The following is a 115,806-nucleotide window of genomic DNA, read 5'->3' on the forward strand; positions in this document are numbered from 1 at the left end:
TAATAAATAATGTAAAATAAACTATTTGCTATTTTACTATATCTTCTGTGATAACAAAGGACTTTGAATAAATGTTGATTTATGTTAAGGTTGATGGGTGAAAAAATACCCTTAAACAACCTTTAATATTAGGTTGTAATTATCACATTAAAATCAACATTCATTTAATGGTTATAAAATGGTATGGTCTCTGAATATACACTTACAATGCTTTTACAAGAAAAGTTCTTCCCACAAATAATAATATAAATATTTATAATTATGACCTAAATGTCTGTTTTTACATTGCAAGACCATGGTACAGGCTTTAAGCGATATGATTATGTGATGTGGTCTTTAGACTTTGTGGACATACTGTAGTGTTTATGCAGGTTGTGTATTGTATAATGTGTCTTATCCCCGTTATGTATTATATGTCTATTTATTTGTATTGATAGCTACACTGAAAATGACTGAAATATGCATTATTAAACCAAACACATACATAGAGTGACAGAGCCTGGACACAAGGAGTAACCGGTTTTCTCATCTTTTAATAACACATTCATATCTATGCTCTGTATTGTTTACAAGGAGTTCAAAACAAATGTGGATGAGAACTAAAGAAAATCGGGCAGGCAGAAGGTGAAAATCCAGATAGTGTCCATGGCACCTACTATAAGAGGGGGGGTGGGTGGCTCGGGGGGTTTGGGGGCTAGAGGTGATAAGTTACTTGTCTTCCTCTCCTCCTCGTCCGCCTCCTAAACTGTGCCCTAGTCAGCTAAAAAGGCCCTTACTTGCCTGTTGCATCAATACAGATTTGAAAAAAAAAAAGAGAAAAATTATTTTAATATCATGCTCTGCAATGTCTCATCGAGTACTATGTTGCAGTTCACAGAGAGAGAGAGAAAGAGAGAGAGATAATTCTAATGCATCCAAACACAAGAGTTACAATCCTATGTCATTTTAATAAGCAATCAGAAAAATAAATCAAATAAAGGATGAAGAATTGCAAGGTTAAGAAGTCAATCTAATGAGGAATGAAAAAAGAGAGATTGAATAGTGAAACTGAGATTTTCCATTTTTTTTTTATTTGTCCCTCCCCCATTTCCATTTATTACAGAATCCTTTCTGAACAATGCCTAAACAACGGAGAAAAACAAAAATCATCATCTTTGGAAGTAAAGTATTCCTTTTTTTAAACATACTATCCACTACAGTATACGGAGATGCTGCTACCCAGTTGCTTAAGTCATTTATTATTAATTACTTATTTTTAGTTTGAGCATTTTTTTTCTAAATTTTAAAAACTTTTTTTGTGTCCTTTTTTCTGTTTTACATGTTGTCCTATTTATTTATTTATTTGTTCTCTAAGAGGTAGATCAACAAAAAAAAGAAAAAAAAAAGAAAAGAAAAATTACATGGTTACAGGTATCGTGCCCCTCGATTGAAGTAAAAAAAGGGAAGGTAGGGGGTGATTGTGGGTAGAGAGCTTAGTGTGTGAGGGGATCCGGGATGTAGCTTCCCTTCAGTGCTGATCTAGGACTCCGCTCATCCTCTCTTCACCCCAACACAAGTCATTACAAAACATAAAAAAAAAATATATATATATAGCAGTACTAGTTTCAGATCAGTGCCACAGGGCAGATTTTTTTTTTGTCAGCACTAAAACTGACCAGTCCATGCTCCGCCCATTAACACATTCTTTCATATCTAACACATCTAATGTTGCGAGGCTGGCCAAAGGTCACAAGATAGCAGTATGTAAATTGCAGTGTGGACAGTGGATAGACAGCACAGAGGGTGGTAATGATCGTGACTGGCAGTGTCTGTCTACAAGTGTCAGAAAAGCAATTCTGGAAAAGAAAAAATATATATATATGACATCCACAGAAGAATCCCACAGATCAGTGCAGAATTCTTCCAATCTTTCCTTAAGGGATGTCCTAGAGAAATGTGGGCGGACCATGGACCAGCTAATTGTATGACTGTACTGAGGGTCCGTTTTTTTTTTTTTGTCTATTGGGAGGTCAAGGCTGCATAGTGAGGAGGTAGCGCAGTGTGTTTGAGGGGAAAAGAATACATCAAGCTTTGTGAAACAGGCACACGGTATGCATCATCTACCAATGGATGAGCATGATCCATTTATCTAAAGCAAACCTTGCCTTCCGCAGCGGGTGATCACAGGTCAGTATAACCACTGAACCCGGCCATAGTTCAGTTTAACCATTCGCTTGTTCAAGACAGTGGAGGGTCTTTGAGCTTCTGGTCCTAGATCAGCATTCTGGGGCTCTGTGAATAGCATGAATAGGACTCTAAAAAGACGTTGTGAAGTCGTGCGATGATCATGTTGCATTTAATAAATCAGCTAATGAAGGGATGTCCAGTTCTGTTCCTCAAGAACCAGAGTCAGTGACTGAATCCAGCATGGTTGGGTCATTTCCTTGCTCAAGCATACTAGATTTAAGCAGCTAGCTATACGCACATCAGCACGTCACCCAAACTTGCGGTAGATGGAAAACAGTGGTGAAACTTCCTTTTGACCAACATTATTTGTATATATGTGTGTACGATCATGTAACACATAAAAAGCTTATTCAAGGTTGGTCAGGATGGGATGCTGTCAGTGGCTCGACTGCACATCACAGCACTATCAGCACTCTACAAGATCTGTACTGCATTGGTTTTCCAGACTATATGGCCAAACCCTGCTGGGCTCTGGTCCCCTGAGGACCAAATCTGGACACCCTTCCTCTAAGCAATTCTTATATTCCAGTCTTCATTCTTGCTTTACACCACCTCTCTTTCACCTTCAACCAAAGCCACCCAACAACACCAAACAACCCAGATCAGATTAACTCCACCTGTCCTTTAGCCCAACCTCAGCCTGGCCCAGTCGCCAAAGCCCCTCCTCCATTCCTTCCAATCACGGCCCTGACGCTAAGCTGAACAGGTCAATTTTTAGTAACCAAAAAAAAAAAAAAAAAAAAAAGAGAAAATGGAAAAAGCAAAAAATAATAATAAATTAAAGAAATTAAAGTGAAAAAGTAACATGCACTTTCGCTCTTGTCTGGTTGATAAAAACAATCTTATGGCTAAGTCTTGAGGTAGCGTTTCCTAGTTATGTGAGGTTTAATTCGTCATTAGCACCCAAATGTTTCTCTTTGAGCAAAGGCCAGAACCCAGCACTATGAGATATAACTGGGGTGGCGCATCTCTCCGACAGCGACACCCAAAACTAGTCTGAGGTTGGATCTGTTGTCTAAGTGTAAATCTGTGCACGGCAATGGGTAGGCTTATCTTATTTGTTCTCAGGTGGTTCCCCAAGTATATATAATGTGTGTGTGTGTGTGTGTGTAGATATATATATATATATTTTTAACAGTCCTGGTGACGAAAGCCAGCCAGTAATGTGGCTCGTCACACAATTGCATAAGTGAAGAACATGCAGTCGCGCTTATTTTTATTATTATTATTTCTTAAACTAAACTGACTGTTTGCTTACATAGTTTGAGTCCTGGTCACAGACAGCTTCGAACAGGAGGATTTTGTCATTTTAAAGCTGAGCGAGTGCCGAAGAGTCTTAACACTACATCCGATACAGACAGCGAACATTTCGTACCGCGTCTTATCGGAGTACATGAAAACAAAACAAACCAAATCTGTTTGGCACAGTTGTTACTTGCATTGTGAGTAACTGGTTAGTATTTCAAATGATCTAATATCAGTATAAGAGATCTCTGTGCTCTTCTAAAGGAACCTGATCAAGAGAGAGAGGGAAAAAAATACAGCAATAATAATTCAACTACGATCCAATCCAATCAAAAGTAAATCGCAAAATTTTCTGTTTCTGAGGGGGGCTAAAAATAAGCATCAAACCACTGAACAGAACTGAGAAAACGGACACAAACAAGGCCAGCGTAAGAGAGGGTGAAGGTCTACTCCAAAACTGAAACAACAAAATGTCTTTTCCCACCTCCCCCCCCAATTAAGTCACAAATTATGCAAGTGAAGAAAACCATCTGAAACAATATCCTAACGTTCGGATGACGGGAATGAGTTGCATACAGGGATGAAGGGAGAAATGGAAGAGGAAGAGAAGCCATGTGAAAAGGACAGGAGGGATGTAGGATGAATGTGTAGTAGCATTTAACTCACATTTGACAGCACTGCATGAGTACTGATTTTAGTGACCTAGTACAAACATTTTGGCAACTCATGAAAATGACAGAAAATAAAGCAAAAACACATCAGTTTGTTAGATTGAAAAAGAACAAGGAAAAAAAAAAAAAAAAAAAAAACTAAACAAAGGTTGGCCCATCTCCCTCTCATCTCTTTTACACTCTTCATTCACTCGGAATTTTATATTTTCCAGTTTTCTTAGTTCCTGGAGATTTTTTATCATCATTTATGTTCACTTCTTTTTTTTTGTTTCTATATTTTATTCTAAAACTGATGAAACAGTATGTAACCAGATGTCATGTCCAAATAAAGCTTGCTGTTAAACAAAAACAAAAAATAAAAAAATAATAAAAATCACACATAACTGCTGCAGTCTGAACAAACTAAAGGTTCGTGAGTGTGTCTCAGTGTCAGACAGAAATCACACCTCGATGTCAGGTTTGAAACTCGAGCAGAAACCGGAAGGCTGCTGCCTATTGAGGAAAAAAAAGGAAGCACAGAAAAAAACAAAAACAAAAAGACTTGTGGATGAAACAAAGCGGACACAAAAAAGAGAGCTAGCTAAATGCTAACCGCTAACCCTGCACAGGTATCTGTGTACTTATCCCTGTTGAAAAGGATTCTGGCAGTCTTCATCCTTTATTAGCTGTTAAAACTGCTGCATGTTACCCATCCTGGTCCAATTGTTTTTCTTTTTATTCTAAAAAATACAAAAGATCTGTTCAGTTGCTTCATTTTGCTTCTTATTTACAGGTGAAACTGATTTCTGCAACATGAAAACGTTCTGATTTTTTTTGCTCACGTTTTCCAGAATATTTTATCGTAATTTTGTCGTTCAAAAAAAAAACAAACAAAAAAAAAACAAATAAAAAAGTTAAACTGAGACTATAGGATAGGATGTCATTTTTCTGCCTTTTCTTTAACACCCATACCACTCTCCCCCAACAAAAAAATACTATACACTTAATTTTTTTCCTTTCTTAGAAAAAAATACTTCACACATGCACACATACATACATACAAACATACACACACACACACACAAACACTGGACAATGGGGAAGGACAAGACTCAATGCTAAACAAAGAGCCACCAGATATTTCACATTCAGTGTTTGAAGCTCAAAGCTCAACGTAGGGATTGAGGTGAGGCTAACACGGCTAACGCTGCAAACGCTGCTACTACAGCAGCCTACAGGGCTACTCAAGTAAACAAAATCAGCCAATAAAATGCACATGGCATTGCACATGGTGCATAACACAGCCCTGGCAATGGAAGGCCCCAAGCCCAGGCCTTCAGCACATAAGGTTCATTAAGACCAAATGATATCGGGCCAGGGTTCAAGAGGCACAATAAGCGTCCTTCAGTCAGGGCCACCCTCAGCTTTCCGTAGTTAGCGTTAACGAAAGAAAGCTTGTATGACAAACAAATGAAATCGTCTCATTTTGACTAAAGTCAAAATAGTCTAAAGGACCATTGTGTAGCAATGGCTGCGATGCACCACTCAGCAATGGCATGAAGTGTCTCACTTCCCTTTGGCCAGTGATTTCAAGTTCAGCCCATCCCGGATCCAAAGGCAGCTGGAAAAAGAATCTATCGGCACAGTAAAGTCAGTAAAGCCACCAAAAACAACTAACAAAAAAAAAGTGCCGTTTGCCTGTGGATCCTTTTGAGCTAAAGTAGGGGAGGGTGGGAAAACACACACTCTCAAACACGCATACACTCAATCAAATCACACTCAATCTTACGCACTACAAAGAAAATAAGGTGGGAGGGGGGAGCACATCCGACAATAACTAAAAAATATTTCTTCCTTAAAAAAATAAAACATTCAGGACTATCAGCTTTTTATATAAAACATCAGCAAGCAAAAAAAAAAGAAAAGAAAAAAAAAGGAAAGAAAACAAAAACAAAAAAGCTGTTAGGAATACTGAGGTAACAATACCCTGAGGTAGGTTTCTTTTTTTTTTCTTAATTTCATTTTATCTAATCTGTTCTAGGATCAGTGAGGACAGCCGGGCATCCGGCAACCTCATCGGCATACGACGAACGGAGTGAGAGGGAGAGAGAGCGCAGAAGCCACTGTTGGCCTCACCTGCTGTCAACGCTAACCTGTGACCTAAAGGCAGGGTGGAGAGCTGAACTTTGGGGGGCTTTCCATCCTTATATTGAAGTCCTGATGCATCTAATCCTGACACTCATCACACTGCTTCAGCAGTTTCTACCAAATAAGTAGAAACTGATACTGGATCTAGGAAAAAAGTAAACTGTGTTCTGGTTTCTCTGAGAATTCTTGATCAAAACCACATTTTGCATTTGCAGACCACAGATTAGTTGTTTTATTTTATACCTTCAGCAGTGGTCTTCAGTCCTGCTCCTGAAGAACTACAGCCTGTAAACAACCCTAATCTAACACACCCCTATTCAGCTAATCAAACACTCGTGAAGAAGGCAGTGATTATGATGGATTAGGGGGTGGGGTGGATTAGGGTTGGAAGCAGCTCTTCAGGAGAAATATGGAGACCACTGATCACCAGAATGATGAGTGACAATTCAGGATTAAACCAGATTTAATGGACTTAATATGTTAGACTGTGTATCAGACCAATTGGTAACCACAATCCCAGGTACACCCACACCTCTATTGGTCTAATACATAGCAACATAGCATTAGAACAATTTAGTGATCATGACCATTTTAAGAGCACGGATTTCTCTGGATGGTAAGACCCCAGTTTCAACAAAGGCTCTCCCTCCTTATCATATGTCCCTGTCTTTTTCTCTTTCCTCTGAGGGGCCAGGTTAACTCACATATCATATATATATAATATATATAAAATATGCCATTTGGGCGTGGGCCGCGCACCGGCGAGCATCGCGGGCGTGGTTTAGGGCTGGTGGTGGGGTTTGTGTCTCGGAGCTGAGCCGCTGCAATAGAACTGCAGGGCCAGCCTCGGCCCGCCCACTTACTGTACCCTCACTGCATGCGACGCCAGCCTAATCAGCGCTAGGCCCAAGAGCGATGCACAAGTTAAAGCTTATCCGCTTCACTCGCGCTTGTCCTCGCCAGCTGTACGCGCGACCGCCGACAAGCATGCAGTATCTCAATACATATTCATGAAGATTATATTTACAACCACATTTTTTTCTTCTTCTTTTTTTGCTTTTTACCTCACCCCAACAGTTTACTGCAAGGGATTTAAAGAGCAGTGTTAACAGCTATGGCCCCTCCCCTAATTCTCTATTAGGCTAAGGACGAGTCGACTGACTCGCAGTGGGTTCTCCGCTCTTGCCCTCCCGCCTCCGCTTCACTGCATTTCATTAATAATACCTCTGAATAAACATTTCTATACATATATCTCTATCTTTAAAAAAAACACCCTTAAAATACTAGAGTGACTGGTGATGGCTGAGGACCACCCCCCTCCGTGTGTTACAATTCTCAGGAGTGCTAAAAAACAAAACAAAAAATCGTCATCAAACTTGTTTTTTATAAGCTCTCACTTGAGGGTGCAATTTTGCAGGGTGGCAAACCCTCATGCCATCATCAGACACTCAACCTGGCCTGGCATCTGGTCTCTGTTTTCTAGTTCTTCACTCTTTTATTATCTTTTTTTTTTCTTTTTTCTTTTTTAAATCACTTATATTTCTAGTTTCCTTTCACTTCTCTAAACGTGTTTCCTCTCTCAGGCATTTATTATTATTATTTTTAAATTTCCTTTCTATTCCCTCTCAGTTTGATGCTCGTTTCTCCCTGTCTACCGCTGGGTCTGTGTGTCTCGTTCTCTTTCAGTCAGTCCGCCATTTCTCCTCCATTCGTCCGTCCGTTCGTCTGTCCGTCCATCCATCCAGTTGGGGGCGCAGGCCCTTTACTTCCTCCTGGGCTCCTGAGGCATTACTTGGTGGGGCCCCAGTTCCGACTGGTTCTGTGGGTGCTGCCCGGGAGGACCTCCCATTCCTCCTTTCTGCTGCTGCTTAACCTGTGTCAGAATGTCCCTGATCTTTCTCTGTGCCAGCTGAGAAAAGAGGAAACACCTTATGCATTAATTTCATAACCACTATTTTCTTTTTTTTTATATCTAAAGCAGATCAGATGTTGTGCTCATCATCGTTTAACCCTCACGCCATAGTTTATGCACAGATTTCTATTAAAAAAAAAGTCAAACTCACCTGACTTGCGTAAAAGTGGCCGATGATTTTGACAATAACCTGGTCCTGTTCATCAGGGGTCTGCTCTCTGGGAACAACCACCTCCGCTGCTGTCAAGTTCTGGAGCTCGTTGACCTACAACACAACCAATAACAATCTGAGCATCACCAGTTGCAATTAATAAACTACATATGTCACACAATGTATTTAGTACAATTGGTCCCATTCACCAATATCTTCCTCTTTTTAAAATGTGCCCTAATTAAAAAGTTTACATCAGATTTACAAAAGTTTTTTAAACTGCAGAATAGTTCTTAGCTGTCCTTTAAAAATGATAGATTTAATAAACCATTTTCATGTAGAATTAGTTAGTTTTTTTTTCTTATTTGGGATTTGTTTCAAGTGCATTTTAAGAAGAATCTACTCGATAGGTATGACTAGTGAACAAAGCTCATTGTCTTACGTTTTTTATTTCAGCAAATGTGATCTAAACCCCAAAAGACAATAAAGCTAAAGCCAGTATGATGACACAATAACAAAAGTCACACTAAACAAGTACACAGTCCACTCTACTTAATTCTTCACTGGGGGGATTCTATATGGGTAGACCAACAGAGATGGGTTGTAAGATGGGATAGGATGTAAGAGTAACTATTATTATATGGCCCACATGTAATAACCAACTCAAAGCCGGTGTTCATTTATGACCCACCCATTCCACCAACATGTAAGCTGGATACAAGCCTCAAATACTACTACAGACGATAGTCAGTGCTTTATTATAAAAGAGAAGAATGTGAAAAAAAGGCCACACCCACAAATAGGAAGTCTAAACACTGAATGAAACTACATGTTTTTTTAATATTATTAAAACATTTAAAATAACTTTCTTACCGTTTTCCCACCCTTTCCAATAACTCTTCCAGCAGCGGCTGCTGCAACTTTGATGTGTGTCTCCAGCTTCACCTCTTCCTTAGGGCCAAAGAAATTCTCCTCCTTCAGCTTGCCATATATTCTGCCTTGAGCCTGAAGTAGAGCAGAAATACACTTACATAAACTGCATAATCTCTGTATACTCTCAAGAAAAAAAAAAAACATTTAAAGGACATTTTGTGCAAAAAGCTTTGAGATGTGCTTTTTCTTTTAAATTAACTCTTTATTTAGACCCTGTTTACACTGGGTTACATCATGTGACTAGTTTGTATTACAGATAGTATCCTGATAAGATTTTAATCACATGCATTTACCACATGCACTTGGTAGGCAAATAAGTATCCAGTTGTGCTGTGCAGGAAATGGGATAGAAAATGCAATTTTGGACTGTAGTTATTAGCTGGTGTTTAGAGTGCTGATTACTTTACTGCTTTACTATACGTGTCTTAAATTCCTCTTACACCGTGTCCTGAACTGTTTTTTATCTTTAAATGACTGAATTTGTATCTGTCTGTTTCTAATGCAGCTTGGGTGTGATCAAACACATGAAGTCACCAGATGTGAACAGGGTCTTTAGCCGTATCTGGACAGGATTAGTTTCTCAGGGGGACTTCTACTCTTGCATTTGGACTGCAGTTGAAAAAACAGGAGAACCAGTAAGTTCTTTTGGTTTATCGAGTTCAGTAGCTCCTCCATTTCCACTTGCTGTTGTGTTTACATGGATCTCCGTGTAAACGCAGGCCCAAAGTGTAATTACAGTGTGTGGCAGTGGACAAATAGCTATTCCATTCAAGGTGAGGTGACAAAGCTCAAAGATGTGCGCCCGGACGGGACTAAAATTACCAGAGGACCATGGAATTCAACAAAAAACTGTAGGTAAACCAACATGTAGTTTTCTCAGAGGACGTCTGAGAAAAACACATATATGGTTGTACGGACGGAAATAAAATCACAGAGGACACCCCCATAAGAAAGACAGCTACCACAGGACCCCCTGAGAAATGAATCTCATCCGAATAGGACTTTAGACTGTTACCAGGCATCTGTTACCAGGCATACATTCATTACAGCAGCTGTTATTTGTTAATATTTGTTAACAGAAAAGCAACCATACCTTAAATTGAGCCTCAGGTGGACCAGTAACGATGACCATACGCATTTTTGAATCAGGGGTCTCTGCTGGTGCAATCTGAAGAAAAGAAAAAAGCATAATTATTAATGTATTACTACACTACAGTTAATTTAAAAATGTATGGTTATTTCATATAACTTTAGTAGTAATCGCTACTTGCAATTTTGACATTTGCAAACCCTTGTTTTTACAATTGTCCTGTAAGCTATTGCTGACCACTTTGGTCTACATGCACAATTATTCTGACCACTCTAGATGATGCATGATCTAGCTTGGTCGACCAACATCATCAGGTTGGTTGAAGAGCAAAACCAAACTGGCCCACCATTATCAACAGGAACAAAAGCTGGTTGACCAGAATGCCCGAAACCAAATGAAACATACGCTATACTGATAACAAGCTGGTTAGCTGGTTAACCAGTGCAGGGTATAATTTCACCTCAGTGTCGAGCTTCTCAAACACATGGACCAAAAGCTGGTCTTAAGCTGGATTTTTCAGCTGGATAGTAAGACGTAAAAACAGCAGGAACAGCAGAGGTGTTGTGTTGTTAAATAAGTGTTTAGAGCTGTCAGCGGTTCAGCAGTAGCACCTCACCTTAATGGATGCCCCAGCGAAGCGGCTCAGCTGTTTAATGTGCTGTCCCTTCTTGCCGATGATGGCTCCTACTGCTTGTGCTGGGATGTACACGTGGACTGTTTCCTGCTCAGGGGCCTTTTAAAAGGTCAAAACACAAAGTTATACATCAATCATGACAGATCATTGATCATTTAATACACACAGTGGAAACATCAAAACCTACAGTACACTGCCCTGCAATAATCACTGTGAACCCATGTCCTTAACCCTGGGAAGGGGTTTAGAGTGAGAGATGCTAGGTCAATACTGCAAACAAGACAGTGGGCTTTGGTGATTTCCAGTCTCATCATAGTAAATGCATTCCCAAATTCTCATAATTTTTTTTTTACATAACTTGAATATAATAAATTAGTGTATGCATGCATGCAGTTTCTGGGACAGATCTGTTCACATTACAGACAATTACAGGTCACTAAATTCTAAGCAAAAAAAATTGTTTATCTGTAAACTGATTAACAAGGTGAACAGAGACTACGAGACATTTTTTAGGTTTTAATTGACACTTAATTGGTTACTGTGAAAATCCAGCGTAAGTTAGCTACTTAAGCAGAGAATTAAAAGATAAGTAATTTCTAATACAATTGAAAATATGAAGAGAACATCCAGAAAAATAAGAGACCACTTAAAAATTATAAGTTTCTTTGATTTTACCAAATTGAAAACCTCTGGAATATAATTAAAAGAAAGATGGATGATCACAGCCATTCAGAAAGCTGTGTGAATATAAATGCACCAGGAGTGGCCTAAAATTACCCAAAAGCAGTATGTAAGACTGGTGGAGGAGAACATGCCAAGACGCATGAAAACTGTGAGTAAAAAACAGGGTTATTGCACCAAATATTGCTTTCTTAACCTTTTAAAACTTAATGAAAATGAACTTGTTGTCTTTGTATTATTTAAGGTCTGAAATCTCTAAATTGTATTTGTTTGTTTAGCCATTTCTCATTTTCTGCAAATAAAACTCTAAATGACAATATTTTTATTTGGAATTTTGGAGAAATGTTGTCCGTGGTTTATAGAATAAAACAACAATGTTCATTTTACTCAAACATATACCTATAAATAGCTAAATCAGAGAAATTGATTCAGAAACTAAGTGGCCTCTTAATTGTTTTTAGAGCTGTATATATAATTATGTTTTGAACTTGATTGGTCTTGTTGTATTACACACAGCAAAAACATTCTGTACATTATTTAACATAAAAAAAATAGTGGAAAACCAAATATCACAATTAAAAGTTTGTTTTGTTCATGAGCATGCAATTACCTATGCTACACCAATATAATACTATTTTAACATTTGTGCAATACAAATTGAATATATAATTCTTAAAATGGACTGATCTGCAACTAGAGAGGGAGGAGCTTGTTTAATGGTCTGTTCGGCTGGTCTGGCAACCGGAACACAGCCACAGACACCTCTGCATGCTCCGAGCTTACCCCAAAAGAGCCTTAAGGAGCACCTGAGCTTACCCCAAAGGAGCCGTAAGGAGCACCAACTCCAGGGTTTCCAGGAGGAGGAGGGGGCAGCGAGGAGGATGGAGGGAACAAGCCAAGAGCTCCGAGGTTCAGTCCAGGGATGAGGTGAGTCTGTTGCTGGAACAGAAGAGAAACTACATTTAAACCTGGGATACACCCTGGACTTAGTTAACTATCAACAGTTGACCCAGTCAAATACACCATATATTCAATAAGAGATAGCCGGAGGATGCAGTTCACTCCCACGTCTGTCTCACACACGTACGTTCATGGCAGCAATGTCGTTATCATAGGCCTCCCGCACTTTCTTCATGATCTCCTGCTCGGCCAGACAGCAGGCCTCAATGGCACCTTTTACTGTGATGGTCCTCTCAGGGTTATACAGGGTCAGGTCCTGCAGCCTGAACAGAGCAGAGAAATCACAGTGTGACATTTTGATGATATAACACAACACAGGCTCAGGAAACGGTGGTTTCACAGTCTTTCTAGTCCCGCCCCCTCATGTGATGATGTGATGGATTTTTTTTTCTTTTAGTGTAGATATCAACACAAGCAGTAGTTTATCTTTTAGGGCGTTTTCACACCAGCACTATTTGGTCCGTTTGTAACTTTAGTGCAGTTCAATTGAACAGGTGTGAAAAATTAAATAAATTAAATAAAACTGATCGAGACCACCTAGTGGACCAAAGTTAGTCCTAAACGAATGCTGGAGTGGTTCGCTTGCGTTGAGATTGTGATCCGGTGTCGACCCAACAAAGCTATTAAATATAGTCCATTTATTTGAGCTAAACTGCTGAAAAGGCGCAGTTTAAACTGACCTATTAGCCAGATAACGCTAATTACCACAGCTATGAACAAACGCTGTGTCCATGCACCTGCGGTCTGTGCTGTGTTCAGTTCTCACAGCCGCGTGACTCTGTTTACTATGTTTACATCTGCACTGCACATAGAAACAATGTGTTTGAAAGCGCAGCGTTTCAGTGTTCAATGTTAAAGCACAGATATTCACACTGGAACACAGAATCTTTTTGCTGTATTTTATTCTTTTGTATATTTAGATTTAGTCCCACGCCAAACAGCTTTGACCAATCAGAGGACACAGCCTGCTGTTGTGGTTTATTGGTGCGCATTTTGGTGTGTTTAGGTTTATGCCTGTGTGAAACCAAACCAAACATAGGGATAAAACGCTCCAAATAAACAAACTCTTCAACTGATTTGTACCACAGAAACAAACTGCAGGTGTGAAAACGCCCTTAAACTAAAAGCAGTAGCGTTCCTGATTTGGGAGGTGAGAAAATATTCTAATTAAATGATATCAGTATCCTGACAACTATTTATGCAACTAATATATACTAATACATTAATTCTAAAAACAGTGTGGTCTGGTAGGTTTGTTGAATGTAATTGTAAAACTCTGCTGACTGATCAGAGTGTGTTTCTGTTTGTCCACTTACGGTGAGATGGTAATCTTGGTGTCAGTATCTTGTTCCACTTTCTTCAAGTTGCGCCCCTCCTTGCCGATCAGACGGCCGACAAAGTTGTTGTGGGCGAGGATCTTCAGAGGCACCTCGTCAGCACTGTCAAAAGACAAAATCGTAAGGATACGGATGGCACAGAGCACTATCACTGGAAATCATGGGGGCATTGTAGCCATTTGTTTAAATGAAACATGACCACAGCCATAAAAAAAACTCTTTTAAAGTGCTTAAAGTGTTACACTACTGTCTCTTTTTTCTTTTCAGAGTATGTTCATTATCACAATTATCATCCTACTCACTGCAAAAAAAATATCTTTTGCTAAGATTTTGCTTTATTTTAATTTATTTATTTTAACAAAATTATGTATTTCAAGTGAAATATTTTTTCCTACAAATTCATAACCAATAATACCAAGCATAAGTGTTTGATTATTTTGGTTATTTTAGCTAATTTGAACTCCAAAAACGGTCCAAACGTTACCCGTCATGAATTCTGATTCTTGCGTCCCAAATTAAGAGATGGAATCAGGGATTTTTACATTATTTAAGAAATTTCCATCGGCAGATTTATTTGCTTAATATAAGCATATACACGTCTTAATTTTTATATTAATTTTTTTATATAGTTTTTGCCAATTTTTTTTTTCGCAGTGCTGTCACCATGTTTATTCAGTTTCTCGTACACTTCGGTGGGCATAGTGCTTTACATTCATGGCAACATAAAGGATACACATAAATAGGGGAGTGGAGGTGGCACAGTCACGAAACAATTGTGATGAAATACAAAAATTCCCCAGATTCTGGAATTACTCACGTCTTGGTGTCTTTGGCCTCTTGGTGCATGATTTCCAGGATCATGCGGCAGGCGGATGAGCAGCCCTCTGGAGTGGAGTGGATGCTGATGGGCTTCTCAGCCGCACCTGCATTCTCCTTACGGTGCACATCAATCCTGAAGGAAAGAAACGATAAGGAGATGAGGAGGTAAGAAACTAAACCAAACTAAACAACACAAAAAACACAGCTGTGGAAAAAAATAAGAGACCACTTATAAATGATGATTTTATTTTATTTTACCAAACTGAAAACCTCTGAACTATAATCAAGAAGAAGATGGATGATCACAAGCCATCAAACCAAACTGAACTGCTTGAAATTTTGCACCAGGAGTAAAGGCATAAAGTTATCCAAAAGCAGTGTGTAAGACTGGTGGAGGAGATGAAAACTGTGACTAAAAACCAGGGTTATTACACCAAATATTGATTTCTGACTTATAATATGAACTTGTTTTCTTTGCGTCATTTGAAGTCTAAAAGCTCTGCATCTTTTTTTTGTTATTTCAGCCATTTCTCGTAAATGCTTTAAATGACAATATTTTACTTAGAATGTGGAAGAAATGTTGTTCGTAGAATAAAACAATAATGTTCATTTTACTCAAACATAAACCTATAAATAGCAAAATCAGAGAAACTGATTCAGAAACCGTAGTGGTCTCTTAAATTTTTTCTACATTGTGGATTTTAAGCCAAATGTTTGGTTCAGAATCAAACTCTGCTGCTTACTGCAATAGTTTTCCACTGGCCCGAAATTTGCTTCTTGATATTTGAAATGTTCTTTTTTTTTTTTTTTTTATCTACATTAGCCTTATAGCTTTAATTCGAAAAGACACAAAATAAAAAAAAAAGAAAGCACAACTCAACCAATAAACATGTCTGATGGGCAGATGTTTGAGTTAAGGGGAGAACTTATTTTATAGCAGTTACAGGAACTTAAAAATCAGTCCAAAAAAAAAGTCCAAAGATCTTTACCAACACTAATATCATTAATATCAGCAGGCACTCACTTGCTCTGGGTCTGCTTGGTAATATTGCGGATAGTAGCACCCTCTTTGCCGATGATGGCACCCACATACTGGGTGGGCACAAGCAGGCGCAGGGGGATATCAGCATGCTGGTGTTTGGCGGGGATTCCAGCACCAGGGGAACCCTGTCGGGCATTGACACGTGGACCGTATCCAGGGCGGCGACCGTTGTCAGGGCCACGCTGGGCGTCTCCATCCGAGGTCTCATCAGGTATGTAGGATACACGCAGAGCGTTGTTCTCAAACTGGTAACCATTCAGCTTCTGGATGGCTCTGAAACACAGAAAAAGCTGTGTAAAAACGCTGGAATGAAGGAACATTAATGTCTGACATAGAGCCTATCCATCCTAAAAACATTAAACCTTCCATTATCAAGACCCTTTCTCAGTTTAAGAGTGAAACCCCTCTTAAATAGGTGCTGCATGGATAATGTAAGCAACCCAAGTGAATCATTAGACGGATCACTGCACAGTTTATCAGCAGCAGACTGAGAAACTGGAGCATCATGAGGATTCACCCTTACTGAGCACGACAGTCGTCTGATTTAAAACTGACGACTCAAGTTGAGAATCAATGAACCATCAAATAGAGGGCTGTACTGACTGCGCCTGCTCTTGCAGTGGTGCTGATACACCACCAGGTGTCACAGCGATGCTATGAAATGCAGAAACCAGCGCTCCGCTCTGAAGCGTGGACCACAGTCCGCTTGATCTGCGGTATAAAAACCCAGCGCAGGTTATTAAAGTGAAGAGTTTTATTATTAGGGATTGGATCATACTGCATATAGATGAAGGGTGCAGACTGCTTCTTTAGCTATGCATTGTTCTAAGCCTACTACTGATTCAGAAAGTGACTTCAAACACAGGAAACTCAGGAAAGAGAAGTACTGGAAAATACATTAGATTTTCATTCATTTAATGCACTGTAATAAAAAATTACAATGTAATGAAAAAGTAAACAAGGACTCACTGTCTAGCTTGCTCCCGGGTACCATAAGTGACATTTACCACAGCAGTCTCACTTTCTGTGTTCACTACAATGAAAGAATAGAAGAGAAATGGTGAGAAAGAGATCAAACAATAGAAAATGTACAAATTCTTCAATGAAAACACTTATATAACATATCTTTGATGTAATTGCTTAACATGATATGCTGAAACATACTTTCTTAAATGTTAACAGCGTAGTGTAACAAGATTTTCTTCCAAGGAGTCTTATCTTATTTACAAATTTAAAATTAATTAATATTAGTTCGGAGAGCTGTCAAATGGTGGAAAATGTTGATATATATATATATATATATAAATGCTCAATGATCAATTAGCTCCTCTGTACAATGTGTTAATAATTATGTATGAACAGACCAATATAAATGTCCTAAAATTATTTGCAATAAAAACTCATTATACATTGATTTCCAAAATTCAAAATTAAGCATTTTGTGTTCTCCTTTCTCTCCTTGTGTTTCAATGCTTTGTATATGGTAGGCTTCATTAAATGTAGTAGGTTCTTTAAATGTAAATCCTAAACATTTAAAACTCAAAGCTTAACCTTAACCATGTTAACCAAGAATTAACCAAGACCATGTTTAAACCTGGTCACCTTGCATGACTAGAATCTGGATTGTATCCTGATAAGATTTTAGGTCACATGCATTTATGGTAGATAAATGCATCTCTGGTTAATAACATTGAAATCTGGGTTTTGGTCATTGAATGAAACTTGGAGATACAATACCCTGCTACAACATTTGGCTCAAATGTGCCTCAGATCACATCCTGAAATGGTTTGTTTGAGTGATCAGATTCAAAGATGAAAAATGAGTCTTGGGAGCCTTAATTTTTATGTGGCTGTTAAATGACCAGGTGTAAACAGGGTCTGTTTCAAATTTCAACAGTTTGTCGACATTTTGAGGACCTGTAAAGTGCTGTCTAATTACAGAATTTCTGAGATTTTAGCGGTTTGTAAGCATAACTGTTAATTATCACTAAGTTTAATTCAGACTCTTAATAATGTTTGAACATATAAAAATAGTACTGATTTCATACCTTGTTCACAGTTCTCAACAGTTCCATACTGGGCCAGCAGACCATCAAGCACCTGCAGAAAATGAAGAGAGGATCGGGTGAGAGAAGAACAGCTTTAAGTGTTACTGGCTTCAGTGCTTCAGCGCTTCAGCTCTTTGTTTTAAAGTTTAGACACATCAGTAGTTTAATAGAATATTATTTATTATTATTATTGCCCTGGGTAGGAATCAGTGCATCAGTTCCAGTCCTTTGTTGAGCTCCTTATTCAAACACACTATATTTATACAACTAACCAGTTAATTACCAGGTTTACTGGTTGTGTTTGAGCACATAATTCACCAAACTGGCCTGGAAAGCAGCCGCCCAGGATCTGAGCCAATGATCCCTGCAACAAAGCCGGGCTTTCAACAGTAAAAGCTTTGTAGCGTCACTTTACTTTCCAACCCACAGCTCTCTGGACCACGTCAAGTCCAGCGCAGTGCCACTTCTTGCAGTCCACAATGACCAATTTCTCCAATTCTCCAAACTGATGGTGTACTGGCACTGTGCGCCGAGGCACAGGCTGTTGTTGCCCTCCTGTGGCTGCTAAAGGCAGTGGAGGCTGGCAGCAGCATGGCCCAATGGAGGCTGGCCAAGCCGAGCGAGACCCCGCCCTGCTCAAGCTGCAGCCTGTCACTACAGTAGCCATTAAAGACAGCGTGCTCCATGCCACGCCCCGCACTTAAACACCTATTACACACATTGCCTGTCAAACCTTTGCAGACACTTCACTTTTCAAAACAGCTTTATGACAAACAAGCGTATAATATGTGTTATTTTGTAATAATTTAATGATCAATTATAAGAACAACTGACAAAAGAAATAAACTGCCACATCCCATTTCATTTTTATCCTTTTTTGTCCAATCATTGTAATATTTGCACTTATTAAAACTGTAATTAAACCACTTATTTAACCACTAAAAGACAAGAAGACTTAAACAAACTTAACTTAACAAACATTTAATTAGAAAGCTTAAAAAAACTATTGGTGTAGTAAAATGTGGGTCAATACTTACAACAAAAAAAAACTTTATATAAATAAACAACTGTTCTATTTAGAACTAAAGCAATTTAAAGAAACATTCTGCAAATTTAAATAGTTATTTATATAAGCTTTCAAACACTGGTTCCATAAAATATCAAAAAGGCTTTTTTTGCTATGTGTCAAACAACCCATTTTCAGTACTATACAGAACCTCTTTTGTATGAAATGTAGATCTTCTAAGACTAGGAATCTAAAGAAAGGACAGTATATATATATTGTTTAAATGCAGTAAAATGAAATGGAGAAAACCATAACTTGCTAAATAATTTAAGTACTTAAGTAGTAGAATTTGTAATATTTTTACACAAATTATATATACTTTGTAAATGAGCTCTTCAATGGGTTGTTTAGTAAAGACAATGGTTCTGTCTCTTTCAATGATTTTAACAGTTTTAAAAGGACTTCTTTAACTACAAGGAAATCTTTTGTATATGGTTTTTAATAGAAGCTTTTAAACAATGTCTCTAAAAAGTGTCAAAAGAATCAAATTTTAAACATACAGAATCGTTTCTGCATATAGAGTAGATCTACTAGGACTAAATACGAACAAAGACTTATAAATGCAGTAAAATCAATACATTTTAGTTCTAAACCCACTTTCAGAACTGAATAGAACACATTTCAGTACAATATTTCAGAACAACAGTTATCAATGCAGTTGAATCAATAAAATGCAGATATGTTAGTAAAGGAACTCAAACAATCTGCTAATTTCTGAAGTAGAGAACAAGGGGAAAACCAACACTTTGGTGGTTTGCTAAATAATTTGAGCATTTCATAGGGTATTTCTCAATATATTTTTACACAAAAAAATACTTCTATTAATTTACTATTTAAGAGAAATTAAAACGAATCTCTAACACAAACAGTTTGTAAACAATTGTGCAGTACACAAAGTGGGTGCACATATTATACTACAACAAACCCAAAAAGTGAGCTTAGGTGTAACAAAACATGAGCATTTATGTCTAATTAACTGTTTAGACTAGAAAACTAGGAAAATATTGGTGTAGGCATTCACCAATATGGGAAATATGTGGGTCAATATTTAGAAACCCTACATATTTAGAAGGATTCTGTTGTAAATTTGATGGTTCAATATTAAACTAAAGTAATCTAAAGGAGCCCTTAAACATAAAATGCCTGCATGAACATGACTTACTTAACTACAAAGAAATCGTTTGTACAGTGTCTTTATAAACACCTAAAACACTGGTTTTATTAACTGTAGCATCAAATAGTTTTCACATAGCATTTTTCCTACAAAGGCTGATTTAAAAAACTTCAGCCCAAACTGTTTATGAATAACAGCAACAAACCCAACAGGTGAATTTAATTTTATCAAACAGAAGCACTAGCTGCAAAACTCCCTAAAAGTCTGGTAAATAATACAAGTACAATTCAGCTAACTTAATTCAATTTTCAGTCTACTTACAGTACTGAAAGACACTCAATACCTGCTTTTAAAAACTCAACTCAAAGACAACTACTGGGAAAAGTGTGTCAATATTTAAAAAAAAAAGATTTCTTTTTTCCATGGTACTACAGAAAAGGCACTGGGTATACTCAGAACTTTAGTGACTTGTAGAACCATTAAAATACTTATACAATTCACTACATTCTTTAATACAACTTCTTTAAATAGAAGACAAATCTTTTGTGCATGGTTCCTTATAGTTTAACAGTGGGTCTAGTTGCAACAGTTGCTAAAAGTAAGGTAAATTAGTACCAAATTAATTTGGTAAATCTAATTAAATTAGAAAGGGTTTTTGATTCAGACAAAATTAAAACATATGAATAAAAATAAGCAATTTGTAGCATTTAAAAACTGACAGTTTAGTAGGTTATATACAATTGCATAGATATGTTTCTGATGAATTAGTGAATGAAAAATCTTTCAAATAATCTTATTTAAATATATAATCACATATGGACTTCTCATAAATTTTCTAGAGAGGCTACTTTTAACAATGCATTAAGCTGTTCAAAACTATTTAAATATAACCCCAACGTGTGAAAGCTGTGGTTAGCTCTACTGAGGGTTGTTTGCATGCTTTACATCTAATCAGAATTTCAATGATATCATTTAAATCACTGTTTTATAACTGTTTTAAAATCTCCAAAAGGAGATGCATATATATATATATATATATATATATATATATATATATATATATATATATATATATATATATATATATATGCATATATATATGCATCTCCTTTTGGAGATTTTAAAACAGTTATAAAACAGTGATTTAAATGATATCATTGAAATTCTGATTAGATGTAAAGCTGACAACAAACAACAAAATGTCAGTAATAGGACAGACATTAAAAAAAAAAAAAAAAAAAATATATATATATATATATATATATATATATATATATATATATATATATATATATATATATATATATATATATATATATATTTTTTTTTTTTTTTAATGTCTGTCCTATTACTGACATTTTGTTATAAACATACATAGGAACATGACTAAATGCATGTTTTGCTGTGAGTTTTTGCTCTGCACTCTTTCACATGAGACATGCTAATATATATTTCCAATTTCAATACAAACATTCTTACAAAACCTACTTAACCAAAAAGTAGCTGAGAAGTAGCTGAGACATTCCATTTCCTAAAATGTATGTTTTAGTGGTTAGCATTTACTACATAGAATATTTGTCCAGCAATCAAATGTTTTATGATGGTATTAAATTTAACATAAAAAAAAAGACTTATTTAAGATTTAAGATGACTTTTGCTACATTTCTTAACTCTCTTCACACGTCATGTTCACACATCATATTCAAACATGAATATACCTTTGTTTTCTAAATTAATGTTAAAAACACAAACTGTAACTTTTAAACCCTTGTTCAAAAGTGATTTGAATAGATGAAAAGTTTTAATCAGCGCTCAAATTACAAACAACAGATATAAAAACAGATATAATTTGAGTGTCTGGGGTTATTGTTAAATGAGATCTGTAGCAAATTACAGTCAAAAGACAAAGAAAAAACATTACAAAAAGCAAGCTTTTTTTAAATATACAATGTAGAACCCAGTTTAGAAACCTTTATGCACTTATTTTACCTGGAGAGCTCAGAGGGGGGTTTGGAACAATTTGCTTTGGCTTGAAAAAAAAAAAAAAAAACTGTTGAAGGTCTTCAATGACTCACTGGATAAAATAGGAGCATTTTATCAGTCAGCAGGGACTTCAGTTTACAAAAAAGTCCATTTTATCAAAATAAAATCAAAAGGTCTCTATTTACGGTCTCTCTATTTAGACATTTAATTACTACATGTTTTGGGTAGAAGCTCTTTGAGTATTTGGGTCTGCACTGTCTAGAATGTTTTTTATTTCCAGTGAGATTGCAAATAAACCTGTCTGTCTACAATATGCCGATTTTTAGATTCAATTAATTATATAAAAAAAAAACAAAGCAGACTCACCTCCCATTGTAAATGGGGTGGAATGTTTCTAATCTGGAGTTTTCTGGTCCTGTAAAAGAAGAGAGAAGGAAAAAAGACAAGGTCAGACAACGCAAAAATGTATAATTCAGAAATCTTTCTAGACAAATGGATTTCAAACATGCTTTAAAAACAAAGCTTAAGCTCCCAAATCACCAGAAATGTGATTTTACACAATTTATCATGACTGCGCAACTGGACACATGTTCCATATTTTCAGCAAGACAAAGCTTCTGACAAAGAGTGCAAAAATAGCAGGTTTTTCCCATATAAAGTAAATATTTCATGCAATCTGATGAGATATCCCAGTGTGACTAACAGAATACACCTCTCATCAATTAGGCCATGATTCAGTGCATGCCAAACTAACCAGTTTACCATGTAAAACTGGATCTTTCAAAGCTATAAACGGATAAATCAGATTCCACTCATACTCACACACACTGCAAAATTGCAAACATAAATCCATCCAATGATGGGATTATTAATCATCAGCAGACCATGTTAATTAATAGGCTCTTTCTCACATTTTAAATCAATGCCACTGCTTATACTGATAGATAAGCTCATTGCTCTTCTATACTGTAACAAATTAAACAGGCTCAATCTATGCGTACCACACTGTTTTAGCCTAAAATGACACCAATAATACATGCTGATACATTACTAGTAAAGTAAATCACAGATCTGTGGTTAAATCTGAAATATCTTCAGATCTACACAGATCTTTAAAGACATTCTGACCAGTGATATTACCAGAACCACACGTCTTCCACATATATATATATATATATATATATATATGACTAGTCGTATTTTACATGGAATTTCACACTCACATCTATAAGTACACAATTTTTACTAGTAAAACTCCAGTTACAGATATTACTATTTACTTTTTTACTAGTAGAAATTGTAAATTTGACATATCTATGCTGTAATTCTGACTGGTAAATGTCCAGGTCCATGTATTTGTGATTGAATCCTTACTTGTACAAATGGTATCTCAATATATGTATCTAGTTCCGTCTAATTAAAATGTCTATTTAGGATACATGCAGTTTCAGATCTGCAAGACATTTTTTTTAGATGGTTACAATTCAAGTTTTGACCCATTCAAATAATACTGATATCTAATATTGTCACTGTCCAAAGAAAAACAAGTTTCTCAAAAACAGCAACTTTATAGGAGAAAGAAACAAAACCCTTCTAAACTTTGAATGAAGATCAACGTACAGAATTTATTTCAGGTCATTTTAAAAATATTTCTATTGGTCCACAATGTAAGTGACAGTCTGCTTAAATTATGTATCAATGAAAAATTCGACACAAATGGACCAAATGGAAGATACCAGAATTGCAGTGTAGATGTTTGAAACTATCATTTATAATAGTAAATAGTAAATATAACAGTAGATATCTTTTTCTATCGTTTTTGTAACATATAACTAGTCAGAATTAGATTATGTATATATGTCACCTTGGTAATACGTCTAGCCAGATTATATTTATTAATCTGTTGATCTAATATTACTAGTACAATTTCCATAGCTAATATCTGAAATCAGTATTAGTACTTGTTAAATCTGACTGGATCTGAATGAAATGTGGTTGTATCGCTAGTGTCATTTTAGACTGGAACAACTTCTCATACATTCATAAAAACAAACAGATTTTGTCTTAGACATACAGTGTAGTTGGCACAGAATTTTATAGTATATAGAATATGTGGATATTCACCAAATTTTACACGAAGTTTGTTTTGCGCTTTTATCTTAAATCACTTGTTAAAAGTGTCTTCTTTGGAAAAGCCTTTTTCTGCTTTATTTATTTTAGTTAAATAACTTTCTAAAGGTTTGAATGTCTCCTTCTTGAAGCCTTCTACCATCCAAAAACTCTTCAGTAAAGTTAGTTTAGACAGCAGTGTAGGTAAGAAAGAGGCAATGACTAATGTCAAAGAAGCACCACCAAGAATAAGTTATAGTACACAGTTTGTCTTCTCGTTTAATTGTTAGTTAGAGAAAAAGAACAATTAAACACTGAGCAAACTATGAACAGAAAAATGAGGCTATCAAAAAATAGTTAGATGAAAATAAAAAAAAATAATAATCATCATACACAACTAAGAAGCTACTAGAGTAAAATGCGATGAAGAAGCGAAGCGGTCAAACACTTTCAGGGTTTGTGTGAGCTCTGCCAGCTCGCAGAGCCTGCTGCCTGTGGCTAGCCTGAGCAGGGTGGGAGAGCGCAGCGAGTGGAGATTGAATGGGTATATTGAAACCGGACACTGACGACTGTAGTACACTGCCAGCTGCCCTGGAACCCACCCAGCACACAGGCTAACGGGAGGAGGGTGGGGGTGAGAGACAGAGAGAGAGAGAGAGAGAGAGAGAGAGAGAGAGAGAAATAAAAGAAGAAGAAACATACACATATAAAGAAAAAAATAAAACAACAAAGAGCTAGAGGGAGAGAAGGAGAGAGAGAGAGAGAGAGAGAGAGAGAGAGAGAGGGATGGAGATGGGATTTGCCGTCCCAAACCTGAGGAAGGCAAAATGCTGACAGATGCAAAAAGCAATGGCATGTACCAACACTGCCCACTGTACAACCCAACAACCCACAAAACACAATGCCCACAAGGTATAGGAGGGCAGTGGGACATTTACAGTGTATTATAAATGTGTATTACTTTTGAGTCTTATTATTTAAAGAGCTAAAACCCATGCTTACTGCCCTAAGCCTTGCCATAGCCCTCAAGAGCCTCTAGAGGGAGTCTTTGATCTGAGGGAATTGAAAGGGCGCCCAGCAAAAGATCCAGGAAGGAAGGAAGTTCACGCCAGGGGTCATGAGGGAGGAGCCTGACCTCTCCGATCAGCTCCTCTGTGGCATCTGGGAAAGGGTTAAGAGCAGAATCCTCGATGACCTCTGAACCCTGGAGGTCACACCCACCGGTTGAAGAATGGGGAGAAAGGCCGCTCCCCGCCCTCCGCCCCTTGCTCTCCCAGGCACCATGGAAATGGCGGGCAAAAGAGCCAATCAGGTCACAAAAGCTGCACCCAGGGCGGTTTGCACCAGAGAGATTAGCAATGCGGGCTCGGCCCAAATAACCCAATTTGAATCACTACACCTTGAGACTGATTTTCAGTCAACGTCTTTTGGTATGCAAAACCATGAAGCCATTTGCGTCCACACGGAATGATTGAGCACCGCCCTGATCTCAGATCTCAGATCAGCCAGTCCTTTCAGGGCCGCTTCAAACAAGATGTCGGAGTTGGCGGTGCCTGCCATTTTGTTGCCTGCCTATCTCATGAGGCATGAGGCTCTAATGAAGGAAACATACTTCTAAACCCTCTGTAGACACAGTTTCAGAACACAGGCGGTCCTGCAAAACAAGGACAGGACTTTGACTGGAAACCCCACAAGTGTGCAGATCACTTTAAAAGTTTCCAAAATCATTCAGTTCACAAGTCTCCGCTTTCGTGTTGATCAATGGCTCCAGGCTACCTCCACCCATCCCCCACCTTCGACACACACACACACACACACACATACATACACACACACACAAAGGCTCCTCCATCCCCTCAACTGCCAACAAACATCCCCCCTCCCCGCCACACACAAACCCCAAGCGAACCTTTCGCCTTATGGGCGATCGGACGCAAAACATTTGTTGTTTTACGCCACACCAGTGTTGTGACAAAAAAAAAGCTAGATGGATGGATGGAGCTTGAGGGGTGGAAGAGGACACTCTTTTTGTGTCTCCCTATTGTCTGGGGGTCGGGGGACGGGGAGGCAGCCATCCTTAATTAAAATTTCAAAGCTAGATCTGCATATTGCTTCTACTGATTAACCCACCATTGCAGTGGGCCAAACTTGCAACCATTGCACCATTGAGTTGGATCAGAAGCATGGAACCTGTTGATCAGGGCGGACCTTGTGGAGCAGATTCTTCTGAAAGATGTGCTGAGTTTGGATCACCTTTTAGTGGAGATACCAGAAAGTACATCTTCGGTGTCGCACAAAATCTTGTATCTCTGAAACGCCAACTTTACAGGAGAAGGGAAAAAATGTTAACCTTTGTAAAGTTTTCAAAGAAAGTCAACGTAAAAAAAAATTACAAGCCATTTCGTAGCATTCCTATTGTGGTGCATTCATTGTGAAATATTGACACAATGTAAGGAACCACGATCAATAAAAAATAAAGAAATTTGCAGTCTAATAGATGCAGAAAAACCCTTTGTGCATTTAGAACACCTACTCTACGCACTGAAACAAAAAACAACAGAGAAGAAAAGGTTTCTCGAAGAGGACCACAAGTAAAGGGTCTTCAGAACCCCAAGAAGTAGGAGAGTGGCCCTCCTGGAGAGGTTGGGGGGGTCAATCTATGGTATTGTCCTATGGCTGGGGGCAGGGTCAAGCAGCGCATTTCAAAAGAATGTCCTTTTTCAAAAGACTAGTCAATCTTAAAGACTTTAAGTAGCAAAGAACTAAAAGTGAGATACACAGGCCTGTCAAAAGTTTGGGGACAATGCATTAAAAAGCTTTTATTGTAGCACGGATATTAAGCTTGGATTGATGCAAATAAAAAAAACTATAATTTTTAGAATTACCATAATAAATGGCATTTGTTAAGATAATTTTGCTAACTTAGTTACAGAGTAACACATGTTAAGAGAGTTACAGAGACTTAATTCTATACAAAATGACTAAAGTACCACATAATAAATAAAGTTGCTAGTTCACACTAGTACAGGATAATGCATAGGGCAAAATGTGTTCAGCACAAATGGCAAAAAACACAGATAACAACAAAGTGGAGCTTCCTTTGCATTTGTTTACCAACCAAAATATTGCCACTGGCACAACGGCATTCCTTTTCATTCTCTGCCGGAGACTAGATGTCCATGCTTTAATATCCTTTAATTTGAGCGTAGCCCACCATTTTTTTACTGGATGATAGATTCAGTACCACCTTAAAGCTTAGAGGTGTAGGCATTCTCAAGCATGATCAATTTACATTCTGCTTTTAGCATTAAAATGAAGTTTGAAATGTAAATGGCTCTTACAATACATTTGCAGTAACCATGGATTAAAATGATAGATGTTTGTGGTTGTAAGGGTTCAAAACTTTTTTTTACCACAAATTCAGGCAGAAATGTAACAAAACTGCAACATTTTCCCAATTGCTTGATTAGCATTGTGTGTTTGTACACAGAATGCATACACACATGGTAATAAAAATACCTGTCAAGTCTCCCATTTTGGCCAAGAAACTACCGTATTTTACCCCTCTTTCCCATCATCCTCCTCTATTAGTATTTCCCCATAAATATCCCACATTATATTATAAAAAAAAAAAAAAACATAAACAACATTCCTGTGCCCCACCAAACTGAACTGTCACCAACCTCGCGAGAACTGCCACCCAGGCTGCTGCAAGTGGTAGTTCTCGCAAGGTTAGTGCTGACAGTTGGAACAACCCTGGAACAACAAATCAAAGAGATGGATGGATGGAAGGAAGGAGAGAGAGGGCATTCCTGCCTAAATAGTGAAGACTTCATGTAAATATCTTGAGAGTGTTTTCATTTAGGCTGTATTATAAGGATTGCATATGTAGGAATGTCCACAGCATTTCAGTGTTAACAAAGCCTATCAGATTTTAATAATCTAATTGTAGTTTGTAAGTGGTTCACAGGTAATTATTTTAGATTTACTGTAAACCTGTCTTAAAATGTAAGAGATACTGAACCCCGGGTTAGTGCTAGTGGGATGGCTCGGAAAATTTCCCTTATTTTTAACGGGTATGGTGATAAAATGTACAAACAAGTAGGTGTGCACTGCCCATCTTCAAATCACACCAAAACCTTTGACCCTGCCTTCAAAAAACAGAAAAAGAAAAAAAGGAGGGAAAAACCTGCACGCATCGTCACTGCAAAGAGTTCAACCCCTTTGCACGCAACACAGGCTCATACACACACACACACACAGAGTTTTTTTTTTATGTTACGAGTCACATCCCATTTATCTGTGCACACATGTACACACCCACTCTCAGCACATACTATGTGGTTTGCCTATACACTTTCACATACATGTATTCATGCACAATGGTGCCCCACACAAGCACACACACACACATGCACACACACACACACACACAAGCAGGTGCATCTCCAAGCAGCCGTTACAGTGGCCGGCTCCCCTGGAGGCCCCTCTGTTGCTGAACATGCAAGCGAGCTCCCGCATGGCCTGGTGCATGATGGGCCGGTCTCAGCTGCTCTGGAGGACTCAGCAGGCCCCGCCCCCCTTCAGAGCCACAGACAATGAGACACATTCCATCGCTCATAATTATAAACACACTTTCAAAAACTGCTGCCCGGTAAAGCACAAAAAACACACACACACACACACTCACACTCCCACATAAACACACACTTCAACAACTGGCCCATTATGTCTTCATAGTAACTTCATAGAGATTGTATGCAACAATACAATATTATACTATAAACAATTTAATATTATACAACTAAAACATAAACTACAAAGGATTATATAAAATAACAAAATGGTAATCATTGAACTATTATAGAATAACAAACATAACTCACTGCACCAAGTATATTAATACTGTATAATGATGCAAATGCAAACGTATATAACTGTACCACTGAAATAACCATTTAAACACTAAACAACATTTAAAAAAAAGCTAATTATATAACCACAAGAACTTACTACATAATAGGTAACCCACACAAGAAAAAACTATTTAACCATAAACTGTATGACCACTAATAAAAAACAATTTAAACAGGCAAACATTGGTCCGGGTCCAGATCCAGGTTTTGTCCCATTTAGACCTGAACCTATAAATCAATTAACTATTTATATGAAATTAATTGACCAATCGAATGCAGTGCATAGATCACAAGTGATATTTAGTCAATGAGTTCTGTGCATTATGATAAGCTCTGCATTTAAAATGAGAGAAAGGGCTAGAAATATCTGTTGGAGAAATAAGACTGAGCTATTTCATATGGCATGCTTTAAAATAATAATTCCTTCTAATTCTTTCTATTTAGGAATGGACATCTTACTTACAAGTCACTACAAGATGAGTCATTCAGCATTTTTTTTGTTTTAAGATGCAAGATTTTTTTTTAAATAGATTTTTTTATAATGCTACTATGTATTAGATTTATTTGAAAACTGACACTAAGTATTGTTGAATTATACCAGTTTACTAATTAATCTACCCAGATATTACATAAGACACAGGTAACCACAGGTAACACAAACAGATGTCAAACATATAAAATTAAATCGAACTATCGAAGTATAAAAAAATATTATAACAGACACTACAAGCAAAGATAACCAGTATAACAACAAATACTCATTAAAACACGACACACTGTTTCCATATGACCAGAGAACATACTCTAACCCCAGGTAACCATTCTAACTCAAACAACACAGCCATCAAAACTCTTTCTTCTGATTACAGCTCAAATTATTGCCCTAAAAACAAGCTTTAAGTTCAGATAACCCTTTTACCCGCAGATCCATTAACCATTAAAACACAAATAAAATATAACAAACAAAAACAAAGAAAACTCACTTCAAATGCACCTGAGAATTTGCATTACATGCCGGTAATGCAGTCAGCGCTTCAATCCTGATCCAACTCCAGACACTGCACACTTACATTCCAGAGCCGGATACAAGAAATGTGTGCAAACGCTTTACACTTAAAAAAAAAAAAAAAATCCCCAAACACAAATACACGCCTACGTGACTGGCACTGCATGTCCACATTGTTCTTAATAATGACTAAAAATTGCATGCCAGTTTAGAAAAGGTTTGGCAAAAGAAGTAGAAGCAGAAGAAGAATTAATAAAACAACAACAACAAAAAAACACCACACACACAACTAGAAAAAGACAACCCCCATCATATGCATAAAGCAGACTCCAGAGCTTCCTAACTGTATTTCCAAAAATGGAAACTGCACAGCTGTTCGATCTGTAACTGGTGTAATGTGTGGCGAGATGCTTTATACGTCTTAGGTGCAACAATCCAGCCAAACGTGGTTCATTTCAAATGCAGCTAACTTTCCTGACATGCATTTCACGCTCACGCGAAACATGAGGATGAGCTTGTGAGGCTCATTTTCACACCACTCTCATTCAACTTCACACGTCCTTCAGAGATTTGTGTCTCCTTTTTTTTCCTCTTTTTTTTAAGACAATGTTATCTCAGATGAACTGCGGTGGAGGAATTAACTACTAAAATCTTGTGTGATCTTCAGGGACACCTTAATGTACAGGGAGGGGAAAACAGGTATGAACATCATAAATAAGATTATAATATAACCTCTACAAAGTTCAGAGATTTAGATGTTGTTTGGTCTGGTTTTGTAGATTTATTGAGTCATTATATTTTGGGTATGCATTCTTTGTGGAATACGTTAGCGAGGTGTCTGACAGTAAGCATAGAAGTGTCAAAAAATCTGACAGATTATTCTATTCGTTCTATAAAAAGAGGCTTAATTATTTCACACTGACCTCTTTTATTATTTATTTGGAGATGATGCTGCACTACAGGAAAAAAATATTCAATCAATAAAAGTACAATTAATTTAAGCTTCTGCTTAAATTTCATTACTTTGACTGTAAAAATAATAGCCATTATAAAACAACACGCAACACACACACACACACACACACACACCAATCAGTGACCAAACGAAGCAAATACCAGCCAGCTATATAACGATATGAGTCCTGTGGCAGGGGTGAAAGGTCGAACAGGAAACTAAGCACACAGGAAGCATCCTCGTCAAGAAGTGCTGTTAGCATAATCAGCCTTCGCCTTGCCACTTCCTGTCGGCCGTTTCTCATTCAGCCAATCAGCTGCAGAGTTGAAAGGGCAAAAGGGGGAGGTGGTGGCTTAAAGGTGGGAAGAAAAGGGAGGAGGGAGCGAGAAACAATGGGCTTCCAAGACAGAAAAGGGCCTTCCTACCATACAGTCCCCCACCTCGCAACGCACATACCAAGTATGACTTCCTCTCAGTGTGTAAGGTAAAGCTGAGGAGGTGGGGGAAACCAGAAAAAAAGGAAGACCACACAGTCTACAGGCAACTCTAGCCTTAAGTTAGCAAGGCTCAAAGCACAGCTCCACATCCAGCTGATTAGCACTGGCCTACAAAAGGGCTTCAATAACGAGGTTAAGCAGCCCATGGACTGCTCCTGCCAATATGGCGGCGAGTCCGCTCAGCTCTACCGACAGACCTGTACAAACAGCTCAGCCAAAAGGGGCCCCTTTACACTGAACTCCAACTGGCCTTCTCGACCCAAATATGACAGCCTACCAGAAGAAGCCTAAAAGCTGGTCCCTGATAGGTTAAAAAAAAAAATCCATAGCATGCATGTATGTGGGCAAATAATAGTTTTTGTAGTGCCTAGAGGTTTACAGCTTTCTCTCATTTCCCCAAACTATGTAACATCTACAAACATGCAACTGTGGCTGCATCTCAAATTACTCAGTTTATACAGGCACACCAACATGTATGAACAACAGTCTCCCATAAAACCGAGTCAAACCACCAAATATTGATTTTTGAATTCTTAAAACTTTACGAATATGAACTTGTTTCCTTTGCATTATTTGAGGTCTGAAAGCTCTGCATCTTTTTTTGATATTTCAGCCATTTCTCTTTCCCTTTTTTTTTTGCAAATAAATGCTCTAAATAACAAAAAAATAATAATAATATTTGAGATTTTGGAGAAATGTTGTCCATAGTTAATAGAATAAAACAACAATGTTCATTTTACCCAGACATATACCTATAAATAGCAAAATCAGAGAAACTGATTTAGAAACTGAAGTGGTCTATTTAGAAGTTTATATATACACTATTTTAACAAAGTGATCTGTTCATCTTAGCTCACAGTAAAAACATTGGTTGTGTTTACATTGGTTGCTTGTTATTTTTTTTAAAACAACTTATCGTTACATTAAGAATAAATTTTACATCAATTTCGGAAAAAAAAGACTACCAAGCCAAACCTGATGTGAGTACCTAAACTTAATCTTAACCTACACCTTAATCTACAACAAACTTAACCTTAACCCATATTCTAAACCTAAACCCAAACCCAAACCATGACCATAACCAAGACTTTATTCTACACCTTTTTCTACACTTAACACTTGTGCTAAGAAAAATCCTGCAGTTTGTATATTTTTGTAGCATAAATATATTTAACATTATGGTCGTATCCCAATTGCATACAACCTATTGATGAACAATGAACAATCAAATACTTGTTGGTTACTGGATCACTTTTACAGCCAATCTCAATTTGTTTATCAGATATAAGGATTCCAACTAAATTATAACAAACATAATGGATACTATTCAAAGTGGGAATGTATATTTATTTACAAAAGTAAAAAGTAAATGCAGTTGTGTCTAATACAGCAGTTCATAAACAGGCCTTAATAGTGAATGTCAATGCAATAATTCTTTTTTTAAACAGACTTAAACATATAATAGAGGAGATAAGACCATATTTATATTTATATTCATATTTATATTTATTGTCATGATAAACTTTATAATGGAATGACTGCTTCAGTCTAGTATATGTTAAACTGGAAATATATATATATATATATATATATATATATATATATATATATATATATATATATATATATATATATATATATATATATATATTACAAAGCCTGTTCACTAAAACCCTAAACAGATCCACCAGGCCTCAAGATGTTAAGCAAATATCTGGTTGAGTGCAATGGGCGAGGAAGCTTCTTCAGACCATGCTGAAAATGGCGGGCGAAGGGAGTGGGGCGGGGAGAAAAGGGGTGGTCCTTCACAGTTTTGTCTCTTTTTTTTCCCCCAATCTCTTCGTAACTGGTAACTGGAAGCCTCTATGGAGGGACGTTCTAAGCTGATTATGGTCTAGGTCTAGGTGGAGAAGGCTGGCTTATGTGGAGGTTCTTCAAGTCAATGAAAACACTCCCCCGAAGCCTAGTAAAGCAATTTGATCACAGTGCATTCTGTTTGCGGACATGATGGTCTTTGAGCACTGATGATGGAAATCTGATTTTTTGGGTGAAAATACCTTGATAAATTAAGTAATTAATGAACTACCTAACAATAATCCCCCTGGTCTTTTTTTCTCTTTTTTTTTATCAGTACCTGAGTGGGCCACCATTCCTCTCTCTACTTTTTTTTCTCTCTCTTTTTTTCACCATATCTCACAAAGAGGTCAAAGGTTATTCCACATACTTGGCATTCAAGGCGTGCTGATGCAACATTAACTCTTTGTTTGCCTGAAGGGAGACCGAAGGTGAGGCACAAACCACAGTGGCCTCCTTGTCCTGAAGTGAATTGGCAAAGAAAAGGTAAAGCTCCTGCGCCCTAAGCTGTGTGCATAAAGTGCTCCAACCACTTGCTGCCCAAGCCTTAGGACTGAATGTCAAAAAGAGATATACATCATATCGTAAAGCTTGCATATGGCTTTCATCTGCTGAGCTTTGAGGAACAGTTCATTGCCCCCAAAAGATAAAAGGTTATCCTATACAATGCAAGGAAGAGGAAACCACCTTATATTAGACCACACTTGTTTGTGCAGGCATTTGTCAGAGATTAAAGAAGATAAACGGATTCATGCTAGATAACTGCTGGAGAGCCACGGTTGAAAACTTAAAGACTCACAGATTTCTGTTTTCCTTTATTTTCGGGCTATGTGATAGATGAAGCTGTTGAAACTTGGGAAAGCTGTAAATAATTTCAAGCTGTCTCAGGGTACAACATGGCAGCTACTTCCAGCCGAGCTGGAGAGAGACTGATACTGCTTTAGCATCGTCGGGTGGACTACAAAGCTTTTGGGAAATTAGAGCTTGATCTGAAATCATGACAGCAGCCAAAACTAATCAAGTAATATGAAGGTGCATGGGAGACACTAGCTACAACAGCTTCGCTGATACATGTGCAAACATGCAAAACGGGAAAGGAGGGGACGCGCATCATTGACATTTTCTGCAGTACAAAAAAAAAAAAAAGATGCCAGAAATACTCAAAAAGATGAGACTCACACATACACAGACACACGCACACACACACTGCTCAAAGATTAAGAGATGGTACTTCAAACCATTCAAGTGTTATGGGAGAGAATGGGCAGTTAGGGTTGTGTTAAATCGATCCATGACAAAAATTTAGGCTCTCAGTGCTGACGAGCTGCAAGTGCTACTCAGATGTGGGGTAAATTTTTAATGGGAGCTATACAAGCACTAGCAAGCATAAAAATCAAAGTAAATATTTCATGGTCAGTGGAAAAGTGCAAAAAGTGACTGGATATTGTGACTAGAAAGGATGTGATATTACTCAGTCCTGTTACCACACATGCCTAATCTCGTACTCCGCACGGCCACTGCAATAATTTGAGCGGGAGTGCAAAAAAATTACAGTTAAAGTCTAGTGCCGAGGTAATTGCAGTTAGAAATGTCAAATCTGACCACAGAGCTTCAGGTCCACTGCTCATGCCGCTTTCTGCAACATTTAGGGGTTTTAAATGGTAAAGCACTTCTTTTAAATATGAAAAATACCTAGCAAAAGAAAATATCTGTGAAGATAAAAAAGTAAAAGATAAAAGAAAAAAAAACACATCAATAAATGTGCTGTTATCTTCTAGATGTGATTTTCTGCTATTATACAGAAATGAAAATCTTAAAGACAGCCTCAGCATTCACACGGGCGCTTAAAACGACTGAAGCTCACTATATGAAGCAGCTTGTGCAGCAAAATATACCAAATTTATGAACCTACTGATCATTTATACAAGATATTGATTTCTATTTATACAACTATATCAACTGGACAAGTGGGTCAGTGTGCCTCTGACAAGATGACTCACTGAAAAATGTCTTTGAGAAAAAAAGGCCCCTCTATGAGCACTACGAAGCAAGTCCTCAACAGATGGTCTAGGACAGGATTTGACCAGGGCCTCATATGACTCATACCCTACTCATAAAGCACTAGAATATAGTAGCAAGCACCATACCTGTAAAAGTAAAGACCAATTAAAATGGTATTAGGGTCAAAGGTAATTCAGTCAAAGAAATGTAGAAACTAATTCAGCCTCAAATTATTCATTAATGCTTACTGACATAAAAAAATAATGGGAGAGTAATAATTAAATTCATCATCAAGTTTGTGTCTTAAGGGGGCACACTGGGAATACCCACACCTGTACAAGTTGTGAGGTGTCCTCTTATGTGAGTGAGGATGAACAATCTGATAGTGGGTATCATACATTTACATTTAAGTTGTATGGGCATGTAAACATTCCTTGAACCACAATTAAAAAAAAATACAATCTTATGTATCTCACTATAAATTACAGTCAGTATGTTCATTCACAAGGTTTTAGGCCTAATACTTGAAACATATCCGAGCATGCTTATGTTTTTACATGCTTATATGTTTGCATGTCTTTTAGATTCTAGAGACCACCACCATGCTTACGACTGCCATCACAATGTGCATGGAGCAACATGCTCAGCTGAGGAATGCTTCAACACTGGTAACTAGTGGGGGTGGGAAAACAACAAAAAAAGACTATGGTCCTTTCCTGCATTATCATGTGAAATACTCCTCCCTCTCTCTCTTTCTCTTTTGTCTTGGGAACTGAGGAATTTGGCATGGTAGAGAGAGAGAGAGAGAGAAAGAGAGAAAGAGAGAGAGAGAGATTTCCAACTCGTCCACTAACAGTTTCATCCCTGAGTTGTTCCCAACCTTCCCAACCTTGCATCTCGACCTATGACCCCAGATGGGGGAAGGTTCTCGTGGGTTGAAAGAGTTGCAGGGCAAGCCAGCGTGGGGGGTTGGGGTGTTGGGGTTATAGGCAAACAATTGAACCTTTAAAAGGGGCCACAGTTTATGCTGAGTTACAGCCACCGTGTTCGAAGAGAGGAAAGGTCTCCGGGACATAAATCTATCCACAAGCATTTTACACCACCCCCTTTCAACCAGCAGACCCAGAAACCTATCATATGATATTCACCATCCCACTGCATGACACCAGACCTTAAACATACAGGACTATAGCAGTTCAATATGTGATAAAGGAAGCCTGTTGACATGGTGGTTTTAGGCAAACACACAGCTTCATTCAAAATGATACTAAGTAATAAGTAATTTTATATAAAATCTGGTATTCATGGAAGTAGGCTAATGTATTTGCCTGGGTATCAGCATTTGGGTGAAATCAGTGGAAAAAAGCAAATGTTGGAATTTACCTGGTCCAATTTGGTTAAAAATATAGAATTTGGAATAGCACAGACCTGCTTATAGCACTGCAAATGTGAAGCAAAGTAGTTAGGGCAGTGTTACAGCAGTATAAAAGTAAGGGTGGGTGCAGTGCATGCAATCCTTTTATGCATGGGGTACAGTATAAATACAAAAGTATTAGATATGTGACAATAGTGTAAAACTTCGTTATTTTTTATATGGTGATCTTAAAGCTGCCACCATGCTCAAGTTCCTTAAACACCACCTATCCAACACAGATAACATGAAGATCATACCGTGTCGTATGCTATTTCAGGCAATAATTAATAAATGATTGAGTCCAATCCAGCTATTTTTTTTTACTGATATCAGTCGAATGCCAGTATCAAATTAAAACATAATTTACACCTGATCAAAGACAGTTAAAATGCAAGTGTAAACACACCCAAGACACATTATAAATCTGACTTCTCAAACAAATCACTTTAGGAGGTTGTCTGAGACACAACTGAGCCATGTTATAGCAGTGGAAGAACATGTTTCTCCACCAATTGCACAGTTGAAAACCTTCCCAGAACAGCCCAGACCAGATATTTGCATATTCTGTCCAACAATGTCCCACACAATCGGATTTCAGTCTAACAGGAGAATTAATTTGACTACTAATTGTAAATGCAACACATGGATAAAATCTTCAGGTGGTGATCTGAGGCACATTTTTAGCCACTTATAATAAGGTGTCAATCTATCTGTTTTTTCCAGGACATATTTGGCAACCAAAACTACTAAAAAGTGTAAAATCATGTAGCTAAAAAAAAACTTTGTACTAACTAAAATTGTACTAAGATACCGTCCAGAAACTAGTCACATTAAGTGGCCAGGTGTAAGGAGCAGAGATGTATAGTAACAAAAACTACTTCACTATTGTACTTACGTGCTAAAATGCTTTATATGTATCTACTGGAGTATTATTTTTTTACTCCTACTTCCACTTTTTCTTTACTATATATTTTCTTTGAGTGTATTACTTTTACTCTGATACATTATGTGCTGCATTATTTCTTGTTACAATTATACAAAAAAAATAATAGGAATCATTCCAAACCCACAATATAACTAAAAGCCAGAGCGGTAGACACTCTGCATTGTCACCGGGTTTGATGAAGCAGCTCATCATTGAGTGAATCAAACAATCAAGCTGATCTTATATAGAAGACCTCGCTGCTTTCACACTGCCTTTCACTCTGAGAACCTTCCACTGCTTTCTGTAATAACGACATCCAATGTGGTACTTCCATGCAAGTACCACAAATGTTAGATACTTTAGTACAGAGGTACAGATAAAACCTGCTTAACTTTCAATGAAATTTAAGGGAAAGAGAGTTTATTTCAGGTAATTCTGGATAGTTTTTATTGCTCCATTCAACAAGAAATTTTGATACAGTGTAAAGGACACTTTGTGTGTTGAAGTTATGTAGTAAACTAAAAATCAGTAAACAAAAATGGAGATGTTTGGTTTTTACTGGACAGGGACGTACATATTTAGTAAAGAGGTCAACGTTTTAGCTGAAGCTCATGATCCCACTATCTTATAGGATAAGAAAGAGTTTGTTGTTGTTTTTTTTCCACTGTGTTCTCATGGTGGGTACACACTAAGAAAACTAAGTACAGATTTGAACTTAAAAGAGTACAAAACTTGTCGCTGGGGCTGTACCTTATCTTGATGTACAAAAGAGTACCTTCCAGAGAAACTCTTTTTTTTTTTTTCTTCTTCTGCTGGTTAAATGGCTGTTATGAAAGATTTTTACTTCAGAGAGAACACATCTGACCCTGTAAAGACCAATATTGTATCTTTTAAGGGTACAGTTATGAAAAGTGTACCTTTGAGCATAAGAAAGTACTTACATCGTACCTCTGTTTTTAAGTGTGTAGTGGAGACACTGAGGGGACTGTGTGTGTAAAAAAATGTGAGCATGCTCTACATGTGAGGAAGCTGCTGGCGTGTTCTGGCCCCTTCTCGGCTTTTCGTTCAGCCTGGCCTTGGTGCGCTGGGTGGTATAGGAAGCGCAGGCCATCAGCAAACAACCCTGGAATCCTTTTACTGATGGAAAAGGGGGACGTGCCCTCCATTCGGGTCAAGGTTCACGTTCCGCTGCGCCGTGAGTTGCTGGCTGCGAGAAGATGGAAGCTGTGATAGCCTCCATTTTGTGACTGTGAGTGAGAGAGTGAGTGAGTGAGTGACTACTACATGAGTCAACTGTGCAGTTCATCTTCAACGTGGACTTCGGCGTACTTTGAGCTCAGCCGCAAATTTACACACATCCTGCTTTTTGAGAATGAACGCAGGACGGGCTCCCTGCAAACAGCTCCATCCGCACCGGCGCCCAGGCGAGGCGTCCTCGGTGTCACTGAGAACAGGCCACTTTTCGCCCATTCCAATGTTTGCCCTGTCCTGGAGCCGACCACGTGTAACGTTAAATAAATGTAGTTAACTTTAAGCCAACAAGCATGTAATAAATCTGAATAAAACAATACCATCTGCTCGCGCTCGCCCCGCTGCGCCATTTCGAGAGCAGCCGTGGCGCAAGAACTAAAATGGCCCTTTGCTGTTGCGCGCGCACCACTTACACTTGCGCAGCAGGACTGCCCCAATTCGGGCGAGTGGATACATTTTAGCATAAAACAAATGATTAATTAATAAATTACTACATAAACTAATAAACCTCACACTACAGCAGTGCCTGAGTCAGTAGTGGGATTTTTTTTTGTCTTTGATAGAGAAGAAGTATTTCTTTGTGTCTTCCATTCCCTACAAGCTGAAAGGACGTTTGACGCGTCCATTCGTATTAACGTATTCGCGAGAATAAATAAATAAAACAGGGTGAATTAAAAGTGATTAGAACAGTTTTTGACCAAAAAAAATAAAATAAAATCTGTTCTGCAATACTGAATATTTGAATTCCATGTGTTCGTGCTCCTTTTAAATGTTTTTGCTACGTCCCTTCACGCAAAAAAATGAAAGAAAGAAAGAAAATAAACCTCATCACATTCGACCTTATGACCCAATCACGTTCTACTCACTCTACATACAGCCTAGGCCTACGTAAAGTCTATGAAGGAGAAACTGCTGTAATTTTCTATGGACCCTTTTCATAAACTACTATATAAACTAAAAAATAAAGGTACGATATTTTATTACGATAATACTCAAAGGAATTTAAAAGGTATAATATTGTTTTTTACAGGGTCAGATGTGTTCCCTTTAAAAAGTATTTCCTAAGAGCATGAAGTACATATTTGTACTATTTTACCATCCAAAAGCTACATTCGGTTTTCTGTATCACTGTACTAATAAACTATATATATATATATTTTACTTATACACTTTTTCGAGTTGAAAGCCAGACAATTTAAGATCATCAAGTTCTTAATACATTTTCAGCTGATGATAATGTTTATAATCTTTTTTATCTTTACTGGTACAAAAAAATACTTTTCACTGATCGGTACTCTATAGTACCTCAATATAAGGTACAGCCCCAAAGACAAGCTTTGCACTCTTTTAAGTACAAATCTGTACTTATGTGTAGGCTACAGGAGCGTTTCTCAACCCTGGGTCCCAGTGTCTGCATTTTTTAAGGTTTAAAATGTGCAGCGTAGGAGTCTTTTCTTATCTTTGTCTAAAAAAATACAAAGCAGATCTCAGTATTGTTTCACTGGTATCTAAAATATTTCTTCTACCCCACCCCCCTTAAGACAAAAAAAGAGGAGGAGGAGATCATCGGTGCTTAACAGTGGGAGGTTCTGGAAGCAAATGAGAAAAGCACGAGATCTAATTTTGTTCTAATAGACTTAAAATATTTCTGATTTATAGAAGAAGCCTATGTAAGATCAGGTGAGATCAGCCTGGTCGAAATAAAATATGATGACAAATGAGATTTTGATCAAAGTGTGGTCCGGAGCTTAATTTCTGAAGCGGGAGAAATTCTCAGCATAAATCTCATACTGCTTTTAAACAGAATTTAACCATACGAGAAATAATGCTGTTTATTTGTTATATAAGTCTCAGATAATAGTTGGTCAAGTCTGGTTTTAACAAATCAACAAATAAAATTCGAGCAGGTAAGAATACGCAACATGTGCCGTTCAAAACGTTTAGTAACTTCGGTAAAAAAAAAAAAAAAAAAAAATCGGGAAAAAATATTATTTTTGACACTCTTGACATCACTGACTACTTTCCCCATAGAGTAGGCTACACAATAGGCTACATCTATATGCGATGGTTGAACTGATATCAAATAGATAAAAAACACTGAAAAAAGTGTTTCATAATTACTCCACGTATCTCACTCATCAATATGAGCGTAGCCCTAAATAACACAAAGCTCAAACTTGTGTTAATTTTAAACGAATCTAAAGTGTTTAAACCATAACATTTTACAATGATCATTACTTTAATGATTCTTACCGCCCATAAGGTGATTCTATCAGTACATCTAATGATAACAGACTGAATGATAGCGAACTGAAACAGAGTGCGGTGGTATACTGACCTTTTAATTTATTTATTAAGTAGTTTAACTAGAGAAGGGTGTCTTTTCCTATTACTCTTTTCTTGAATAGCTGATTTTTGAAGAAAAAAAGGAAACACACACTATACAAATACATTTAACAGTGGAATATTTTTACACGCATTACTGCATATAAACGAATTTTTCCCGCTGGACTAGCAAACGTTTTCCGCCCACAATGGACTACAGAACTGCACAGTACCTAAACAGAGGACAGATTTAGACCCTATTCCAGATACTGATGTATTTTACACTGCACATTTACACCAGTTATCTCGACACATATAAGGCCGGATTTTCTGGTTCAGTGCGGATGACTTCAGCTCAGGCTAAGTCTCAACCATGTGAGCGAGCATGAGCAGCCATCTTCTTCTGCCAACGCCCAATTACTACAATGAATCATGGTCACATGGGCGAGCGTGGAATGTACTAGGTTACTATATGCACATATGAAGACCTCAGTTCAATAGGCAGATCAACGCGGGTTAGATTGGATCCATATGGGGAGGCTTGCTTTTTAGTTACAGTGTTTTAGATCTGAATTAAAATGACTTAAATAGAAGGCTGCTACATGATGTCCCTCCGCTACAATTTAGCCTACTGAAGGCGTATGATCAGAAAGGTGCTCTGGATGATTAGTGGGGTAGCCAATCATTTCCATGTTATGGGTAAAACAACATGTAATTACAATTTATTATTATTTATTGTATTCAAAAGTCACAAATATGTGCGTGCATATCAAAGAAATCATATAATAGAAAGGCTACAACTACACAACTCCACACATCTCAACTCCAATCTTGCATTTTTTTTTATTTCATCTATGCACAAGTACCATAAAGCAATAGAACCAATGCAGATCTCAACAGAGAGAGCACATCGTGCAAATTCCGCCTCGTGCTTCTTCTTTTTTGCATCTCTCGCGCGCAGCAGCTCCGGTGGCCGGAGTCTCGCGCAGACCTGCCTTCATTCATAAAGTCGCCGCGCTGCTCGCGAGTACTACAGCAGCGTGAAAGAGGCGGCGCGCGCGCGCCCGGCGCCGCCCACCCGGGGGAAGCGGAGGGGCTTCCATACAAAAAGAAGCAGAGGCTCGCAGCACAGCACTGCAGCACGAAGACGTGCACTACACACACACACACACACACAAGCTCGCGCACACACATACACGCACACACAAGCACGCTTGCACGCGCACGCTCATACTCGCTCACAGGGGAATAAGGGCTGAGCAGAAAAAAAAAATCCCCACCGATTACGGTGAAGCATCCAGGAGCTGCTCGCTTCTGCTCCAAACCCACTCCACTCCTCCTCACGTGCTCTGCTTTGAAAGCAAGTCTCGCGAACGTCACGCAGCGCGAGCTGCACAGGGGTGTTTCTTTTTTTCCATTTTTTACCGTGGTCAAATTAGTCAATCTCAAGGCATCGATTGACGTGCCTCGTTCTGGTCGTACGCAAAATAAATTTGCCTGCCCCTGATTTAATTACTTGATCGCTTTTTAAACATCGTAAAGAGCTTTATGCTGTGGCTAGCTGATAGTCGAGAGCTCGAGCTAGTCACAGCCTCCCCCTATAGAAACGCAGTGAGCGATCCCATAAAGAAAAGGGGGAAAACCCAGAGGGCACCTGAGCGTGGCTTAAAACAGACCTGACTGAGTTCCAGAGAAAACAGCCTAAATGTGTAAAAAATTCTGTTACTCAATTTCTTTGTTGTTACTCAACAACTTGCTAGTAAGGACTCACCATATAGGCACTGGTTAAAATGTTTATTTAAAAATGTAACAAGTGTTTTAGCAAAACACAATTCTCCCATGTAATATACAAAAAATACGTCCACAAGCATATACTTACGAGGGTAAAGGTACATTTGAATATCTAATATCTGCCAACTCACTATAGTACTTTTGGCTGTCCTCAAAATACTTAACTTTGAAAACACTTCTATGTCTGAACTTCCAAAAAGGAAGAAAATGTTTACATCACCAGCATTATAAATACTCAGTTCAATGAGGTGTTTAAGGATTTCTTTACCTTAAAAAGTGAATTCACAGTTGCACCGTAGTTTAAAGAAACGAAAACCGTGAAAACAAAACCTAAAAAATGTGTCAAAGACGTTTTTTTAAACCTCAGATTGTTACAGACGCGCGAGCGTTTTAAGTATTGTGCATGCACACGTTGCTCTTAAGTTAATTCAAAGCAAACTTTTTTACATTACAGTTTCCAGATCAGTTTTGGTTGCCCTCTTGTTCTCCAGAAAAGTTTTCTTTACGTTTGGTGGTGCATTATAACAATTTAAACGTTCCTCTAACGTTTATTGTAATCTTAAAATGATTAAAACCTTTTAGTAACTTTGACGTATCTTTAAATGATTGACATATTTAGAGAAAGTAGCATGATGAGAACAGCTCGGCTGCTTGTTCTTATTTATTGTAACTGGATTATCAGAAAACATTTTAGCAACGTTACTGGAACGTTTATAAATGAAATGTAATCTTTACTCAAAGTTTTTGCTAGTTCTCATAATGTTTTCCAGTTTCCAGAAGTTCAAGGAACTGTGCTGACTTTTTTGAACGAAAAACAAATTGCCATGACGTTATGGTATGGTTACCCAAAAACAACGTTAAGGGAATGTTCTGTGATATTTTGGTAGTATGTAACATACAGTATTCATATATTTTCAGATGTATTTCAAAGGAAGAGGTTTGATGGTTTTAAAGTAAAAGCAGGATATGAGACCGGCTGATTTAGTGAAGGGAAGTGTTTGAATGAAGCTTTCAGCTTTCAAGCTCCTTATACTTATGGGAAAACTATAAAAAGATCTTATTTTTTAAAATAATTCTCAAATAAGCAACTTAAACCAATCATGAGTCTAATTAAGTACAAGCATAATAAACATTTTTAGCAACTAAAAAAATATGAATAAATGAGGAATTAAACTTGGAATGTAGAAGAACGTGCAATAGCTTAATTTGGGAAATCATTACAGAAAACATTAAAGTTTACAACCAATTTTTATTTTAATAAAGACTGAGGACTTCCTCTTGTTATGCTTTTTAAGGTTATTTTAAGATTTTTGTTTAAAAAATAATTTACACTAGTTTATTTATAACTCTTGTTTTATCCTAAAAAGAAAAATGGTTAAATTGATAATTTGTACTCAAATAATCCATCTATACTTACTTAATTTCTTTCTCACATATACTTGTTAAAAAAATCTGAGTTTTGTTTTGTGAGAAGAATAAACTAAAAAAACTGTATGGTGCAGATCATTTATTATTAAAAATGCCAAATGCTTAATGTGACATTTATATTTTTAATGTATTAATAGTGATGTTCTGTGCATTCTGTGTGTTTATTAGTTAATTTGGTTCTAAAAATGAAGTTGCATTTTAGGACTCTGTTTAGTTAGCATCAAAACACTCAACTCTAAACACACTTTTTTCCTCTATGTCTGAACTGCTAATCATTTGAGAACATTTTTATATAATCAGCACAATAAACAGATGACTTGAAAACTTTTCAAACTTATTTAATTTTAAGCAACTCATTTCCCTAAATAGTTTGAATTAAGCAAACGGTGAGAAAAGTTAACTTTTCTTGGGATCAATCAAAGCTTAATTCATTCAGATTTTAATTTTTAAACATACTCCAACACATTATTACAAATCAGTAAACTACAAACATCTGTTTATTAGAACTTTAAACACATAAAAGACGATTTTAGAAATAAGAGTGACTATTTAACCCTTTTTAATGTGAATTTCAGCAAGCTTTATTAAATTCTTAAACACGCAAGTCACTTTCCCCCTGCACTTCCACACTGTCCAAAACCTCTGAAATCTCAAGCATGCCAGGCAAATACCTCGCCAATCCTCCAGTCTCCTTTCCTGCAGAGTATCTTAAGCAAAGCAAAACTGTGCCACAGTTTCATCCTTGACAAAAACACAAGGGGGGTTTCTTCCTACCAGTGTGTGACGTAAGCCTCTGACTTTCTTTTGAATCAGTGAACCCCACAGACCTATAGAAAAGGCCAGAAAGTGGGGCTCTTCAGTGCTTCGTGTGCAGCTGACTGGTGGGGATAGCCACCCCACCCTCCTGTCCTCTACAGTGTTCCCTCTCTCTGTACTTCCTTCTCTTTATCTCAGTAGCTCCACTTTGTATTACTTTTGTGTTAAAGCTCATTCTCCTGCGCACCTTGTTTGGTAATACATCTTTGAATATTTCAGGAAGTCAAGGTTTTTGATGCTGCTCTGAATTCAAAGCAATGGTTTAGCTCTTTACTATTTTTACATTAGGGAAAAAGCCAATAGTGGGGAAAAAAATATATATTGTTTAAATAAATACATAAAAGCGGTGTCCATGAAAAGGGGTTCCAGATGATCAGATATCTAAGACTAAGACTAATGACTAAGGGAAGTGTTTAATTAAACCATCGAGCATTTATTTAACAAAACAGTTCAGACTCTCTTTCTACAAGCTAAGGCAAAAACCTATACACTATCTACAAAGTTATGCACTGCATTTATCTGCATAAATGTGTACAATATTTTCACATGGATTAAAGATATATATAGAATCAACACACTTCTTACTAGTAAGTAAACCAAAATGCAAAAGTGTTGGTTAAACAAAACATTCCCCTACAGTAAAGTTGGCAGATCACTGAACTATGTAAAGTTTTTATTTGAATGAACATTTTGAACAAAGTATCAAAATGTCAGAACTTTTCCCTCCAAAACTGTAATTTGGCAAAGAAATACAACAAAGCACCGTTCTGTACTGTAAATACTTTGTATAAATAAGCTAGCGTTCATATTTTAGCATGGTGTACTTGGTCTAGGTCTTGGAATTTCAGGAGCTTTATATTGATAAATAAAATAAATAAAAAAATGTGACCAAATATATAAAAATTAGAACATTTGTTCGGACACTGACAATTGGGTTTAATTTTCTTGGTTTAGATTTTTTGCTTTGGACTAAACATTATGATGCTCAATATCAGTATGGACAGTATTTCAGGATTTTTTTAAAACCCCAGGAAATCAAGTATAAGCTTTTAATTTTCTCATATCCGCAATTAATATTAGTCAAAATAATCAAAAAGTAAATTTAGATTTTTTAGAGATTTTTCTGAAACTGATCTTGCAACCGAAAAAAAAAAGTCTTTATTAAATTTGACCCAAACATAGCTAAAACACATAAGACCTATCTGAGATTTTCCTTATCTGGATTATGAAGTCCTAAAAAGCAATATGGCCGTTCTTCCCTACAGAGACATGGCAGTCCCTTCTAACCGATCTGCTGAGCAAAATTATTCCAGGATAAGGGCAGTGCATTCATTGTGCATGGATCCCATAGCCGATCAGGCCCTATGTCTACAGCTCGCAGCATGCCTATGTGAGAGAGGAACTTATGTGTCCATATAGGTTTGGAAAAGGAGGAGGGAGTGTTTCGGGCTGGGGTGGAGGTTTGCGGCCCCTCCCCCCTTCTCTGTGCCTTTAGCATGAGCAAGCGTGTGTTGAGAAGGAGGACATAGCATGATCACACCAGCACATGCCTGTTTGGAAACCATGTGACCTAGAGGCTCCATTTTAACTGATTGGGGCTGAGTGGGAGGGAGCTGCATGGGTGTATGGGGAAAGCGTAAGAAGGAGAAGAATAGAAGAAGGAAGAGACCTATCTTTACTGTGTTCTGTTGGCGTTATATGGTCCTATATGGTCCTACAAGAGGAATACTGCTTAAGCATATAGTAGCAGAAGCTTGGATTTTACACGCTTAATCCTTTTCATGTGCAACAATACACGGACGACATGTCTTAAATGACAATTAGCCACTTTACACTGTTGGTTTAAACCAGCTAAATGACTGGATCATGGAAAAATATGCTTTTTTTGTTCTTTAGCACCAAACTAAAGTAGTATTTGTGATTGGCCTGTTTAATTACACTTCCATATCTACCACACTGACCATGGCCCATACTATAAAGAAGCATTTTATTAGACTTATTTTATTAACCACACAAATCTGAAATTCAGTCTTAGTTGAAAACTGGGGGGGAAAAAAAGGAAAAAAAAAATCATAACATTAAATCAATAATATAATTATATTGATTAACTCTTTAAAAAAAAAAAAAAAAAAAAAACATTATGATGTAAAACAGCTTGCAAACCTACAAAAAATTGCATTTGCCACTACAAATGTAAAAAACTTATATCTAAATTCTATAAAAAAAACAACAACATCTCCAGCAGGCGGTAAACATTAACAGGTAAATAATTAGAGCTATGTATTGTGTGCTAATATGTAACTTTTGTCATGCTACAACAGCTATTAGATTGATGCTAATCCTTTGCTATGGTCTAAATCTGCATGGCTTTTTAACAAAAAAAAGATCAAACCAAGCCAAATATTTCCCCAAACTGCTACAAAATAAAGGAGCCAAACAGAACATTTCAGTGTGTGGTTCTTTTGAGAACATTTTTTGTAAATGAGACTCCAAGAACCATAAGCCTTTCAAGACATAGTGCACATACACTGACAAGAAATAAAAGGTAACCTATTGTACAGCTGTGTTTTGTTCACTAAAGGTACAAACACTGTATATGTACTGTATATGTACAAAGCTACAGCAAGGCCATTGATGTCCAAAACTGCAGATCATAAAAGGTACACTACATTTACATTCCTGTGGGAAAGATGCATACTTTTCATAATGATACATATTAAAGTGTGTATAGTTAATTTTTTGGTTGCACTTGAGGGAAAAAGGCCAAAGAGCTCACAAAGATCTGATAATACACATCCAGAAAGTGGACAGTCATCTCTAAATGTCTTCATATTTATATTTCTATTACTTATTTGAGATTTTATAATGCTTAGACTTGAGTCTGCCCAAACATATACAAGCTACACTCCAATACAAAGATATATAAATTATGCTACTAGTGTAAATACTCATGTGAAATCTCATACAATTAATAAACTAAGTATGGTTCTGTATGACACTGAAAAATCATTTTTGTTGCTTTAAAGGACTATTTTAAGTATTAAGATATTAAGTTTGTCTGGTTGTGTATTAAAACCACTGCCTTTTCTAATTCTACTTAATTTACTTACTTTTAGCAAAGGTGCAGCAGGCACCTAAATGCCTAGTTTTGATGCAGTAGTTTTATATTTGTAACCATTCAGATTTATTTACTTTTAATACTGTATTGAAATCATTATATCTGTACTTTATATCAGTACTGTATATCTGTACTGTTCTTAAACTGGGTCAGGTATCTTTCCCAAGTCATTAGCAACATTAGCAACTTTCTTTGGTATTCTGGTTCAATTATGGTGATCAGTTCACTATTTATTCTCCCTACAGTAAATCTGTTCCTGGCTATTACACATCCACATATTTAATCTAAACAGGATCAACTACTGCAACTTGTCTCAGGCACAATATTTAATTATCAGTTGCTTTTAACACTGGATTCATTTGACTACATTTATAGTATATGAATATGATCTGGATTTATTAGCCCACTAGTATATCTTAAGCCTGTTATTCCACAAATACTAGTAATAATACAACAATAATACTATTTACTATTACTGATAATTGCTAAGAGATCCGTAAGTTAAATTAACTTTATTTTTGAGCACCATCTAAGATATTTTCAAAAACATGGAGGTTCAGCACCAAGGCCAAAGTGTTGGAATAAGTCATGATAAAACTGCATTGACTAATCATTAATAAACCATTTGAAACCATTTTAAATGATATTCACAGGCTAACAATTCTAATTAGCTTTTAAAAGCCCCTCCTACATTTCAAAATTCTACATTCACTAAATGTTCTTTATATTTTACCCCAATTATACTTATATTTAACACAATAACGATGTAGGCAATAAGGTTTCATGTAAATTCCACATGATATTAAGATATTTTCACATCCAATACACATTAAAAAAGAACCTTGCTGTATACTACTAATACTGAGAATAATATTGTGTTAGGCATATTCCTACAATGTAAACATTTATGGCAGCATTTTTGAATATGATATAAAGCAACTGTGCACCTAAAACTGGTGAACTAGCAAAGGAGTAAAATAGAAAGTACACAAAAATCACAAAACCGGACAAAACCCTTTTTTTCTTGAAAGGAAAAATGGAACGTGGTCTTGATTCCAGCAGTCATGTGCTACAAAGACACATGAAGCGTGTTCAGATTGGACTGTGCTAGCAAACATCCACAAACTTTCCCCATTGGGTTTAAGTGCCTGCACAGAGAACTCGCCAGAACTATGATGTATACAACATACAGAACTATGGTAAATATGACAAGTCTGGGTTTTGGGCTAAAACAGCATTCAGAACTGGTGCTCAAAAAAATGCTGCTAAAATGTTAGCATGTAGCTAAATCTGAGGCAATCAAAATAGCATGTAGCTAAACCTGAGTATACCTTTAGATGTGGCAAAAAGCTACTTTGTATACAAGTAAAGATGTATTTAACTTGTTCCAGCTATTGTCACATTTACAGGCATTATTGTCACATTTACAGGCAGTTTCCCAAAACAAAATATATAGTCAAAAATACATATTCCCTGTACAGAAATTGTATAAACCCTTAGTCAAATACAGAATTTAATTCAAGTTACTGGGGTAGTTAAATAAATATATATATATATATATATATATATATATATATATATATATATATATATATATATATATATATATATATATATATATATATATATTATCACACACACACAACCTTTATCTATTAAGTTATCAACTTTTTACCTTTATCCATGATCAAGCAACACTCCATGCACATATTTCCATATTAACATGTAAATAGCTATAATAATGGCACCGCACTGAGCATGCTGATGTTTAGGTACAATTATGAATACAAACTATTTTTAAACAATGCACACTTATGAAATATATCTAATCTACGGACAGCGGTATAAATATACAAGTGATATATGGCTGCACAATATATCATTTTAGCAACGTTATTGCAAATCACATATGACAAGTTTTTTTTTGCTGCTTTATGCAAAAGTAAAGATTACTCTGAGAATATTTTCCAAAATATATCTAACAAAAGCAGATTATGTATGCCTAATATTATCTATTTTACTATTAAATATTGAAATATATATTGTAGAACAAACAACTATTGCAACTAATCAGTGTTTTCCAGGGTCATGCAGTGCTCCTCTATACACTGCTGTGCAAGAGATTTTAGCATCTACAGAAAATTTGAGGAAAACACAGTTGCTTGCTCCAAAACAAATAAACAAAACAAACAGGAAAAAAGGCAGAATAAATCAAATTAACTATACACTGTGATTTCATGTTTGGAAAAGTGTGGGTGTGATTAAACATTGAGCCAAAACTTAAGGAAATCTTTTATTCCCTTTAGCACTGTTATTAACAGTTACCATCAAACATCTAAATTATCTGATCAATTTACCATTCAAATAATTCAGCTGAGCTTTTGGTGGAACTGAACAAATCCACAAAGAGACCAAAGTTTAAGGAAAAGCAACCAAAGCTGTGTTCTTCTAATCAATACATTATTAACTAACACTTTGTGCAAAAAATAGTATTGTTTTTATTTATTTATTTTGTAGCAACAAGACTCATAATTCCTTATGTGCACTTTTCTTATTGACTCAAGTTCCTGTTCAGCCAAGCAGGATAATCCAAAAATCCTGTTGTTGTTTTTTTTTTTGTAAGACTCTTTTAAATACATTTTAATTTATGTAGTAAATCTACTTATAATCACTTTTTTGAGGGTCACTTTCCCTTCATCATTGGTATCTCTGCAGTCACACAGTTTGCCAATGAATGTAGCCATAGTCCTCCCATCACTGATTTGTAAGCCATGTTGCCAAGTTTGCATTCTTGTTCAGAAGGGGGTGGGGGATGGGGGAGGGGCTTTGCCAACAGCCCTTTTATACTATTAACATATATAAATATTACACTGTTTAACACGTGTAACATCTGTAGTCTTCTTTAAAAATTAGAAGAAAAAAAAAACACACACAACATGGCCACGCTCTGGCTACTTCCCGTCACGTCATTTTTTTTCCCTTCGCCTAGGCACACAGCAAACCTCCCCCGGGCTCCTGGTTTGAAAAATACTGGGTAAAAAATGTAAAGAATTTTAGGTTCAAGGGGCACCTCCCTCGCTATCCCCCTCCTTCGCGAGTGTTTATGGTGGCCATGCCTTCAGAGAAGCCAGTTCACCAGAAACACAATGAGAACCATAGGGGGTTGGGGGAAGATGGTGAGGCCCATACATCTGAGGGGACAACCTCCACAATTTTTTTTCCACCCCCTCTCTCACACAGGGAATCACCTTCACTAGGCAACTCCTTCCTCTGCACCCAAAGCAATGACCTTCATCTATATTTATACACAACACAACACAACTGTAGAATATACAATAATTTATTTGAATTGTTAAATTCCCAGTTATTGTGTATATTAGAATATAAGCTAAACACACACACTCGGTGTTGACTGACGACACAGAGTTTTCAAAAAGTCCAAAAGTCCACAAGCTGTTAGCAAAAATGGTAATATTATAGACTCTAAATGACAACAGTCTTCTTGTCAAAGTCCACTAACTTTAGCTAATTTAGGTTTTAAAGAAATTACTTAAAAATATATTTTTTACATTATTATTTACATTTAATAACTCAAGGCAACCGGTGCTTTAAAAAAATAAAATTAACAAGTTAGTTTCCAAAATGTTTATAATTTTCTTGAAGACCAATAAATTAATTAATACTACTGGAATTATAGTATTATTTTTATTAACCTTACCCAGCTTTAAATGCACAGATATCTGATTAACTATAATTAACAACACAGAATAAAATCTTAAGCAGAATAAAGCTCAATTAAGGGTTTTTGCTGTGGAAAGTGTACTCGAGTGTGAGCGCATGAGTGTAGGCTAATAATGGGAAAAAATCTAAAGAAACATTTTTTGTTTAGAAATCTACCATGTTTCAACCGTTGCACCTTACTTCCTGCTCCGGCCATGAGAGACTGTCATCCACCATGTGACCTTAAGCAAGCCTATAATATGCCACAGACAAACCCAAAGTAAAAGGCCTTTTTTCTGTTTAATATTTTTTAAAACATATAAGTGCTTGCTATGGTCATTAGTAAACTCCCTTTTAAACAACAAAAAAAAAAAAATCTAAGCCCACACCACCACCACCACTTGTCGGATGTTTCTTTTTACATTTTTCTCTGTGCAAAAATTCCCCTCCGGACACGTCAGAACCATAGGGTGCTTCACTGGGCTGACGCTCGCCTCAGTTGGTGTAGCGGCCGGACGGAAGGTTTTACCCTACCAATGCCAGCCTGGACTTCAACCAGCTTTAGCCTTATCATATCACCTCTCCTATTCCACTTTATTCCTTTGTGGTTGGGCAGGATTTGCTGCACAGCACTCAGGCACAGATATGCACATTTACAGTGTACGCAATGTGTGCAGGTTTAATTTTTTTTTTTTTTTTTTTACGTATTATGTACTTAAGCATAATCCACAGATATAGTAAAGCTGACAGTCTTATTATCCTTCTCATCACTGGTTACTTGACATATGGATGGGAACCACCAGGCCACTGCGACAACTTACACTGGGGATGCCAGCACCCTCCCTAGCATACAAACTGTACTATTTAAGGCACATGTTTTACCTCAATTCAGGCTAATTCAGCAGAGGTGTTTTTTGCAGGGGAAAGGTGATTTCTCGTGTGTGTGTGTGTGTGTGTGTGAGTAAGAGAGAGGGAGAGAAAGGGATTGTGTGTATGTAGAAACACTTTTAAAGATAATGCCATTTGGAACAGTTTTATGGAGTGGTGCCATAGGAGAACCATTGTTATTCACATTTATGATTTAAAAAAATATAAATATATACATACACACAGACACACATTTTTCTGTCTTAAAGGGGCAGTACCAAAATGTAAAATGATCATATGGACCACATGGGGGAAAAAAATGGGAAAAGTATTTACTTTAAAATTAAAAATTAAAAGGTTTATTGCACTGACAGCTTCTTTATAACAATGCCTCTTTATAGAATCAAAAATGGTTATACAATGCAATACATTAAAGAACCCTTTATAGCACATTTATTTTTAAGAGTGTAAAGCTTTCAATTGTTCCAAAAAAATCACTGAAAATAAATAATTGTATTTATGTGTAGGCCACTGGTTGGTGCTAACTGGTGGATGGACTCAACCAGCTTTATCAAAAAAAAAAAAAAACAGGACAGATGGTTGAGAATGGGGAAGGGGAAGAAGGCACATTGGTAAGGGGTTAAAAAGGGGAGGAGTGTTCTTAAAGAGACAGAAGCACATATTTTAACCCTTCCCTTCTGCCATTATCTACACATAAGCATGGTTGCAGCATAATTTATTTGCATTACTCCAGTTTCTTTTCCCTTTCCGCCCAATCCTCACATCCTCAGCTACAGGGCTCATTTTGAGGTGATACACAAAAGGCAGAAAAGGGAAGCCCTTGAGGAAGTGTCACTGTACAACGCCCCTGCAATCCCTATGCCCCCTCCTCCTCTCCTCTCTTCTCTTCTGTTCTTTTCTCTCCTCTTCTTCTCCCTGATCTTCTCCTCTTCTGATCAGGCAAAGCCCACTGAGGGACGCACTGGTCGTATGACCCAGCTGAACGAACGCCTACATGTACATTCTGCTAGCCTGGCTGAAAAGTCACATATATCTGGAATACAATCAAATGCAGGAGATGCACGTCCACTGTGTGTGTGGGTGTGCGTGGGTGTGAGTGTGTGTTTGTGTGAGAGCGAGCTTGTGTCACAGACAGCAAGGCAGCAAACATGGAAGAACAGAATGAAGGAATGGAAAAAAGAATGACTGTGTGCAAGGCAAAAAAATAAGACAGCAAGAGAGAGAGAGAGAGAGAGAGAGAGAGATGTGAGAGGTGGCCTCTCGTGCAACACGTCAAAGGATTCTCAGAATCTGCACACAGGTGTTCCTGGCTCCTGATTGGTCGCACCCCCCTTGCCTGGAACCCCTCCCCCTGCCTTCTGTAGTACTACGATTACGAGTGGAGACTGGAGAGAGAGGAAAAAGAGGGAGGAGGGAGCAAGCAAGCAACTGTTGTGGCTTAAGACTCCCATTGCCTACCCAACAAAACGCCATGGTATCATTCACTGTTTCATTTGTTTTACTGCATGCAACTACAACGCAACACCTTACTAAGATATGCAGATAGCCATTCCTATATCTTCCTCCTTTCTCTATGTTTCATACATACTTACAAAGTAGGAATGTAAAAATAGCCATTGCAACCTTCAAACCTTCATAGGAATGAACACTACCATGCAGGACACTTCTTCCCCTACCCCAAACTTCCTAATTACAAAAAACTTTTACTCCTCTTTAACATACCCCCTAAAACAACACCCACCACGGTGCCGACCACTATAAATGACAGTCAATCACTTTCTACAAATGCCAGAAGACAAGTCACTCATAATGGAAGGCCGGGAACAAAATGGCCGCAATTACAGAATAGCTTTACAAAACAAATAATTACTGTAATGAATGTAATCAGTGGCAGGGGAGTACTGCTCCCTTTTTTTTTTTACCAAATGTTCAGAAAAAAACAACCCGACCAGTAGCACAACCTACCCCATACAGCCCGTCTGGGGTGAAAATTCATCAAAGGCTATAGAATCAATAGGAGAATTCCAAATCACTGTAGGGGATATAATTTTAAAACATTACCCAACAAGTAACAGTAGATATGAGTGATGTTTCCAAATATCCCAAATTTGGACCTTCATTTTTCTTGTTTGCCATTATTTGAATTTAGCAACAGATCTTCAGAGTGCATCAACATTTCATGATAAACTGACCAACAGAAATGGCCGAAATGACATGGAATTTTTTTTTACACTCACTTCAATTTAAAGTTAATATAACTAAACTTTCTCCTGTAGAGTCTCCAATATTGTCATTTTCCTTTAAATAACCCACACAAAGTTTTTAGAGCTCCATAGTGAAACTAACAGTACAACGAGTAAAAGTAACATCACTGCAGCAGGTATTTTTTTTCTCACCCTGGTTACATGGTTGGCCATATGCCTTGTCTTAACATCAGAACTGGAAGTACCTTTAAATCACATTGGTCACTTTGAGGGGGTGTGGGGATCCCGCTCAGACCACTGTGATATCATTACTACACAGTAAACAGTTTGCCTTTGCTTTTATTTGATCGTGTTTCAATTAATTTAATGTTTATACATATTTATGATCCTATAATACAAATACACTGCTTGACTCTTGCTTCTCACTACAAACACACACAAATTCTAGTAAATGGGTTATAGTACAAGTGTAGTGTGGTGTAAGCAAAACTATCCCATTGTTTGCTACAGTGTTATTTTCTTAATGATCTAATTGGCAATATTTTGGAAGAAAACAACTGATTGTGCAAAGTTTATGCAGTACAGTACTTAACTAAGCAAGAGGAGGGGGCACATGAGCAGCCCTTTCCAACTTGTGGCATACTTGTTGTATGAAAATATTCTATTAATAAGATACGTTGGTTAACTGACTCGTCATGTTAAAAATTTGTACTACACCTCAGTTTATAATCTAACTGATAGCAACGTGGCTATTTTAAACAAAGCAATTTTGAAGCAACGCTTAACGCCCCCCACTGTATTGTGATGAGATGGTGCTAGGAACTGGGGGTTGGGTTAAATATCTATTGTTACTCTTAACACCTGGTTCTCAATGGGCGATGTGGCGCTGCCTTTTGTCTTAACTCTCTCAAGTTTCAAAACTTCAAAGGCAATTCAACGAGGAGCCATTAATAGCCGCACCATAGAAATGCAACATATCGCCACCAAACTTGAAGGGAACACAGCTTGAACGGACTGTATGTATAAGTGAAAGCCGCCATACACACACACACACACACACACAGCTACATGTTTGCCCCAGTATGCGTGAACACACTAACTACTATTTCCTCACATGGTTGCAATATTTTCCCCACATAGTTAGGAATACTTTTATATCATTAGGCACAACTTCTCGTTACATACAGACGAGAGCCATGTGGATTTTTTAAAATAATGGCCTTGCCCCGCAACCGTTTCTCATTCCACCTATGAACACTTATATAACAACTCACGTTACCTTACACAAAGGGTGTGCCCAAAGAGAAAGTGCTGTTTCTGTGCATTGACTTGGCAAACAACACTTTCCATTGTATCTTTTAGCTGATTAATTGTTGTGTAACTGATTATTTGTCAAGACCACCAAGAAGTAAGAAAACGTGCTGGAGTTAACGTAGTTTATTTTTTTTCTTATTTAGATCACGCTTATATGAAAAATGCAGACCAAAACCTAGTGGAAACAGTGCTTGTTTACGTTTATTTTAAAAATAAGACAATTCTATCTGTAAATAAAACATTTACACATTATATATTACAAGGCCATGTAAACATACATTGTGATATTTTCGTGTATGAATTATAGTGGCGTAAAAGATTCACAAAAACAAGGAGTGGCGGTGTAAGAACGCCTTAAACCTTAGCATTTAGGCTATACATTAGTTTTTATAGCTGATGATACTGTAATGGTTATTATTCTTTGCCCTGTATTCAAATTAACCAAATTAAATATAAAAATAAAAATATCTATACCCAGTCTATAGTCAGTAAATCTTAATAATACAAATACGTAAAAAGAATAATCGTTTTTAAAAGTTATTGCTTGGTGAGTGTATGCTAACGCCTACTGGCGACAGTATAGCATGCTACTGCAAATACTCATATTACAATAATTACTGCTGCTTTTATTTAGAGCTCTCTAGTACTATAATAACCCACAGACATTACAATTTTAAGGCCATACTTTCGTGTGTCAATATTAGTGCATTCCTGTAAAATGTCCACGTTGCCTGTTCTTGTATGAGCCCAAGTGCATTCAAATGGAGCATTCGCCAGTGAGCTGCCTTGTACGCCATTTTCTCAATTGCTGACGTTGGATTACTCTTTGCAATGATGGCGACCACGTGTCAGTCAAAACGTGTGCCACAATGTTGCCGCTCAGGTAAATTGTACAAATATTCATATTTTCGGTTGCGGAAGACAGCAAAGGTCAGTCTGTAAACCAATGTAGCACACTACACAAGCACTGCACAAAGTGAGCACCATCAGCTAAATAATTATTATGAGAAAAGTTAAAAAATCGACCCTGTTAAAAAGTACAGACTTATTTTCGCACGTTGATTAAAAAATAAAAACATTGTGCATTATATCTGAAAGTAAATTTAACCGTGAAAGCGAGTTATCATCAAAATCCCCAACATTACGGTGATAAATAAATAAATAAATACACTAAAAATGGTATACGGTCCAAGCAGCACACAAGACAGACCAAATGAGCTCAGCATTAGGGTGAAGGCCTACCTGTTCTGTGACAGGGTACACAGTGCCCTACACCTCTGTGTACATATCAGACTTTTGGTATCAAATAATTCGAATTTTGCACGAATTACTTAGTCTTATATTTTTTTTATATTCGCTGAGCCCCCTCAGCCCTTGTATTCATGTTTTAAATTAATCTATAATTTCTTAAATAGCTATGCAAATTTTCCAACGGGTTGAAAATGGGATGAGACAAGGTGGGCAGGGTGGGGCGAGTGAGGGATATTTTTTTTTTTTTTTTTTAAGAATAAACTGCTGGGGTGTTGCAACGTTATGTCGTGTTAACGTTTTCCCCAGCACGCATTATCATTCAAAATAAAGCCATTTTATCTTCTACGAGATTCTCAAAGTATTGGAGGTAGGCCTTTACAAACGCCATTACCAGTTTCGCCACAGTTCATACAGTAACCGCTAAACCTGCACCTTCGACCAGTACAGACCAGAGGTGTTTACGTGTGTGAAAAAAAATGCACTCCTAACAACAAATATGTATATGTATATATATATATATATATATATATATATATATATATATATATATATATATATATATATATATATATATATATACACACACATATATTTTATATTTAACAATGATAGGATTTCAGTAACAGTGAAACACAACACTTAAACGTAACCTAAATATGAAAGCACAAATAGTATACATTTTATTCCACAATACAAAAGTGAGGCAAAATCAGAACTTACTCAAAGAAACATTTTAACCAAATAAACTTAATGGTGGCTTTATAACGCAAACGTAACTTTTAGAATATGATAAGTCAATCGATCTTTCATTCACAACAGCCTAGTGTTTATGGCTCACTCAACAAAAGATCCACCGAGGCCTAGGCCTTACTTTAGGCCAAGGCCTTGCCTTCGTGTGTGAAACAAGTAATGACACTGCATCCACCATTAAGGGCATTTGACGTGTAACAAATAAAGAATTAAGTATTTTGGTATAGCCTGTCACAAGTAGCAAAACATAATATTGTACAGTAAAAGCACGCGATACAGCATACAACACACTAGCCTTCTGTACAACTATCATATGATTGTCTATTAGCATACATAATGTGTATCGAAATAAAAAACAGCGAGTGTTGTACCAAATCTGAGGTAAAAATCTGCATGTTCAAATCCAGCAGATCCACAATTTCGACACACAGCGAGGGCACACTAGAGTGAGCATATATATACACACACACCAATGCAATTTATTACAGTTGGCCAACAATGTAGGAGAAAGCCAAATACCTTTGTTTTTTGGGGACAGAATGTTCGACCTCAATTCGTTTGCCGTGAAGTTCCACTTTACCTAAAAAGAAAACAAAAACAAACCAAAAACGTGTTTTAAAAAAATAGGCCACTGGTTCCATTCATTGACCTTAGATTCGGAATATAGCCTTCAGTGTACAAAAAATAATATATAGGTTGGGTAACGCAAGTTTTTAAAAGCTGTTCTGTGGGGGTAACAAGTTAGCTTTGTTTGGTGTAAATAAATTAAATATATTTTTGTAAAAAAATAAAGTAACTAATTTGTGAATGGCCTACACGGCTCTTATTTATGGAGTTTAAAAGTTACATAATAAAGTGTTTGAGACCACTGTTCTGGTTACTACATTTAAACCTGCAACATTTTTGTAGCACTTTCAAGGTTCACTGGGCAGATATGCTACATAAGCTGTTCTCGTCATTTATTCTATGGAAGTCATTCATGTACCCTATTCGCTGTTATCTGCGAACGTCCACATGTCATTGTACAATCAACACAGTGGAAACCACATTTAAATTATTATCATTCCTTGCGAATCTGTTTCAAGTCAAACACAACAGCATGGCGACCTTCGTGCTATATAGAGCACACATCACATGCAACATATGTGGACAATAGTAAAGAGGCGTTTTTGTGGACACAAATACGAATACGAGCACAATATATGCTGTACGTGTGTGTAGTGCATGTAGCTGTGCTAACATGCACACTATGTTCATTCCCCTTTTCTGTACAATACAAGCTGCATGAAACGTGTTCAATCTTACTATGATGGCCTATTACCCAAAGGGGGAGGGGTGAGATTTGGTTCTATAGCTGTGCTCAGTAGGTTATACTGAATGTGAAGGCACAGGTTTCAGTGTCTCTTGCACGATGAGCATAAAGCCACATTTGTATTAATTTTGGTATAAATTGTAGTGCTGAAAGACAGCATCACATTGCTAGATAGCACTGACAGGGTAGTAAAGTAAAAATAGAGTGGTGGGTGATATACATTAAACATTGTTGGGAAGCCAGCTGTGTAAAAGTTAACTAATTTCCCAATTTTTTACGTGTCAGTTTTTTTATTGCAAAAAATGGAGCTGTACACGCGCACGTCCCGTTTATAATCCCATGTTAGAGCAAAAAGTATAAAAAGTGAATTCTGATAGCTAAATGTTATTAGTTAAGCAGGGGTTGAGAAAGAACCCTGTAATTTTAGTGCATACGAGTGTAATATGGCAAAACGGCATAGAGACCGATTAAGTCAGTTAGGCTACTTACCAGAAAATGTTTCAATTGCTTTCATAGCCCATTGGTCGTCCGGGCAATCAACAAACGCGTAGCCAGTCTTCATTAGAAACTGCCCAGAGTAAGGAATCTTGTAGTCTTCAAATGTTTTAACCAAGTCCTCGGCGGTCACGTTTTCATTCAGATTTCCAATATATAGCTTGTTCATCGTGGAATATCGCGGTGCTCCCAAAAAATCAGAAACGAAAATAAAACTTTTAAGCAAAGCGCACTAAATAAAAAATGATTGAGACGCCACCAAACACACAAACACGCGTGCTTTTTCAACGAATTGCGACCGAAAATGAAAGAAATCAAAAATGTAAAGCCAGGAATCCCGAGTAAAAGGGGAAAGTTCGACTAACAGTAATAATGTTGCAGCCTGATGAAGTCCAGCGGAGGAGTGGAGAATCCGTGACTGTAGCAATCCTCGCGATTTTGTTGCACAGTGTGGAAACCGATATCAGTCTAAATTCATCTGATGGTTATGGTGGTATAGTGGTAAAAGTATGGCGGGATCGGGAGAAAAAGCTTTCCTCTCTGCCCCTCAACCTAGAGCTGTACCCTGCACTGTCATACAGATCCTACTGCCTGGCGATGGCACCGCCTCTAAACGGACTCGAATTTACTAAAAAAAAAAAAAAATTGTTTGCAAAGAGGAAACCACGTGGTATCTGGGAGTAGCTAGAGAATGGGCCGGTCCTCCTCGCCGTGTATGTAGCACAGCAGCAGATGGGTGTGCTAGGGAAGCGAGCCTTCTGTGCAATGTGCTTTGACTACCGTGCAGTATGCTCTGCTCACCAGCTAGCCTATGTGCATGCACGTAACACCGCGCACGCTATTGCCCTTTAATGTAATGTGCCCTGTATTATTATTATTTTTTTTTGGAGGGGGAAGGGGTTGGACACAGTCTGCATGTTTACATTGGTAGGCATGTTTCGGATTCCAATGAAACGAAATTGGCTTGCTGGACTGAAAGGTCATGTTGTGTGAAATAAAGAAAAAACACCTTCTGCAACGTAAAGCAAATGCCAATCTTCCACTCGTAAAATTCACTTGTATTCCCACCCACTGCATACCTCATGGCCCCATGTGTGTCGAGCTATGGTGAAAGGTTTGGTTGGCGTGCAGCTGGGTAGGCTGCTACACAAGTGACCCAAGCTGTGTAAAGGAACATTAAACAACAGTGGGCAGGATATGCATTTTAATAGCGTGCTTTGGTGAGGTAGTAAGACTTGCAGATGCAAAGAAACATTCAGCTGCCCACTTGTAACAGCTCTGAACACTTTCATGATACTAATTCTCACTAGGCTGAAACGCTTGTAGTATCTGCTGCTCCGCTGTGGCTGCACTAGCAGCGGGAATACAGACGCTCTGCTACTGGTGGCCTGCGTCGTCTAACCTGAGCTCACTTTCCCCCTCTTCCATGTCATGTATTTGAGAATTTAAGCACGTGCAGGTCGAGTGCTTACAATGGGGCCTCCGTGAGACACGCATAGGCTTGACAATCGAGTCAAAATGGAGGACTGTATGACTGAAGGGCCTGGTGGAGCATGCCGCCTACCAGCAGGAAGTGGGCGAATCAACTGTTGCACAAGCTCTTTGAAACACAAACTGCACATTTGGACGTTTTCTCTTCCTTAACGGGATCCCTGTAAGGCTACGTTCTGTGAAATATTACCTAAAGTGACCACCTGAGCTCATGGCAATGTTAGGAGTCAGTAAACAGCAGTGCAACGGGTAGGTAGTGGTGAAGGACTTGCGGATTGTACACGTGGCGGCAGCACCGACCTCGTTTTTTTTTCTTTCAGAAAATGGCTTCTCATAGGCTACACTGTGATCATGGAAGCACAGGGTCCTCCACAGCTTTTCATAGTTGGGTGTTGTTTTTGTTTCACTGCAGTGGCCTCTGTCTGCTAGACTGATTTTTAGTGTGGAGTTGTCTGTTAAAGTGATCTGAAGGATCTTTTGAAGTTGTCGTCTGAGTTAAAAACAGTGAAATAAAAATGTTACTCGCCATAACGGGGTGTTCAATCCTCCCACAGCCGTTTTTTTCACTTATGAGTGCAAAGACAAAATATTTTGCCCAAAACCCAAACAACACCAAACTATATAGTCTTTACGTTGCTCGCTTTTAGACGTGCGTTCTTTAGTATATCATTAGCATTAATGTTGTGTACTATTGTGATTTTGTGCGCAACGTTTGCTTGTTAACTCTTGAAAATAGTTACATAATAGATTTAATTAATTATAAACTCAGTCTGCGTTGGCTAAACAGGTTAACAGTGATTCTTTCAAGATAGTATTTCCAAGCCAGCACTATGAATCCGAAAAAACAACTAAAAGAAAAAGTCACGTTAGTAACATGATTTTTTCAGTCTTTTTTTGTTTGTTTTCTTTGCTGACATAGTTAAAGTACATTAGATGTACCTTAAAACTAGATGTACATTAAAACATGACACCCCACTTGTTAAACCTATGACATTAATTTGAGTAAATAACATTAAGTAATAATTGTGAATAACCTCTATTGGAATACACTATTAACTGTACTGTAATTCAATCCAGAATGCATTGTTTGACTCGTCTGTAGCCTATAGTTGCTCATAATGTGTGCTCCTCCTGACTACGTAGATTGCCTTTAAAGTTTGAAAATTGTAGTTAAACATGTCTTGAATGTTTTAAATTGTATGTTGCATTGCATGTGTGCAATTGATCCAAAGTACAACACTGGAATTGTATCACGTTTTATGTCTGTTTCAGGTGGTGTAACCATTTTTACCAACACAAAGGTAAACCTACTTAGCTTGTAAAGGGGTCAGTTGTTTTATTGGCTTGTTCCCTTCAAATGGACCCGATTGGTTTTATACAGTGGGGGAGTGGATGCACAGGATGAGTCAAACCAGAGGCCATGAAGGGGAAAAAGGTCAAATCCTAATCTATGTCACATAAATCTACATGTAACGGCATGGGGAAAAATTAGAGTCCTGTGGAATTTACACACTGTATTGCAATGGGTTTTGTGTGCTAAGCATTGATAGCCCATATTAAATGCAGGGACATAAATACACCATAGATCAAAGTGTGGAGACATTGAGTTATTTTTGTCAAGTAACAAAAGCATTGTGTTACATGGATTTGTTGTAGTCTCTAGTATGGCATGATCAAAATCTGCATTTAACAGAAAATAAAAGCTGATAACATGTCTTGTTAACATGTCTTGATATAACCGTAAAAAAATACATAATTGTTCTTGTTCATCAACTTTTTAATATTAATATTGTCAATTAGAAATTATTCTAACCAAAAGAACATTATTCTGTTTAAATGGTACTGATAAAACCAGTAACAATGTCAAAGGAACTCCAACTCACTGTGCTTCCTTAGGCAGAATTTTACCTGATTTAAATAGGATATAAATGGACATGTTACATGAATTGGACCTACTGAAGACATTGGCATGTCAATACAGCCCCCAGAGAGCCAAAGCAGAGCCCTTACTAGCTTTAGCATTATGACCTGACCACACACAGGGAGGGGGGTTGGGTATGGTGGAAGTGGACGGGTAAGGGGTGGGGTCATGGTTTTATTGGGTGAGAGGGACTGCCGACTTGGAGTTCTCTTCTCCATACTATAATTTGTAGAGCTCACAGCTAAGGAACCCTTAGTTTAATGATTTCTGCTTTGTCTGAACTACCAACCAAAGATGTTTAAGTCTGCCTCTGCAGAGGAGGGGGGGAAATCCATGGTGTTACTTACCTGTGCATTTGTATGTGTGCTTGTGCTCTGCTTTGGTCTTTGTGGAGACAAAATGTAAATTAGGAAACTGAGGCACATTTCACCTTTCACCTCATTTTTTACAGAGGTTTTGCTGTTGGTAGAAAAAACTAAAAAAGACTTTCTTAATGATGGAAAGGTCTAGAATATGATTTGCTTTACATTTTTCATCTGTAAAAACACATAGCTAAAACAAAGAGGTTTAAATGTCTATAATTATAACAAAAGTCCACATTTTATACCATGAAATAAATTACTTTAAATGTTGCAGTTCAGAGTGCAAAGTGAGCATGGGTAAGCATTACCCAATAAAAAGTTCTTGGGCAAGACTCCTATCATTTTTCTACCTCCATAACACAATTAATTCTTAACATGTTCCTTTTTGATTATGGATTGGAAGTTTATGGACTGACTAATAATGAACTCAATGTTTCTGTGCACAACCTCCATAGTGCACGATCACAAAACGAAATATTTACATTTGCATTTAATTTTTCATTCATAAACCATTTCAGTGTTTATAAATTGAAAGGCACAGCATCAAATTAACAATTTGTATTGTTTCAGTTAGCCTGCCTCTGTCAAATTAGAGTTTAAATGAATGACTAGTACTCAAACAGAACACTGATATAACTGGAACAAATCCACACAGATGTATTTATTTGTTGTCAAATCACCACAATAGATTATAGGGATAACTAAGACAAGGGGTTTGTACTTAAAAGGTGCATTAATCAAGCCATAAACTTTTTTTTTTAAACAAAGTATGCAACCAATGAAAATGAATAGAAAAAAAATAATATGGAACTGTTGTTTGGAATATTGCGCTTTTTTGTAAATAATATATGAAAACAAAAAGTTTAGTTTTAACTTAGTTTAGTTTTAACTTTAACAGAAGTTGGTATAAAGTTTTAGAAACATGGAAATTAATATAGGGGATTTTACCAATTATTTGTCTCTGTCCCATCTAACGAAATTGTGACCAAAATGGTTCAGTTAAATAGCTTTCCAATATTATTAAAATTATTTGTTTTTTTTAATATGACATGAATACACAAGGCTGGTTTTATAGGCTTTTTGATAAACAGTTACTTAAAGTATTTTTATATTACTTTAAACACATAATGAAATGAGAAAGTTGTAGTTCACATACATTATGGAAAGTTTAATGCAGTCATTTTCCTACAAAAATGTTTAAAAAATATATTGCTCAGCAGTTTTTGTGAAGTAATTTGACTAATCTAATAATAATTTTGCATACAAATACACCAATGGAAGACAAAACTATAGACAACTTTGTCCCTTATTCTAACTCAAAAGCTACTAATCTTGTACCACAATGACTGTAGTGTTACATTTACAATTATTTCTAAGTGATAAAACATGTAAAGCTTTGTTCTGAAAAGTTTTCTGTAGTTGCAGCTAAATCTCCTAAATTCATAGAACTTTAATAGCATTTTTTGAATGAATAACTGACTTGTCATTTATTTATTTAGCATAAAATAGGCAGAATTAGAGTATTCAATGTCAACATTTTATTTTGTACAGTACATCATATACATTTGTTTGACATTTTAATCCATTTAAGTAGCATTCAACACATCAAGATTGTTTCTTAACAATTATGTGCCCTAACAATGAGAAGTAAAGAAAGTTAATAATTTTAAAGAAAATTAAATGTTGGGTAAACAATAATTTCTATAGCTAACTACAATGCTTTGTGAATATTTGTTTTTAAAATATTTGTTTCACATTTTACACAGCTACATAACCACTAATAAATGAATTGTTTAACAGGTAAAACAGGTAAAGGATCTTAACCTAATTAAAGGAAAGCATTAATGAAATCTTACACAATTGCAACAACTTTAGTTAAAAATTGTTGGTACACATTCTGTTTATAACATTACATAATATATACTACAATCTACTTAGTAGTTTAACAGTTAAAATTGATAAAAGAGCTCAGTCTAATAAAATAAAACATTTAATTAAACCTTACACAATGATAGCAATTTTAGCCAAGAATTGGTTGGTGCACATTCCTTACATAACATTAGATAAGATTAGAATTCTGTGAGCAAATTAATAATGAATAATACTGCTAATAATCAAAGTAGAATGGAATAGATAAAATCGTTTAACTAAATCGTTTGCTACGATTTCAAGTGATCCAATTATTTTGAAAGAACGAAAGAACAATAAACAGAGAGAAAGAAAGAAATGCAAGACATATATAGACTGCATTTATACATACAGAGGCTGAACTAGCTGACTATTCCAGAACAGTTCCTGTAAATATATTGTATGAAGCTCAGCCTTCAGTCTTTTAACGGTTCTATGTCCATTAACGAGTCGAGCAAAGTTTTCAACGATCAGCTTCAAAACACCACTATCTGCTATTTACTGAGCACAAAATGGAGAGAGCTGGGGGGATGGGGGCTCCAATCAGGAGGCCAGCTCGACTTCCACACCACTGACGTCGGGAACACACCCCCGCGCGCAGCTTCTCTCCATTTCCTTTAAATGCTGTTTTCAGCGTGAATATAAGATGGGAATTCAACAATTGTCTTTGACCTCCAACTTCCTCCAGCATATGCCAGTGCATTTAGATTTCGCTGAACGCTGTAAAAAAACAAGGGGCTCGCGCAGAGGACGTTTTCGTTTGCAACATGAAAAAGAACGTCACTGAACGGATTTTTCAGTCACGACGAGAACTCAGGAGTGTTATTTTGTTGCATTTAGATATGTCATTTTAGACCGTAGTTTTAACTTGTTCGCTTTCTTGTTCGTTTAACGTCGTGAACCGACGTATTTTACATGGAAAGCACGACTATTGCAAGACCGACCTAGGACGCAATTGATTCAAATCAATATTGTTTCTGAACTACGCCTGTTCGGTAGGCTAAACTGCATTATTCGTCGTTGCTACGACTTGCACGTGGCTGCTCCCACCAAGTGGGCATTTGGCGATAATGCAGGATCCACAAAACGAGTCACGGACACGCAGCTGCATTTCCACCACTAAAACTTATGGTATTGTTTTCTTCCAAACTGTATTTATCTTCTAAAGTGTAATTGATATCCCATAACAGTACTGTTATGTTAGGAACCAATGGACCGACGACAGCAAGGAAGTTTTAGGGAAATGTTTATAAGTTATTGTTTTAACAAATGTCTCTGCGGCTATATAGACATTCACCATATCTCATGGTTTTAGATTTCGTTTGCGTTCAGCGGTATTTCTTTTATAGAATCATATTAGAAACAGGCAGGTGAGTGAACTTGGCTTTTATTGAGCTCAACGTTTCTTTAAAATGAAAACAACTCCTTTACTTAACCGTCACTCCTTTTCTAATGGATATTTATCGAATTTAGTAGGGTAGATTGTGAAATTGTGCACCGAACTGTTTCAGTTATTATAATGATTTAAATATAATTTCTTGGAGCTGAAAACCGATGAGACAAAAGAGCGAACAGCTTTAAACAGCTTAAAACTTTTTCTTTTCTTATAGTTATTGTGAGAAATCCTGTCTGAACTATATAATAATTCTGCTTCCAGTATTATTTACCCTGAATAAACATGTACCTCACTACAATAAATAAATAACAGCATCACACGTAATTAGAAATAAACCGTATAACCAATGTAACCCGATTTTATGCGTCATTTACATTAAGTTGGTGTTTTAAAGGTTAAACGATGTAAGACTGACTAGTCAGTCATACATTAAATCCCGTAAAATTATTGTCATTACGGAGTAAATTACTTAAAACAACCCAAATGCTAACGGAATCGCAGTCACGGTGTAAATTAGGAATCACTTTTAACATAGAAATGTCATTCTGTATCTCGGAATTTAGACAATAATTCGTTTAAATAACATGATTACAAGAGTCAGCTACAGACAGAGAACAGAATAGAATCGTGAGAAATAAGAATGCAACCTTAATAACCTTAAACAATTGTTTACACTAAAGGAGCTAACCGCGGGAAAAACATAAATAAATAAATCAGACAGCGATGTTCGAAAGATCCGTTATCTTTCTTATTGTAACGTATTTTTTGGGAAACAAACAGCCTATACCAACAAATATTATTAAGTAAAGCTTGTCCAAACTGCAATGTTTGGACGATCTATTGTGAGATTCTCTATTCAGCCGTTTTAACGAAAGAAAGAACGAATATTTTGTTAGGTTTTCTGCGTTTAATTTAATTAGTTAATTCAGTCAGTTATTATTCTACACAAACCTCTTCTTTTCCCGCTGAAAAGTTCACTGTTGTGACGTAACCAACGCAAGTATTCTTGTGAAGCTCCTCCCTTGGGCGCAACTGGTATGAAGGTGACATAATGAGCGCAGTTCACTCCTGGTAATAATCCCTAAAACTATTCTGATTAGACTATGTCTGCCGTTTTAATTGGATATGTGACAGACATAGTGCCACGAATCATATGTGATGTTTAAGTATTACAATGATAGTGATGATGCGATTATAATCATCAAAACAGGACTGAATGACACCAGAAGCATGTACATACTTAAAAGTGGAAAAGCATAAGTCTGTAAACATACATAAGTCGTCGAGAAACTGCTTTCTGGAACATGGAGGGGTTGTTAGAAAAGTCATAAGTGAAAGTACAGCTATTTCCTTAAAGTACCTTAATGGTTTATAACTTAAGTAATAACACAAAAGTACCATCTACTGTACTAAGCCATGGCCAACTGCAGTTTAACTTTCCAGGACATTCATTATCTATCAGCAGATAAACAAGTTGTTGAGTGATAATCCTCTTGTTTTTGATGCACTGCAAAAAAGTAGTAGGACAAATCTGTAAAGTTAGATTTCCTGTCAATTACTAGGCTAAAAGAAAAATATAAAAAATAAATGTAAATACAAAAAGGAAACTATACATTAAAGTTTTTTTTTTACTTTTTGACACTGAAAAGTAAACTTACAAATCAATGTTTCAATTCTATGAAAGTTTAATAAAAACTGAGTTAAAAAGGGTTAATACATCCAGTTGAGTTATGTAAGTATGATTTATTTGGGATAAATGGGTAAATGGGGGTTGAAGAGGTGGCAGAAGTGATGACAATATTAACATACAACTTTTAAGAAAAGCATATAGATGTTTACAGGATTGCCTTACAATTTCAGTTGGGTAGCAGTGTTCTTTTTCTGCTACTTCTTCTTCTTCTTCTTTTTCTTCTTCTGCTCCTTCACTTGACACATTTTCAGTTGACAAGTTTGTTCCAAAGCACTTTCAAAAAGTAGAAAAACAAATCTAAAAAGTAAAAATTATAAAAATTAAATGGAAACTAAAAAATAAATTAGACAATAAATGATTAAATATGTCTTATTTGTGACTTTTATTTAACAACAAACAGCAAACTTTAACATATCAAATTCATCCAACAAGAAATGACACTGTCTGATGACAGTTGGTTTCAAAATATAGCAACATAGTGAAACTCATAGCCCAACACAATACTGTTCACTGTAAAGAACGTTTGTTATAGAGCAAGGGCAACTCAAAGAATATTTTGAATGTTTGAAAGGTTATTTTCCTGATAAAGGACTTTAGTATGGTAAACATTTGTTGTAGATGGTTATTTAAAGAATGTAAATAACCATCTACAACAAAAAGGGGGTTTACTTTTGTAAGGAGTCAAAAACACTGTTTGCTATGAGTTAAAATATTATAAATCTTTATTAAGCAACAGTATTTAGAAGTGCTCACTCAACTGATCTGTTTCAGTTCTTTCACTTTTACTTGCTATCGACAAATTCAGGATTAATATATATATATATAGTTTTTTAATATTTTGTTTTCTAATGTTTTGTAAGACATGAACATTTTAATCTGTTTCAGATGGGGAGTATGTTTTAGTATTATAAATATTCTGTATATCAGGAGAACTTGCACATTTTGATGATGTCCCTGAATTGCCCCAACTACACAATAAACAAATTAACTGAAGTTTAAGTCTAAAGTAGGAAAACAATAAATTATATAAAACTGATGTTTTTTCAGGACCACTTGTGTCCTTCAGTGATTCAGGTGAACTTAGTAAATGAAGTGAGACAGTGTTGAACTAAATTTCAACATCTGGATATCCATGTTCTACTGCCATCTACTGACTTGGTATAGAAAGGACTTTAAAGCGTTGCACAGATAAATGATTCATCTAACAGCAGATTATAATGTAAAATATATAAAATACACATTCTGTTTGTTTAATTTATGTATTTACGTTGTTTCATTTAAAATATTTGGCTTAAATAAGATCTAAATTGCTTTACTGTTTTTTTTCCTGTATTTTATTTAAACAAACGTTTTAAAATTGAATATTTACATTTATTTCAAATGCATATAGTAGAGCATAGAATGTACTGATTCTTTTTTACAATTCAAATAGTTAATCTTTCAGTATTGTTGGAGAAACCCTGCTATAGAACAACAAATGTTTATTTGATTGTGTAGTTTTTAAACCAGCATCTGTCTCATTGTAAAATACTGTGTTTGAGTAATTCTAAAATTACTCAAAATTACTCAATACATGTTAATGTACAGCTCTGGGCAAAAAAAAGGAAACCTCTTAAAAATGATGAGTTTCTTTGAATTTACCAAATTGAAAAACTCTGAAAAATAATCAAGAGGAAGATGGATGATCACAAGCCATCAAACCAAGCTGAACTGCTTAAATGTTTTGCACCAGGAGTAAAGGCATTAAGTTATCCAAAAGCAGTGTGTAAGACTGGTGGAGGTGAATATGCCAAGATGCATGAAATCTGTTATTAAAAACCAAGGTTATTATATATTTCTGAACTCTTAAAACTTTATGAATATTATTTGAGGTCTGAAAGCTCTGCATATTTTTTATTTCAGTAATTTCTCATGTTCTGTAAATAAATGCTCTAAATGACAATATTTGTATTTAGAATTTATTTAGAACAATGTAATTTTACATATACATATAAATAGCAAAATCAGAGAAACTGATTTAGAAACTAAAGTGATCTCCAGAGCTGTATATCCTTTCACTGCAGTTACATTATAGCAGTAGCCATAAAACAAGCTTGTGTTTACCCAATCAATGATTAACCAACAATTAACTAATGATTGAAAAGTAATTGTAGTAACTCAGGTTTTGTTTGATATTGTGTGTGGCATATCAGCTATTTTTTGTTTTAATTTAAAGTTCCTTCCTTAATGTTTAATTTGGTCAGTTCTTTCACTTTGATCAAGATTATCAAGTATACGTTTAAATGAATATTAGTGGTTAAAATCTGAAATGAGGAGAAAGGGATTAACACTAAATGTGGACCATATTTAGTGTCAGGTTTGTACATGTATTTTTATTCTGTACAGCTTCTGGTTCTGCCCATTTTTAGGGGTTCCTTGATGTAACACGCCTGATTTAGAGGTTGAAGTAGAAAATAAACAGTTTTTGTAGGACAGAGGATATATTTCAGGACAAGACTAATATTTGCATCTGGATATAGTTCTACGGTTCTACTGCCATCTAGTGACTTTTTTTATTTGTATTAAAGGGACTTCAATGATTTTCTTGAGTGAATGTTTCCTTCAACAATACAGCATAATTTCAAATTAAGTAAAATACTAACTTTTTTCGTTTGACCTGTATATTTTTATTGTTATTTAAACTGTTTGACAAAAATCAATTGTAACAAAATTTTCTAAATGTTATTTTATTTAAACAATTTAAATTGTAAATTTACAGTTACATTGCACACATTTTAGCATATGATTTCATTTTAAATAGTTATTTCAATAGATCATCCATTATTGTTAAACAGTTTCTGTTGGGTTGAATAATTCTAAAATAGGCTAATGCATGCTGTTGATTTAATATAATTTCCATAGCCAGAAATGTGATTACTTTATTAATGAATCTACAAATAACTATTTATAGTGATAACTAATTTTAGTAACTCAGTATGTTAGATATGGTATATTGCATCTAAGCTATTTTTATTGTAATACGATGTAACAAGAAACTAAAAGACATTTAGCAGTAAAAACTAAAAAATGAAAGACCTTGCTTTGTTTTGTGTAATTTTGCAGGCAAACTCAAATATCTGGTAAATACATCAGAAAAATAAAAAAATAAATAAAGTACATCAGAAAAATAAAAAATACACCCCCTTAAAACTTTACTCATTCTGGTTTTAATTTCTAGATAGCTAAATTTAATTTAATTTAAACCACATACACTAAATTAGAATTACAGTTTATTTGATTAACCTTGTTTAAAAACTGAACTTTTCTTCTTCTAAATGTTTCTTCAGAAATAAAATAAAGCTTTAATTTAAACACCAATTATGTTTATTTATCTTATTTTGTTTGGTTATTTTCCTGGTTAAGTGTTCTTCACTTTGATAAAAACATTTGTTGTAGATGATTGTTTAAATAAATTAACCTGAATAATTGTTTTGTGTTTTATTACAATTATTTTAAATGGTATATTTTAAAATAAAAAAACTACGGATGGGGAAACCCTGCATAACAATTATGTATTTATTTGACAGTGTAGTTTGTAAAGAGTCATATTAAAATACACTTAATTATTTGTGCTATGCTGCAAGCAAACTCAAATAACTGGTGAATATATTAGACATATATTTGAGTAGTAACTTGGACCTCATTAGTGGGGGTCTACAAATACACCCCATTGAACCCTTACCAATTTGTGTCTTAAGGTCTAAATAGCTAACTCTGATTTCATTTAAACTACATACACTAAATTAGAATTGTTGTTTATTTGATTAACTCTAAATATGTCTAAAATTGTACTCATCTTCATCTCCGTGTTTCTTCAGAACGGAAAAAAACTCACTTAAAGGCCATTAATGTTAATTGTAGATGAGTATTTAAATAAAAATATCATAAAAAAGTATAGTATTTTTTTTTTTATTAAAAAGTATTGATGGGCAAACACTTTTGTAGAATAAAAATGTCAAACAGCTACTTATACGTTGAAAGTAGCATATAAAATACACTTTATTATTTGTGTTATCCTGCAAACAAATTTAAATATCTAGTGAATACGTTAACTTAAAAGTTTGGTCTTTGTATTTTTGGTCTAAAATGCAAAAGGAATTAAGGTTTTTTTTATTATGAAAAAAAAAGCTTCACGCAGGTTTAATCTGTAAAACAATTTGGGCAGATATTATAAATAAATTAGCTTATTTTTAAATATAACAGTCAAATTAAATACTAGTTTATGAACGAAATATACACTTCATTTAAACTACATAAATTGAATTAGAATTAAAATTTAGTTTGTTTTATTTCCTGACTAAAACAATACAAATTTCTTGAGATCTTCAAAAAATAAATATTTAATTTACAGAATCAACAACTATGCAATGTTTATTAATGCTGACATTTGACATACACTATATGAAGAGAAACAATGAGACATTTGCACTTTTATTTTTTCTTTGAAAATCAAGGTTATTAAAAAGAATTTATCCTGCTTTTTTTGGAGGTAAAATGGTCTCTACTGTTTTCTACTTGATTTTGAAGCATTTCTATGAGGATTCGATTGCATTTTGAGGTCAAGATGTTAAATGCTGGATCAATTTGCTTATTCCAAAATTATTAGATGGAGCTCCCTTATTCTTTATTCCAGAGAACACAGTTCCACAGCATCACAGTCTTTATGAGCAGCAATATTTGTACCCTTTGCAGAATTTAGTTCTGATCTTTCTAATGTAGTATTTTTAAATAAAACATTATTTTTGGGAAAACACGGCCACAGAATAACAAATATAAATTTGATTGTGTAGTTTTAAAAGAGCATCTGTCCCACCAAAAAACCTAAATAGATATTTAGCAATTTAATTTGTTAGATTTTGTACGTTACATATCAGCTATTTTTATTGTAATTGGATGTTCTACTAATAAGAAACTAAAAAAACATTTAGGGGATGTTTGCAAAATACAGCTAAATGCTGGAGAGCTTTATATCCATCTAACCCATTAGGCATTAAGGCCAATATGTTAATGTTTATTATCTGTTCCAGGATCCTATTCTATTGGCAGTTCATACATCTCTACTGGGATTACATAAATATCTGTTAGGAAAGGGGGCATCTTAAAATAGCTGAATGCTTTCATCAGAAGTGAGTCCATGTGAAATTGGTGGACCTCCTCACTTTTTAACAGTGGGCAGAAATGGTTAAGACACTAATATAAGACTAATATAAGACACTAAAAATGGATAATATATGACAGCACAGAAATAAATAAAAATGATTTGACCGATCTTAATAAAAGGAAACATTAACCTTTAATACGCCTTCCTGTGATCATTGACAACCCTTTTAGTTTTTTTTTTTTTTTTGCATTATTTTATATTTAATAGTAAAATGCATAATATTACTATTTTTGTTACTGTTTTAGTAGCTTTGGTATTGTTATACTCATTTCATTTTCTTCCAAAAATATGGTATTTATATTTGTGTTTCTTTTGGTATGTGTTGATATATATTGTGGAGAAAGTAAACAATAAAAACTTAAAAAGGTATTAAAACATGCTTATGTAAAAACCCACTTCCTATTTAGAATGGATATATAATAAATGTAATTTATTTGATTTTACCAAATTAAAAACCTCTTGAATACAATTCCGAGGAAGGTGGATATTCACAAGCCATTAAACCAAACTGAACTGCTTGAATTTTTGTACCAGGAGTGGAATAAAGTTATCCAAAAGCAGTGTGTAAGACTGGTGGAGGAGAACATGCCAAGATGCATAAAAACCGTGATAAAAAAAAAAAAACCAGGGTTATTCCACCAAATATTGATTTCTGAACTCTTAAAACTTTTTGAATATGAACTTGTTTTATTTGCATTATTTCAGGTCTGAAAGCTCTGCATCTTTTTTGTTATTTCAGCCATTTCTCATTTCCTGCAAATAAAGGCTCTAAATTACATTATTTTTATTTGGAATTTTATTTGGAAAGTTCATTCTAAAGTGCTTACATTATAATAGGTTGAGACAAAAATAGATATTTTAATCATTCTCAAATATGAAAAGTCAGTTATTAAATACATTTTTTGTGACGAGGGCAGAAGAAAAAAGAAAACAGTGAATTTAGAATGTATATTATATTTATATTTGCAGTGGATTCATACACTGGACTATTTACACAATTTGTTTGCATTTTGAAAACAAGAAAAACATCACACTTTAGGTCAAACTTACAATTAGACACTTGTGTCCTTTTACAGGTAGTGTTTAACAGACAAATGGCTTTCAAGTCTGTACCTTTCTGTTTACACTTACAAACAAAAAAAGTCATCCATTAAAAAAAATAACAATACTATTGCCTAGTCATACCTGACACCTGGATGTCATTTTCTTAACAGAACAACAAATTGCATTCAAATAACAGCACATGCAAAACCAAACGGCTTCAGTACCATGTTGCCACTGTTTGTTCATGTTCTTCTTGATGCTTATATGTGGTCACGACCCATCAAGTAAAAGAATATCATAGCATCTCCTTTAAAGAGTGACTAGTTTCTCTGATTTTTGGCCCTTAGTTTTTTTTTTAAAACTGCAATACTTTCAGTTTTCTCCATCTGAGCAGGAGTTGCCAAATATTGCACTCTGCTGGGCAATACATAAATTGTATAAGTGCTTTCTTTATAATAACATTTAACATAAGAATAATCTTTCTTTATTTACTCTTGATTTCCGAACTAAAATGACAATAAATTTAGTTGAATCCCTAGTAGCTCATTGCTGTTTCTACTATAGCGAATGATGCAAAAGAAAAAAATATATATATATATACCTAGACGGTGCCTAGACTAATTGCAGTTGATAGGTTAGGATTTTCTGCATTTCTTGCTTTAAGGAATTGAGACTTCTGTTAAAAAAAGAAAATGTAGCAACGCATGGCCCACTTGATTCAACAAAAACAATCTGTTCTGTGACCTATAGAAAATTAACCAACCTTTTAAATTCTAAAAACAATTCATCAAAGTAGGTCAGCAAAATGACTGATTAGTCTTAAATTGATAGGCCTCAGGAAGTTTATTGAAAGACTCTGATTTTAAACATTTATTCAATATGGGCAAAACTCCTACAGTAACATAGAAATGTTTTAATCAGGCTTAGATACTTAGGTGTTAATTTAACTAGCCTGCTAATCCACCAGCTAGCTGTGTCAGTCATGTTGCTATATCCTGCCAGACCAATCAATAAGTGCATCATACATACAATTCTGCACTTATAGTTTTGCATATAACTGACATAATGAAGTTTCCGCACACCAGGATTAATCTTAGTTGTAGCACATGTTCTTCTTTCAATGGAAAATCTCCATTCAAAATGATGTGTAATCCAAGACTAGGCTTAATCCCAGCCTAGAAAACTGGCCCAGTATCTGAAATTTTATAGAATTACAGAAAAGAAAAAAATACATTTATGGACAACAACCCCATAGTAGTACCAGTACTCTGCATCCCTGGTTATACACCACTGCTGTAAAAAACAAAAAACAAACTCTAAACTGATGTACAAGTTTTACATCATGTGAGGGTTATTTAACCCTTAAAGAAATTGTTTTTATTCACATCTGCACACATCGCCCACAAGAAAAAGATAGATTTTTAAAGAAGTATCAAATGCTATTTAGAAAATTTAAATGCCTACATTTCTGAAGTTTACACTGTGATCAGATACATTTCCCCAAAGAAGTCAATTTCAGGTTACTGGAGATCAACAGAAGAATGTTTTGTACAGTGCAAGACAAGAGACCACTTTTATCTTCATAGATAAAAAAAAAAAAAAAAAAAAAAAAAAAAAAAGGGGGGGGGGGGGGGGGGGTTGGGGGTTGGGAATGGTGTCAGGCATTTCTTATTAAATCATACATTTTAGGCCAATAATGACAGAAAAGGCAGACTAGTCTGTGTCATAAAAAAGAGGTCAGTTTGAAGCTTTTCTTTTGTCTCATCAGATCCATTGCAAAAGAAAGGAGAGCCCTTATGTTCTTATTTAACATATTTAATCAGGCTGAAACAACAGACAATGTCCTTTGACTGTACAAACAGAAAAACACCCACAGGACGACTCTTCCCATAAGAGAAAATCAACTGATCAGTCTACTGGCCAAGGATATCAATCACACCAGACCCATTCAAAAGCATTTAATGCACATTTAACATTAAAATAAAACTTTTCTATGCACAATATTTAAGTATATACATTTGTTTTATAGTTGCATCATTTTTTTCCTTTTTCATAGATCATGTAAAGCAATTCATTATGAATTCATGTTGAAATTATGACTCCATTCATAATATTCAAAATATTTTTTTAATGATTCAATTAATGTGGAGATATAAATGCTGATTACTGTCAAGACATGAGTGAAAGAGAAGAGATTAACAAACCGTTTGCAGGAGTGGCACAGGTGCACTAACCGTATGAGGACCTGTTCTGGGGTGAGGTGTCGGTCACTCTTAACTTACCTCTGCTTTGTGTGGCTGACCACCAGAAGAAGTGAAGAGCAGGGGGGCACAGAAACATGTGCTCCAAAAAGGCAGAGTGTGTGCTGACCTGCTGAGGAGCTTGCATGTACATCAACACATATACACACAAACACTCAAATGTCAACCTTTCTAGTCCCATTTCCACTATTGACTGGACTTCTCTTTCTCAGAGAAGAAAACAGAAACAAAATGAAAGGCAGCCATTGGCTAGCAGAGGAACAGAGACAGAGGAAAAATCAATCAAATGAAACTGGGCAGGGGTAAACTATCCCCTGTGCTTCACAACCAGATACTGGAGCTTCTCTCCAAGTTCTGTGTATGTTGCTTACTGAAAAGCGTCCAGAGCAAACTGCTTTCTCTGACTCCTGCATTGTAGCCTATAGAGGGCGCCCGCTCTATGGCTGTGAGCTGCCCTGGCTGTCTGGGTCTGTTCCAGATGAGCTGGTGTCAGAGTCCGAGTCTCCATCATTGTCCTCCGGTGGACACTTCTCCCGCAAGCGCTTTTGTGTGGCGCCGAGACGGGCGAGCAGACCCTGGTAGTCGAAGCGGCCTCTTTTTTCACCAAAAGGATCCTTCAAAAAAGCAGAAAAAAATAAGGCTAAATCATAAACAAGGTTTATGTTGTGCAGAGAAATGTGAGATTATTTGTGACAATGATAAAGAATTCCTTTATTCTGTATGGCACTCTTTAATGGATGACAGTAAATTTAACCTCAATTTTAACAACAAATGTTACTCAATTGTTTTTAATGCCCGCAATTTAAAGATTTCTAAAAACTTAGTAGTGTTTAACAATATATATATATATATATATATATATATATATATATATATATATATATATATATATATATATATATATATATATACACACCAATTTTTTCCATTTTGTCCCCAATTTACACGGCCAATTACAACACACCAGGAGGATGAAGACTAACATGCTTCCTCCAATACATGTGAAGCCAGCCACTGCTCCTTTTCAAGCTGCTGCTGATGCAGCATTGCCAAGCAGCCAGCACGCTCGGAGAAAAGCGCAGCGGCTCGGCTCCGGTACATCAGCTCACAGATGCCCTGTGCTGCAGACATCACCGTAGGAGTGATGTAGGATCTACCCACCCAGAGGAAGCAGGGCCAATTGTGCTCCCTCTGAGCAAACAGTATATATTTGCTGTCCAACAAAAACCTTGTAACCCTTTTGTTGTTTTTGACTTATTGATGTAATGGGGAATATGGCAATTGTTAATTACATTGTGTCAATATTCCATATAAAAGTTTTTTGCATGACAGTATCATTTAAACTCAGTATCAGTGGGTCTCCAGCCTTGACATCATGTATAAAAATACACAGTAACAAAACTTTGGAGGGGGGCTTAGCAAAAAATAGGAAGAGAAAAAAAATAGCCAATCAGAAGCTTTTCTGCTTTGTGCATCGCCAAAGTTACAGAGAGAGTAAAACTAAGGGTGCGTTTACACCCACATCATTTTTGGTTTCATTAAAAAGGAATGTTGGTGTGATTGATCAGTTACCGTGGCTTTTTGGAGTATATGTAAATGCTATACATATATATGCTATACATGTTCCTTTCGAACTCTGATGTTTACTTCAGTTAATGTACATTTTCATTTATTACTTTCATGTAAAAAAAATGCTTTGATTCCATAGAAAGTATACCTGCATGTTTTGTCCCTGTAGGTGCAAACGTTCTTTGCAGACTCCTTCATAGAAATCATAGTACTCCAAAAATGACTTCTCCATCACACTCCTGAAATACAGATTAAAGAGACGGTTTTTATTAGTTGGGTCAAAAATAAAATTGGAAATAGGTTAGAAATGTCTGCTTGCTACATTTTTTTAAGCAGTTAAAACAGGCACAAGGAGGGTGACTACTAGCACATGCCTCCTTCTGAACAGACAGATAAGTCCTTATCAGTTTTTCTGCTTTAAGACAACTGTACCAATATAAATGTGAGTAATATGTTTTGACCTAAAAAATAAGCTTTCCACAGGTCAAATTCCCACACTAAGTTGCCACTAAAAGCCTTCAATATAAACAAATGAAGTGTGTTAGATTGGAATTTACCTAAACCTTGCATCAGGGGTGATCACAAACTGAATGATTTGGTGTCCCTGATTTACTGAAAGATTCCTGTATATACAGAATTGCTCACCACAAGGCTTCGGGACACGGCACCTTCCCCTCCAGCATGTCACAGACAGCCACGCGCATGGTCTCATGGCGAATGCACTCGTTGTAGTTCTTGCTGTCGCCTGGGTGCCTCTCCTAATAAACACAGGAGTCACAACACTGTCAGGTTTGACCTTTAGCTCTGAATCAAACTATCGTACCAGATTTAAACATCTTTTGATATTCAGAATAAAGACTGTACTGGTGGAGAGTAAGGACGAAAGACAAAACATAAATCACAATGCAGTCTATTTACCTATAAGTGCCAGATCAGGTCATTACCTTTGCTCATTGTCTCTTTGCTAGTCTAAACCATGCTGATTAGTCAGGTTCTGTGAATTTTGGTGCTGCTGGTGCTTTTCTTCTCTGCGAGGGGGGGTCATATCTTTTAACAAGCACCCAAATGCACTGAAGCTGTATATACTAATTAAACATCTGGATAAACATCTGGTACCATCTGGAGTGATGGACCAACATCAGATACCTTCGGGGATGAGCTGGAGTGGCATCTGTGATCCAGAACAAATCATACATCATCAGTTCCCATGCCTAATCTTAAAAATGCTTTTGTCTTTTCTGTGTACAAATATTTGAACACACAAGCCAGTTTACCATGCTTGGACAATACAGCTTTGGAAAAAAAAATAGGAGACCAATTGTGAGTTTCTTTGATTTTACCAAATTGAATACCTCTGGAATATAATCAAGAGGAAGATGGGTGATCACAAGCCAACAATTCAAGCGGAACTGCTTGAATTTCTGCACCAGGAGTGGCATGAAGTTATCCAAAAGCAGTGTGCAAGACTGGTGGAGAAGAACATGCCAAGATGCATGAAAACTGTGATTAAAAACCAAAGTTATTTCACCAAATATTGATTACTGAACTCTTAAAACTTGATGAATATGAACTGAAAGTCTGAAAGCTCAGCATCTTTTTGTTACTTGCAATGACAATATTTTTATTTGGAATTTGGGAGAAATTTTGTCCGTAGTTTATAAAATAAAACAATAATGTTCATCAGAGAAACTGATTCAGAAATTGAAGTGGTCTCTTAATTTTTCTTTTAATCGAGGTTATTAATTCTAAATGCTGTTTAACCCATAGGTTGAATTCCAGTCTAGGAAATCTTCCTATACAGTACAAAATGAATCAGATTTGGAGAACTGCCAACATTTAGGTAATAAGACGCTGATGTACAGCACAAGCTGCGTTCCAAAGTCTAGGTTGCAGTCAATGTAGGACAGGTCCTCTGTAGGACTGCCCTATGAGGACTCCTTCTCAGCACCCTGCTGGTCACACATCACCACAAAGCTTAAGTCTTAAATTTCCACCAATTTTCGCATTGTGAATTGTTTGTAGCAGAGAGCTGTCAAGGATCAGTAGCAGCATCAGTTCACTCATCCGTCTGCATTTCTGAGCTGTATAAAGGGTTTCTTTTTCACGTGGAACAGCCTTTTATGATGTAGCAGCTGGAAAATGCAGCCCACTTTTTGGAACACAGCTACAGTTTGCTTATATCCGTGATCTTACACATAAACAAATTCTAACAATCTATTAATGATGTGGACCAGGTATGAGGCAATCACCAAGCTCTGCTGGAACCAGGCCTTTCAAGTCCTATTAAGACCTGAGGGTCACGCTTAAGGTGGTCACACACTGCACTAACTGAGCCACACAGAAGTGCAGTCCACACCCTGGCACCACAAATCATGAGTTCAGCAAACTGTATTTTTTGATTATTATATTAAATTAAAACCAAAACTATCCCTCGAAAATGTATTAAAAATACTGTATAACTGTAAATTAAAATTCAAATAAAATACAAAAAAATATATCTTTTTAAAGAAACATTTCATTTGAAGTAGACCACACTCTGTACAGTTTATTGACATTAATAATGGATGAAGAATAGCTGATCAATAAACTGAACTCATTAAGTAATAATATCTTCATTAAATTATCAGCATTCTTCATCTAAAGTCTTCAACACTTAACACTTCAACAGCTCTTCTCACTTAAGCGCTTCTGTAAAAGGGAAATCACCTTTACACTTATTGCACGAGTCAGAAAGACATGAATACCTACCTGCTCAAATCCTGGCTCATTGTGGTAAGGATTCTCAGTCATCAGGGACTGGATGGAGATAAGGACTGAGGAGATGCTCTGAGCGGGGCTCCATGCAGGTCCTGTCCATGTGCTGAAGGCCAAAAATAAGGTCATATCAGTCACTGTGTAACAATGGCTTCTGGAATTTAAAAAGTTACAGAACAAGCCTATCCCAACTGGGTGTGAGGTTTCTGCACAACACAACACAAGCTGTATTACACACTATCCTATTCAATGAGACTCTAAATAATTCTGTAAATATTTAACACCACACCCAAAAGATTTTGGCACACAGTTAGGAAGTACTCTTTACACATATACCAAGTCAACACACTTGTTTTTCTAGTTTCAATGTGCCACAAATAAAACTTGTATGTACATTTTCATTTAACATAGTCTCAATAATTTCTACAGACAACAATATTTTCAATTACTGGTATGTTTTCTTAGCAAAGAGAAAATATTAACATGAATGAGTCAGTATTAAGAACATACTGTTTATTTTATTTTTGTTTTATTTTTATAGATTGTTATGTTATTTCAATTCCAATGTTTTTTTAAGGGTGTAATTTTTTTATTATGTAATCCTTTATAATTATAACTTACATTAACAATTTTAATGACAATAATATTGTTTATCACAATTGTTTTTAGGACAGTATATTGCCTAAACAAATACTTTAAACTACATATTTAGCATATAGTATATACACTAATAGCAGTTATGTATCAAAATATAAATTATTCAATTAAGAGGTTAAAAGTCAGACTTGCATTTGTAGAATGTAGAGAATTTAAAATACTCCTCACCAAAACAAATCAATCAAGGGCAACTAATTAACTCCTTTTATCACATAACCATACATCTCCCTTTTGGGAGAAAGCATTTTTTTTTGAGAGATTTTCCACATTTCCAAAAAACTAAAGCGTTAATTTAGACTCATATTTCTTTATTAATGAAGGCACCTAAATAAAATAAATTTCTTCACTAAAGGACATAGCTGATTTTTCCCAAAAAGAAAAATAAATGGTTCTTTAAATGTAGTGGAAAATAGACACTTACCCAAGAATGCTGAGGCAGACTTTACCATTGCGGTAGAAGTTGGGATTAAAGCGTACTGTGTTGTGACCAGTAGTGATGAGTTTGACACGTGGAGGGTGGATGGGGTAGTCAGGTGGGCAACGAAACAGGAAGAGGAAGAACCCCCCCTCATATGGGGTGTCAAAAGGACCTGTGATAAGGGCATGGATCTGCGAAAGAAAAAATAAATAAGAACAGAATTGTGTATGTAGTCCCTTTTGATATACTGATTAATAAGGAGCATCCAATCTGCACAACTTGCACATAAAAGTCCTACAAAAGTCCAACAACAGTCCTACATGGATCAGTGATGCATTTCATGTTTACATTGGCTGTGTCTAAACTGGAGTTTGCTGACTGAATGCATTGCTGCCCTCACCTTCAATAATCAGGGTTTTATTGGCTGTGTTTATATCTGAATTTAAAACACAGCAATACATCATGGGCAAGGATGTGCCATACTGTATCGTACATGATAATATTGTTATGATCTTAAAAACAATAAAAAAACAATGGTATTGGTATTTACTGTGAAGCTGTGAAGTTTTTACGCATGAAATATATATTCTACACTTTAGCATTGTGGTAATTTTTTTTATATTACATCATCTATTGTGTTACACTACTGTTGTTAACAATAAAGATAGTTTCCACTGAATGTATGAAACGGTTATTCTTAATAAAACATTAACATTTAAATTGAAATTAATAAAATATTATGCTCACTGCTTAATATGGGGGTTTAGTTTAGTTTTCATTTAGCTAACATTAGCACTTAATAAAACATATGGCAAAATAACTATGCTTAGATTCAGACATGACTGGGTGCCTTCCTTCCCCTGAATCCAAATCTGAATCTGAGGAGGAGGCAGCATTTCCTATGGTTTAGTCACAGCCATAGCTAGAGATCTACTAGAGAGCTACAGAACTACTGTGGGTGAAATTTTCATATTATCTAAACTGTAATGTTGACTTCCTGGTTATTATGAAATTATGAAAGACATTCCCAGAATTCAAGCAAATTCAGATAATTTATGTTGTACTGTTTTCCTTATTAATTAGACTGAGCATTCATACAACACACTGAAATTTTAAGATCCAATCTAACTGCTCATCAGCACATCCATGTAAATGCACATCTAAAAGTGTCTGGTCAGGGGTGTGGGGAGATGCAGAGCCTCTCCAAAAATTACAAATTGCAAGGCAGGAACACCCACTGGATTGGATAGGGTGGCAACCCACAACCCCAGGAAGTGAGACTCTCCGTCTGCTGGCAACCTGATATATAAAAACGCAAAACCTTTTTTTTCGTCCTGCATATAATATATGTTTTGTTATTCTTTTTGTTTACAGCAATGTTTAAGCAACTTCTTGGTCCAAAGGTTCCTCTCGATTTCAAATGTATTTTCTTGACAGAAAAAGCCAGGCAAAAAATGCGGCTTAGAAATATTCCCACAGAAATGCTACAACAAATCAGTGTCTATTCATTCATCTTTTTTATAATTTCTGCATATTTTAACAATACTGAAAAAGCACATGTCTGATAGGTTGTCACTGATGAGAACAAAGCCATGTGTTTTCTGAGCTAAAACAGTAAGTAAGTAGATTATAATTTAAATTCATAATGTTCATGTCCAAATCTCAGTTAAGGCTCATACTCAAACAGACTCAATCCTTATTTAGCTCCCCACAGCACACAAGCATTTATGAGATTATGATTTTCAGGCTAGCATGAAAACACCTTTCTGTGTTTTCCAGATTAGGCTACACAATGAGATTAATAAAATGAGATTATTCATGTACCTTGTGAAGGAAGCTGCCTTTGTGTATGTTTTAATACTTTTTGAATATTATTTTAATGAAGGAATAGGATTATTGCAATAGATTTTGCTTTAATGTTTTATATGATTCATTAAAAGTATATTTTCAGAAAGACTGACGTGTGTACTATGGAAGATTTAATTCCACTTAATAAATAAATCCCAGCAATAAACTAACAATTTACATACTAACCCAAATACACTCCCATGTGTCATCACTGTATATTAAAGTGTTTATAGTTTATATAAAAGTGTGTGATCCTACTTCTTGTTATAAAGAGTTGAAGTGCAAAACTGATAACATTAAAATGAATTATAAAAAAAAAAAAAAAAACATAAAAACATAAAAAACATAGCAACAATTTTTACAATAAATTCAAAATAAATCATTTCAGCATTGTCATCCCCATGTGGACATGCACAGTAGCCACATTACAGAATGTGCAAGGTCACAAAAGGCAATTGTATAAAATGCTATAACTCTTCTGCTGCTTGTTGCAAAAGGAGAATTTAAACTGCTCATTTACTTGGGTCCTGAATACACAGTGCATTATTAAAAAAATAATTGCAGTATATATATTGCAGAAACTATTGTAATGTAATTTTTTCAGTATCATGCATCCCTAATTCAAAGCTCACCTTGGTCATATCATGAGGATCTGGAACCACAAACATTCCAGGGGGAGGTTCCTTGTAGATGGACATAATGTCTCTGTGTGGAGAAAAAAAGATGGGGTTCAAATGAATGAATGAATGGTGAAGAGAATGGTACAAGAGAACAACAATGTAACACCTGTCCTCACTTTGCTCTGCGACAAAACGCAAAAATAAAAGGCTTCCATAACTGCATCTCACCCAATACAAAATCTGCCCAGCACTGCAGAGCAACGCATTACAGCTGTGAAGCAAGTTTGTGAAGCGTCCAGAATGTGTTACAATCTGACAAATTATGGCTTCAGATGTATTCAAGAAGGCATTGTGGGCTTTTACTTCCCCTTTCTTACTGCTGATACTGTGACAGAGGAAAGTCCTGAATAAATAAAGTGTAGCACAATAGTCTTCAGTCTACATTAAGTGGCTGGCATCCCATGATGAATTAATTATCCTCAGTTAAGCACCAAAGAACCCCCAAAGGCAGAATAGTAGAAAAGATATAAACGAGAATCTCTACTGATCCAAAGTTTTATTGTGTAAATAAAACAGATTGGCAGCCCCATATTGCCATAATATGAATGCATCATGCTTTCAGTATCATACTAGATGAATTTTACAAATCCACTTAAACCTTGGGGCCACCAACTTTAAATCTACTACTCAAGATAAACATCTTGGAAAGACAGTATATCCATCAAAATGATTTGTATTCTTAAAAATTATGCTAATAAAATCAATTGTATCCTGTATACACACTATGTACACACACACACACACACACACACACACACACACACGTAGGAGTTTGTGCAATACACAAACTCCTAATTCCTGCAAAAAAGTATTGCAAATGGACTCTCTACAGCAGAAAATCATGAACCTATTGGCACCATGCCTAATGCAAGACTAGGGCTAAAAAGGTTTGTAAGCAAAAATTGCCAGATTGAACTGATACTAAAAACAAACAAAATATAATATAATAATATAATAAATAATAATAATAATAATAATAAAAATAATAATAATAATAATAATATAAACATTTATATTATTTATTCCCACCAACTGCTGCATGGTGACATAATTAAAACTAATTTCAGAGGCAAGCAAATAGCAGTACTTTTTAATGGTAGATCAAATATTTTGTTTTGGATTCCGTTGTATGTTTTGACACGATTTATAGAAATATTAAATAAAATTGTTGCTGTATCATTTATGTTACATCAGGATTTTAACCCTAAAATATTACCGTCATGTGCCTTCTTTATTACAGTAAATAAAAAAAATCATGAACATGCTGCTCAATTTGCTTATTTTATATCTCATTGTAACTCAACCATTGTGTACATGGTTTGTATACTTAGTCAAACACTGGTAAAAAGTATTGGTGAATAATTGTGGGTTTGCCAGTTTACGTGATTTGGCCCACTTTTGTTAAGGGTTATGAAATTTTACCAGAATTGTGCACCATAATAGCCTAATAAAGCCTAAATCAGCACTAGCTAAATATGAAAGCAGTATAACATTTTACAGCTAGCTAGCTAGTTAGGTTAGCTAATGTTGCTACTAAGATAGCAAACTGTGAACATATGTTTGGCTAAGGCCAGGTAGCTACGTTAGCTAGTTCACCTAGTCAAAGCTACGCAACTTCCTACTGAACTAGGTAGCTAACCTAGCTTGTTAGCTAAGTTAGCGTTAGCTCGCTAGCAAGCTATTTAGCTAGCTGGCTAGTTAGCTTAGCTATTAAGCTAGCAAAAGTAGCCAGTGAGAAAAAGTTTAATCTACGTTACCTCAGACAGGCGACAAGATTAAGGTTAACTAAATTAATTTGTTAACAAATTATCTTAGGGAAACCTATTAGATTATCTAGATAAGTTACATTAAACTCAAATAAATAAAATACATAGACATTAATAACTGATAACGTTACAAAGTAAAGAACAAAAAACATAGCAGGTATGATTAATATAGCGTTAGTTAATTTAATACAGTTCTTTAAAAATGTTCTTGACCATAAGTTTTGTCTTTTAAACTTTTTTGTTTTGTTATACATAAATACTATTAAAGAGAATAAGCTTTAGTTATTATTTAGTCAAGTCAAAAAGAATACAGTGATTAAGTTAAATGGCTATCAATTTTAAAACGATTATTATTATTGAATAATTAGCTAGTAAGCAAGCTAGCCAGCTTATCATGCTGTTGATATGTTAGTAGTTAACCTAGTTAGCTAGCTAGTTAACTTACCTTTTTATCCGGAGAATGCACTGCTGCGAAGCCTTCTCGTTGTCCCAGTCTGTGCTTAGAGTGGGGTCCCAGGACGTGGCGTGAATCTGGGACAGAAGGCCGGCTCCGGCTAAGCTCGGCGGAGCCCCGGTGACCCCCAGGCCGATGCTGGGTGGGAGCGAGGGAGGCACGGCCGCAGGGGCCGAGATGCTGGAGCTCACGGCGTGGCTGAGCACGGCGACGCCGGGTCCGCTCTCCAAGACCGAGGTGATGTTGTGTGCTATAGCAGGTGGAGGCACCGCGGCTAGGCCAGTCTCTGCAGCCGCGGCAGGAGGCGGGGAGGCCGGGTTAGCTCCGCTGGTCGAGTGCCCCGGCAAAGAGTGACCCAAACTCGCTGACAACTGGGCTCCAGCTCCCTGACTCGCTCCAACAGCGCCGTTGGACCCCTCTCCAACGCTATCCGCCATGGTTGAGGCTCACTATTAGCTGGTTAGCTATAATGGCCCCAAACACCCTGACAGCAATTTAACCTAGATAAAGCTAGAGTTGTCACTTTGACCAGCTTCTCCTCGCAGTTCTTCGGGCTAGGTTATTACTTTAATAGCTTATATAGGTATTTATTATACGTTACAGCGCAGCGGGGCGGAGAGAGAGAGCCCCATCGTCCCCAGCTTCTTTCCCACCCTAAAACATAACATACCCTGTAGGCGATTTCCACTCTAATAAACGATTTGACGCTAACCGGCCAAGCAGCTGATTTCACGGAACGCTGTATAAATAAAGTCAAAGTTAAACCACATACACACAGAAAACTTACACTCTACTATCGTTCTCACCTCCGCTTTAGTTAGTCTCAAATTTTCATTACCGTGTTATTTCGTTCAGCTACTTCCTTCTCATGTAAGGGAGGAAAATCATAACGCCATCTGCCGGTAAACTCCTAAAAACGAAACCGAAAAGTGAAGTTTTAATGTCCAGCGAGTCCTCCAACACTGGAAAGTGCGTGTCACACTGGAACAATGTGCAGGCTACTGTAGATTCCCCTTCACTTCAGTAAACACTCAAGCAGTGCTCATGAAAACACTCTGTAGTCATCTTTCTATTTCTGATCTAGGGAGAAAACAAGTTCCTCAGCAAGATGAAAAAATAGACCCATGGTCTTTAAAGCAGTACATACAGCTCTGGACAAAAATAAGAGACCACTTAAAAATGATGAGTTTCTTTGATTTTACCAAATCGAAAACCTCTGTAATATAATCAAGAGGATTGATGATCACAAGCCATCAAAGCAAGCTGAACTGCTTGAATTTGTGCACCAGGAGTAAAGGCATAAAGTTACCCAAAAGCAGTGTGTAAGAATGGTGGAGAAGAACATGCCAAGATGCATGAAAACTGTGATTAAAAACAGGGTTATTCTACCAAATATTGATTTCTTAAAACTTTATGAATATGAACTTGTTTGCATTATTTTAATGTTCTGAGGATGTTCTTGAATCAGAGATTTAAGGATGCTGAATGAATCCAGCCTCACCGACCCCCTTTAAAAACAACTGTGGACTGTAAATAAATTGTAAGTGATTTAATGGGAGGGGGTAGCGGGTTAGATCAAAATAAAAAGGACACAAAACTATTATGTACAGGGGAGGTGTATTACTTTAATTTTTAATGTTTTTTCAGCAGATAAAAAGATAGAAATAACTTTAGGGGCACATTATTACATATTTGTATTAAACATTCCTTCCACATTAGCTGTGGTAACATTATCTGATACACATACCGACCAGTGGCATCCGAAGCCTATCTCTCTCACTTTGGTTTAAACAGAGAACAGTGGCTAACTAGCGATGCCATTGGATATTCAGATGGTTGGATTAGCAAATATCTGGTGTAAAACTGGAGAAATTTTAATTTACATGTCAGCCCCCCTTTCTACTGGGGCAGAGGAGCACCCCAGTAGACACATTATCAAATTAACCAAATGTCTTGATCTATAGAGCAAATCATCATAATCATTTATAGAAAGAAGGGGTCGTCTGGCAGACAACTTTTTCCTCACAAGAAGGGCAGTCAATAGGGCACTTTGTCTTTTTTTTTTGCCAAACATTGATAGGATGAGTTAGTTGCCCAATGGCCAATGGCATTCTCTTATAGCTGCTCATCCAATAGTTTACAGGATCCAACCTTATATACATACCTTCTAGAGCAGGGATGGGGAATTAATTTGCCACATGACATACTGGTAACCACAATTTAACTCAATGTTAATCTTATCTGTTTATAAGCAGGTACTGGGAAGAGTAGATGTTACAATTAGGCAATGAAATGTAAAGCAGGCATACTATATTATTATTTAATCAACATTCACATAAATAACTGTGAACAGCATTACATTTATTTAATAAATTACTAAAATGTACTTTTGTTTGTAGTTTAATTACCTTATTTCCTGTTTTTCAGTACTTTTATTCTTGTTTAGTGATAGGAATATAGTCTGTTTTGGGCTTGAACAAATGCAGTGGGGGTCCAGTTCTATTGCTGAGGTTCATATGTAAAGGCCATAGAATGCCTGGGCTGATTTAGTACAACTTGACTACTCCAACATCATCAGTTTGTTTAAATTAGAACCTGTCCAGAAATTTTCACCATGTCATCTCTAATCCATAAATTCTACTTAGATGCTATTCCAAAACATTGATTCTTTGCAGCAGTTCAGATTTATTTCCGTGTCATTTTCTTTAATATTATTATATAACTGTGTTAAGAACAAATTTGGAAGGTTCATTAAACATAGTGAGTTGTCAGGATTTTGACAGTGCTCCACACTGCTTAGTTTCATCAATGTATTTATTGGTATATCACTGAAAAATTAAAGCATTAACTTTACACCTATTTAACTGTAAAGGGGTAGCCACTGTTCAAAAGACTATACCCCAGAGTGGTTTTTATATAAAATACACATTTTCTTAAATTAAAATATTCTCATAGTGCCTTTAAAATTTCAGTTGGTTAGCAGCACTTTCTGCTTTGCTGCACGATCCAAGAATGCCACTTTTGCTCAGTTCGATTACTTAAGTTAGGAACATTGGCCATAGCAATGTTTAAAGAAAAAACATTGTTTGCTTTCTGTATGAGCAACTGCAGTTTCCTTTGGAAGTTTTCAGCAGGCCAGCTACTTCTTGAAACACACAATGTTCATACGGTCCTTAATGTGACTATAATGGCTCTTACTATAGTTCAGTAATGATCTGGAACAGGGGTTTTCAAACTGGAAAGCCCCCCCATAAGTACTGTTCGTACATTACATTCTACAGTTGTTCCAATATGACAATTTACAAACAAATATAGACTGAGCTAAAGAAAATGACTGAAAGATATCTGGAGAATTTGCAACCAAGTTACGTTAGTAGTGAAACTAAATATATGATGAATGATAAATTATTCAATCTAAATCATGAATAAATAGCTAAAAATAGTTAATAGGGTATTTCAGGTTTTGAGGCAAGGTCCTTCAAGCCTGTCAAACAAGTAAAATACTAAAAATACAACCAGTTTGAGGATTGAGGATGTTACTGTCTCCAAAACCATCACAACCCGCCCCAACCAGAAGCCGTGGATGACTGCAGAGGTGCGTGTGCTGCTGAGATCCCGAGACAAGGCCTTTAAATCAGGGGACAGGGCTGGCCTCCGAACAGCTAGAGCCAAGCTCTCCCGGGGGATCAGAGAGGCAAAGCGCACGTACGCAAAGAAAATCCACGCCCACTTCCAGGACACTACTGACACTCGGCGCATGTGGCAGGGCATCCAGATCATCACCAACTACAAGTCACCCCCCCCTGCTTGTAACAGTGATGCCTCCCTTCCAGATACACTGAACTCCTTCTACGCAAGGTTCGAAGCACAGAACTACACGACAGCATGGAAGACTACACCTCCTCCAAACGATCAGGTACTGTGCCTGTCCTCAGCTGATGTGCGGAAAACTCTACTCAGAGTCAACCCACGGAAAGCCCCATACCTGGCAGCATACCTGGCAGAGTGCTCAGAGGATGTGCAGAACAACTCACGGATGTTCTCACGGACATTTTCAACATCTCTCTGAGTACTGCAATCGTGCCGACGTGCTTCAAGATGACCACCATCGTCCCTGTGCCGAAGAAGTCTCATGTGTCCTGCCTTAATGACTACCGTCCCATTGCACTTACTCCCATCATCATGAAGTGCTTTGAGAAGCTGGTCATGAGGCACATCAAAAACCAGCTCACGTCCTCACTGGACCCTCTGCAGTTTGCGTATCGTCCAAACAGGTCAACAGACGATGCCATCTCTACTGCGCTCCACCTGGCTCTCACCCACCTGGACAACAAAGACTGCTATGTTCGAATGCTGTTCATCGACTTCAGTTCAGCATTCAACACCATCATCCCTCAGCATCTGATCGGAAATATGAGCTTGCTGGGCCTGAACTCCTCCTTCTGCAACTGGGTTTTAGACTTCCTGACTGAGAGACCACAATCAGTCAGGATTGGAAACAACACCTCCAGCACCACCATACTGAGCACTGGCGCCCCCCAGGGCTGTGTGCTCAGCCCACTGCTGTTCACTCTGCTGACTCATGACTGTACTGCAAAGTACAGCTCAAACCACATCATCAAGTTCGCTGATGACACAACTGTAGTTGGCCTCATCAGCAAGAACGACGAGTCAGCATACAGAGAGGAGGTGCAGTGGCTGACGGACTGGTGCAGAACCAACAACCTATCTCTTAACGTGGATAAAACCAAGGAGATGGTTGTTGACTTCAGGAGAGCTCCAGGTGTCCACCACCCGCTGAACATCAACGGCTCTGCTGTGGAAATTGTGGATAACACCAAGTTCCTCTGTGTTCACATTGCAGAGAACCTCACATGGTCCCTCAACACCAGCTCTATAACCAAGAAGGCGCCTCTACTTCCTGCGGAGACTGAGGAAAGCCCATGTCCCACCCCCCATCCTCACCATGTTCTACAGAGGGACTGTAGAAAGCATCCTGAGCACCTGCATTACCGTCTGGTTTGGGAATTGCAACACCTCAGACCGCAAGACTCTACAGCGGATAGTGCGGACAGCTGAGAAAATCATCGGAGTCTCTCTTCCCTCCATCGCAGAGATCTACACCACACGCTGCATCCGCAAAGCCACCAGCATTGTGGACGACCCCACCCATCCCTCACACGGACTCTTCGGTCTGATGCCGTCCGGCAGAAGATACAGGAGCATCCGAGCCTCCACTACTAGACTCTGCAACAGCTTCCTCCACCAGGCAGTCAGACTTCTCAACGCACAGAGACAGAACTGAACCCCCACCCCACCCACCACTCACCCAACACACTCACCCAAAACTAAACTGTACACCCCCCCCTTTACACTCACAAGAACTGAACTTCACCCACACACACACCCAGTCAGCACACAGAGGCTGACATGACTTTATTTGCTGCACTCTTAAAAACTATAAACTCTACCTCAGTAACTGCTGTGATTATATATGTTCTATATGTTACAGTATGTCACACATCTCTGCACCTTATCCCCACTATACACTTATTATACCGTATCGGTACTGCACTGTCCTGTCTTTAAATTGTCTTGTCCTTTGTATTTATTGTTATTTAGTGTTATAATTTTATAAATTTTATGTTGCACTGTCATCACTCCTGCACTTTATGTTGTCTATTGCTTGTTGTTCTATGTTGCACCATGGTTCCGGAGGAACGTAATTTCATCACACTGTGTACCTGTACTCAGATGTAATGACAATAAAAGCCTCTTGACCTCGACTTGACAATGAAAGGAAATTCACAGGCAGACAGTTATCCCAACCATTTATTCAGACAGACTGTCCAAATTGTAGTGAGATCTTACATAAAACTTAATGGGGGAGAAGAAAATTACAGCAAAACATAAAAAGGTAGGATTCTCTAGTAGTTTGTTGGAATGGCAATGCCACGGCCTTGTGAGCTGCATGTCAGATTTTGCTCCCTGGATGAAGGGAGGTGACTGAGGAGGAACAGGAAAGGACAGACGTCTAGTTCACATGGCAAAGAGGATAAGGAACGCCACCATCAAACAGAAGAGCCCCATGGCCTCAGACAGGGCAAAACCCAAAATGGCATAAGAGAAAAGCTGTTGCTTCAGGGAGGGATTCCTGAGGGGGGAAATGGAAAAAAAATAGTTAGGATTGAAAGCTTGAAGGCAGTCAAGATGTGATTCTCATGCATAAATAACCTTTTATCATAACTTTGCTGAGTAAAACTGTCTGTACAAACTACATGCAAAAAAATATGGAAGTGCTCTTAACCATTTGTTTAGTTGCTTATATTCTAATAAAATCATTTACTGCTTATTCATAAAACAAATTGTCAATATTGCTAAGAGTTATATTTGTACAAAGCTGTAAAATATAATGTTATTTTCTATAGCAGTGGTTCTCAATCCAAATCCATTCATAGAGATGGAGCTAAAATTTGCACCATCAACTGAAAAACTACTGCACATTGACATGGTCCTCATTAGTATTGCTATGCAAGTGCACATTTGGCACCACCTACTCCAAATGCAAATCAAGAGTAGTGTGAACAATTTTTGGCAGAAGTAAAAAGCATGTACAGCCAGCTGCACATGGCATGATTCCAAAATAGAGAAGGGCAGATAGTACGCAAGGTGCCAAGTAAACAAAGATAACCACCTTGCACATTCATTTCTAAGGCTTCACAAACCTTTTCTTTTTGGTCATCTTGTTTTGTCAAAAAGGTACTATTTGAAGAACATACCTGGCATAGCCGATGATGAGACTGCCGAACACTGTTCCGATTCCAGCTCCTGATCCAGCCACACCGACTGTGGCAGCACCAGCACCGATGAACTTGGCTGCCGTGTCGATGTCTCTGGACACAGCACTGGTCTGGAAGCTCCGGCTCACATTCAGGAGGGATGCTTCACTCACTGGCAACAGGGCTGCCTAAAGAAAATTTAAATAAATCAAATCAGTCACAAGAGTAACTCCAGCAATTTATATAATGCATGGAATAGCATTTTGATAGTCTTTCTTTAGAGTATTTCAACAGTGTTAATATTAAGGTTTACTTTTATACGCTCATCCTAAATGAAGTGATTAAATTTTAAAAAAATAAAAATCTCCTGCTAGACTACAAAACACCTACCTGCTCAGTTCTGGCTTCAGGTCTGTTGAAGATGCACGCTGATACAGGCCGGGCCAGGACCCTGGAGCCCCCACGCAGCTAAGAATAAAAGCCAAAACAGCTGGGTGTAAGACAAAATGTATTAATTTATCTCACAAATACAAATATTTGCCAAGGTGGGGACCAAGATAATCACTTTGTAGTGAGCACCATTTTTAGACAAGAAATCCAGATAAGAAATATCCTCATGACAAATCCCCAGACTAATCTCAAAGCAAGTTCCAATTTAAACTACAAAATGCTGCTGTCAAACAACTTGACAAAGTGGTAACTGACTGTCAGAAACAATACATACATACCACAGATGGTGAGGTAACAAACTTAGCGCAGGCATACATGTCTGAAGCCTAGAAAGGGTCAGGGAGAAAAAAAAGGGTTACAAAGGACAGTGGAACAGTCAGTTTAATTACTTCACTATTAAATAAATGGAGACAATTAGGGTGTACGGAAAAAGATTACACAAGTCTGGATCAGGATTTAATTGAAATGCCAAGATTTTTTTTTTCAAAGTTGCAATTAATTTAATCAAACATTTTTCATATTATAATATTAGAATAAAACTCATTCAATAAAAGTTGTCAGTTGATGTTGATATCTGCAGTGATTTAGTTTGAAAAAAAAAAAAAAAAAAAACTATAGGTTCAAAAGTGATGGGTTAATGAATGCAGTGTAAGCATGGGCACAGGACTATTCACCTTTGTTGACCATCATCACAAAAGTTAAGAGAATTCCTGAATGACATTCAGGTTCTTGTGATCATAAAATATAAGCTAAAACTCTTTAGCACAATTTGAGATTGAAAGCTGAATAGATTGAACAAACAGACATATGCAAATATTTGTGTGACCTCCCAAAAACTATTTCAGCTAAGTGTTAATTGCAAACAAAGTGCATTTTGTATTTTTAATGAGCTTTAATATGCTACATCAAACCAACAAGTCAGGAAACTTTTTTTTTTTTTTTTACGATGCTGGTCCCCTGACAGAAACAGACCTACACTCCATGAAGATAAACAACTTTGGCATGGTCAATGAGCCTAAATGGCTTAAATTAAAATGACATTTAACAGTATTATACCATACATGCACAGTATTTACACGTTCTTAACCAAAATGAATAGAGAAGACACCTCTATTCACCTAAGGAAGGCAGACCTTACAGGCTACAAATTGCTTCATTTAGCATGAAGAGCAGTGGAACACCAGCTGCCACATAAGTAAACAGAGTTAGTAGTTAGTTAGTCCCCATGCCTGTAAGACTGGACAGTCTGATCCAATTAAGCAAAGTGGTCACTGGGAGTCTGAAGTCGATGCGTCCTTGAGGACATTAAAAGTGTGCAGAACTAATATTCGTTTAATGCAAAACTTTAATACATTCCAATTTGTATTTTTAAAACACTCCTAATTTAAAGCATACATCAGCTGAAATGGTGTCATTGTAACTGTACTAGGATTAGGATTGTATTAGGATACCAAAGAATAATAAAGCACAAAAAAAGTAAGCATTAATTGGATAAAGCCCAATTCACTTATTTAATATGAATAATTAATATATTTTTTCTATATTTATGAAAAGTGTAAGGCCTTATAGTACTATATACAATTGCTGTTCTCTCTCTTTCCTTTGTACATTTGTTGCAGCATGTAGGATTTGATAATAAAATAATTGCAGAACAGAATAGGAAGTTTTAAATTATAATGCAAGAAAAAAAATCAGTTTTGAAAATGAGAGGTGCAACAAATTGTCTGCTGCTCTTTTATGCCCTACCTGGATCAATAAATATAAGCATTAAAAAAATTAAATGCTTAGCTAGCAAAATTAGCTATCTAACTTGTTGGCCAGAAACATATGCAAGTTAGCTAACTATAAACCTAGATTACTATAGTAGTTAAAGATCCATCTAATCTAGCTAGTGAGCTAGGCTACTCTTTCTAAAAGATAGCAGCCAGCTATAAAGACATCCAAGGTCACCAATAACTACTCTGCTTTCTTTTAACAGCCACAGGCGAACACAGAATTCAGCTATTATTTAATAGAATTGCGAATAAGAGCATAAAACTTGAGGCGCTTGGGTGCCCTTGACCAATAACTAGCTAACAGCTACAGTGAACCCTGTTACAGTTAGCCAACTCCCAGCGCAGGATCTTTGCAGTAGGCCCTAAAAGCTTAACGTTAAGTCAGACATTTTGCAAGTGTCAGAAGGGACGGTCACGACTAAATTAAGTAAATATGAGTTTAACCACTAATCTACATTAAATGTGAAGTAGTTGACTATTTAATGCGTAAAATCCCTTATTATTCCTTTAACAGAAACGCGCGCTGCGGTACAGTATTCCCAGATTTGGTCAATGACTTTAGCCAGCTAGCTAACTAAGTTAGCCTCATTGAATGGCCGCCCACCGCAGCCCTTCACCTCGTCTGCCGGGCTGTAGTCCGCGGTAGCTGGGCTGAATGACTGGCGCTCAGGCGGGGCTGTAAAACCGCCAGAACCAAAACGAGCACTTTATTAGCTACTACTGAACATGCAGCTAGTTTACATAAGTTCACTCACCTATAGGGTACAGAAGGGCCCGGGGAACTGGGGACAAGCTTGGCGCTACAGTCAATGAGTGCCGTGTAAAACTGTCACCTTGTCATTTATAAGCTTATGAACTACGTCCTCAACAGACATTGGGCAGAAGCACACAATCTTGTCACGTGATTGGCTGAGTGCGAAGTCAATCTTCGACCCGCAACCTACCATACGTTTGACGAGAGGTTTCGCGCACTCTAATTGGTTCTATTGGTTCAAAAAGGCGGGATCTTCTAAAGTTCCTGCTCTGATTGGATGATGTTGCCGGGAAAGTTAAGGAGTGCAAGAGAAGCGCATCCCGTGTCCCCTAAGTCTATTGGATGTACTGAAGGAAGTCCCTCCCGCAGGGAAAAAGAAGGTAAAAAAATGGCGATTGCTTGTAATAAGCGATTCACAGCTGCAGAGGGAGACATTCCACTGAAGGTTTTAAAGCTAAAGAGATTTTGTTTGGATTGTACAGTAGCTCTTTATTAAAGCAAGGCATCTATCTGTTTACCTTCTTTAAAAAATTGGCATTGCTATAGTTCACTAAAAATAATTGGGTTAAACTAAAAAGTAAAAAAGAAAAAATATGTACAGATACTAAATGAATACTAAAGCTTCCAAGTACCACATAAAAACATTTCACAGAAACACATGTATCACACATGCTTATTTATTTATTATTTAAATTAAAATGTGTATATAATTAAATGCAGCATAATGAAATTGACACAATATTAGGGTCAAATTCACAGCATATACAACCGACATCACAAATATAACAAAACAACAACAAAAAAAACCACAAACAAACAACAAACCTAAACAGAGAAAAAAACAGAAAACAATAAAAAGCTTCAAAATATTAATTCATTTTTGACATTTCTTATTCTCTATTTGCCAAAAATATGCCAAGGTGTGTATATAAATATATAAGTGTGAATAAACAAATGTTGGAATCTTTTTAGCAAATTTTATTTTGTTTATACAATATTTACTTGAAATTATAATCAAATTTACTATAAATCTTTCCTTGTGGTCAAATAAAGGGTTATAATAAAATATACAATATATAATATATAAATGTCCTTACCTAAACTTAAGGACATTTATATCCAAAAAGAGCAAGAAACAATCCAAAAAGAGCAAGAAAATACACAATAAAAAAATAAGTGTTTGATGCATTCTGTAGCTCCTTTACAGACAAACACACTTATATCGAAAAATGTACTGAAAATAGCATTACCTGGGTAGCACATATGCAACATTTTATACAGCAGCTCTTTTATTTTGTTAATGAAAACATATTCGTAAGTAAGTGTCCAAATAAAATTATTGTTTGTCTTTTGCTGAGCTGACCATTTAAATGTTTCTAAAGGAATAGATTTAAGAGATAATATCTTCCTAATAAAATTATTATCAAACTTTTTATCAACTATCTCAACCCCATTTAAAGAAATAATATATTTATTTAAAAAGTCACATATTTTTATTTATACACAGAGGTGAAATCCATACATACATGTCATGTTTTTGGCCAAATGGTATTTTTATCTTGTGTGGAGCTTGCCTAATTTTGGGGTCTGTAAGTTAGTACGGTTAGGTAAGTTGTATGATTATTGTTTCTGGTTAATACAGTATTTCTACTGAGATATCTCAGAATGATTTAGACAGAGGAAAACAGGAGTGCCAAGCACTAAACAACAGTGTTTACTACCTTATTATAGCTATAATTTGTACTGCAGAAACTGATGTGAACTGTTGGTGACTGTTGGTTGATATAGCTTAGATCTTGTGGTGTTCCACAGGGTTTTACTATAGGGCCAATAAAACTGACGCTAATAATTATAAAACTGTAGTTATGAGAGTGAAAGCCTAAAGTAAAGTACTAAACACAAATGAAAACATTATTAGGAAAATTACAGGTGGAAACTTTATAGATTTCAGTCCTTAATATTTTAATGCAAGCAGATTTTTTACCATCTTGGGATACTTCGAGTACCATCAGAGGTTCCTGTACCACAGTTTGAGAACGAGTGGTGTATACAACTCAAAAAATTAAATAAAATAACCCCAAATTAACACAAAATAACTCTAACACTTTTAAGTCTTTAAACACTGTAGGGTAGCTAACTGTAGATAATCTCTATATTGATTAATGCTAGCTAAAGCACTGAAAACTCTTAAAATAGTTACTCTAATTTTACTGTTAATCCCCATATTTTTTTTATTTGCTCTAATTGTCTGCAATACAAATATTTTTGCACCATGTACATTACCAGTCAAAAGTCTAGACACGCAGTCAAAAGTCTAAAGTCTAGACACGCCTCTTCTCATTCATTACTTTACATTACATAGCATTTAGCTGACACTTTTATACAAAATTACTTACAAATAAGGATGTACATTAGAAGTAGAGGACAAAAGTTCAAGGCAAAAACAATGACAGGGCTTAAAGGAGGCTGAGGGTGAATAGTGGGATAGAGGAGGACAGGAGAGGAGCAGATGGTACATCTTTACATCATTCAATGTGTTTTTTTTTCTTTTTATGATTTTTACATTGTAAATGTAATATTAAAGACTATATTAAAACTATACAGGAACACATGCAGAATTCTTTTCTAAACAAAAAGTGTTAACCCAACCAGAATATGTTTTATGTTCTTTAGATTCTTCAAAGTAGCACATTTAGCTTTGAGGACAGATCTGCACATTCTTGGTGAGATTTTAATTTCAGTGTCTTCATGAGGGAGAGTCACCTGGAATAGTTTTCTTAGTGTCTTGAAGCAGTTCCTGGAGGTGCTGAACAATACTTGCTGCTTTTTCTTCATGCTGTGAAGCTCCAACTCCTTCCAAATCACCTCAAATCACTGTCTTAGTTAATCAGGTTTAGGTCAGGGAATTGTGGGGGTTTTATTATTGAAACACTTTATTTGTGTACAACTTAACTCCATATGTGTCCCTTAAATTAATTTCATGTATTTATTATTGATCTACGATGTAGAAAATAAATAAAAGAAATATAGAAAAAACATTGAATGAGATGTTGTGTCCAACCCTTTGGCTGGTACTGTACTTGGTGTAGTGTTTTTAAACTGTTAATTTAAAAAATACTGTATTTTTAAGACAGTGTCAATATCTTGCAAAATGGTATTGTTTAATTAAAGAAAGAAATGATTTAAAATACAGTTAAATATATCAAACAAACATTTTGTGTATGTCTTACCTACCTTTTAAAAGGCATCTAGCTTACATAATGCCTTTTATATGTTCAGACCACCAATATAAGATTGTTTCTGTGAGACGGCCCCGACAATTTTATATATTTTAGTACAGATATCAAACACAACAATTTACACCTTATGTTTATCTGAAACTGTAAATATTTGTAAATATATTTGTAAACTGTGCAATGTCCCACAAGATAACAGAATATCACTGCCAGTGTCAAACTGCATACAGCAAATTAATATGGTACATAATATAGATTATAGAAGTGTATCCACCACATATCCCCACATGCTACCAGGGTCCCTCTCATTATAAGTGTCTGATGCTGTCAGGATTTCCCTGCCACTTTCTGGCTACGTCATTCTCTATATCATTTTAACTACCTGTCCAAACATCAGCCTTGCTAAGCTAGGGTAAATCATTTTAAATCCTTTGCCTTTTGCACTTCTGTTCCAGTTTAAAAAGACCAAAAGGAAAACAGAAACAGTTTTTTCTGCAAGAGACGCTGAAACAAAAGCACCTATAATCAACCACTGAACATGCAGGCTGCTTTTTCAAAAGCGATACAAGTAATTGATGAAATAGATATAAAGCACACATTCACACACTATACATATAAAACAAATACTTTCAGTAACTACTTGGAGAGCTAGTGATAGTTTGGCAAAAATACCAATCTGTGGCTGATCCATGGATGTAAAAAATATGGACAAATCTATAAAAAAATACAACCAGAAAGCAAAGAAATCAAAATACAACCAAACACTATAGAAGAGCAGCTATCCTGAAGTGTGACCCCTCCCCCCATACTTTTAGCCATTTTTATAGACAGCAGTGTGTCATATGGTTTCAGAAACCACCACATAAACAAGTCTATGTTACACGACTTAACATGTGCAATGATTTAGGCATGCAGTTCGCAAGATGTTGCTTCCTTTACTGGCATTACTTGTTAGCAAACATGTAAATATGTATACACTTGGTGAAAGTTGAAGGTTTTTATCTTATTAATTAATTTTCTGTCGGCAGAGCTTAAAAACTAATCGATGATCGTTTGGTGTGAACTGCTGGTATACCTCTGTGTCTAATTGTCTGCATCTGCTTAGTCTCACAAGTGCAGAGTTAGACGCACAGTAAAAAGAGGCCATGCTTCTCGCAGTGAAAATACCATTGGAACATAATGACGAGCACATAATGTAGGCTACCTGTCACGGACTTTGATACAAAATGAGTTAGAAGACATCACTCAAGTAAATGTCTTTTTACTCACACAGGCTGGACAAATAAACATGATTTATCCTTACTGGGCCGGGTTACGCTTTGAAGTCATTAGATACAGTTAACCATTCATCAGTGGTGTCCAGCTAGTGGTGAACTGCTTTAGGTCCCATGTGGATCTAAAGGGAATAGAAAAGGAACAGCAAAGAACAATTCCCTTTAACTACATGAATACATGTGTAATATTTTCTTATATTAGCTCTTGTGGGCTTGTGAGACTAAGTTCATTTAAAGACAGTTTTATCATTAAAAGGATTATAATGTGGTCACTGAGGTCTGATGTAAGAAAAAGTCTATAGACTTTATATCTGCATTTTTTAAAGTAATCTATAGCAGAATAATAAAGAGTATAATAATATAGAGTTAATAAAATAACTATAACTATCTATACAATGACATGCTGGAATTAATGCGATGGCAGTTTATAAATTGTTCATGAAGTGTTACTTCAGGGGACATCTTGGGAACGCTCTCCATTTTCTAAAGTTTTGTGGGCAATATTTCTCAGGAATACATCATAGAAGGCATTACGACCCACAGAACACAGTGCAGTGGACAGTAATGATTGTCACTGGCAGCATCTGGCAAGAACTGTCCAAAATTGCAACAGACAATGGAAAATCTGGCATAAATTAATGAAAGAGTCCCCGCATGCATGTCCTGTAAGTTAGTGCAGTGTTCATGGACATGGCAAAGTCGATGGACATTATACTTATCCCATGACTCTTGACGTATCAGTGTACATATAGCATTCATACCAAAAAAAGGTATATAAAATACATACAATTAGAATTGGATAAAGATTACTGCAAAAATGCCTAACAAACTAAAAAGTCAGTTTGGAACTGAAATTGTTTTTTTAATGCTGAATTGAAGCTCTTCAGAGTTATGCAGTGTGCAATTGCACTCTCTCTCCCCAGGAGGTAGATTTGATAAGTTTTATAGTTGACAGGGGCAATACATTACAAAGCTTTAAAGAGCTGAAACAGGCAAGATTCGCTCTCAGCTGGAATAGAGGCCAGTAGGCTAATGCGCCAAATTTTACTTGTCCATACATAATCAAAAAATATTCAGGAAAGGCCTTCATAAACATGCTTTTTATTGGTTGATACATGTTTTAGGTTGAATGGTTTTAACAATCACATTTAGTATTAGGTTTTCTTATACCATGAGCATACTCTTATACCTGAATGACTTGTGCAATGCTGTTTAGATCCTTTAGCAATAAAGGTCCCTCTGTAAATGTGTTGCTATGTTATGAAGACTTGAAACGCAAACTTTTCATTTATTAGTTCTCTTTCTCTGAAACATCTATTGTACATATATGAAGGGAACCCATGGGGGATCTTCTCTGGCATTGCTCCAAAGAATTCTTCTTGGCATCTTTTTTTAAAAGAGTGCCTTTGGCCTTAGCAGTAGCACAGTGATGAGTCAGTCTGTATGATGTTTCATTGTATTATCTTGCCGTATTAACATCTGGGCCAATATCAGAATAATGTGTATTTTTGTGTATGGACCATAAACTATTCAAATATGAAATTTGAATAGTTTTTCAAATTTCATATAAACACTGTCTAACAATATATTTTTCAAGATTTACTCTTAATAAACACATTATGGCAAATATAGTGGAATTTTAACCATAAATTGAAAAATATTTTGTACATTTTATACAGTTTTTATATGGGGGTGTGTTTTGGTATGTATGCAAGGCTGCCTGGTTAAATGATTCTTTTAGGTAGTTCAAAAACACAATTTTAAAAAATGTATAAAAAAATCTCACAGCTATAAAGATGTTCAGACAATTAAAATAATCATTTATGTGTGTATATACAAATATCAATCTATTTAAATGTATCCAAGTCATCTTGTAATAACTCTGCCCCTTTGAGGAAGTAACCTTTGATATCAGTGAGATCAAAACTTTAATACTATTATATTGTCAAGTCACTTGCTAAAGCATATTTCATTTTGTCACTTCACTTAGCTAAGGTAAAGCTTAAGTTATACACTCTACAGTAATTAAAATCATATTAGAAAATGTATGTATCTCTGAAAGAGAGCAATGTCACCACAAACAGTTCAACATGTCTGCAACTCTAGGTCAACAATGTTTTTATTAAATGCTTACTAAATTTAGCTAAAATTGTCCACCCTGCTTTTTTTCTGCATTAAAATAAGTTATCAAACTGGGAAAACATGACTTCTATATAGTCGGAAGTCTTGTTATGAACAGTCAAAGAAAAAAAATATATATATATGTATAATAGAAAATAATAATAGAAGTGAAAGAAAAAGGACTGAAATTAATATAAGAACTGATTTGTGTTTTTTAAAAGTTTCTCGAATGCTTACCGATGGTAAATGATGGTTTGTTAGTGGTGGAACATGACCTGGCATACAGAGGCAGCTGTCGAAGGAAAATTGTTTACTCCCATCTGAAGCCTGTCTCTTTAGCCCAGCAGTTAAATGAGTCACCACCCTGGAAGGCTAATAAGAAACCTGATATCTCTGGATTGGTCTGGACCTTCTTCTCCACTCTCGGCTCAGTGGAATTAAAAATGTACAGTCAGCACATGCTGTCAGACTTTCTAATGCATTTAAGAACATGCAGATACAACATTCCTCTGAACCTTTTTACACTATTAACCTGAGCCTGTAACTCGGTTCCTCAGTGTCCAGGCATTAAAATAGATTTGTACTTTATTTAGATTATGTGGCTTCTGAAGAGTTTGAACATTTAATATAATACAGAAATAAAGGTTAATAAATTGTTATTGGTTTAATTGTACTGTATATTTGTATGGGAAAAAAATAATTGGTGGAGAACCTTTACGTTATGTGGAGGTTATCTATACTATATAAATGTTCTTCACACTGACACATCAATTCATTTACAAAAATAAAAAAGGTAAAAAAAAAAATATATATATATATATATATATATATATATATTTTTTTTTTTTAAATATATTTATATATATCCTGCATAAAAAACATGATTGGCCTTTTACTTAAAGTAAATTTAACATTTGATTTAAGGGATTCTGCATAGATCATACAGGAAAAATGCTGTATTATTCTTTTGCAGAAATAAACAAACCATAATAAAATAAAGAAATAAATCACATACTCTCAACAAGCTCAACATTGTGTGGTCATCCTTCTATTCAGTAATGAATGTCTGTGGCTAGATATTACTTCCCTTATTTCACCACAGCATTCGGGGAGTGAGAATGTCATGCCACGGGGTCAAAGGGCAGTTTTTTCATAAATCACACCTGGCGTGTGGAATGCACAGATGGGCTGCATTTCATTCACACTGAAGAATACCCCTTCCCTTGCTGTGTTCCCTCAAGGGAGCTTTTTGGGGATGTAATGATTATGCTCTAATAGGGTTCCAGCAAATACAGCCTTCACATGCAAGGACAGATTTAAAAAGGGGTCGTATCATTGTGAATGCATCCCCGCTGCCATGCCATGTTCGCATAAATGTTCACTTATTGTCTACTGTAACAGAAACCCACTAACTGAACAGTGGTCTTAAAAGGAAGTCTATTTAAAAATCAGTGGGATATAAAGTCATCAAGGCCAAGCCTGTTTAATACATATAAATTGTGCCACAATTTAAATTCAAATTATAAAAGTATAAGTAGAAACTCCATCTTTATTCAAGCATCACTGCTCATTTAAACAGTGCATCACCACCACTAGTGATGAAACCTTTTTGCAGGTCTTCTGCAGATGCATTATTTTGCATGTAGCACAACTAATTATTAGTGCAACTAATAAACAACCTTGTAATACAGATGATTCAAGCATGTTTAGATAAAAATAAACGCACACAGAACAAAATGGTCAGTTTCCCTGACAGGGATTTGGCCTAGTCCTAAACTATATTTTCCTTTTGCAAATGCAAAATCTAATGTAATGTAGGCTATAATCCGAAAACCACATTAATTCCTTCCATTGAACACTAAGGTTAGACCCACAGTGCCATAAATGGGCATAAAGAACCAATTTGGTGCCAATTCCAGCTCAGGATCCACACCTATCTTTTGTCTCGCCTATTTTTTTGCAAAACTGTTCCATGTATTGTCAGTTGTGCTTTTTGTAAGCCCTCCAAATAATGTTTGAGAACTATATTGTACAATAATAAACTACATCATACACCAAGTCTTTGTATTTTGCCACACAAATTTTGTATTTATGTTTCTCTTCCCTTTTTATGTAATGCATGTTAAATTTGTGTATGAAAGATGCTATACACTGTGTATGAAAGATGCTATACAAATAAATTAGCTTTGCTGTGTCTGTTGCACTGACAATTCTAGCCAGATTCTGCCGGTTTTGATCATTACCAATCACTACACTGTCCTTCTGTGACGTATTCTCAATACACTGGCGATGACTATATATAACTATATATAATAACTACATGATAATAAAATAAATAAAATAAATTTATTGTATTGCAAAATGGTTGTAAACAACACAAACCACACAAACAACAATAACTGCAACCAGCAGTGGAAACTCCTTCTGGCATTTTAGCCCCAATAATGTTCTTAAAGGCAGAGAAGTTTAAAACACACATAAGTCTGTTACTAATTCGAACACTTATTATTTAGTTACTATGCTAAATTGTTCAGTGACCACTATAAAGCAAAGATGTAAGTTAATTAGTTATGCAAGGAATTAAAGTCATATTCCGACCTCTTAGAATTTAAAAGGTTAATTATCTGCAGACAGAAGAAACTATAAAAATGCTAAATTACACCAGAAAGCTGTAGAATGTCTTCATAGATTACTTTTGTATTGTCATCTACATATCTGTTAACCAATGCTAAAATGTGTTTATGCTTGATCTGCTTGACGTGAATGGGAACGTGAATTACTGTTTTCCAGCAAAAGAGGAACCAGACTGGACCTTGTAAATTGCCTCCAGTTGCCTGTGTCAGATGGCCTTTGCAAGTGGGGCGAAGTCGCCAATAAATTGCATAATGGGAACTCAAAAAAACAAGGAGGTTGGTGGGCTGTTTGGTGTGTGGGGGTGTTTTCGGGGGGAGGCAGAGAGCAGGTGTCAGTTACAGAGTCACATGGCTTGCCTTCTGCAGACTGTACAAGTTACATAAAAAAACCCTCCTTTATTTTTTTTTTATTAATTTAGGTCTAATTAAAGTATTCTAATAGGCTTAGTAACTATAGATATCAGAAAACCTATAGGTCACTGTTTAAATATTTTTAAATATGTTTTAAATAAGAAATTATTCATTTCTTTACTATTGTAAGTTATTTTATTTTAAATGTCTTCTTGAATTAAGAAGTCTAAAGCACAGTTTAGTTTTTTTTTATGTAATTTTGTTCATGTAAAAAGAAAGAATGGCCAATTAATATGATATGGTTGCTTATTGGAAGATCTCCAATACTGATAAGGCTAATAAACAGTTGTTTTGTTTGCAATGCACGCTGCAATCCTTTATGAAATTGTGAATCAGAAGCTTATCATGGAATTCACGTAACAAGTATTCACCTATTTGTAGCTTACACTTATAAAAGATAAGACATATGCTTGTTAAATAAGGATCAGGTGTTTGGGCCTCGCTTGTGATACGTGGATTTTAGTAGTGTTGTCATGTCCACAAGAAGTTGAAAGGTGAATATTTTCCATTTTCAGGCGTGCCCTACTGCATAAAAAACAAAAACCCTTCTTATCACCTGTCATTAACCCAAGTTATCATATTTAGGAGCAACTAATTAAAGGCCAAGGGTGCTAAATGTTACGGCTCATTATCTCTGGTTAATACACTATATGTTAGAAGATGGGTGAGGGATGCTGGGTTCGGAAAATGAGTATGCAGACCAGCTGCTAATTTCTCCACTCTTAATGAAAGAGAAGGGCATAGATGGGGTGAGGGGTTGTTATAGCTTCCTATAAATAAGGCTTATTCCACTATTTTTTTATGAGACACAAAGATGGCTGATGATTAGACCTGTACAGTCAAACCTTCGCCTCAAGCCATATAGGATATAGTGTATGTGCTACTAAGGATATACAGCTCTGGAAAAAAATTAAGAGACCACTTCAGTTTCTGAATCAGTTTCTTTAATTTGGCTATTTACAGGATTATGTTTAAGTGAAAAGAACATTGTTGTATTATTCTATGAACTACAAACAACATTTCTCCCAAATTCCAAATAAAAATATTGTCATTTAAATCATTTATTTGCAGAAAATGAGAACTGGCTGAAATAACAAAAAAAGATGCATAGCTTTCAGACCTCAAATAATACAATGAAAACAGTTTTATTATCATACAGTTTTATTATTTCAGAAATCAATATTTGGTGCAATAACCCTGTTTTTTGATCACAGTTTTCATGCATCTAGGCATTTTATTCTCCACCAGTCTTACACACTGCTTTTGGATAACTTCATGCCACTCCTGGTGCAAAAAAGCAGTTCAGCTTGGTTTGATGGCTTGTGATCATCCATCTTCCTCTTGATTATATTCCAGAGGTTTTTCAATATGGTATTTTTAAGTGATGTCTTATTTTTTTCCAGAGCTGTATATTCACTGTATTGTGTGTGTGTTAATGATTTTATAATTGGTAATATTGTTGTATTCCCATTTAATCCTCTTTTCCATGTAGTTGTTGTAATTGTTGTGTTTTGGACTTGTATACCGATGTTTTTGTGCTTTGCTCTGCAGCCTCTTCAGCATTCAACAGATTTCCAGCAGGTTCAAGAAGAGCAATCAATGAATGGATACAATGCTGCCCACCCCCTTTGTCACCAACCTCCCACAAACTCTCCTCTCCAAACTCATCAGCCCCCCACACTGCCCCTCCTCAGTGTCAGTTTTGTGAGCTAGTGTCTGCTCGAGGAGCTGCTGCTTTTTAATAGGCTGGAAAGGATGTGTGGAGTGTGAGCAGTCAGTCAGTCACAGTGTTATTACACTCCTGGGTTACACACCGCCTGCTCGGCCCGGCGCCGGGGCCGGCAGAGATGGATGGCTCGCTGGAGCTGCAATTAATAATGTTTTTACAAGAGCAATGGAGGCACACAGAAGTGGTGGACGGATCAGGCCTTGTATTGAAATGTGCAGGTGAATTGATTGGCCCATCGGATTTCCCGTAGAAATCATTTGGATTAATTGAAAGCATGGGGAGGAGAGGGAGAGAGAGCGACAGAGAGGAGGAGGGAAAAGGGGAGCACTATGATTTATAGGCCTTGTTCACAGAAGAAGAGAAAATGGCTGCCTTACAGCTGCAGACACGAGGAGGCGGACCTCACCCTGAATGTCATTCACTCATACATATTGCCCATACAGTTAGTATTGACAGATAGACACATTCATGGCCACTGGATAGGGGGGGACGCATTAGCTCAAAATAAGTCACCCGAATAATGAAAGGAACAATATAGGCACTACTATCAAAATAAGCTTTTAGGCTTTATTGTGTTATCTTTGGTAACTGCTTAAACCAAGCTGTCAAATAAAATATCTGTGAATTGAAGAATGATGCAGTGATGAACTGGTGCAAAGTAGTAAGTTTGTGTATAACGAAAGGGGTTTACATACACAACAGCCAAATTCCTAAAGGTTTTTACACAATAATTAATCAATTGTAGAATGCATATAGCCTGTTAATTTTCCAAAACTGTATGACATTTATGAGGTTAGACATTTAAATGTGTAGTTATGAAGTTTACACAGCATTTAACTGTAAATTTATTGCAAACAATTGGACTTAATCCCTTTATTTCACAAAGTATGTCACATATATTAGGAAACTGCACTAGCTATGTAATATACTAAAAACAAACAGTGCACTGATTATTATTAAATTAGTAAAAAGCAACAAAGGTAGAATATAGGGGACACATATAAGTAACATACATTAAAAAGGGATAATAGAATAAATATGAAAGAACCCTTTTCCAATGAGCCAGAACAGGTGTATACTGAATATGGCTTATAGGTCACCTATAACATTGGCAACACCTGCCTAATGTTTTAAATAGGTTCGGCTTTTGCCATTGCAACAGATCTGACTATTCAAGGCATGGTCTCCTCAAGTCATCCTGTAGTATCTGGCATCAAGACATTTGCAGCAGTTTCTTGAAACCCAAAAATGTGAGAGGTGTGGCCTCCATAGAGTTCGCTGGTTCACTGATTCACGTTCTTGGATTATTTCTAGTAAGATGTGGTATTGAAATAATCAACAAATCATTTTTCTGACAACCTAAAGACCCAAGTAACCAGAAAAATAACCAGGAAAGCATTTACATTTTTTAATGATTGGATAATTAATTATTTTCTAAAAGAATGTTAAATAATAATTTAAAAAGTGCATCAAATTAAAATATGTATTTAAAAAACTACAAAAATGTACCTTAAGCAGATACAGTGCAAAGATTATACAGAGTAAAATTATTAGCCACAGTTATGGAAGTTTGCAAGGTTCAGTTTAAAGTGCAAGGTGTCCACTGCGGTTAATGAGAGCCACAGCTCTGGAGAAAAGACTGTTAGCATGCCTAAGTGGGCTGCTTTGATGGTTCTGAATATTCTACCAGAGGGTTTCGGATGGTGGCCAAGTGAGTCATTTAAAACTTGCAAAAGGTTTACAGCAATCTTTTAATAATTTATGATGATCTTTTACAGATCCCACTTCTAGCTTATTTAAGGATAAGAACTTAGGGTAACCTCAGTATTTAGCAGGCTATATCCACAAATGGCATCTTTCTCAAACCCCTTTAAACTGAAAAAGGCACATACGTGAGTTCTCACTACCTCATAACAAATTTAGTCACTCTACAAATTCATAGTAGACACTGACATAGTACTAAGATCATGAGCTTAATTACAAGCCTTCTAATCATAGTCTTTTCTGACTGTAATGTCTTTAATTTGTCAAAGAAAAAAATACTCAACACTGCCTCCTATAGTGTCTACACGGTTACAAAGAGCTATTGGCAGCTATTGTCTACCAACGCTTCTGGGGGCAGTGGTGTCACTCTGTATCAGCTGCACTGAGATTGTGTGTTGGGGAAACAACCAGCACTTATTACAGTTCCAAAAACGTCAATATTTTACATTTTCTCTGGTCCAAAACTACTGAAGACAAATTTGAAGATTATTTCTAAGATCAGTTAAACTACACTGGTGATTAAATCATATTCTTGTTTTTTTTTTTTTAAATAAAAAAAAAATCCAGTGTATAATTGTATCATTTAAAATGCAATTGATCACACTTATGTAGAACTAAAAGGCATTTTAATCAGTTCTGTCTTTGCTCTTTGTGACTGAGCACAGTTGATTTCCTTCGGTTGTCATTTCCTTCAGTTTCTCAGAGACTGTTTGAAAAAAATAAATAAATAAAAGTAATATGTTCAAGTGTATCTTTTGTGTATTATTTATGCATGTATTATTTACAGTTAAATAGCAAAAAGTAAAATATTGCATCTCACCCTATATCCAGGTGAAGATGCAGCATTTATTAAAATTATATATAATTGTTGTTTAACTTCATTTTGAAATTACTTTCATTTATTCACTACGTTGTTTGGTTATTTATTCATTTAGTACAATTCACTTTATAACATGTAATGCATTTAATAATATTGTGAACACTGTGTGTGCGTGTGTGCGCGCGTGTGTGTTATAGAGAGAGGACATAATAAAGACCAGAATTAAATCCACATTGGAAGGAAGTGTCTTCACTGTGTTAATTTTGCTGTTTAAAGACAACGATTAGTAAATTAAAAACATATGTCAAAGTAGCAAAATTATGGTCAAATTTAACCTAGTATATTTAACCTTAAACTGTTTTTAAATGTAAATTAAGACACAGAAGTTTTAATTATTAAATAAATATTTAATTCGCTTTTTATATTTTACCATAACATTATGATTTGCTTATGCCAAATTGTGACTTTAGATTGCGTCATGCAAGCAGCGATCGTTACCTTTTTCTTTTTTGGACAAACATCTTTTTTATAGGTGAAATAGTCACGTGGCTGCTTCACCCGTCAGGCATGTGCGTCCTAACTGAGCATGCGCAATAATAATGTAACGCTGTAACTCTTTTCTGTTTGATGAAATAAGTCAAACTGTAATTGTCCCCCAGTCTCCTCTATTTAAGACTCGCTAAGAGTAATTAATTGTAATTAACAGTGACTGTGAGCGCTTGTTTGTTCTCAGTGTGATTTAAGGTGACATAAAGAACACCCAGTTAACCCCTGACAGCAAATAAGGAGTGTGGCCAAGGCCTAAGAGTCGTTTAGACAGCGAGTGGGATTGTGTTTTATGCCTAAATCTAATGATATGCGTGTTTGATACGGTGCAGTCTCAAGTGTGGGGGAATGAGAGAAAGGTCGTGTAACTGAAGTCTTTTGCTGGTCTAGGTTTGATCGTATTTCGTCCTTTGGGGACTCTGAATCATCCATTGCAATGACCACATCTAACCAAGCCTTCAAAATTATTGGCGCCGAAAAGAGTGTCAACACACGGGCATGGGTTAATTGGTAAACAACGCCGCTAACTGCCGTCAAACGTTATAGAATATGAGGAAACCCCAAAATAATAATGTACACAGAAGAGAAAATGATGCCTGCCTGTTGTTTGTGGTAAGTGATGATTGTTTGATACGTTTTATTTTTATCTATGTTTAATTAGGTTGAATAAAGGGTATTTTTTAACATTTAAGCTATATTGACATCTTCAATATTACAGTAATGTATCTGTATCATCGTTTGTCTATTTGGTTAAGTAATTAATGGCAAGAAAAACTATTAAAATTATCCTTAATGTACAATATTAAACTGTAGCTATTTACATACGTTTAATGATACTTTGTGGTTAGGCTGACCTTTCATGTGACCTATTGAATACATCTGATTTGCCTATACATGTTTTTGGAAACTGTAAAAAACATTGTTATAAATGTGTTGTGGTAACAAAGCACAAAAAACTAAACTCCTGCTCAAAATATCCTGCTAAGCCTGTCATAATAATTACATTGTCTTTGATTTATTGGATTTTTTTTATTACTTTATATTTTCCACTACAGTGTCCTTAGCATGAGTGAGCTGGTATGCAGACTGTTTAAAAACAGTAGTTTTGTTTTAATCATATTTTAACTATATACAAGTTCCAATTTTTAATAACAGTAATTTTGCTCTTTAAAATGGTGTAATTGCATTTTTATTTTTTTAAATTATATTATTATTATTATTTCAGTGGCATAAAATGATTTTAAAATGACAGTAATATCGTTTATTGCAATTATTTCTGAGAAAATGTATTGTCCAAGCACAAAATGGTTATCGTGACAGGCCTGTGTCCTTCTTACTTTCTTTAACCTCCCATATACGGTCCCCTCTGTCAGCAACACTGGATACTTTCCTCCAATAAAATCCAGTCTGATTAGACCAGAGCTTTGTAAACTGTGCTGTGCTGCCTCGCTGGTGTGATAAAGTAATAAAGTAATGGTTGATGTACAGTTCATCTTTTCCACTACAACACTTGCTCTATGTGCTCTGTAATATTATTATATAAATTTAGCCCTTGAATTGACACCACAGCTGAAGTCCTAGCTCACCAGCTTGTGCTAACTGTCCTGTGTGTTGTTATGGTGGCAGTCTGTAGGCCTGATCCAGAATCCACCAATCCGCTAGGTTGTAAACATAGCTTTTGGGGGAAGCGTGACATTGTGCACTAGCTACGTGCCCTGAACACACATTAGCTAATTGTTTTATGTTCTTACATCATCCACTCTTAAAAAACCCATATGATTATGCTTTTTATGTGAAAACTAGCTAGCAGGTCTATTGTATTAGTGATTTGTATACTTTTAGATATAGATTAAAAAAACATTAAAACTGTGTTTTTTTATGGGGATGCATAAACCACCTTTTCTGCCAAAACCATTCATAATCTGAACTAATGTTCATCCATGGTACAGTCTTTTACTCTCTGTAGTTTCTACAGTTTAAACCAAACAACATGCATATTAACAGAAATATTGATTTCTAAAAATAACAGTATACATGTAAATTTATGAAAAATAAAATTAAACAAAGTTAAACTGTCCACAAATACTATGCAAGAATATATTTGACCAGAATAGGGTTAATAAGCTGTATGCGTTTAATAACTTATGAGACATGAGTGCCATTATGTTAAGTTGAGAAGCTCAGAACTGGAAATAACCTAAACATCAAGTAAAACAATTATTCCACTTCTTTATGAAGCCAAGCAGACTGGAATTTAGGTTTGGGGTCGAGGGTTGAGCATTAATGTGATGGTTTAGGCTGATGGATCACATTGGTTTATGTGTTTATTTTTTAATCTGATTTTTTGGCCTGCATTGGACTAATACTGAATGTTAACTTGGCACATCCCTAATTATTAGTATATATTTAGTGGGTTTTGTGCCGTCCTAAACTGTAAGGTTTACACACATTCCATCTTGGCATTCAGATTGTCCAGATAATAAAACAATAGCGCAGAATAACAAAGGCATATTTTCCTTCCTAAAATGGGCCAATCAAAGACAGAGTTCTTCCACTCATTACTGTGACAAAATCCACAGCTTCGAGATAAATGTGAGTTAAAGGATAAACCTCCATGGCACCAGTCATGTCATAAAATGTTCTTTGAAAGCTGTCTGTTTGTTATCATAGATAAGACAACGTGACTGCCCTATTGATGGGCTTGAGTGCTGCTGCTAACATTGTCGTCATTGTCAGACATGTTTGACAGATAGAAATAAATACTTATAAATACTTAATGTCACTTTGCATTTTAGATTGTACTGAGAAGTTGCAACTTTCCTTATTGTAATTACTTCATGTATTTTGCCAGTACACATATTTGGAAACTCAAAGGATAATATAATAAATTTGTTGTGTAAAAAAAAAAAAAACTGAAAAAAGAAATTGCTTACAGAAGTATGCAAACAAACCTACGCATTTAAAAGCCTGTTTAAAAAATATAGCATTTTTTTTTAATGGTTAATTTGAGCAAATTTTCCTTTTGGCTTGTGATCAATTCAAATGAATAACCATATATCTACAGTTTCTCCTGTTTGAGATAAATTAGTTATTTCCTTTTTTTAACGTTTTTTTATTTTTATTTAAAGCATCTTCAAGAATAAAAAAACATGCAAATTGTATAGAATAACTGAATTTCCTCCAAAATGAATAAATGAGTCAGTATATGGTTAATTATGGAATGATTAAATATGCCCTCAGAATTTGTATTTACATTTTGTCTGCATTTTTTCAGGATGAATACTAGTAAGGAATTCTTAGGTGAGTGGTTGCTCTCAGAGAAAGTCTCTGATCCTGGGCCTTTGGTGGAGTGATGAAGGTGGATAATGGGCAGGATGGTGTTTGTCCAAACAAAAAACAGGAAGCTTGAAGAAGAAGAAGCAGAAATAGGTACAAAAAGAGTCTGTCTTATGTCTACTTGGAATTTTTTGTTGCATTACTTTGAACACTTAAGTGTTTTTGCTGTGATCCAGAGAGCACAAATAATTGTGAATTTGCTTCTGACCATCATACATTAGACTAGGGCTGCATGCTATTAGAAAAAAGTTACATTGCAGTATATATCACAAAACAAAAATACTGCCATGTTAGAAAATCCTAATATTGACCGACATCAATGATCCAACATGTCAAAATCTTTTATAATCTGTGTATCAATCATCAAAGCAAAATAAATG

At 36.2% G+C, this 115,806-nt stretch overlaps 3 protein-coding genes across 4 annotated transcripts; all 3 read right to left on the bottom strand.

The window, feature by feature from the left end:
* Positions 1–513: 513 nt before the first annotated feature.
* Positions 514–61,001, bottom strand: igf2bp1 (insulin-like growth factor 2 mRNA binding protein 1). 2 transcript variants are annotated; one of them, XM_022668504.2, is made up of 15 exons: positions 60,374–61,001; positions 59,092–59,152; positions 22,406–22,454; positions 17,877–17,928; positions 16,798–16,861; positions 15,811–16,101; positions 14,785–14,919; positions 13,947–14,069; positions 12,758–12,893; positions 12,487–12,603; positions 10,972–11,088; positions 10,359–10,433; positions 9,206–9,337; positions 8,333–8,446; positions 514–8,178 (listed from the first exon to the last, which is right to left on the bottom strand). In XM_022668504.2, exons 1-15 carry the CDS (start codon positions 60,546–60,548, stop codon positions 8,032–8,034), a joined length of 1,788 nt encoding a protein of 595 aa, XP_022524225.1. In that variant the 5' UTR covers positions 60,549–61,001; the 3' UTR covers positions 514–8,031. The 2 variants fall into 2 exon arrangements, with proteins under 2 accessions (XP_022524225.1, XP_022524224.1); XM_022668503.2 differs by having other exon boundaries at positions 12,487–12,609; positions 60,374–60,999.
* Positions 61,002–76,219: 15,218 nt separating this feature from the next.
* ube2z (ubiquitin-conjugating enzyme E2Z) lies at positions 76,220–88,767 on the bottom strand. The gene is made up of 7 exons (XM_007232229.3): positions 87,790–88,767; positions 85,531–85,603; positions 83,054–83,241; positions 81,970–82,081; positions 79,867–79,979; positions 79,370–79,460; positions 76,220–78,266 (listed from the first exon to the last, which is right to left on the bottom strand). The coding sequence occupies exons 1-7, from the start codon at positions 88,233–88,235 to the stop codon at positions 78,090–78,092; spliced, it is 1,200 nt and encodes a 399-aa protein (XP_007232291.2). The 5' UTR covers positions 88,236–88,767; the 3' UTR covers positions 76,220–78,089.
* A 4,845-nt stretch (positions 88,768–93,612) lies between these two features.
* atp5mc1 (ATP synthase membrane subunit c locus 1) lies at positions 93,613–97,686 on the bottom strand. The gene is made up of 5 exons (XM_007232228.4): positions 97,558–97,686; positions 95,306–95,353; positions 94,968–95,045; positions 94,578–94,765; positions 93,613–93,952 (listed from the first exon to the last, which is right to left on the bottom strand). Exons 2-5 carry the CDS (start codon positions 95,342–95,344, stop codon positions 93,838–93,840), a joined length of 420 nt encoding a protein of 139 aa, XP_007232290.1. The 5' UTR covers positions 95,345–95,353; positions 97,558–97,686; the 3' UTR covers positions 93,613–93,837.
* Positions 97,687–115,806: the final 18,120 nt, after the last annotated feature.

Source organism: Astyanax mexicanus, chromosome 19, assembly GCF_023375975.1.
Source record: "Astyanax mexicanus isolate ESR-SI-001 chromosome 19, AstMex3_surface, whole genome shotgun sequence".
NCBI classification, from domain to species: Eukaryota; Metazoa; Chordata; class Actinopteri; order Characiformes; family Acestrorhamphidae; genus Astyanax; species Astyanax mexicanus.

Excerpts from the sequence above, each read along its gene's own strand:
- igf2bp1 (XM_022668503.2), bottom strand. The coding sequence starts at position 60,548 with ATGAACAAGCTATATATTGGAAATCTGAATGAAAACGTGACCGCCGAG. Across the intron at positions 17,929-22,405 it reads CACCCCATTTACAATGGGAG|GTGCTTGATGGTCTGCTGGC; the intron begins GTGAGTCTGCTT and ends CATTTTCTGCAG. Across the intron at positions 16,862-17,876 it reads TGTTGAGAACTGTGAACAAG|TGAACACAGAAAGTGAGACT; the intron begins GTATGAAATCAG and ends CTTTCATTGTAG.
- ube2z (XM_007232229.3), bottom strand. The coding sequence starts at position 88,235 with ATGGCGGATAGCGTTGGAGAGGGGTCCAACGGCGCTGTTGGAGCGAGT. Across the intron at positions 82,082-83,053 it reads GTCTGCCTCAGCATTCTTGG|CACATGGACAGGACCTGCAT; the intron begins GTAAGTGTCTAT and ends TTTGGCCTTCAG. Across the intron at positions 78,267-79,369 it reads TACAGGGACAAAACATGCAG|GATCCTTTTGGTGAAAAAAG; the intron begins GTATACTTTCTA and ends GCTTTTTTGAAG.
- atp5mc1 (XM_007232228.4), bottom strand. The coding sequence starts at position 95,344 with ATGTATGCCTGCGCTAAGTTTGTTACCTCACCATCTGTG. Across the intron at positions 94,766-94,967 it reads CTGAAGCCAGAACTGAGCAG|GCAGCCCTGTTGCCAGTGAG; the intron begins GTAGGTGTTTTG and ends AATTTTCTTTAG. Across the intron at positions 93,953-94,577 it reads CTCATCATCGGCTATGCCAG|GAATCCCTCCCTGAAGCAAC; the intron begins GTATGTTCTTCA and ends TTCCCCCCTCAG.